At 48.0% G+C, this 134425-nt stretch overlaps 6 protein-coding genes and 1 long non-coding RNA gene across 8 annotated transcripts; 1 reads left to right on the top strand and 6 right to left on the bottom strand.

Annotated features, from left to right (window-relative positions):
• Positions 1–12607: 12607 nt before the first annotated feature.
• On the bottom strand, positions 12608–15417 carry HOXC9 (homeobox C9). The gene is made up of 2 exons (XM_066567738.1): positions 14874–15417; positions 12608–12852 (listed from the first exon to the last, which is right to left on the bottom strand). The coding sequence occupies exons 1-2, from the start codon at positions 15415–15417 to the stop codon at positions 12608–12610; spliced, it is 789 nt and encodes a 262-aa protein (XP_066423835.1).
• Positions 15418–29335: 13918 nt separating this feature from the next.
• HOXC10 (homeobox C10) lies at positions 29336–36441 on the bottom strand. Its single transcript, XM_066567751.1, has 2 exons — positions 35826–36441; positions 29336–29613 (listed from the first exon to the last, which is right to left on the bottom strand). The coding sequence occupies exons 1-2, from the start codon at positions 36439–36441 to the stop codon at positions 29336–29338; spliced, it is 894 nt and encodes a 297-aa protein (XP_066423848.1).
• A 17790-nt stretch (positions 36442–54231) lies between these two features.
• Positions 54232–60127, bottom strand: HOXC11 (homeobox C11). The gene is made up of 2 exons (XM_066567754.1): positions 59488–60127; positions 54232–54464 (listed from the first exon to the last, which is right to left on the bottom strand). The coding sequence occupies exons 1-2, from the start codon at positions 60125–60127 to the stop codon at positions 54232–54234; spliced, it is 873 nt and encodes a 290-aa protein (XP_066423851.1).
• A 22855-nt stretch (positions 60128–82982) lies between these two features.
• HOXC12 (homeobox C12) lies at positions 82983–89686 on the bottom strand. Its single transcript, XM_066567553.1, has 2 exons — positions 89128–89686; positions 82983–83221 (listed from the first exon to the last, which is right to left on the bottom strand). The coding sequence occupies exons 1-2, from the start codon at positions 89684–89686 to the stop codon at positions 82983–82985; spliced, it is 798 nt and encodes a 265-aa protein (XP_066423650.1).
• Positions 89687–103605: 13919 nt separating this feature from the next.
• On the bottom strand, positions 103606–110582 carry HOXC13 (homeobox C13). Its single transcript, XM_066567732.1, has 2 exons — positions 109961–110582; positions 103606–103862 (listed from the first exon to the last, which is right to left on the bottom strand). Exons 1-2 carry the CDS (start codon positions 110580–110582, stop codon positions 103606–103608), a joined length of 879 nt encoding a protein of 292 aa, XP_066423829.1.
• A 15496-nt stretch (positions 110583–126078) lies between these two features.
• LOC136567801 (octapeptide-repeat protein T2-like) lies at positions 126079–126714 on the top strand. Its single transcript, XM_066567552.1, has one exon. The coding sequence runs from the start codon at positions 126079–126081 to the stop codon at positions 126712–126714; it is 636 nt and encodes a 211-aa protein (XP_066423649.1).
• A 1660-nt stretch (positions 126715–128374) lies between these two features.
• Positions 128375–133332, bottom strand: LOC136567915 (uncharacterized). 2 transcript variants are annotated; one of them, XR_010785153.1, is made up of 5 exons: positions 132780–133332; positions 131007–131094; positions 130738–130765; positions 129811–129935; positions 128375–129114 (listed from the first exon to the last, which is right to left on the bottom strand). It is a non-coding gene; the product is annotated as an uncharacterized lncRNA (long non-coding RNA). The 2 variants fall into 2 exon arrangements; XR_010785154.1 differs by lacking the exon at positions 130738–130765.
• Positions 133333–134425: the final 1093 nt, after the last annotated feature.

The raw sequence follows: 134425 nt of genomic DNA, 5'->3' as shown, positions 1-134425 counted from the left end.
AAAAAAAAAAGCAAAAAAAAAAATTTAGGTTTACTTCTGGGAAAAAAAAATAATAAATAAGCTTTAAACCTGGAAAAAAAGCCAAAAAAAAATTTAGGTTTACTTCTGAAAAAAAAAAAAAAAAGAAGATTTAAGCCTGAAAAAAAAGCCAAAAAATTAGGTTTACTTCTGGGGAAAAATAATAAAAAAAAGCTTTAAACCTGAAGAAAAAATTAAAAAAAAAAATTAGGTTTACTTCTGGGGAAAAAAAATAATTTAGGTTTACTTCTGGGGAAAAATAATAATAAAAAAAAATGAGGTGTAATTCCGGGAAAAAAAAATCAGGTTTGGTTCTGGGAAAAAAAATGAGGTTTGAATCCCCCGGAAGAGCGGGTTCGGTTCTGGGGAAAAATGAGGTTTAAGTCTGGGGGAAAAATGAGGTTTAGTTCCGGAGAAAAATCAGGCTTGATTCCGGGTAAAAATGAGGTTTAGTTCCGGAAAAGAAAAGGAGGTTTGCTTCTGGGAAATAAATGAGGTTTGGTTGTGGAAAAAAAAAGATCGGGGTTAACTCCGGGAAAAAAAAAAAAATCAGGGTTAACTCTGAAATAAATCAGGTTTAACGCGGGAGGAAAAAAAAAAATCGGGGTTAACTCTGGAGAAAGAATCCGGTTAACTCTGCAAAAAAATGCCGGTAACTCTGCAAAGCAATGCGGGTTAACGCTGGAGGAATATCAGGTTTAACTCTGCAAAAAAATCCCGCTCAACTCCGCTAAAGAATCCGCCTTGGTTCTGTGGAGATCCCGCTTTGATTCTTAAAAAAAAAAAAAAAAAAGAAAGAAAAAAAAAAAAAAAGGGTTGGTTCTGTTAAAAAAAAATAAAAAAAAATAAAATCCGGGTTAATGCTGCGAAAACTCGGTTTGATTCTTTCAAAAACCTGCTTTAATCCTCAAAAAAAAATAATAATAAAAAAAAAGCTTTAGTCCTGAAAAGCAGCAAAAAAACCAGCACCGCTTTAGCCCTGAAAGAAACGCTCTGTAAGTCTAAAGAGAAAGGGTTCAACTCTCAAAAAAAATCCGCTTTAACTCTAAAAAATAATAACAAAAAAAAGCAGCAAAGCGAGGTTTGTCCCCCTGACTGCTGAAGTCCTGCGCTCTTTTTTTATTCCTTTTTTTTTTTTAAGAGTGGCTTTTTTTTTTTTTTTTCCTTTCTTTCCTTCTTTTTTTTTTTTTCAGAAGAAAAAAAAAAAATCTTTTTTTTTCCTTTTTATTTTTTTTTTGTTTTTTTGTTTTTTTGGAGGGCGGCCGCTCTCGGTGAATTTTTTTGTTGTTGTTGTTGTTGTTGTTGTTGGGTTGGTTTTTGGTTGGTTTTTTTTTTTTTTTTTGCTTTTTTTTCCTTTCTTTCTTTCTTTCTTTTTTTTTTTTTTTTTCCTTTTTTTTCCCTTTTTTTTTTTTTTTTTCTCTTTGTTTTTTTTTTTTGGCGGTGGTTTTGTTTTTGGTTATGTGGGACCCGCGCTCTCAGACGCGTTCCATGGCGGCGGCTCCGCGCGGCTCCGCTGCTCCCGCCCGGCTCCTCTGGCTGCGCGCTCTGGGCAGGCGGCGCTCGGCGCTCGGCGCTCTCCGCCCGCCCTCCCTCCCTCTGCTCTCTCTCTCTCGCTTTCTGCTGGAACTCCGCTCCTTCCCTTTAACACCACAGGCAAATTCCTCAAAATCCCGCCGGTGCCGCCGCTTTTTTTTTTTTTTTTTTTTTTTTTTTTTTTTTCCTGCTCCCTTTTTTTTTTTTTTCGTTTCTTCTTTCCTTTTTTTTTTTTCCCTTTCCTTTCCCCCCTTCCCTTTTTTCCCCCTTCCTTTTTTTTCCCTTTCCTTTTCCCCCCTTCCTTTTTTCCCCCTCTTCCTTTTTTTTCCTTTTTTTTCCTTTCCTTTTTTTCCCTTTCTTTTTTCTCCTTTCCTTTTTTCCCCTTTCCTTTCTTCCTTCCTATTTCCCCCCTTCCTTTTTCCCCCCTTCTTTTTTCCTTCCTTTTTCCCCCCTTCCTTTTCCCCTTCTTTTCCCCCCTTCTTTATTTCCCCTTCCTTTTTTTCCCCTTTATTCTCCCCTTCCTATTTTCCCCTCATTTTTCTCCCCTTTTTTCCCCTCTCTTTTCCCCCCCTCCTTTACTTCCCCTTCCTTTTATTTCCCCCCTCTTTTTTCCCCTTTATTTCCCTTCCTTTTTTTTCCTTTTCTCTCCCTTTCCTATTTTCCCCTCATTTTTCTCTCCCCTTTTTTCCCCTCTCCTTTTCCCCCCCTCCTTTATTTCCCCTTCCCCTCCTTTCCCCCCCCGCTCTTTTTCCTCCTTTTCCCCCTCATTTTCCCCTCTCCTTTTCTTTTATTCTCCTTTTTCCACCCCCTCCTTTTTCCCTTTTTCCCCCTCTTTTCCCCCAATTCCCTCTCCCCTCCCTCCTCATCCTCACAGCGCCCAAATGACCCCAAAATTCCGCTTTTTCATGGGGGGGGCGGCGAATTTCCGTCCAAAAAACCCCAAAATCCGCGATCACGGGGGGAGGGGGGGCACCTGCAGACCCCAAACCCCCAAAATAATCCAAAAAACCCCAAAAACAACCTCCAAAAACCCCCAAAAAGCCCCAAAAAAGCCCCGAACCCGGCAGGCAGCGGGGAGGTGACCCCGGCCTCACCTGCGCAGGTAAATCCCGGCCGGGGCCCCCCGCGCCCCAAAACCCCGAGCCCGCGGCATTCCGGGTCGCTTTTGGGGTTGCTTTTGGCGTTTTTGGCGTTTTTGTCGTTTTTGTCATTGCCGGGGGGTCCCACCTGGACAGGGGAGGGGGTCCTGGGGGGGGGTTCCCCCTTTTTTTCCTGATTTTCCCAGATTTCCCAAATTTCCCCCTGATTTTTTGGCCTTTCTTCCCCTTTATTCCTTCTTTTTCCCCCTTTTCCCCCCATTTTCCCCTTGGCTTTTTTTGCTCCCCCCCCCCCCGCTCCTTTTCCCACCTTTTTTTCCCCTTTTTCCTCTCCTTTTCCCCATTCTGTTTTCTTCTATTTTTCCTCCCCTTTTCCTGCTATTTTCCATTCATTTCTTTCTTCCCCTTCCCCCCTTTTACCCCTTTTTTCCCCTTTTCTTTCCTTTTCTCCTTTTCCCCCTTTCCTTCCTCATTTTCCCCCTTTCCTTCCTATTTTCCCCCTTTTCCCCCATTTTCGCCTTTTCTCCCTCAATTCTCCCCCTTTCCCCCCCGCTTTTTCCCGTTTTCCCCCTATTTTTCCCATTTCCCCCCTATTTTCCCCATTTCCCCCTATTTTCCCCATTTTCCCCCTATTTTTCCCGTTTTCCCCCGATTTTTCCCGTTTTCCCCCGATTTTTCCCGTTTTCCCCCTATTTTTCCCATTTCCCCCCTATTTTTCCCATTTTCCCCCTATTTTCCCCGTTTTCCCCCGATTTTTCCCGTTTTCCCCCGATTTTTCCCGTTTTCCCCCGTTTCCCCCCCATTTTTCTCGCCGTTTTCCCGCTGCTGCTGCTCGGAATCCGCCGCACAAAAGCCCCCCCGAAAAACCCCAAAATGAGCGAAAATCCCGGGAATTTTCCCCGGCTCTGGATCGGCCGCTCCTCGCTGTCCTGGGGCGCGAATAAATCCACAAAACCGCCGGGGTTTTTTTGGTTTTTTTTTCCCATTTTATTCCATTTATTTCCATTTATTTCCATTTTTGCCCCCCAGTTTCCCCCCACCTCCCTCACCCCCCGTTTACCCCAATTCCCAGGGGATAAATTCAAATTTTTTTCGCTGTAAAAAATCCTCTTTTGAGGCAAAGTCCGGCTGCCCTTTGTGCGCGCTGCAAAAACAAAAACTCCACCGAGCCCACCGCGACCCTTTTCCCCCTTTTCCAGCCCAAAATCCGCTTTTTTTTTTTGTTTTTGTTTTGTTTTGTTGTTCCCGTTTTCCCCCTTTCCCAGCCCATTTCTGAGCCCTCGGGCCTCGTGTTTTTGGTGCCACCTCCTGCAATGTTTCGTGCGGGTGAAACTCCTCAAAACCACCAAAATCACCCCAAAATCCGCGGGGTTTTGTTCATTCTGGCGGGTTTGTTTCGGGCTTGGGGGGGAGGAGAGCTTTTCCCAAAGGATTTTTTTGCTGTCGAGGCGCCAAAAATGCCCCAAATCCCCCCAAAATTCCACCGCCCCAACCCCTCCCCAACCCCAAATTATTTCCAGAATTATTTAAAGTCCGATTTCCACAAAATCTCGAGGTTTTCCTGCCCTGCAAAAATTCACATTTTCGGGTTTATTTCCAGCCTTGGGGGTGGCCCCAACCTCAGGACGGGTCCAAATTCTTGAATTATTTTTTTTAATTTAAATTTTATTTTTTTTTAATTTTTCCACACGCCTCCCCCTTGGAGAAGCACAAACCCCCCAGCCCACCTTGAGCCGATTTTCGCATTTTTTCCCCCATTTTTCCCCCTGAGGAGGCGGCGCAGGGCGCGGGGGGGGTTCGCACAAGCAGACAATGAACTCATTTTCACCCAGCCTCCGAAAATTCACATTTTTAACGGCAAATTCCCGTTTTTCCGCCACGAGACCGCCCCGAACGCTCCCGATCTGCGCGGAATTCCCCCCGCTCCGGCTCCTTTTCCCCAAATTCCGCCGATTTTCCCCCAAAACGAAGGCAGGGGAGAGCAGCCGAGGACAAGGGAGGCTCCGCAATTCCCAGGGACGGAATTTCCCCATCCTGATCAATATTCGCGATTTTTGCACCCCCAGCGCCGATCCAGGGCAGAAAATAAATCGGAATTTTCACCTCAGGGTGGGGGGAAAGAATTTTGGTTTTTTTTTTCCCCCGGATTTCCCCTCAAGAAAACCCCATTGGATTTAGGGACAAACGCTGGGATTTCGGTGAAAAGAACCCCCCCCATCCCCTCCAGAATTTCTGGGGGACAATAAAACCTCAATTCCCGCCGGGTTTTTAAGGGGAATATTCCGATTTTTTCTGGGGGGGAGCCGCTCGCTCTTTGTCTGGTGCTTTTTTGGGGGCATTCCTCGGGTTTTGAGGATTTTCTCCGGTCCCCCCCCTCTCTCCTCCTCCTCCTCCCTTTTGCCCTGACCTTCACTGGAAAATGTCATTTTCTGCTTCCCCACCCCGAGCGCGGCGGGAGACGTGAGGGGCGTCAATAACGAGCAGCGAAGGTGGGGAGGGGGAAAGGAGCGGAAAAATCAGCGCTGCAGCCTCGCTCTAAACAACAAAAAAAAATGAGGTTTTTTTTAATTTTTACAGGGTTTTTTTAGATTTATTTTGAGGTTTTTTTTCCGGGGGGAGGGGGGAGATTTTTACTGCCGGGCGCAACCCCAAGGAGAAAAGAGGGGCGGGGGGGGGGGAACCGTGATAAAAGCGGATTTTAAAATGAAATTATGTAAAAATGATAATAATAAATTAAAAAAAAAAAACAGTTAAATTAAAAAATAAAATTTAAAATAATTTTAAAATGTTAAAAAACCCACAAAGGGTAGGGTGCATCCCGGGCTTAGAGAGGGCGATTTTGGGGTTTCTGCGGAGGGGGCGCGGGGGTCGCTCCGCGGGTGCGGAATTGGGGGGTTCGGGTGCGGGGGTGGGGCCGTGCGCGAACCCTGGGCCGACAGCGCCACCTCGCGGCCGCGCCCGCGCAGCGCCGGGGGGGCCGGGCCGGCCCCGCCGCAGATTTGGGGTCGAAAATCCCATTTTCGGTACTTTCCCGGCCCCCCCGCTCGCTTCGCGCCTGCCTTTCGCTCATTTTTACCCTTTTCTCCCTTTTTTATCTCCCCTGTTTCCTTTTTCCCCGTTTCCCCTTTCTCCCCCTTTTCCCTTTTTCCCGTTTTCCCCCCTTCCATTCCTCCTTTTCCTTCATTTCCCTTTTCCCCCCTCATTTGCCCTTTTTCCCTTTTCTCCCTTTTTTCCCCCTCCATTCTCCTTTTCCCCTTATTTCCCCCCTTTCCCCCTATTTCTCCTTCTTCCCTCTTTTCCCCCAAATCCTCCTTTTCCCTCATTTTCCCCCTCAATCCCCCCTTTCCTCCCCTCTTCTTTTTCTCCCTTTTCCCCTCCAATTCTCCCCTTCCTCCCCTATTAATTTTTCCCCCTCTTTTTTCCTCCCAATCCCCCCTTTTCTCCTCTATTATTTCCCCCCAATCCTCCTTTTCTCCCCTATTATTTTCCCCCTTTTCTCTACTTTTTCCCCCAATCCCCCTTTTCTCCTCTATTCTTTTTCCCCTTTTCCCCCAATCCCCCTTTTCTCCCCTATTTTTCCCCACTCCTTTTTCTCCTTTTTTCCCCCCAATCCCCCTTTTCTCCTCTATTCCTTTTTTCTCCTTTCCCCCCCCCTTTTCCCCCTTTATTCCCCTCTTATTTGTTCCCCTCTTTTTCCCATTTTTTCCCCTCAAATCCCCCTTTTCCTCCTTTATTCCCCTATTATTTTCCCCCTTTTTCCCCTTTTTCCCCTCAAATCCCCATTTCCCCCAACCCTTTTCCCCCTTTATTCCCCTGTTCTTTTTCCCTTTCAAATCCCCATTTCCCCCAACCCTTTTCCCCCTTTTTTCCCCCCTTTTTCCCCCTCAAATCCCCATTTCCCCCCACCCTTTTTCCCCCCTTTTTTCTTCTCCCCCCCTCCCCAATCCTCCTCCCTTCCCGCCCCATTTTTCCCTTCCACTCCGGCTCGGATTTTTCCCTTTTCTTTTCCCCCCTTTTTTTGCCCCCCTCCCCTGCGGGCCCCCAGGGGGGTCTGTTGTTTGTAGCTTGTAGACAAAACATTCCAAAAATCGGGTTTCAAAGGGCAGAGCGCGCACCTTATTTACCCCATAAAGCAATTAAGGCCAGACGTCTAGCCACGGCCGGCCCGGTTTTGTTCGCCCCTATTCAGCCCCGCATAGCAGGGAGACAAACAGAGCTGTAAAAATCGCATTTTTTTGGGGGCTGCGGAAATGCACCTCTGGCCAGCTGCAGCCTCCCGGGCCCTTTTTTTGTGTCCTTCACAAAAGGGGGGGGAAAAAAAAAATAAAAATATATATACATACATATATACATATATATATATATATACATATATATATATAAAACACGCACGCCAAAAAAAAAAAAAAAACAAAACCAAAAATTACAACAACTCCGACGCACCCCAAAACCACCGCCAAAAATATTTGTATTCATGATATTTGGTGTTTAAAAAAAAAAAAAAAAATTAAATTACCGCACGGCCCAAACCACGCCAAAAAACCCGTTGTATTTTTAATTTTTTTTGTGTGTGTGTGTGTGTGGATTTTTACCCTTATTTTTATCCTTATTTTCACCCTTATTTTCACCCTTATTTTTACCCTTATTTTCACCTTTATTTTCACCCTTATTTTCACCCTAATTTTACCCTTATTTTTACCTTTATTTTCACCCTTATTTTTACCCTTATTTTACCCTTATGTTCACCTTTATTTTCACCCTTATTTTCACCCTTATTTTTACCCTTATTTTACCCTTATTTTCACCTTTATTTTCACCTTTATTTTCACCCTTATTTTACCCTTTTTTTTACCCTTATTTTTACCCTTATTTTCACCTTTATTTTTACCCTTATTTTCACCCTTATTTTCCCCTTATTTTCACCTTTATTTTCACCCTTATTTTCACCTTTTTTTTCCCCCTTATTTTTACCCTTTTCTCCCCGTTCTCTCTGCTCCAAAATTCAAAATCTCACCTTGGGTTGGGGGGAAGTTTTGGGGGTTTTGTGCCTGCCCCTGCCGGGTTTCGGGGGTGGGCAAAGCGCAATTCCCGGCGGTTTTGGGGGGAATTTGGCGGCGTTTGGGGTCCGGGGGAGGCTGCGGCGCTGACACAAAGGCGGGATCAGAATGCGGCTGCACACTCGCGCCATATGGCACGGAAAAAACCCCAAATCGCCGCTTTTTGACGCATTCGCGGCCGCCAGAACCCGGCCCCGCCGGGTGGCGATTTGGAACCATAATTATGATTTATTCCTTCCCACTCCGGCCGCGGTTTGGGTCGGTTTATGGGGTTTTTGGGGCTGTTTTCTGGGGTTTTTGGGGTTGGTTTGTGGGGTTTTTGGGGTCGGTTTATGAGGTTGTTTTGGGGTTGGTTTATGGGGTTGTTTTGGGGTTGGTTTATGGAGTTTTGGGGTCGGTTTATGGGGTTGTTTTGGGGTTGGTTTATGGGGTTTTGGGGTTGGTTTATGGGGTTGTTTTGGGGTTGGTTTATGGAGTTTTGGGGTCGGTTTATGGGATTGTTTTGGGGTTGGTATATGGGGTTGTTTTGGGGCTGGTTTCTGGGGTTGGTTTCTGGGGTTTTTGGGGTTGGTTTGTGGGGATTTTGGGGTTTGTTTGTGGGGTTTTTGAGGTTGGTTTATGGAGATTTTGGGGTTGGTTTCTGGGGATTTTGCGGTTGGTTTCTGGGGTTGGTTTCTAGGGTTTTTGGCGTTGGTTTACAGGGATTTTGGGGTTGGTTTCTGGGGTTTTTTGCGTTGGTTTACAGGGATTTTGGGGTTGGTTTATAGGGATTTTGGCGTTGGTTTACAGGGATTTTGGGGTTGGTTTACAGGGATTTTGGGGTTGGTTTCTGGGGTTTTTGGCGTTGGTTTCTGGGGTTTTTGGTAGCAGCAACGGAGGGGCCGCGGCCGGAGGGGCCGGGGGGGGTTTGAGGAGCGGCGGGGGCGCGCAGGGGGCGGCGGGGGCGCGCTCGGGGCCGGAGGGCACCGCGGGCCTTGCACATGACCGAACGCGCGGCCCCACAAAGGGAGCGAGAGCCCCACAAAGGGAGCGCGCAGCGAGCGCAGACAAAGGGAACGAAAAGAACCCGCGGGGAGGGGACGGGGACAGGGGGACAAGGACAGGAAAGGACACGGAGACAGGGGACAGGGGACAGGGGGACAGAGGGACAGGGGACATGGTGGGGACAGGGGGACAGGGGACAGGGGGACAGAGGGACAGGGGACATGGTGGGGACAGGGGGACAGGGGACAAGGGGACAGGGGGGCAGAGGGACAGGGGGGGACAGGGGGAATGGGGACAGGGGGAATGGGGACAGGGGGACAGGGGGACAGGGGGGGACAGGGGGACAGGGGGACAGGGGGAATGGGGACAGGAAAGGACACGGAGACAGGGGACAGGGGGACAGGGGGAATGGGGACAGGGGGAATGGGGGACAGGGGGACAGGGGGAATGGGGACAGGAAAGGACACGGAGACAGGGGACAGGGGGACAGGGGGAATGGGGACAGGGGGAATGGGGGACAGGGGAACAGGGGAAATGGGGACAGGGGAAATGGTGGGGACGGGGGAAATGGGGACAAGGATGGGGAAAATGGGGGAAATGGGGACAGGAGGGGACCGGGGAAACGGGGACAGGAGCAGGGAGGGGGACAAGGGGACAGAGGAGTTGGGGACAGGGGAAATGGGGACGGGGATGGGGAAAGTGGGGGCGGGAGGACACAGAGAAAATGGGGACAGGGATGGGGACAGAGATGGGGACAGGAGAAATGGGGAGAGGAAGGGACAAGGAGAGGGGAAATGGGGACAGAGGGACAGAGGAACTGGGGACAGCGAGGGGGGACAGAACTGGGCGTGGGGACAGAGGAAATGGGGACGGGGACGGGGACAGAAAATGGGGACAGGGATGGGCAGGGGGACAGGGAAAGGGATGGGGACAGAGCCGGGAAATGGGGACAGAGCCGGGATTGGGATCCGGGCTCGGAATTGGGATCCAGGATCGGGATCCAGGATTGGGATCCGGGATTGGGATCCGGGATTGGGATCCGGGCTCGGGATTGGGATTTGGGATTGGGATTTGGGATTGGGATCCAGGGTCGGGATTGGGATCCAGGATTGGGATCCAGGATTGGGATCCAGGATCGGGATCCAGGGTCGGGATTGGGATCCAGGATCGGGATCCGGGCTCGGGATTGGGATCCGGGATTGGGATCCAGGATTGGGATTGGGATCCAGGATTGGGATCCAGGATTGGGATCCGGGTCCCCAGGAAAGCGCCCGCAGCTCGCGGCCCTTCCAGCGGCCCCAAAGCCGCTCCTGCCCCGCGGCCTCGGGCTCCTCATTCATCAATTAATTCATTCATTAACGACGCTAAAACGGGCGGGGAGGGCGGCGGTTTTTATTCTTTATTCCGGGCGGAGAGCGGAAAAGAATCACCGTGACAATAATCCAATAATCGTAATCACTTCGTCAAAAATCGCCTTTCGGTAGAAACATTCCCCCATTCCCCCGCTCCCCCTTTTTTCTTTTTTTTTTTTTTTTTTTTTCCCCTCCTGTTTTATTTTATTTATTTTTTCGGCCATAAATCTCCCGCTCGGCTAAAAAAAAAAAAAAAAAAGGAAAAAAAAAAAAAAAAGGAAAAAAAAAATCTTTTCCACCCCGAGCGTTTCACGGCGCGCTCCTTAAGGTTTTTAAGGTTTTTGTGGGGTTTTTGTGGGGTTTTTTTAGGTTTTTTTCCCTCTCTTCTGGCACGAAACCGGGATCGTAAAAAGGATTTTTGTGCCTCTCTGCCCGCGCTCCCGTTCGGTGACAAAACCCTGGGAAAAGCGACACAAAACCGGGGGAGGAACGGAGGGGGAAAAACCCCAAACCCTCGGGAGCAGGGGAATGTTACAGAGCGGTATTTCAATATTCCAGAGCGGTGTTTCAATATTCCAGAGCGACATTTCAATATCACAGAGCGATATCTCAATATCACAGAGCGATATCTCAATATTCCAGAGCGATATTTAAATACCACAGAGCGATATTTCAATATCCCAGAGCGATATCTCAATATTCCAGAGCGATATTTCAATATTCCGGAGCGATATTTCAATATTCCAGAGCGATATTTAAATATCACAGAGCGATATCTCAATATTCCAGAGCGATATCTCAGCGGACCAGCAGCAATAATCGCTTCCACATTTTTAATTTTTTTTTAAATTTTTTTTTTTTTTTTTTTGGGAACAAGGCGGGGGAGATACGGGGGAAAACCGGGATGGGGGGCGACGAACGGTCTGGTCCTAACCAGGGCGACCGCAGCGCTGGTTTAATTCACGAAAGGCTCCTCGGAGCCGGGTTTTTCTCATTAAACGCCCTCGCTGCTCCTTTTTCCTTTTTTCCTTTTTTTCCTCCCTTTTCCCGCAGCCTGGAAGCGCCGCCGGGGGAGGAGGGGCCGGGCATGGACCCGGATTTTCCCCTCCCGGGGCTTTTTTCCCCTTTCTCAGCTTCCCCCCAGTTGTTTTTTTTTTTTAATATTTTTTAATAATTTTCCCCCCTCCCGCAGCAAAAAACATAAAAGGAAGGAAGGAAGGGGGAGGGGGGATCTCGGATCTGCTTTTTTTTTGTTGGCCTTTTCCGCCCCAAAAATCGGCGATTTCTCGATGTCTTTGCCCTCACCCCGGATATTTAATTTGATTTTTTAATGACTCCCCGTCCCCCTGCTCTCATTTCCAGCTCCGGATCAGCGCGGCCGCCTCTGCCAAGCTCCTCCATTCACCCCCGGATTTTTTTTTGCCTTTTTTTTCCCCTTTTTTTCCCTTTTTTTTTTTTTTTTCCTTTTTTTTTTTTTTTTTTTTTTTCCCGAGCACATCCTTCGATCGCCCGCGGCCATAAATTAGCGCAATTAATTATCGCAATCTCCAAATTGATGGCGCACGGATCCCTTACCTCAGCGCTTTTCGCCGCCGCCTTTGGGGGCACGGGAAATGCAGGGGGGGGTGTGGGGAAACAAAAAAAAAAAAAAAAGAAAAATTAAAATAAAAAACCCAAAACCCCCCAAAACCTCAGGGGGACGCTCGGGCCGAGCCCCGGGGCTGCTTTTAAAGAAAAAGACACCTCCAAGGCCGAGTTTTTTTTTGCCGTTTTGTTGTTTTCGGGTGGGTTTTTTGTTGTTTTTTTGGGGTTTTTTTTTTTAAGGTATATTTACAGAGCTGCTCTACAATAGGCAACAGAACAAATATTACGAGAATAAAATACACAAAAATCGGTACAGCAGAAACGTTCAACACCGTGACAGAACACCAGCATCGGGAGCCACCATTCCCTCCAGTCCTTTTTTTTCTTTTTTTTTTGTATTTTTTTTCCTCCTTTTTCCTCGGTTTTTTTTTTTTTTTGTTTTTTGTACAAAATATTCACGCGGGATTTAAAAAAAAAAATCGAAAAAAAAAAAAAGAATTCAAAACACCGGGTGAAGATTTAATTTAGGACATAAAATATAATAATAATAATAATAATAATAAAAACCAGCAAAATAAAAATTCAAGTACTTCTCGTGCCGCGCTTGCTGAGGGCAGAGCAAGGCGGGAGAAAGGAAGAGAAAACCAAACCCCCCCCGGGCACCTTTTATTATTATTTTTAATTTTTTTTTCTGATTTTAGTCGCATTTTAGAAAAGCCTCGAGTCCCCAAACCTCTATCGCTAAACGTCCATCCGCACATTCAAAGTCAGGAACATTTCACCCCTTTTTTTTTTATTATTATTATTATTATTATTATTATTTCCCCTTTTTTCCCCCTTATTTTTTTTTCCCTGCAATTTTTTTCCCCGCCGTTTCTTTTTCCCTCTCCATCCACCCTCGTTTCTCTCCGCCAAACTTTTTTTCTTTTTTTTTTTTTAATTTATTATTTTTATAATTTGTTAATTATTATTATTATTATTATTATTGCTGCTCCTTATCGCTTTTCTCTTTATTCATTTTCTTCATTTTCATTCGCCTGTTCTGAAACCAGATTTTGACCTGGCGTTCCGTGAGGTTCAGCACCCGCGCCACTTCGTACCTCCGGTCCCGCGTGAGGTACATATTGAATAAAAACTCTTTTTCCAGTTCCAGGGTCTGATATTTTGTGTAAGGGCATCGTTTCTTCCTCGTGGAGCGCGCGTGAATCCAATTTGCCACGGGGTTGTCTGAGAAAGAAGATTTTTTTTTTATATATATATATTTTTTTTTTAATTTCTTTTTTTGGTATATTTTGTATTTTTTTAATATATTTTAGGGGGAAAACCAATGCACAAAATTTATTTTCTTTTTCCTCTTATTAATTTCTCCCTCCCCCTTCCACGCCCTGCAGCCAGGACCTGTTTAATTAGCAGCTCTTACCTAAATATTTTTATTTTAAGTGACCTTCGCAAGGGTTTGATCTGTTTATTTTGGAGGGGGTCACTTCCTTTTTCTCTTTTCGCTGCCGTTATCACTTTTTGTTTTCTTTTTTTATTCAAAAAAAAAAATCAGCAAAAATAAAAATATATATAACAATAATAATAATAATAATAAAAAATATAAAAGCGGCGCGCCGGGTTTAAAAATAATAATAATAACAATAATAATAATAATAATAACGATGCACATGGCTGCTGCTGCTGCTGCTGCTGCTGCTGCTGGCGGTAATCGAGGAACAAGTCATAAAAAGTCAAAATTCCCACCATTTCATAGGCCCATAAACTCTTTTTACAGCCTCAGCTCGCCCAGACTTTCCCCAGAAGCTCTCCCGGGCCGCCAGAGCCGCCTCGGCTTTTTTAATATCTCCGGGATGACGCGCGGGGCGCCGCAAAAATCGCGGATTTTGGGGATATTTTGGGGGGCTTTGGGCGTGCTTTGAATTCGCATTTTGGAGGCGTTTTAGGGCCGCAGCTTTTCCCGGCGGGGCCGTTTTTGGGGAGATTTTGGGGCGATTTGGGGGTGATTTTGGGGGTGATTTTGGGGTGATTTTGGGGTGATTTTGGGGCGATTTGGGGGCGTTTTGGGCAGCCCCGGGTTCCCAGCGCGGTGGCACCGGCCCGGCGGGCACGGGAGAGGCGCGGGCCGTGCGCCGGGGGTGCCACCGCCAAATGCTCCCAAACCGCCCCAAATCACCCCAAAATCACCCCAAAATCACCCCCAAATCAGCCCCAAATCCCCCCACAGCCTCCCCGGCTCCCCTCGGCCGGGTTTTGGGGCGATTCCAGGCGATTTTCGCTCCCTCAGCAGCGGCCGTTACCTGCTCGCTGCCCTTGGGGAAATTCGGCTTTTTGCTGATTCCTGCTCTGAATTTTGGGGGTTTTTTGGGGGGGTTTGGGGTTTTTTCTTAAGTTCTCCCCTCCCTCCTCAGCAGCTCCTGCGCTCGCCGCCTCCCGCCCCCTCCGCTGGCCCTAAAATCCCGATTTTTCTCCTCATTCCTGCCTTGCCCCTGGCCAGGCTTCACCTTTCCCTTCATTCCCACGTGGAGGAATTTTCTTTTTTTTTGGGGGGGGGGATAATGCAGGAATAACCGCGCCGCCGGAGCTTTTATTGATTTTTCCGGGAGATAAAGGGGCGCCTCTGCCTTCACCCCGAGATGTTCCCTTCCCCTCCCTAAAATAAATAATTAAAAATAAATAAATTAAAAAAAAACTACCCCAAAACCCACCCCCGCATCCGCAACGCCCGCTCCCGGGCATCCCCAAACTCTTCCTGGTTCCTGGAAAGCGGGAAAGGGAATTTTTGATTTTTGGGGAGCCGAAGGCGCTGCTTCAGCCCCCTCTGCTTCACCCCCCTCTCGCACACGCATGCTCGTCCCCTCGAATTATTAATTATTATTATTATTATTATTATTATTATTGGTTTAATTTAAAGTGGGAGGCCGGGGGGGGGGAAATCAAAGCAGCCCCGTCAGCGGAATAATAATAATTTAAAAAAAAAAAAAAAAACAAACCCTGAATAAATATAGAGGAATGAAAGGGGGATTAAAAAAAATTTAAAAAAAAAATTTTAAAAAACCACCCCAGAGAGCCCGAAACAAAGTGGAGTCGGCGAAACCCCCAGACCCTTCCTGCGGCTCTGGAGTTTTAGGGTCGCGCTCTGTCCCTCTCCTCTCTCTCTCTCTCTCTCTAAGGTAATTTCATTTTATTGAGTGGGGTCCTGGAAGCCGTAATGCCTTCCGCGGTCGTAAACAAGAATGACTTGGACTTACTGGGGTCTAATTCGTGCTTTTCTTCTTTGTGTTTGCCGGCAGCGATGGCCTCGGACTCGGGGGAGGACGGGACGTTCTGCGCCGCTCGCTCCCGCAGCTCCCCGGGAGCCGCGTACACGAAATCCGCGTAGGCGGCGCGGCCGTCGGCGGGGCCGCACTCCGCCCTCCGCGGGGGCCCGAACGCGTCCGCCTTGAGCCCGTAGGGCCGGGCCCCGAAGGCCGGGAAGGAAACGGCCCCGGCCAGCGGCTCCAGCCAGGTCCGCACGTACCTGGGCTCGGCCGCCTGCGGCCCGTAGGGCCCCGCGGGGTGCGGGTGCGGGTGCGGGTATCCCACCGAGGGCTGCGAGGGCACGGGCGCCCACGAGGTGGTGAACACGGCGGGTTTGGGGGCGAAACTGCACGAGGGGAAGTCGGCGCAGTCCGGCACCAGCGCTGCGGGGCGAGCGGCGCCGGGGCCGCCGAAGCGCGGGGCCAGCAGCTCCTCGTTGTCGGGGCCGATCAGCGAGTCCACGTAGTAGTTGCTGATGGGGCCCGAAGCCGACATGGTTCGCTCGCCCCCTCTTTTACATTCATCGGATTATTGTATGAAGTGTATGTGTACTTTTTATCTGCTCATAGAACAATCAGGGCAGGTAATTATTTTTTCAGCCGTTCCCACCGCGCCATTGGCTGCCGGCCTCACGTGATTGTATTTACCCAAAAATATCGCCCGGATCAATCCGCAGGGCTTTTTTTTTTTTTTTTTTTTCTCATTTTTTTCCCCCTTTTTTTTTTTCTCTTTCCTCCTATCCTCTTCTCTTCTTTTTTTCTTTTTATTTTTTTCCTTTCCTCTTTTTTTTTTTTTTGTATTTTTTTTTTAATCGAATAACGCCACCCGGCTTTCCCTTAAAAAAAAAAAAAAAAAAGAAAAAAAAAAAGCGGCTGGAAACGGGGGCGGAGATGAGGAGGAGGAGGAGGAGGAGGAGGAGGAGGAGGAGGAGGAGGAGGAGGAGGAAGCCGGGCTCGGCGGCCGGGGATGCTCAGCCCCGCGGGCTGGGAGGGGGGAGATTCCGCCCGGGGCTGCGGCGAGAGGCAGCGAAGGTGGAAGGTAACTGCGGAAGGTGCCCCAGGAACTATTTCCCCACGCAATTCGTCTCTGTCCCCTCTCCCCGCGCGGCCCCGGGGGGATCCGGGCGAATTTCGGGGCGGCGGGACCGGGACCCCCGCCCGCGGCCGCGGAGGGGAGCGGAGAGGGGGGGACGGAGCCGAAAAGGGGCGAAAAAGCGGCCAAAAAAAGCGGCTTTTGTCATCTTTGGCAGCGCTGTCTCCTCGCCAGGGCTGCTCCAGGGATCCGCTCCGAGCCAGGAGCTTCTCCAGCAGCCAGAAAATCAAATTATGGATCGTTCCGGCCGCCTTTAAAAAAGAAAAAAAAAAAAAAGAGGAAGGGGTGTATAATAATAATAATAATAATTATAATAATAATAAATCCCTTCCTCCGTGCCTAAAATAAAATTAAAAATAAAAATAATCCAGAAAGGGAGAGCCGAGCTCTCGCAAGGCAGCGGCGCTGGGCGAGGAGGAGCCGGGGATGTTTTTTATGTCCTTCAATAAAATTTTTACGAGGATCATTTGATTGTTCATAAATGTGTCGTTCATTAAATAAAAGCGCAGGACGGAGTTTGCGGCTCGGGCAGCTCGGGGGGGAAGCGGAGGAAGCAGCAACGCGTGCTGGGCACATGAGCTTTCTAGTTTTATTTTTGCCTTTTTAAATTAAATTTTCTTCTTTTTTTTTTTTCTTTTTTTTTGGGGGTGACGCCTGGAAACTTTCGGGTTTTGGTGTTGGTTTTTTTTTTTAATTTTTTTTTTTTTTATTATTATTTTTTTTGTACCAGAGCGAGCGGAGGAGCTCGAAACTGCCCGGCTGCGTTTTGAGGGGATAACCTTGCTTTTGTAAGGACAGACAGACAGACAGACAGACAGGTAGGTGAGGAGCTCCCGCCCAGCGCAGTCACACCAAAAAAGGGACTCGGGCGATTTCTCTGGAAGCAAAAAAAATAAAATAAAAAATAAAATCCCTTTTTTTAAAAAAAAAAAATTCTATCTCAGCATTTTATTTAAAAAAAAAAAAAAAAAACAAACCAAACCAACAAAGCAACAGAACCCTTCTGATTAAAATAAAAGGATTTTCTGGATTCCCTCGGGTTTCCTGAAGCCGGGAGGGAAATGGGGAAATTTGGGGAGGAGAGGGGAAAATGAGGAGCGGGGGGGGGTCCCCAGTGCCACCGCGGCTCCGCCGGAGCCCCACGCACCCAAAACCCCGCGGTTTTCACCCATTTGCCCCCGTCCGGGCTGCGGGAGGGACGCGAGAGGGCTGAGGAAAATCGAGGGGAGAAAAAAGCCCCAAATGAGCCCAAAATGAGCCCAAAATGAGCCCAAAATGAGGAAATTCCCCCCCGAACTCTTCCAAAATCCTCCCCAGCGCAAACCCCGCACCTCGCCCCGCGGAAAACCCCCCAAAAAATAAATAAAATAAAATAAAATAAAATAAAGGAGCGGATGTCCCAGAGCTGCTGGGGAAAGGGGATTTTCGGCTAAAACCACGGATTTCTGCGGGGAAACTCCGGATTTCCCCCCAAAAAACGTCCTCGCCTCTCTGCCCTTCCTCCCTGGCTGCGTTTTGAGGCTCCCGCGAGCCCTAAGAAAAAGGGAAAATATTCCAGAGGGTCCGGGATCCTCCTTGGCCTTTCTGAGCCCCGTTAATCCCCGGCCTCCGCTCGCCGGGGTTTTCATCCGCGACGAGGGGTGAAAAAAAAATCAAAATAAATCAAAATATCCCCATTTTCCTTCCATTTCCCCCCCCTCCCCTCCGTTTTCCGAGCGTGGGGGATAAAACCCGCCCGGGATTTCCCGATTTGAGGGGAAATTTTTTTGGGGGGGGAATTTTTGGGAGGGAGGAATCCTCACAAAAGCGGCTGCGGGCAAGGGAGAGAGGGGAGAGGAAGGAGAAGGAGGAAGAGGGGGAAGGAGGGAAGCGGAGCCGGAGCGGGGTCGGGAGGGACTCAGGGCCGAGGGGGGAAAAACCGGGAAATCCGCGGGGAATTGTTGGGAAATCCGCGGGGAATTGTTGGGAATTCCGCCGGAGATTTTTTAATAATTCCGCCGGGAATTTTTGAATAATTCCGCCGGGAATTTTTGGGAATTCCGCTGCGAATTTCGGGCGATTCAGCCGGGAATTTTTGGGAATTCAGCCGGGAATTTTTGAGGGATTCCGCCTGGAATTTTCGGGGATTCCGCCGGGAAAGGCGGCCGGGAGCGATCCCAGCCGGGCTCGGGGCGGATTTCGGAGCCCGGCAAGGTCACGGGATGGAGCCGGTGTCGCACAAAGGGACTCCGAGCCAGGGGGGGGAAACCGGGAATTCCGCCGGGAATTTTTTTAGGAATTCCGCCGGGATTTTTTTGAGGGATCCCGCCGGGAATTTTCGGGAACTCCGCCGGGAATTTTCGGGAATTCCGCCGGGAAAGGCGGCCGGGAGCGATCCCAGCCGGGCTCGGAGCCCCGCAAGGTCACGGGACGGAGCCGGTGTCGCACAAAGGCGCCGATTCCCGGCGTTTCCACGTGGAAAATTCGGGGTTTGCCCGCCCTGGGGATGGGGATTTTCCACCCGAACCCCCGCGCACTCTCCGCGGGTCCCGGCGGAGCGCGGGGGATGCGGAGGAGGCAGCGGCGCAAAGCGGGGACGGGGACGCTTCGCCCCAAAGCCTCGGCTTGGGGGCTGGGGACGGCGGTTTTGGGGCTGAAAACGGCGATTTCGGGGTTAAACCCGGCGGTTTTGGGGTTAAAAACGCGGTTTGGGGCAGCGTTTTGCCCCCCGAATCCCTCAGCAGGATGGGGAACCCCATGAAATTCACCGCGGTGGGAAAACCCCCCAAGACAATTTCCGCCTCTCCCTATAAAATCCCCATAAAATCCCTATAAAGTGCCTATAAAGTCTATATAAAATCCCTGTAAAATCCCTATAAAATCGGTATCAAGTCCCTATAAAATCTGTATAAAATCCCTATAAAATTTATTTATTTTTTTCCAGAAATGAAGGGAAAGCATCGCCCTGGGAGGGGGCGAAGTCCTGGGGGAGGCCCCGGGAATTTTCCCCTTTCCCGGCCGGAATTCCGGCCCTGGGACCCCGCGGTTTTGGGGGAGATTCCTGGGAATTGAGGGGGGAAATTGGCGAATCCCGGATCCCCTTCCCTGCTCTGGAATCCGCGGGCGCAAAAAATAAAAAATAAAATTAAAAAAGGAGAAAACTCCGACAGCGCCGAGCGAGCTCAGCCCGGGGTTCGGAGATTTATTATTTCCTGGCGGAGATTTAAAAAAAAAAAAATCGAATATAAAATAATAACAATAAATAACGGTGATAATAATAATAATAATAATAATAAAATTAAATAGGTAGGAGAGCGGAGACGCGGTCGCGGGAATTTCGGGCTTTGTCTGAGCCCCGTCTTGGCCACTTCTGGCACCTTTTTGGAGCTCGGATCCTGCCCCCGGCGCCTCGAAACTTCTCCCGAGCCGGGATCTTCCCCCTCGCTCCCAAACCTTTCTCCTCCCCTCGCGGAAATTCTGCCCAGATCGGGACAAAAATTCGACCCCCAGGAAAAATTAAATTAAAATTAAAAACAGATAAAAATTAAAATTACAAAAGGAAGCAAAAAGGGCAGGAGGGGAAGGACGGGAAGATAAAAATAATAAACCCACTCGCGGCCAGGCTGGCGCTGCTTTTGGGGTTTTTTTTTTGCCTTTTTAGCTATTTTGGGGTTTTTTTAAAGTCTCCTTTTTTGCAGAGGGAGCCGCAGCCGCCCCGGATTTGGGGGAAGGTTCGGAAATTTCCCCTTTTCCCAGGGGGGTCCCCAAACCCCTCGGGATCCCCGGGCAGCTCCAGGGAGGGACAAAATCCCCAAATCCCCAAATCCCCAAATTCCCAAAATCCCCAAATCCCCGCAATCCCCAAATTCCCAAATCCCCAAATCCCCAATTTCCCCAATTTCCCAAATTCCCCAATCCCCGCGCGGAGCCGCGGCTCCATTCCCACAGTCAAGGTCGGATTTTCCCCGAATTCGGGATTTTTCCCCCAAATCGGCGCTCGGGGAGGGCGGATCCGCCCCGGGCAGCCCCAGGGCCGCTTTCCCAACCTTCACCCCGAATAAAATTCCCTTCTCCTGCCTCTCTTTGTCCCTTTTCCGTCCCTTCCTCTCCTCCTGCCCAAGTTCTCGCTCGCTCCCTTTTGTTCCTCCTCCTTTCCCCTCCTTTCCTTAAAAAAAAAAAACCAAAAAAAAGGGAAAAGATTCGCCCGCAATGCACCAGAGGCTGCGGAATATTTGATTATCCCGGGATTTTCTCTCGGAGTGAAGAAATGCGGGGCGGGGAGTGGGGGGAAAAGGAAAAAAAAAATAAAAATCAATTTCGGGGCCGTCCGCGGATCTCGCGCCGCGTTTCCCCTCCCGGAAAACGGAACGGCCGAAAAATAAAAGGGGAAAAAAAATAAAATTCAAAATAAAAAAATCACATTTATTCCACGGCAAACCTTCCCCGGGACAGCGACTCCCGCGCTGGAAGCGTCGCGGAGACGCCTCGGAGGTACCGAAATCGCCGAATTTTTTTAATTTTTTTTTTTTTTTCTGGGAAAATTCCGCTGCGGGTTTTTTTGGGGTTTTTTTGGGATTTTTTGGGGTTTTTTTGGGTTTTTTGGGGTTTTTTTTTTGTTGTTGGGTTTTTTTTTGGTTTTTTGGTTTTTTACCTGCTCGGGCGCCTCCTCTGCCCCCCTCGGGTCCCCCCCGTGTCCGGATTCCTCCAGCGCTGGAGCTACCGCGGGCGCGCAATAAATTCCGAGCCGCAATTAAAGAATTAAAGCAGCTCCCGACCATTTCTTTAAGCGCGTCCTGCTCTGGTTTTTAAACACACATCGCCCCCCAAAAAAAACCCCCAAATTTCCAAATTTCCGCGGATATTCCCCAACACCCAGAGGCGGAAAATCCGCGTTTTTCTCCTCAGCTTCGCTGGGGGATTTTTTAAAATTAAATTAATTTTTTTTTTCGGTTTTTTGGGGGGGGAATTTTAAAATTAAATTAATTTTTTCTTTTCTTTTTTTTTTTTTTTGGGCCAAGAGAAGGGAAAAGGGGGGGGGAAAGGAAAATAAAATAAAAATAAAAATAATAAAAAAATTTATAAAAATTAAAAAATAAAAATAAAATAAAAATAAAAATAAAAATAAAAATAAAAATATAAAAATAAAAATAAAATAAAAATAAAAATTAAAATTAAAATTAAATAAAAATAAAAATTAAATAAAAAAAATAAAAATAAAAATTAAAATTAAATAAAAATAAGAATAAAATAAAAATAAAATAAAAAATAAAAATAATAAAATGACAAACCCCACCAGCACGATAAAATAAAAATAAATCAATACAGGAGGAAGGAGACGAGCGGAGAACAAGCCTGAACCCGGAGCGGCGAGGCCGACAGCGCCTGGAGAAACATTTTTTGGGCTCTTTGCGCCGCCGCGTTTATTCATTTATTAGCTGCGCGCCAGACAGGCTGCAATTAGCATAGATAAGCGCGGCCGCGAGCTGGGGCTGCGCCCGCCCCGCTGTCTGCGGCCCCGAAGGTGTTGGGGCAGCGCCCGCCGCCCTCGCAGGACGCGAAACGGCCCCGGAGCGGCGGCGGGGGCGGCCGGGCCGGGGCGGGGGCGGCGGCGGCTCCGAACACCGGGAAAAAAAGGGGATTGCGAGGCTTTGCAAGGGGGTCTCAAGGGTTCTGTAAGGTTTAAAATGGGCGGTTTGGGGCGGTTTTAGGGGTTCTTAAGGGTGGTTTTTTGGGGGGGTGATTTAGGGGTTTAAAGGGGTTTTTTAAGGTTTAAAATGGGGCGGTTTTGGGGTGGTTTTAGGGGTTCTTAAGGTGGTTTTTTGGGGGGTTGATTTAGGGTTTTAAAGGGTTTTTTAAGGTTTAAAATGGGGGGTTTTGGGGTTGGTTTCAGGGGTTTTTAAGGGTGGTTTCTTGGGGGGTTGATTTAGGGTTTTAAAGGGTTTTTTAAGGTTTTTTTTTGAGGTTTAAAATGGTTTTGTTTGGGTTGTTTTAGGGGTTTTTAAGGGTGGTTTTTTGGGAGGTTGATTTAGGGGTTTAAAGGGTTTTTTAAGGGTTTTTTTAAGGTTTAAAATGTTGTTTTTTTTTTTTGTTTGGGTTGTTTTTAGGGGTTTTTAAGGGTGGTTTTTTGGGGGGTTGATTTAGGTTGTTAACGGGTTTTTTTAAGGTTTAAAATGGGGTTTTTTTGGGTGGTTTTAGGGGTTTTTAAGGTGGTTTTTTGGGGGTTGATTTAGGTTGTTAAAGGGTTTTTTTAAGGTTTAAAATGTGGTTTTTTTGGGTGGTTTTAGGGGTTTTTCAGGTGTTTTTTGGGGGGGTTGATTTAGGGGTTTAAATGGTTTTTAAAGGGTTTTAAAGAATTTTTTTAAGGTTTAAAATGGAGGGTTTTGGGGTTGTTTTTAGGGGTTTTTAAGGTGGTTTTTTGGGGGGTTGATTTAGGGTTTTAAAGGGTTTTTAAAGGTTTTTTTTAAAGGTTTAAAATGGGTTTTTTTTTGGGTTGTTTTAGGGGTTTTTAAGGTGGTTTTTTGGGGTGGTGATTTGGGGTTTAAATGTTTTTTAAAGGGTTTTTTTAAGGTTTAAAATGGTTTTGTTTGGGTTGTTTTAGGGGTTTTTAAGGTGGTTTTGGGGGGGGGTTGATTTAGGGGTTTAAATGGTTTTTAAAGGGTTTTTGAAGGGTTTTTTTAAGGTTTTTTTTTAGGGTTTAAAATGGGGGTTTTTTTGGTTGTTTTAGGGGTTTTTAAGGGTTTTTTTGGGGGGTTGATTTAGGGTTTTAAATGGTTTTTAAAGGGGTTTTATTTAAGGTTTTTTTCTTGGGTTGTTTTAGTTTGTTTTGGTTTTTTTTTTTTTTTGGTTTGGTTTGGTTTTTTGTTTAAAGAGATTTTTAAAGGGTTTTAAAATACATTTTTTAGGGCTTTTTCCCCCCCCCCACGAGATTTTCCCGATCCCCGCGGTTTTCCCCCGTCCCAGCCCGGCCCCTGCGCGGATCCTGCGCCGCTCCCTCCGCGCCGCTGCCTTTGCCCGATTCCTGCGTTTTCCCCACCATTTCCCGGCCCCTCTTTCCGCCTCTTTTCCCTTTTTCCGCCCCCTCTCCCTGCCAAGACCTTGAGGGGATTTTTCCCACCCTAAACCCGCCCCGGCGAGGAACCAGAACGGATTCAATCGCCCCAAAATAAAGCCAAGATCCGCAAAATTCACCGCGCGACCCCTCCGCCCCCCGGCGCTTCTTGGGGCGTTTTTAACTCGTTTTGGCGTCGGGTTTTGGGTGGGTTTTAATTTTTTATTATTTTTTAATCCCTCAGAAAGGAGAAAACGCAGCCGCGGGCGCTGCTCGCCCCCGCAGAAACCCGGGGGTTGCGATTCCACCTGCCGGGAGCGGGGAAAATCAGCCAAAAATCGGAGACGCCGCCGAAATCTGACCCCGAGAGAGCGGAACGGACGCGGGGAGCGGAGCCAAAAGTAACAGGAAAAAAAAAAATAAATAAATTAAAAATAAATCCAAAAAAATCCACGCGGAGCAGCGAGGGGCCCCTGCGAGAAGCTCGCGGTTTTCCATGAAAAATCGGCGCATCCCAGGAAAACCCCGGAGCCATAAATTCCCCCCCGCCCGCGCCCTCCGCCGCTCTAATTTCATAATTAAAAACCAGTGGGGGAGATTTTCACTTTTTATGGCTTTTCCGGGGTCGGGGTTGCTGAGCGTATTTTAAATTTCGCTGCTATTTTTTTTTTTAATTTATTTATTTTTTTTATTATTTCCCTCTCTCTCCAGGGGTAGCTCGGAAATAAAAATCAATCTCAATATGCGGAGAATAGAAATTGGTTTGTCTGGTTCACGCTGTTGGGAGGAAAAAGGGGGCAGAAATCTGCAGATTGTTAATCCCGAGAAGGCGAAACTCATCATAAACGTAATGAATCCTTTAAATCATTCAATTATCACAGCACTAATATCAAATAATTACGGTGAAACCTACCAGTGATCAACCTCGTTCCTGTTGAAATATTAATTTAAACCAGCGTGGGGTCGCTTTTTTTCTTCTTCTTTCCTTTTTATTTTCCAGCTTCTTTTTGCCCTTTTAGCCACCGTTAAATTCCGTTTTTTTGCCCCCACGGTGACGAAAATACCCCCAAAATCAGCGATTTCCCGCGCTTTAAACCGAGCACTTTAAACACCGAACAGAGCATAAAAATCAGATATTCAATAATTCACAATTCATAAAAACAATCCGTTCATTTTGTTCTCCTTTGGGCCACAACCGCCCCAGCCCCGTCTGAGGGGGGAAAAATCTCAATTTTCACCATCGCAATCAACTCCAGCCCCAGCAGCCTCGGGGGAGAAACCAAAATTGGCAGAAACACCGAAAAATCCCAACCCAGCAGCGGCCGAACCAAGCCCGAAAATTCACAATTCCGGCCCAACCTCGACCCGCCCGCAGCCAAAACCCCCAAAATTCCGAGTTGCGCCCCAGTCCCGACCCGCGCCCCGCAGCCTCGCCCCGGCTCCCGCACAATTCCCATTTTGGGGTGCCAGGACACAAAATCCACGGAGAGCGGCAGGAATCGGCTCCCGAAATTCCCAATTTCCCCCTCAGGGATTCGCCCTTGGCGCTTCCAGACCTCGCCGATTCCTCTTTCCACGCGGTTTTTTGCTGCCTTTCACTCCCAAATTTCCCTTTTTTCCCTTTTTTTCCGGCATTCAAACGCTGGCACAACTTCCCCAACTTTCCCGGCGCGTTTTAAGGGGGGAAAAAGGGGGGAAAAAATCGCTTTTTTTTACCCCCCCCCTCTCTTCTCCTGCAGCACAAACGCCCGAATTCCTCCAGCCCCAATTCCTGAGGGTTTTTTGGTTTTTTTTCCCCGTGTTTTTTATTCCAGAGGATTTAATTCCTGAATTCCCAATCCAGGCTCCGCGGAGCAGCTGCAAATCCGGATTAAAGCGTGCAAAAAAAGGGGGGAATTTTGAATTTAATCCCTGGCTGGAGACGCCGGCGGCAGCAGGAGTTGAAAGCCCCCGAATTCTGCGCTTTTTTTTCCCCCTTTTTCACCTGCGAGTTTTGGGGTTTTTTTAGGGGTTTATCAGCAAAAGGGGGCGCGAGGGGCGCTCCCAGCACGACCCCCCCAAAAATCAGCGCCCCCTCCTCAGCCGAACCCCCCAAAAAATCCCCAAATCGCCTTCCCAGCTCAAAAAATTTGAATTTTTTCCAAAAAAAATTTAGGGGTTCAGAATCCGCCACGGGGAGGGAGGAAAAGGGGAGGGGATTTAAATGTGGGGGTTTTAAAAAAATTATTATTTATAACAATTTTATTTTTTTTCTCTCGTTTTTTAAAGGCATCACCCCGCGCCGGGGCTCTGCCAATCATCGCTGATAATTTGGGGTGGAAAAGCGCTAAAAGCGCTGCTTTTGTCCTCATCATCCCAGCAACAAAAGGGGGGAAATCGGGGCCAAAGGAAAAAAAAAAAAAAAGGGCCAAAAAACCAAATAAAACGGGGCCAAAAAAATCAAATAAAAAGGGGCAAAAAATCAAATAAAAAATGGGCCAAAAAGAATCAAACAAAAAGGGGCAAAAATGAAGGAAAAAGGGCAAAAAAATGAAAGAAAAGGGGCAAAAAATGAAAGAAAAAGGGCAAAAAATGAAAGAAAAAGGGCAAAAATCCCCGCGAGGGGCGCGCTGGGGGGGTCGCGCAGGTTTGGGCGCCGTCCCCATCGGGACGGGGATTTTGGGGGGGGATTTTGGGGTTTTTGATTTGATTTTTTTTTTTAGGGCGCCCGGCGGAGCTGCGGGTGCTGCCCTTGATGAAGACGAACTGACGTAATTAAGGCAGTTTCTTGTTGCCGAGCCTAAAGCCCATCCCAACAACATGAAACTACCTAAACCACAGATCAGCTGCGCTGGCATCCACGGGTTTCTGTCAGAACGGGCGGAAAAGGGCAAAAAAAAAACCCAAAAAAAAATTTAAAAAAAATTCCCGGCCAGAGGAGGAGGAGGAGGAGGGAGGGGAAACGGGGCTGGGAGGAAGGTGGGAAAAGAGGGGAAAAAAGAGGGAAAAGGGAGAGGAAATCGGGGGAATTCGCCCCTTTGTTGCTGGGCTCCCTCGCGCCGCTCTCTGCCCCGAATTCGCAGCTCGGGAAATGCTCGGAAACGGCGAAATTGGGGCAAAATGGACCCGGAGCGGCGAATTGAGGGCGCCGGTGTTGGGTGCGGATGGATTGAACGGCGGCGTGCGGGGGGAATCGGCTGGGAATGGGCTGGGAAATGGGAAATAATGGGAAATAATGGGAAATGGGAAATAATGGGAAATAATGGGAAACGGGAAATGGGAAATAATGGGAAATGGGAAACGGGAAATGGGAAATGGGAAATGGGAAATAATGGGAAATGGGCTCGGAAATGGGAAATGCGCTCGGAAATGCGCTCGGAAATGCGCTCGGAAATGCGGGATCCTCGCAGCTGCCCCCGCTCAAATCGCGCGGATTCAGCCCAAAATCGCGGCCCGGGAGCTGCCGGCAGCGGGGCCCGAACCCGCGCAGGGCTCCGCGCCCGCGCTCCGAATCCCGCGGATCCCGCGGATCCTCCGAATCCCGCGGTTCGCCCCGGAATTGCCGAAATTGCCGCAGCCTCCGCCTTCCGCGCAGCCTCCGCGCTTTCCGGGGAAAAGGGGAGAAAAACCGGGGGGGGAAACCGGGGAATTTCCGCTGCCAGGCGCGCAAAACCCCGCGGAGGAAACGCGCGGGGGCTGCGGGGAAAAATCCCCACCAAAAAATCGCCATCGCCGCCGCCGCAATCACCAAAACGCAGAAAAAGCGGAGAAATCCGCGCTCCTACCTCGCGGCCGCCGTCCCCGAGCGCCGCAGCTCCGCGGCTGCGGATCGCCAAGCGCCGCGCGCAGGGAGCTGCGCGTCCCAAGGTCGCCGCGGCGGCTCTGCCGCCCTTCCCTCCCGCACCGCCACCTTTAAATGCATCTTTTACTGCCGCGGCGCATTTATATTTGCAGATCATAAAATCCACCTCCAGCGCTCGCCGAGGCCGGCCTGACATCGCTGTTTTATGACCTTGACTTATTGTGGTCACCTGGATAATATTTAAACCAGCGTTATGGGGCTCCCGCGCTTATATTGGAATAAAAAAATAAAAAAATCTTCATTCATTCCCCCCCCCCCCTCCCCGTCGTCAGGAGAGGCTCCTGGAAGCCTTAAAAGGATGAGTCTTGAGGAGGAAAAAAAAAAAAAAAAAAAAAAATAAATAAAAAAATAAAATCTTTATATATAGAGGTGGTGGTGATTGGGGAGGGGGGGAAGAAGCGATTTTTACTCACACATCCCCCCCCTCCCTTCCTCGAAAGAAAAAAAATTATAAATAAATAAATAAATAAATAAATAAATAAATAAATACATTCTTCTCTTTTTTTTTTTCCTTTTTTTCCTTTTTTGCACATTTTAAGGAACCCACTCGTCCACGGTTCTATGAAATTTATTTTGGCTCCGTAAAGGAAGATACATGCACAGGGTAACACATACAGGATATATTTAAATACCACAGCCACCAGAAATGGACTTTTTATCCTTTTTTTATCCTTTTTATTTTCTTCTTCCCCCCATCATCAGACCACCCAATATTCCGATTTTTTAATTTTTTTTTTTCTTTCCTTCCCCCCCGCACCTTTTTTTTTTCCTCTCTATTCCCCCCAAATATGTCATTTGATATTTTATTCATTTGATATTTTATTTCTTTGATATTTTGTTTATCGGATATTTTATTTATCGGATATTTTATTTGATATTTTATTTCTTTGATATTTTATATTTGATATTTTATCCCACGGACGGCCCCGCTTTCCCCGGGGAGGAGCTGCAGAGATTTCCCCCGCTGCCCCTCGCATTTCGCACAAACCCCACACTAAATCCACATTTTCTCTCCCTTTTTTGTCCCTTTTTTTTTTTTTGCCGTTTTTATTGTACGGCGGCCAAGCTACGCTAGGATTTGGGGAGGAAAAAAAAAATAAAAAAATAAAATAAAACCAGAGAACTTTGGGAGGCGTTTTGAACGTAAAAACCGCACCTGGGGGAAGAGCGCAAAGTCCTTGTGCCGCTCTCTCCGCTCTGCGGAAATAACTTAAATACTCGACAAGGGCGGGATTTGGTTGCGCTCTGCTCCTGCCACTGTCTCGTTTTCCACCTCTCATTTCCCCTCCGAGGAACCGCGATCCCCTCGTGGCGCTGGGAGCGCGGAAAAACCACTCGAGGTCCTTTTGTTTTATTGGGGTTTTTGTGTTTTTTCCGCCGTTTCGGCGCTGTCGGGGTTTTTGCGGGCGCGAGTGAAGCAAACAAAACAAAACAGAGCAAAAAAAAAAAAAAAAATCCCAAAATAAAATAAGAAAATAAAAGAAGGAAATAAAAGAAGGAAATAAAAGAAGGAAATGAAATTAAATGGAGTAATGAAATGAAAGGATGCAATGAAATAAGGAAATGAGAGGATGAAATGGGAGGATGCAATGGGAGGATGCAATGAAATAATAACAGAAAATAATAAAATTTAAAAGAAAAAGAAAATTAAATAATAAAATAGAATGGTAAAATAAAATAATAAAATAAGAAGAGGGAGGGAAGTAATAAAAAATAAAATAAAATAAAATAAAATAAAATAAAATAAAATAAAATAAAATAAAATAAAATAAAAATAAAATAAAAATAAAATAAACAAAGAAATGAAATAATAAAATAAAAGAATGAAATGATAAAATGAAATAATAAAAGGAAAGAGTGAAATAATAAAAGGAAAGAGTGAAATAATAAAAGGAAAGGGTGAAATAAAAAATAAAATGATGAAATAAAACCAGAAAATAACAACAGAAAAGAACAGAATAAAATAACAGAATAAAAATAAGAAAAGAAAAAAAAGAAAATAAAATAAGAAAATAACAGAATAAAATCAGAGAATAAAATAGGAAAATAACAGAATAAAATAGGAAAATCAGAGAATAAAATAGGAAAATCAGAGAATAAAATAAGAGAATAAAATAGGAAAATCAGAGAATAAAATAAGAGAATAAAATAGGAAAATAAGAGAATAAAATAGGAAAATAAGAGAATAATATAAGAAAATAACAGAATAATATAAGAAAATAACAGAATAAAATAAGAAAATAAACCAATAAAATAACAGAATAAAATAAGAAAATAAACCAATAAAATAACAGAATAAAATAAGGAAATAAACCAATAAAATAACAATAAAACACAGAATAAACAGCAAAAAAAACCCCCCAAAAATTAAAATAAAATGAATTGAAAGCAGGGCGGAGGAAGGCGCGGCGGAGGGGCCGGGCGGGCGCGTTGCGCGGGGGCGGCCGCGGCGCTCAGCTGAAGCTGAAGCCGGCGCTGAGCTGGCGCACGCGGCTCTCGCGGTTCATCTTCTTGAGCTTCATGCGGCGGTTCTGGAACCAGATCTTGACCTGGCGGTCGGTGAGCGCGATGCTGCGGCTGATCTCCAGGCGGCGCTCGCGGGTCAGGTACATGTTGAACAGGAACTCCTTCTCCAGCTCCAGCGTCTGGTGCTTGGTGTAGGGGCAGCGCTTCTTGCGCCCGCTGCGCGCCGTCAGCCACGTCCCGCCCGCGCCCGCCGCCGCCGCCTCCTCTGCCAAAGACAACAGCGGCGTCAGCCGCGCCCGCGCAGCGCCCGGGGGCGCGCAGAGAGCGGGGGATCCGGGAATATGGGGGGATCCGGGGAAAATGGGGGTTATCCGAGAATATGGGGGATCCGGGAATATGGGGGATCCGAGAATATGGGGGGATCCGAGAATATGGGGGGATCTGGGGAAAATGGGGGTTATCCCAGAACATGGGGGATCCGGGGAAAATGGGGGATCCGAGAATATGGGGGATCCGGGGAAAATGGGGGTTATCCGAGAATATGGGGGATCCGGGAATATGGGGGGATCCGGGGAAATGGGGGATCCGGGGAAAATGGGGGTTATCCGAGAATATGGGGGGATCCGGGGAAAATGGGGGTTATCCGAGAATATGGGGGGATCCGGGGAAAATGGGGGATCCGAGAATATGGGGGGATCCGGGAATATGGGGGGATCCGAGAATATGGGGGATCCGGGGAAAATGGGGGGATCTGGGGAAAATGGGGGGATCCGGAGAGATGGGGGTTATCCGAGAATATGGGGGGATCTGGGGAAAATGGGGGGATCCGAGAATATGGGGGGATCTGGGGAAATGGGGGCTCACGGAGAGAGCGGGGGGATCCGGGGAAATGGGGGGATCCGGAGGAAGTGGGGGGATCCGAGAATATGGGGGATTAAAGAGAAAATGGGGGATCCGGACAAAATGTGGGGATCCGGAGAAATGGGGGCTCATGGAGAGAGCGGGGGGATCCGGATAGAGTGGGGGGCTCACGGAGAGAGCGGGGGTTCTGAGAGAAAATGGGGGGATCCCGAGAAAACGGGGGGATCCGGGGAAATGGGGGGATCCGGAGAAAATGGGGGGCTCACGGAGAAAATGGGGATTCCCAAAGAAAATGAGGGTTTCCAGAGAAAATGGGGGTCCCGGAGAAAGTGGGGGACCCACAGAAAGAGTGGGGGGCTCACGGAGAAATGGGGGGCTCACGGAGAGAGTGGGGGTTATCCGAGAATATGGGGGTCCCGGAGAAAATTGGGGTTATCCGAGAGAAAATGGGAAGTGGGGGGTTTTCCCAGAGAAAATGGGGTTTTGGGGTTTTTTCCCCCGAGAGAAAATGGGGGTCCTGGAGAAAGTGGGGGGGTCACGGAGAAAGTGGGGGTTTCCAGAGAAAATTGGGGTTATCCGAGAGAAAAATGCGGTTTTGGGGTTTTTTTTTCCCCGAGAGAAAATGAGGGGTTTGCCGCGAGAAAATGGGGTTAAATGGGTTTTTTTCCGAGAGAAAATGGGGTTAAATGGATTTTTCCCGAGAGAAAATGGGGTTAAATGGGTATTTTTTCCCCCCGTTGGAAAATGGGGGTTTGCCCCCAGAAAATGGGGTGAAATGAGAGTTTTCCTTGAAAAAAAAAAAATTGGTTTATACAAAGGTTTTAACGCGTGGGAATAGGGGTTGAATTAGGCCCGAAAGTCGGGTTTAAATCAGGGGAGTTTTTAACGGGAGAAAATGGGGTTAAATGGGGTTTTTTCCACAAGAAATGGGCTCATATGGTTTTTTTTTTTCCGCGAGAAAATTTGGTTGAAGAGGGTTTTTTTTCCGTGAGAAATTGGGGTTATTTGGGAGGATTTCCGTGAGAAAATTGGGTTATTTCCGCCAGAAAATGGGGTTGTTTGGGGTTTTTCCGTGAGAAAATTGAGTTATTTGGTTTTTTGTTGTTTTGTTTTTTTTTTTCTATGAGAAAACGGGGTTTTTTGGGTTTTTCTCCGCGAGAAAATGGGGTTTATACGAGGGGTTTATCCGCCGGGAAATGGGGTTTATGCGAGGGTTTTATCGCACAGAAACAGAGGCTGAATTCGGCCCGAAAATCGGGTTTATAGAAGGGTTTTTTTCCGCGAGAAAATCGAGTATAAATCAAGGTTTATTCGGCATGAAAATCGGGTTTAAATAAAGCTTTTTCCGGCATAAAAGTCCGGCCCTGCGAGGGTCCGAAATCGGGTTTAAATAATGGCTTTTCCTGGACCGAAAATTCGCCTTAAAATCAGACTCTGCCCGCACGGAAATCGAGGTGAAATAAAGGTTTTTCCGGCCTGGAAAGCCGAGTTTAAATAAAGTTTTATCAGGCCCGAAATGGGGTTTTTATAAAGGTTTATTCAGCACGAAAGTGGGGTTTGAATAACGGGGGGTTCCGGCTCGAAAGGCGGGGGAAAAAATTTGTTTATTCGCCCCCAAAATCGGGTTTAAATTATGGGGTTTTTCCCGGCTCGAAAATCAGGTTTAAATAAAGGTTTTATTCGGTTGGAAATGGAGTTTAAATCAAGGTTTATTCGGGGTAAAATAAACATTTATTCGGCCCTAAACTCGGGTTTAAATGGAGGCGTTTGGGGGAGCCGGGGCTTAAAAAAGAGACCGGGATTGGGGAGATAAATCCGATTTTGGGGAGATAAATCCGATTTTTGGGGAGATAAATCCGATTTTGGGGAGATAAATCGGATTTTGGGGAGATAAATCGGATTTTGGGGAGCTAAATCGGATTTTTGGGGAGATAAATCAGATTTTGGGGAGATAAATCCGATTTTTGGGGAGATAAATCAGATTTTGGGGAGATAAATCGGATTTTTGGGGAGATGAGGCGGGTTTTGGGGGAAAAAGGGGGTTTTGAGGAGAAGAATCGGTTTTGGAGGAGACAAACCGGGTTTCGGGGAGATAAATCGAGTTTTGGGCAGATAAATCAGATTTTTGGGGGGGATAAATTTGGTTTGGAGGAGAAAAAAACCGGAATTTTGGGCGGGGAATGGTGTTTTGGGGGGAAATAATTGAGTTTGGGGAAGGAAATGGGGTTTTGGGGAAGAAGCATCGAGTGTGGAGGAGAAAAAATGGGGCTGGGGAGGGGAATGGGGATTTTGGGGGAAAGAACCGAGTTTAGGGCAGAAAAATCGGGGTTTGGGGAGAGAATCGGGGTTTTGGGGAGAGAATCGGGGTTTGGGGAGAGAATCGAGTTTGGAGGGGATAAATCGGAATTTGGGGAGGGAAATGGGATTTTTGGGGGGACAAGAATGGGGTTTGGAGGAGAGAAATGGGGATTTTGGGGCGCATTAGCCGGGGTTTGGGGGACACAAATCAGATTTCGGGGGTAAAAGAAAAGGGGATTTGTGGAATAAATCGGGGTCGGAGCGCGGGGTGAAAATCTCCCGCCTCCCCCGCTAATTAACGGCCGCTAATTAAAACCCCCCGCGGGCACCGATGAATTTGGGGCTTCCCCGGATCACCCCGAGAACCCCGAAAACCCCAAATCCTTTCCCGGCGCGGTTCGGGGGCGTTTTGGGGTGAAATCGTTGAATTTTCGCAGCTTTCCCCTCCGGGCTGCTCTGCCAGGGCACGAATTGGGGCAAATCGGGGGAATTTGGGGAAAATTTCGCGGCCCCCAAATGAACAGCGGAGGATCCTGGAGTTCGGTCACGAGGAAGGAAAACCCGAGCGAAGCCGAATTTGGGGGAAATCCGAGAAAATCGCAGCAAATCCTCGGGCCCCGCTCCTGGGGAAATTCCGTGGAAATTCGGGGTTCGCCCCTCAGGACCTCGGGTGCCCCCAGACGTTCAAATTCCACCAGAAATGGGGTTTTTATCAAAGAAATAAAGATCGAAATGACCTCGACGGGAACAAAACCGCAGCTTGGGGAGGGTTTCAGGAACAGAAATCGCCCGAATCCGCCCCAAAGCGAATTTTGGGGACAGCGACCCCCAAAAAAAATCCCAAATGTGCCCAGCCCGGCGCATCCCCAACACCCGAGCCGAGAAATCCCTTTCGATTTTTATTTCTATGTTTTTATATAATCCCTTTTTTTTTAATCATCTTTATTTTTATTTATTTTTTTGTCCCCGTTCTTTCCGCCCACTGCGCAAATCCAGCCCAAAATAACAAAAAAACCAAAAAAAAACCAAAAAAAAACCAAAAAACACTTTTTATTTTTGGGTTATCTGGCACCGAAACCTCTCCCGGCGCTTTTGTGCAGCTTCGCTTTGCGGCGTTTTGATAACCTTGACTTTGCTTTTTTTTTTCCCCTTTGTTTTGGTGCTTTTTTTTTTCCTTGGTTTTTTATTGTTTTTTTTTCCCCCATTTCTCGGGGTTTTTTTGGGTGTAATCGCAGCTCAGCCCTCAGATAAAATCATTTCCCCTCCCGGTGCCAAGCCAAAAATGGGAATTATTCAAAATAAAAGACGGGGAGGGGGGGAAAAAGGGAGAATTTGGGGGTTTTGGCCGGGGCCGGGATTTTGGGGTGTTTGAGTCCCCTCAGCGCAGGCCAAGCCGGGCTCAGATCCCAGCGGGATTTTCTTGACATTTTTGGGGGTTTTTTTCCCCAGTAAAATTTTGGTTTTTTCCCCCCAGAAAATCCAACCCCGTCGTTCCCCGCGGCTGAATCCGCCCGGTCTGGGATCCAAGGCGGGCACCGGACCCCGAATATCCCAAATTTTCGGCCCCGGCGGGCCTGGGGAAAGGCCCAGACGCGGAACATCCGCCGGGCGCGGCGGGAACGGGGCAGACGAACGGGAAAAGCTGCGCTGGAAAAAGATTTGGAATGGTCTCGCCTTTTCCGGAGCCTCTGCCCAGCCCCGGCGGGAGCCGCAGTTCCCGCCCGGAGCTGCCGATGCCGCTCCCAGCCTCTTGTCCTTCTTTTCTTCCTTTCCTTTCTTTCCTTTCTTTCCTTTCTTTCCTTTCTTTCCTTTCTTTCCTTTCTTTTCTTTCCTTTCTTTCTTTTTTAAATTATTATTATTATTATTATTATTATTATTATTATTATTTCAATTCTTTCTCGTTTTTCTCCCTTTGACCGCCGGACGAACCCAACCCTCGCCCCGCGCGCGGAAATGAAGGGAAAAAATGGGGGGAAAAAATGGGAAAAAAAAAGGGGCGAAAATCGGGGTGCGCCCCGCTGGAAAATCGCAAGGAGCCCAGAACCCCCCAAAATCCCCGCGGTGCCAAAGCCAAGACCACAAAAATCCGAATTTCCGTCCTTTTTCTCTGCACCCAACACCAAAATTCCATCCTTTTCTCTGCACCAAAAACAAAAATTCCATCCTTTTCTCTGCACCAAACTCCGAATTTCCATCCTTTTTCAGACACCGAACACGAAATTTCCGTCCTTTTTTCTGACACCAAACTCCCTTTTCCAGCCTTTTTGCTGAGACCAAAATCCGATTTTCCGTCCTCTTTCTGGCACCAAACACCCAACACCGAATTTCCATCCTTTCTTCCGCACCGAACTCCGAATTTCCATCGTTTTTTGGACCAAACACCGAATTTCCATCATTTTTTTGCACCAAACACCAAACAATTTCCATCCTTTTTTATGCACCGAACACCGAATTTCCATCCATTTTTCCTCATCAAACACCAAATTTCCATCCTTTTTCCGCACCGAACACCAAATTTCCATCCTTTTTTTGCACCGAACACCAAATTTCCATCATTTTTTTCTGCACCAAACTCCGATTTTCCATCCTCTTTCTGGCACCAAACACCAAACAATTTCCATCCTTTTTCCCGCACAAAACACCAAAATTCCATCTTTTTTTTTGCACCGAACACCAAATTTCCATCCTTTTCTTTTGCACCAAACACCGAATTTCCATCATTTTTTGGACCAAACACCAAACAATTTCCATCATTTTTTCCGCACCAAACACCAAATTTCCATCCTTTTTTTGCACCAAGCACCGAATTTCCATCCTTTTTTTTGCACCAAACACCGAATTTCCATCCTTTTTTGGACCAAACACCAAACAATTTCCATCATTTTTTCCGCACAAAACACCGAATTTCCATCCTTTTTTTGCACCAAGCAATTTCCATCCTTTTTCCCGCACCGAACACCGAATTTCCCCCCAAACCCCATTTTCCATCCTTTTCCCGCAGCCCGCGCTCTCTGCTCCCCTTTCTCCCCTCTCACCCCCAAACGCACAAATATTTTAATATTTAATATTTGAATATTTGAATATTTGAATATTTCTCTTTCCAAGCCCCGCCGCTTGAAGCCGAATATAAATTTATTTATTTTTGGTGGTTTTTTTCCCCCATCCGGATCATTTTCCCCCCAATTTCCGCGGGAGAGCCCGGCGGAGCAGCGAGCGCGGTCCGGCCCGGCTTTAACCCCTTCACCGCCGGCGCGGGGGCCAAACGCCGACTGATTCCATTTTATTAATTAATTAATTTATTCTCCCCTCCCGCCTTACCTTTCGCCTCGCTGTCCGAGTTCTCGCTGCTGCCGCCGTCCGCGCTCTTGCCCGGCTCCTTCTCCGCCTGCCCCGCGCCCGCTTTGGCCTTTTCCGCTTTGACTTCGCCCCGCGGCTGCTCCGCGCTCGCCCCGCGGGCCGAGCCCGGCGGGAGCGGGGCCGCTCCGCGCTCGGGGCCCGGCGCCGCCTGCAGGCGCTCCCCGCGGAGCCCGGGCTGCAGCTCGGCGGCCTCGGGGCCTTCCTGCGCCTCGGGGTAGGGGTAGAAGGCGGCCGCGCTGCCCTCGGGCCGGCCCGGGCAGGGCTGCGCGGCGAAGGCGGCGCTGCGGGGCCGCTCCTCGGCGAACAGGCAGCAGCCGCTCTCCTCCTTGACGCCGGGGAAGGCGCAGCTCGGCGGCGGCTCGGGCCGGAAGGCGCCCTTGGGCTCGGCCCAGGAGTCCAGCTGGGCCAGGTAGGACGGGAAGGAGCCCAGCGAGGCCTCGTCGCGCTTCTGGCAGCTCCGCAGGGCCGCGAACTCGCCGGGCTGCGGGAAGAGCCCCGCGGCGGGCGCGAAGGGCTCGGGCCGCGCCAGCGGCTCCATCAGGAAGGCGCCGGCGGCCGCGCTGCCCGGACAGGACATTTTCGGCGGGAGCCTCGGCGGCAGCAGCCAGGAATACTCCAGCCAGGGGCTGACATCTTTTTTTTAGCGAGGGGGGGAAGGAGGAGAGAGAGAGAGAGAGAGAGAGAGAGAGAGAGAGAGGGAGGAAAAAAAAAAAAAATAGAAGGGGAAGGGATGTGAGGAAAAAAAAATAAATAATTAAAAAAATAAAAAGCCGGAGCGCGGTAATTACCCACGCGTCGCGCTCGCCCCCTCCCCTCCCCGCCGCCACCCCCGCCTCTTTTTTATTTATTTTTTTATTTTTTTCCCCTCTAATTTTTTTTTTTTTTAATTTTTTTTTTATTTTTTTTTTATTTTTTTTTTTCCCCTCGGCCCCCCCCACGTGACGCGAGGCCAATGAGCGCCGCAGGATTGAAAGTGGCCTTGGCGATTCAGACGGCGCCGCGCGCGTCACGGGGGTCAAGGTGGCGCCGGCGGCGGCCGCGGCTCCTCCGTGGAGCAACAGCGACATCTGCCCGTGCCCGGCCGGGAGCTGCGCGGGCCGCGCAGCGCCGCAACCCGCGCAAAAAAACGGAAAAAAAAAAAAAAAAAAAACAAACAAACAAACAGAAAAACACGGGGAGAAAAGCGGCGAAAATCCCGCAAAAAAAAAAAAAACAAAAAAAACAAAAAAACGGGGGGAAAGCGGCAAAAAAAGCGGCGAAAATCCCGCAAAAAAACCGGGGGAAAAGCGGCAAAAAACCCGGGGAAAAAAGCGGCAAAAAAGCGGGGAAAAAAACAGCAAAAAAAACACGGGGAAAAAAGCGGCGAAAAACCGGGGAAAAAAGCGGCAAAAATCCCGCAAAAAACCCAGGGAAAAAAGCGGCAAAAAACCAGCAAAAAAAGCGGCAAAGATCCCGCAAAAAACCCGGGGAAAAAACCGGCAAAAATGCGGGGAAAAAAGCGGCAAAAAAACCCGGCAAAAAAGCGGGGAAAAAAGCGGCAAAAAAGTGGCAAAAACCCGGGAAAAAAGCGGCAAAAAATCCCGCAAAAAACCCGGGAAAAAACCGGCAAAAAAACCAGCAAAAAAAAAAAAAAAACGGCAAAAAAAGCGGGAAAAAAAACCGGGGAAAAAACCCGCAAAAAACCGGGGAAAAAACCTCAAAAGACCGGCAAAAAACCCGGCAAAAAAGCGGCAAAAAAATTCCTCATTTCCCCATCAATCCCCCGACCGAAATTCGCCCCCCGTGCGCGTTTTTATGGCGGTGATAAACGGGGGAAGTTTGGGTTAAAAAATAAAAATAATATATTGTTTTATATCTATTCATATTTTCATAATTTCTATTTTTGTTTGGGTTTTTGGTTCTTTCATTCCGTCTGCGCTGCAGCGGTGGAAAATCCGCTTTTTGCGGTCGAAAATAAACCCCCCCCCCGTTTAATTATGGTTTAATTACGGTTTAATTATCGCCCCCCCTCCTCCTCCTCTTCCTCCTTCGCCTTCCTCCCTCGGCCGCTCCTTCCTCCCCCTCGGAGCCGCAAATTTCGGCCGAAATTTGATTTTTATTCCGAATATTTCGGGCTCTGCAGGGCCTGGGGCGCTTTGGGGGCCGCGCTCGGGTTTGGCCCTTTAGGGAAAAAAAAAACCGGGGCCGGGGCCGGGAGAGAAAAATTTGGGAAAAACCCCCCAAAAATCCAATTTCTCCCTCAGCTCCTCGGTGCGGGTTGGGCTTTTCCCGAACGGTTTCCCCCGACGGAGGAAAAAAGGTGAAATCCGAATTTTCTTTCATTTTTCCTCTTTATTTTTCCTTTTCTTCCTTGTGTATTTCGAATTTTAATTTATTTATTTATTTTTCTTCTCCCTTTCCCCGCTGCGCAGCAGCTTCGCCTCCCCTCGCCCTGCCCGAGCAGCTTTTTTTAATTATCCGCCCTCATTCCCCAATGTCTGGAATTTCTGGGACAAACCCGCATCGGGGGGAAGGGGGAAAAAAGAAAAATCCCACTGGAGAAGGGGGGCAGAAAAAGCCGGAATTTGGGGCAAAAAAAAGCCGGAATTTGGGGGAGAAAAAGCCGGAATTTGGGGGAGAAAAAGCCGGAATTTGGGGCAGAAAAACCCGGAATTTGGGGCAGAAAAAGCTGGAATTTGGGGCAGAAAAAAACCGGAATTTGGGAAAAAGCCCCGGAATTTGGAGAGCGCCAAGCGCCGCTGCCTCTTTGGCTCCGGGAATTCTCCGATCCAGCCGAAAACGCTCGGAGAAAAAAACCCCAAAATTTAATTTATTTTTAAAGCGAAACTCTCCGGATTGGGGCGGATTTTAATCGCATTTAATTTCCATTCTGTCCCTGCCGTTTTTAAACGGGGTTTCACTGTTTTGCCCGCGGAGAATTATGGATTTAATTTCCCTTTTTTTCTCCCAGATTTTTGCTTTTCTCCTCTTTTTCCTCGGCGCGGTTCCCACCGAGGCTCCCCGGGTTGGATTTTTGGGGAATTTTCCATCTCCCAGCGAGAATCGGACGCCCCAAAAGGCGCCGGAATTGGGGTTTTTGGCGGCGGCCTCCGACTTGATTTCATTTCTCATTCCGGGTTTTGGATTTTCCAGCGTTTGGGGATGGGGAAAACGAGGAATAAATGGGGGGGAAAAAAAAAGGGGAAATAGGCCGGGAATTTCAAGATCACGACGGGGGAGAAAGAGGCGGGTTCAGAGTCACTTCCAAGGGAAACAGAAAGAAAACGCAGCGTTCATTTAAAAAAAAAACCACAAAAAAACCCCAAAAAACCCCAAAAAAACCCCAAAATACAGCAACAAAAAGCGCGGGAGAACAGGGGGAAAAAATAGGGGGAAAAATGAGAATAAAGAGGAAAGGACAAAGGGGAAAATAAAACGGAGGGAAAGGGGAAAAAAAGAGGAAAAAAAAAAAAGTGGAACTTGACCGTTTGGGGCGATTCGTGACGGTTCAGGGCAAAGCCCGGGGGACTCCGGGCCTTCCCTGGGAAAGTTTTCCCGGAGATTTCCCAGGGATTTCCCAGAGATTCCCCCAGGCCCGGCCCGGATCCCTTCCCGCGGCCCAGGAGCCAAAATCCCGAGGTTTCGGCCTAAAAGCGCCGCGCGTTGGGATTCCCGCGGCCCCGCCGCCATTTGGTGCCCTCGGCAAGAAAAAAAAAAACCCAAAAATTAAAAAAAAAAAAAGGAAAAAAGGGAAAAAAGCGAAAGGAGCGAAAGGAGCGAAAGGAGCGAAAGGAGCGAAAGGAGCGAATCGCGACTTTATGGCCCCAATGGGGGATCCGCGGGGGAATCGCGGATTTTATGGGGTCCGGGCAGATTCCGCCTCCTCTCTCCCGAAGTTTCATTTATGGGCGAGGAAATGAAAGCCCAGCAGCGCCGGGGCTTTATTTTATTTTATTTATTTTATTTATTTTATTTTATTTTATTTTATTTTATTTTATTTTATTTTATTTTATTTTATTTTATTTTATTTTTTATTTATTTTATTTCATTTTATTTATTTTACCTTATTTTTTTTATTTTACCTTATTTTATTTTTTTTAATTTTATTTTATTTTACCTTATTTAATTTATTTTATTTTATTTTATTTTATCCCGCTTTTTTCCCCCTCCAATCCCCTTTTAATTTTATTTTTTCCCTCTGGTTTATTTTTATTTTAATTTTTCCCCCCATTAACTTCATTTTTCCCCTCTGGTTTATTTTTATTTTCATTTTCCCCCCTTTTAATTTTATTTTTCCCCCTCTGGTTTATTTTTATTTTTCATTTTCTCCCCCCTTTTATTTTTTTCCCTCTGGTTTAATATTTATTTTATATTTTTCCCCATTCGATTTTATTTTCCCCCCTCGGGTTTGATTTACCTTTTGCTTTTTATTTTCATTTTTTCCGCCCCAGAATCTCCGCACATTTTTGGGACACCCAAATTTCGCCCCGCGTTGTCAGCCTGGACAATAAATTGATTTTTCCCCCCATTTTTTGCTCTCTATCCCCGACTTTTTCCCCATTTTTTCCACCCTCTCACCCCGGTTTGATGGACTGAAATAATTGGAATTTTCTCCTCCACGCAGGAACAACCGGAGCGAAGCTCCCTCCAGGGCGGGTGTGAAAATGGGGCAAAAAGGCGCTGAAAAGGTAATTTTCCAGGGAAATCTGCATTTCCAGCGGATTTTGGAGCGGATTTTACCATTTTTGGAAGGTTTTAAGGCCCTTCCATGTTCCCGATCAGCATCCGGGCCGCCAAGTGGCGAATAAATGACCAAAAAATGGAATTATCCCTAAACCCGAGCTGGAAATTCCGGGGATTTCATTTTTGGGGTGAAAAACCGGGAGGGAAAAAGGCCCGGGGAGGGAAAATTGCTGAAAATCCCCCAAAACCCCAAATCCGATTAAAACTCGGTTCTAATGGGGGGAGAGGAATCAAATTCACCGGCCTGAGCGGGGGCAGAAGAAATCCCAAAACCGCCGGGAAAGCCCCAAAAGGGAGCGCAGGAAAATTCGGGATTTTCCCCATTTTCCCCAATTTCCTGGGAATTGCTGCCCCTGCCGTGCCCGCGCTCACGGCGGCTCCAGCCCGGCCTTTGGGGCCATTTTGGGCTAAAAACCCCCAAAAATTGGAATTTTCCCCTTCCTCGTCCCCTTGGAGATGCGGGAGAATTTTTGGGGCCAAAAAAAAAGGGGGGGAAATGAGGATTTTTCCTTTTTTGGGCCAATTTAGGGCGGATTTTTGCCAACAAACTCGAAAAAATTGAGGATTTTTTTCCCTTCCTCGCCCAGCCGGGGTTAGGGACAATTTTTGGGGCCAATTCAGGAGATTTTGTCCAATATAGCAGAAAAAATTGGGGATTTTTCCCTTCCTCGCCCTCATTTTCCCCATTTTTTCCTTAAACCCTAAAAAACGAGGATTTTTCATTTCTTCAGCCCCGGGGTTTGGGGACATTTTTGGGGTCATTTCTGGGTTTCTTGGCCCAACAAACCCTAAAAAAACCCGAATTTGGCTTTTCCCCTCCCTTTGGAGACCGGAACCCAATTTTGGGTCACTTCAATTCGGTTTTGGGCCAATGAATCTCCAGAAATTTAAAAATTTGGCTTTTCCTGCTCCCCTTTCCCCCTTTTTTTATTCCCAGTTTATCCGGAATTATTTCCCTCCCAATTTCCACCTTTTATTCCCATTTTTTATGGCCAAGATTCCTCTTCCCCCCTCCCCTAGGATGTCTTTGGGTGCCTTTAATAATCCCATTAAATGCGTGTTTTCCCCCCCCAATTTCCCCCGTTTTATTCGGATTTTTCCCCGAATTCCCATCTTTTATTCGGATTTTTCCCTGCTTTATTCTCCTTTCCCCTGCCCCAAATTCCCCTGATTTATTCTGATTTTTTTTTCCCCCAGATTTCCCTGACGTATTCTGATTTTTCGTCCCTATTTTATTCTGAATTTTCTCCCCAATTTTCCCAGTTTTATTCTGATTTCCCCCCCAATATTCCCCCGATTTATTCTGATTTTTCTCCCCATTTTTCCCTGATCTATTCTGATTTTTGCCCCCTATTTTATTCTGATTTTCCCCCAATATTCCCCTGATTCATTCTGAATTTTCCCCCCAATATTCCCCTGATTCATTCTGAATTTCCCCCCAATATTTCCCTGATCTATTCTGATTTTGCCCCTATTTTATTTTGATTTCCCCCCCACAATATTCCCCTGATTTATTCTGAAATTTCCCCCCCCATTTTTCCCTGATTTATTCTGATTTTGCCCCTATTTTATTCTGATTTTCCCCCCACAATATTCCCCTATTTTATTCTGATTTTCCCCCAATATTCCCCCATTTTATTCTCATTTTCCCCCCATTTTTTCCCTGATTAATTCTGATTTTTGCCCCCTATTTTATCCTGATTTCCCCCCCAATATTCCCCTGATTTATTCTGAATTTCCCCCCCATTTTTCCCCGGTTTTTTTCTGAATTTCCCCCCAGTATCCCCCGGTTTTATTCCGATTTTTCTCCCCAGTTTTTTCCCCATTTCCCTTTATTTTATTCCCATTTTTCCACCCCTTTCCCTCCCCTTTCTAGGAACTCGTTCTCGCCTTTAACCATCACCTCCAATTTCTATTTTATTTTTTTTGCCCCCCAGCGCCGGAAATAATTCAATAATTCGGATTTATGGCCCGGGGGGGAGAACAAAAACCAGCGACGCCAAAAAAGAAAAACTTTAAATAAAAAACGGAATAAAAAAAGGGGGAAACCCTCGACGCCTTTTTTTATTTGCTGGCTCAGGACCTGTAAACGCTCAGCGCCAGGAATCCATCAAATTTTACAATCGCTCCTTCCCCGCGGCCCCAAATCCCGGAATTCTGGAGTCGTTGGCGGCGTTTGTTTGACCGCCCACCCTGCGCTGCGGCCCGGAAAAAAATTAAAAAGAAATTAAAAAAAAACCAGAAAAAAAACCCCAAAATTCACCCCCCAGAGCCCCCAAAATTAAAAAAAAAAAAATTAAAAAGAAATTAAAAAAAAACAGAAAAAAACCCAAAATTCACCCCCCAGAGCCCCCAAAATTAAAAAAAAAATTTAAAATAAATTAAAAAAAAAACACAAAAAAACCCCCAAGATTCACCCCCCAAAATTAAAAAAAAAAAATTAAAAATTAAAAAAAAAAAAAAAACACCAAAATTCACCCCCCAAAAAGCCCCAAAAATTAAAAAAAAAAAATTAAAAATAAATTTAAAAAAACCACAAAAGAACCCCAAAATTCACCCCAAAAAAGCCCCAAAAATTAAAAAAAATTAGAAATAAATTTTTAAAAACCCACAAAAAAACCCCAAAATTCACCCCAAAAAAGCCCCAAAAATTAAAAAAAATTTAAAAATAAATATTTAAAAAACCCACAAAAGAACCCCAAAATTCACCCCAAAAAAGCCCCAAAAATTAAAAAAAAAATTAGAAATAAATTTTTAAAAACCCACCAAAAAAACCCAAAATTCACCCCCCCAAAAAGCCCCCAAAAATTAAAAAATAAATTAAAAATAAATTTTAAAAAACCCACCAAAAAACCCTAAAATCCGCCCCCCAAATTCAAAAAAAAAATTAAAAATAATTCCAGGCAAAAAGGGCCAAAAAAAAAAATCCCCCAAAAAATCCAAGGAAAAAAGGCCAGAAACGAAAAGAATTTTCCCCAAAATAAAAAAATAAATCACCTAAAAATCCCCCAACTCCCCCCAAAACATCCAAAGTCTCCAAAAGACAAAAAATTCCCCATAAGAATAAAAAAATCCCCCCCAAAACACCAAACCCTCTCAAAAATCCCCAAAATATCCCCCAAAATAATAAAAAAATCCTAAAAAATAAAAAGAACCCCAAAATTAAAAAAAAAATAAATCCCCCTACAATCCCCCAAAAATAAATTTTAAAAATTCCCTAAAAATTCCCCAAAAATCCCCCCAAAACCACCAAAAAATTCTTCGAAAAGTCCCAATCGCCCCCCCAAAAAAAATCCCCAAAAAACCCTAAAAAAACCCCAAAAATTCCCCCAAAAAACCCCCCAAAAATTCCCAAAAAAACCCCAAAAAATTCCCAAAAATACCCCAAAAAATTCCCAAAAAAACCCCAAAAAATTCCCAAAAAAAACCCCCAAAAATTCCCACAAAAACACCAAAAATTCCCAAAAAAACCCCCAAAAATTCCCAAAAAAACCCCAAAAAATTCCCAAAAAAACCCCAAAACTTCCCCCCAAAAACCCCCAAAATTCCCGATATTTTTGCGCTGAATTCCGATTTTTGGCGTCGCTTTTGGGCGGAATTACCGAATAAAACCGGGATTTTCTTTGGCTGCCGAGGGCGGCTGGGAATTGGTGGCAAATTCCGAATTTTCGGGGTTTTCTGGGCCCGGGGGGCGCCGGCTGCTAAAGAAAAGTCGTAAAATCCTCAAAATTCACCCAAAATCCTCGAAATTCACCCAAAATCCTCAAAATTCACCCAAAATCACCAAAATTCACCCCAAATCAGCAACGCGAGGAGCCCGAGAACCACCGGGAAAACACCAAAAATTCCCATTTTTGACCCATCTGGGGGAGAAAAAACGAATTTTTTGTTTTTTTGTTTTTTTTTTCCCACCTCAAAATTGCGATTTTTGGGGCTAAAATCCCGATTTTCTGGGGAGATGGGAATGGGGAAAAATTAATAAAAAAATGAAATTTCACAGCTCGGAGCCCCAGACTTTATTAAGCCGCTGCAGTTCAATGGAATAAATTGAATTTCGGCCTTTGCGAGGGGCACGATCGGGTTTTAGTTCACGTTTCGAGGCGAAAATTGAATTTCTGAGGGGCGAAACGGGATTTTTTTCAAGGTTGGAAGGGAATAATGGACATTTAAAAAATATTTGAATGGGAAATTGAATTTTTGAAGGGGAAAAATTGAGTTTAGTTGGAAGGTTTGAAGGGGAAAATTGGATTTTTGAGGGGGGAAAATTGGATTTTTTTTCCCAGATTTGAAGGAAATAACTGGATTTTTAACCCTTTGAAGGGCCCAGTCGAATTTTTACGGAATATACGGAATTTTTACAGGATATATTGAATTTTTATGGAATATATTAATTTTTACGGGATATATGGAATTTTTCCGGGATATATTGAATTTTTACAGGATATATGGAATTTTTCCGGGATATTTGGAATTTTTCCGGGATATATTGAATTTTTACGGGATATATTGAATTTTTCCAGGATATATTGAATTTTTCCGGGATATTTGGAATTTTTCCGGGATATTTGGAATTTTTCTGGGGTATATTGAATTTTTCCGGGATATATGGAATTTTTCCGGGATATATTGAATTTTCCCGGGATATATTGAATTTTCCCGGAATATATGGAATTTTTCCGGGATATATTGAATTTTTCCGGGATATATTGAATTTTCCCGGGATATATTAATTTTTACGGGATATTTGGAATTTTTCCGGGATATATTGAATTTTCCCGGGATATATGGAATTTTTCCCGGATATATTGAATTTTTCCGGTGTATATTGAATTTTTCCCGGATATATGGAACTTTGCCGGGGTATTTGGAATTTTTACAGGATATATTGAATTTTTCCCGGTATATAGAATTTTTCCAGGATATATTGAATTTTCCCGGGATATATTGAATTTTTATGGAATATATGGAATTTTTCCCGAGTATATGGAACTTTTCCGGGATATTTGGAATTTTTCCGGGATATATTGAATTTTCCCGGGGTATATGGAATTTTTCCGGGATATATTGAATTTTTATGGAATATATTGAATTTTTCCAGGGTATATTGAACTTTGCCGGGGTATTTGGAATTTTTCCGTGATATATTGAATTTTTCCCGGGATATATTGATTTTTCCCGGGATATATTGAATTTTTATGGAATATATTGAATTTTTCCCGGATAAATGGAACTTTGCCGGGTATTTGGAATTTTTCCGGGGTATATTGAATTTTCCCGGGATATATTGAATTTTTCCCGGATAAATGGAACTTTGCCGGGGTATTTGGAATTTTCCCGGGGTATATTGAATTTTCCCGGGATATATTGAATTTTCCCGGGATATATTGAATTTTTCCCGGATATATTGAATTTTTCCCGGGATATTTGGAATTTTTCCCGGACATATTGAACTTTGCCGGGTATTTGGAATTTCCCCATTTCTTTCCCATCGTTCCGGTTTCCCCTCGCAGCCGCTTTTGATCAGGGCCCATCTTGCGCGCAGATTTTCCCATCCGGAGGCGCCGCGGGGCCGCTCGGGAGGGGCCAAAATTCCCAATTTTCCGCCGTTTTCGCCGCTTTTCCTCCTCCCCCAGCGCAGAAATCCCAATCCCGGCAATTCGGAATTTTTCCCACCCCAAATTCGCATTTTTGGGGTTTTTTTGAGGGAATTCCCGCCGCGTTCCCGAGGGGTTTTTGTGCCTTTCTGGCTCGGCCCCGCCGCCATTTCCGGCCCAAACGCCCCAAAATTCGGATTTTTTCTCCTTCTTGAACCCGGATTTCCTGCCCAAAATCGCCCCCATCGCCTCTCCCCAGTTCTGCAGATTTTAGGGCCAAAATTTCTCTTTTTTGGGGCGCTGTATTTTTATTTTATTTTGATTTTTAGGGCGCTATTTTGGGTTTTTTTTTTTTTTGTATTTTTAAGAGGCCAAATCCCTTTTAAGCCGCGTTTATTGGGGGGGATTTATTTCCGTATTTCTTTCTCCATTTATTTCTATATTTCTCTATTTATTTCTACGTTTATCCACGAATTTATTTATTTCTCGATTTATTTATTCAATTTTATAAATATATTTATCTATATATTTATTTCTCTATTTATTTATGTTGCTTTATATATTTATTCATCTATTTAATTTTATTCATACATTTAGGTATATGTGTATAATTTATTTATTGTATTTATATATTTATTTATCTATTTAATTACCTATTTATTTATTTCCATACTTATTTTAACATTTAATTTTATATTTAACTCAACACTCATTTTACCATTTATTTACTCAATTATCCCTTCCTTTATTAATTAATTAGCCACTCGTCCCTGCCGGAAGTTTTCCCCAATTTTGGGCCTCTCCGATCATTTTTTAAGGCTTTAAAAATGGAATTTTTAACCCAATTTGGCCTCAGGGATCCCCGCCCCAAGCCCGGCTGCCAAAAGTGATTTTTTAAAAGGGAATAAAAAGGCAGGAATAGAAAACACCAATATTAAAAAGCGGAATTAAAAATAACAGAAATAATTTGAAAATAAATAATTTAAAATGAATAAAATTAAAATGTAATAAAATATTAATTAAAATTAATTTAAAATACACTTAAAAATAACAAATTATAATATAATTTATAATTATAAATTAAAATGATTTATGTTAAAATAAATAATAATATTAAAATTAAAAATAAATAATTATATTAAAATTATAATTTTATAAAATATAGTAAGAGAGGAATTTAAAATAAGAAAAATAAAAATAAAATTTTTAAAAATTTAAGATCAAGTAAGAAATAATTAAACATAAAAGAATAAAAAACCCCTTAAATTAAATACTAAAAAATAGAAACAAAGGGAAAAATTTTAAAACTAGGAAGAGCCTCACCAGGAATGATAAAAAGAAATCAAGAACCAGGGAAAAAGGCGGAAAACCGAGAAACCGGAGCTGCTGCGAACTCCGGGCTGAAAATCGCGGATTTCCCCCGCGGAGCCGGGCCCGGGCGGGTTTTGGGGGGAAAAAAGCGAAATTCGGGCCCGCGGGGTTGAAGGCGGCGCTGCCGCCCTTGACTCCCTGAGGGTCAAAGGCACCCGAGTTCCCCTTTCCCGCCCCAAACCCCGAAATTTGGGGGAAATCCGAATATTTTCATTTTTGGGGTTTTTCCCCCACTCTCGCCTCAATTCGCGCCTCGGCCCCACCGCGGTTGGAGCTCAGGGACGCCGAAATTCGCATTTCCCACCCAAAATCGAGGGGGATTGGAGGGAAAATCCGAATATTTTGATTTTTTGGGGTTTTTTTCCCTACTCTCGCCTCAATTCGTGACTCGGCCCCATCGCGATTTTCCCTTTTTTCCCTTTTTTTCTCCTTTTTTTTCCCCTTTTTTTCTCCCTGGAATATTTAAGGAGCTTTCCCTGCACGCTCCATAAATTCCATTTTATGGCCTCCAGCGCCTTTTCCTGGGGGGAAAAACAACAAAAAAAACCCAAATAAAATCAAATAAAAACCAACTTTGAACTCGGCCTGGGGAGGGAGAGCGGCGAAAAAAAACAAAAATGGGGGAAAAAAGGGAAAAAATGAGAAAAAGGGGGGAAAACACCAAAAAGAGGGGGGAATATGAATAAATGGGGAAAATGGGAATAAAAGGGGGAAAATGGGAATAAAAGGGGAAAAATGGGGACAGAAGGGGGGAAATGGGGGAAAATGGGAATAAAAGGGGAAAAATTGGAATAAAAGGGGGAAAATGGGAATAAAAGGGGGGAGGAAATGGGAATAAAGGGGGGAAATGGGAATAAAAGGGGAAAAGTGGGAAAATGGGAATAAAAGGGGGGGAAATGGGAAAAATGGGGGAAAAGTGAATAAAAGGGAAAAGTGGGGAAATGGGAATAAAGGGGGGAAATGGGAACTGTGAATAAAAGGGGAAAAGTGAATAAAAGGGAATTGGGAAATGTGAATAAAAGGGGAAAAGTGAATAAAGGTAAAAGGGAAAAGTGAATAAAGGGAAATGGGAAATATGAATAAAAGGGAAATGGGAAATGTGAATAAAAGGGGAAAAGTGAATAAAGGTAAAAGTGAATAAAGGTAAAAGAAGTGAATAAAGGTAAAAGTGAATAAAGGTATAAGTGAATAAGGGTAAAATAAGTGAAAAAGGGTGAAAGTGAATAAGGGTAAAAGAAGTGAATAAGGGTGAGTGGGAAATGTGGATAAAAGGTAAAAAGGTAAAAGAAGTGAATAAGGGTAAAAGTGAATAAAGGTATAAGTGAATAAGGGTAAAATAAGTGAAAAAGGGAAAAGAAGTGAATAAGGGTGAGTGGGAAATGTGAATAAAAGGTAAAAGAAGTGAAAAAGGTAAAAGAAGTGCAAAAGGTAAAGAAGTGGATGAGGGTGAGCGGGAAATGTGAATAAAAGGTAAAAGTGAATAAAGGTAAAAGTGAATAAAGGTAAAAGAAGTGGATGAGGGTGAGTGGGAAATGTGAATGAAGGTAAAAGAAGAGAATAAAGGTAAAAGAAGAGAATAAAGGTAAAGAAGTGAGTGAGGGTGAGCGGGAAATGTGGATAAAGGTAAAAAGGTAAAGAAGTGGATGAGGGTGAGCGGGAAATGTGAATAAAGGTGAAAGAAGTGAATAAAGGTAAAAGAAGTGAAAAAGGGTAAAAGAAGTGAATAAAGGTAAAAAGGTAAAGAAGAGGATGAGGGTGAGCGGCGCGGCGAGCGGAGCCCGGCGGGGCGGGCCCGGGGGGCGGAAGCCGCCGGCCCGGCCGCAATTAAGGCCGGCGCTAATTGGGGCCGTCTAGACGGGGCCTTTGAGCGCTGCGGGGCCGCCGGGCCGGGACCAACTGGGGCCCGGGAGCCTCTGCGCGGTGGTTCCGTGGGGTTGGGTTCGGGTTCTGGGTTCGGCCTTTGGCATTCGAGTTCGGCCTTTTGGGCCTTTGGCATTCGAGTTCGGGCCTTTTGGGCCTTTTGGGCCTTTGGCATTCGAGTTCGGGCCTTTTGGGCCTTTTGGGCCTTTTGGGCCTTTTGGGCCTTTGGCATTCGAGTTCTGCTTTTGGGCCTTTGGCATTCGAGTTCTGCCTTTTGGGCCTTTTGGGCCTTTGGCATTCGAGTTCTGCTTTTGGGCCTTTGGCATTCGAGTTCTGCCTTTTGGGCCTTTTGGGCCTTTGGCATTCGAGTTCGGCCTTTTGGGCCTTTGGCATTCGAGTTCTGCTTTTGGGCCTTTGGCATTCGAGTTCTGCCTTTTGGGCCTTTTGGGCCTTTGGCATTCGAGTTCGGCCTTTTGGGCCTTTTGGGCCTTTTGGGCCTTTGCATTCGAGTTCTGCCTTTTGGGCCTTTTGGGCCTTTGCATTCGAGTTCTGCTTTTGGGCCTTTGGCATTCGAGTTCGGGCCTTTTGGGCCTTTTGGGCCTTTGGCATTCGAGTTCTGCTTTTGGGCCTTTTGGGCCTTTGCATTCGAGTTCTGCCTTTTGGGCCTTTTGTATTCGAGTTCGGGCCTTTTGGGCCTTTTGGGCCTTTGCATTCGAGTTCGGGCCTTTTGGGCCTTTTGGGCCTTTGGCATTCGAGTTCTGCCTTTTGGGCCTTTGGCATTCGAGTTCTGCCTTTTGGGCCTTTTTAACTTTATTTCTGGCCTTTTTGGGCCTTTTTCAATTTATTTCTGTCTTTTTTGGGCCTTTTCATTCTAGTTCTGGCCTTTTGGGCCTTTTCATTCTAGTTCTGCCTTTTGGGCCTTTTTAACTTTATTTCTGTCCTTTTTTTGGCCTTTTTCATTCTATTTCTGTCCTTTTTGGCCTTTTTCATTTTATTTCTTTCTTTGGCCTTTTTAATTTTATTTTTCCCCCTCTTTTTTGGTTTTTTTGGCTTGTTTTAATTTCTATTCTGTGGGGTTTTTTTCATCTTAAAAACGCCTCATTTTTTACCCTTTTCTCCCCTTTGTTTTCGCTTTATTTTGGCTTTTAAAACTTCGTTTTCCCTACCTTTATTTATTTAATTTTTATCCTCTCTTTTTAGCTTTTTTTCCCGTCTTTCAAACTGGTTTTTTGCCCTTTTTTTTTTTGGCTTTATTTTGCTTTTCTTTTGTATTTTTCCCCCAGGCCGCGAAGCCGCCTCTGCTCTTTGTGTTTATTTTCTTTTTCCAAAAGAAAATAAAAACCCGAATTTTTCTTTTTTTTCCAAGGTTTGGGCCCAGCAGAAGCAGCGAAAGCGAAGAGAAACAAAGCGAAACAAAGAGAGGAAAACAGAAACAAAATAGAATAAAAAGAGAGAAAGAAAACTAAACAGAAATAAAGAAAAACTAAAGAGAACTCAACCGAAATAAAGATAAAATTCTTTTCCCCCCACTTTAACCAGAACCAGCCCAGGCCGCTCCCTCGCAGCTCTCGCACGGATTTAATTTGGATTTAATTTGGATTTAATTAGGATTTAATTGCGATTTAATTGCCGCGGGCCCGCACCCGCCGCATTTTTGTGGTTTTCCCTCCATATTTTGCCCCCATAAAACGCGGCCCCATCAAAGCGGATTTTTCTGGGCTTTTTTTGGGGGCTTTTCGGGGGTTTTTTTGTTGTTTTTTTTTCCTCCTTTAACGGCGGCCTTGAAAGGAGCCGGGGACGTCCCGGGAGAGCGCGAATGAACGGAAGAAATGAGAATTTTTTGGGGCCTTTTCCTCGCTTTTCCTCCACCCCAAAGTCCAGAAAACCCCAACGGGGCCGGAATTGGCGACTCCGAGCCCGAACCGCGCCCGCCGCCCCCTCTGCCCCCACGGAAAACCCCAAAAAACGACAAAAAGTGGCCAAAAAATGGAGTTTGTGGCTGTGAACTTGCGGGGATTTGGGCAAAACTTGAACTTTGCCGTGGGGTCGCCAGCCTCGGCTGAGGAATCCGCGATTCCCTGTCTTCGGCTCGGGTTTGGGGGAGTTCGGATTTTTTGGGGCATTTTGGATTTTTTGGGGGTATTTTGGATTATTTTGGGGGGTATTTTGAATTTTTTGGGGGTATTTTGAATTTTTTGGGGGGGTATTTCGAATTTTTTGGGGTATTTTGGATTTTTTGGGGGTATTTCGGATTTTTTTTGGGGGGTATTTTGAATTTTTTGGGGGGTATTTTGAATTTTTTGGGGGTATTTTGGATTTTTTGGGCGTATTTTGAATTTTTTGGGGGTATTTTGAATTTTTGGGGGGTATTTTGAATTATTTTGGGGGGTATTTTGGATTTTTTGCGGGTATTTTGAATTTTTTGGGGGTATTTCGGATTTTTTTGGGGGGTATTGTGAATTTTTTTGGGGGGTATTTTGAATTTTTTGGGGGTATTTTGAATTTTTTGGGGGTATTTTGGATTTTTTGGGGTATTTTGGATTTTTTGGAGGTATTTTGAACTTTTTTTTCAAAGAGAGGGAGGTCTTGGAAAGGGTAAAAAATGAAATTAAATTGAAATAAATCTGGGGGGGGTTTGAATTGTGAGGGGCAAGAATTTAAAAATGGGGGAGGAACGGGAGGTTTGGGCAAATAATAATAATAATAATAATAATAATAATAATAATAATAATAATAATAATAATAATAATAATAATAATAATAATAATAATAATAATAATAATAATAATAATAATAATAATAATAAATAAGAATGAGAATAAAATAATTTAAAAAGGAATAGGAAGAATAAGAATAAGAATAGGAAAATAAGAATAAAATAATAGGAATAGGGATAGGAATAATAAAATATAAGAGTAAGAAAATAACAATAATAAGGATAATAGGAATAGGAAGAAGAAAATAATAATAATAATAATAGGAATAAGAAAATAATAATAATATGAATAGGAATAAGAATAAGAAAATAATAATAATAATAGGAATAGGAATACGAAAATAATAAGGTTAATAGGAATAGGAAGAAGAAAATAATAATAATAATAATAGGAACAGGAAAAAGGATATTTTTAAAAATATAGATAATTAAAATTGAAATAATATTTAAAAATAAAGAAATAAAAATAAATTTTAAATCAAAGTAAAAAATAAAAACTAAAAAAAATTAGAAAACAAATTTAAAATCAATAGAAAATTAATAGAAAATAAACGGAAAAATAATTTAAAAAATAAACTAAAATACATAAAAAATAGGAAAAGAAATGGAAAAAGAAGTGGGAAAAGAAATAAAGGGAGGCGAAACCAAAGCGCCGAGGTCACCCCGTAACCCCCGGCAGGATCCGGGAGGAAATTCCCGATTTTGGCCGGGGAAGCGCCGGCCCCAGGACCGCAAGGCGGCTTTAAAAGGGAAATTCCAATAAAACGTCAAATAAAACCCTGACGGAGAACAGGCCGTGAACGTCTTTATTCCGCGCCTCCCTCCTCACCCACACAGAAATTCCGCTTTTTCCAGCCTTTTTCACCTTTGCCGGGAGCTTTTCCTCCGCTTCTCCTTCTCCTCCCGTCTCCCGAGAAGAAAAAGGAAAATAAAACCGAAACACAAAAGGGAACCGCGCGGGGGTTTCTGTACACAGCGTGGGCCAAAAACTTGAATTTTCCAGCCCTAAGGATGCGGGGACTTGGGGGTTTTGGGGGGAAATGCCCCAAATCTGGGGCTTTGGGGAGGGTTTGGGGGTGGAAATTTCCAGGGTTGGGTTGAAATTCCCGTGTGCCTGAAGGAGAATAAAAATAAAAATCAAATAATATAATAATAATAATAATATAATATATATATATATAAAAAAAGGGATCACAGACTGTCCGGAGAGAAAAACAAACAAAGGGGGAAAATAAAATTAAATAAAGTCCGTGGAGTTCAAGTCCTTGAAATGAAGGGGGAAAATCAGCGAAAAATCAGAAAAATCGGGAAAAATAACAGGGAAAATAGGGGATATAAGGAAAATAAGGGAAAATAGGGAAAAATAAGGAGAATAAGGAAAAAATCCTGGAAAATCAAGGAAAATAAGGAAAAAATCGGAAAAAAAATCAGAAAAAAAAAATCAGGAAAAAAACACATTAAAAACCCAAGGGGAAAAATAGAATAAACCAGGAATAAATAGGAAAAAAAATCAGAAAAACAATCCGGAAAAGAAAAAAAAAAAAACAAACAGAAAAAAAACCAGATAAAAGTTGGAAAAAATCAAGAAAAAAAAAATCAGAAAAAATCAGAAAAAAATAGAAATAAATAGGGAAAATCAGGAAAATATTAGGAAAAAATAAACTGAAAAAAAAACCTGAAAAAAAATTAAAAGAACAGAAAAAAATCAGAAAAATTTGAAAGAAAATTGGGAAAATAAAAGGAAAAAAAAGGGAACAAATCAGAAAAAAAATCGGGAAAAAATCAGAAAAAATCGAAAAAAAAATTGGGAAAAAATGGGGGGAAAATGGGAAAAAATCGGGAAAAAATCGGGAAAAATTGGGGAAAAATTGGGAAAAAATCGGAAAAAAATAGGGAAAAAATCAGAAAAAAATCGGAAAAAATTGGAAAAAAATGGAAATAAACCGGAAAAAAAATCGAAAAAAAAGGAAAAAATCGAAATAAATGGGAAAAAAAATGGGAAAAAAATGGGAAAAAAATCAGAATCAAAAGGAAAACTCTTCAGCTGCGAGGTCGCCACTGTCCCCCCAAGGCCGCGGCCGTTTTGGGGCCGTTCCGGGCGGTTTCACAACAAGGGGTTCCCGGAGAAATACTGCAGGCGGTCCCGGCTGAGCTTCTTCTCCTTCATGCGGCGGTTCTGGAACCAGATCTTGACCTGGCGGTCGCTGAGGTTCAGCAGCCGCGAGAGCTGCAGCCGCTTCTCTTTGTTGATGTAAACGTTGAAGAAAAATTCCCGCTCCAGCTCCCGGATCTGGAACTTGGAGTACGGACAGCGCTTCTTCCTCGCGCGGGGAGCGCCTGGAACGGGCGGAAATTCGGGGGGTTAGGGGGGATTCGGGGGGAAATTGGGGGGAAATTGGGGGGGAAATAATGGGGAATGAGGGGGGAAATAATGGGAAATTGGGGGGGAATGAGGGGGGAATGAGGGGGGAAATAATGGGGATTCGGGGGGAAATGAGGGGAAATTGGGGGGAATGGAGGGGGGAATAATGGGGAATGAGGGGGGGAATGAGGGGAAATTGGGGGGGAATGGAGGGGGGAATGAGGGGGGAAATAATGGGGAATTGGGGGGGAAATAATGGGGAATGAGGGGGGAAATAGTGGGGAAATTGGGGGGAAATAATGGGGAAATTGGGGGGCAATGAGGGGGGATAATGGGGAATGAGGGGGGAATGAAGGGGGAATGAGGGGGGAAATAATGGGGAAATTGGGGGGGAAATAATGGGGAATGAGGGGGGAAATAATGGGGAAATTGGGGGGGAATGAGGGGAAATTTGGGGGGAATGAGGGGGAAATAATGGGGAAATTGGGGGGAAATAATGGGGAAATTGGGGGGGAAATAAGGGGAAATTTGGGCTGAAATGTGGGGGGGAATGAGGGGGAATAAAGGGGAAATTTGGGGGGAAATGATGGGGAAATGTGGGGGAAAATGAAGGGGAAATGTGGGGGGGAATGAGGCGGAATAGGGGGGAATAATGGGGAAATGTGGGGGGAAATAAAGGGGAAATTTGGGCTGAAATGTGGGGGGGAATAAGGGGAAATAAAGGGGAAATATGGAGGGAAATGATGGGGAAATGTGGGGGGAATAAAGGGAAATGTGGGGGGAAATAAAGGGGAAATTTGGCGTGAGATGAAAGGGAAATGTGGGGTGAAATAAAGGGGAAAAATGGGGGGAAATAAAGGGGAAATGTGGGGTGAAATAAAGGGGAAATTGGGGGGAAATAAAGGGGAAATGTGGGGGGAAATAAAGGGGAAATTGGGGGGAAATAAAGGGGAAATGTGGGGTGAAATAAAGGGGAAATGTGGGGGGAAATAAAGGGGAAATTGGGGGGAAATAAAGGGGAAAAATGGGGGTTGGGGATGGGGAGGGTTGCCGAAAATGGGGTGAAATGCACTGGGAATATGTGGAATTATTAAAGGGGTGAGTGGGCCGGGAATGGGGAAAATATCGTGGGGAAAAATGGAATTATAGAGGGGGTGGGTGGGCCAAAAAGGGGATCAGGAATCTGGGAAAATATGGAATTATCTAAGGGGTGAGTGGGCCAAAAATGGGATAAATATCATGGGGAAATATGGAATTATTAAAGGGGTGAGTGGGCCAAAAATGGGATAAAAACACGGGGAAATATGGAATTCTTAAAGGGGTGGGTCGGCCGAAAATGGGATAAATAACGTAGGGAAAATGATAATTAAAAAAGGCGTGGGTAGCTGGAAAAAGAGAGAAATTTATTGGAAAAAGAAGTGAAATTTCCAAATTTATTGGAAAAAGAAGATTTAGAAAGGGATGGGTGGCCAGAAAAGGGGATAAATGATAACCTGAAGAAAGACGTGATTTAAAAAAGAGATGGGCGGCCCAAGAAAGGGGTAAACACACTGAAAAAAAAATGAAATTAAATAGGGGGTGGGTGGCCTGGGAAAGGGATAAATATGGTGAAAAAAAAAAAAATTTAAAAGGGATGAGTGGCCCGAAAATGGGATAAAGATACGGAAAAAAGCAAGGAATGAGTGGCCCGAAAAAGGAATAAATAACCTGAAAAAGGATCAATAATCCCAAAAAGGGATGGGGAGCCCAAAAAGGGATGGAAAACCCCAAAAGGAATCAAGAGTAAATAACCCAAAAAGGAACAATTAACCCCAAAAGGAACAATTAACCCCAAAAGGAGTAAATACCCCCAAAAAATGAATAAATACCTCAAAAAAATGAATAAATACCCCCAAAAATGAGTAAATATCCTGAAAGAACAAATAACCTCAGAAGGAATAAATAAAAGGAATAAATGCCCCAAAAATGAACAAATCTCCCCAAAAATGAGCAAATCCCCCCAAGAATGAGCAAATCCCCCCCAAAAATGAACAAATACCCCCAAAAATGAACAAATATCCCCCCAAAATGAACAAATATCCTCCAAAATGAACAAATCTCCCCAAAAATGAACAAATATCCTCCGAAATGAGCAAATCCCCCCCAAAAATGAACAAATACCCCCAAAAATGACCAAATTCCCCCAAGAATGAGCAAATCCCCCCAAAAATGAACAAATATCCTCCAAAATGAAGAAATCTCCCCAAAAATGAACAAATCTCCCCAAAAATGAACAAATATCCTCCGAAATGAGCAAATCCCCCCCAAAAATGACCAAATCCCCCCAAAATGACCAAATATCCCCAAAAATGAGCAAATCCCCCCAAAATGACCAAATGCCCCCAAAAATGAGCAAATCCCCCCAAAAATGAGCAAATCCCCCCAAGAATGAACAAATCCCCCCAAGAATGAACAAATCCCCCCAAAATGAACAAATCCCCCCCAAAAATGAGCAAATCCCCCCAAAATGAACAAACCCCCCCCAAGAATGAGCAAATCCCCCCAAGAATGAGCAAATCCCCGAACCCGCGGCTGAAATTTGGGGTTCCTGGGAGGGCTCGGGGCGGATTTTGGGGCAGTTTTCCGCTTCCGCGCGGGGATTGGGGCGGATTTGGGGTTTTGGGAGCGCGGCCCCGCTTAGGCCGGGATCAGCGGGGCCGCGCTCGGGCCCCGCGCGAGGCTTTGATCAACCCCGGCCCGCGCCGCGCCCGCGGGGGAACGCGGAAATCCCAAAGGGGAAACGCGGGGAGGCGGCGGGAAAGGGGGAAAACAGCACCGGGAAAGGGGGAAAACAGCACCGGGAAAGGGGGAAAACAGCACCGGGAAAGGGGGAAAACAGCACCGGGAAAGGGGGAAAACAGCACCGGGAAAGGGGAAAAACAGCACCGGGAAAAGGGGGAAAACAGCACCGGGAAAATCCCAAAGGGAAAAAGGGAACGGGGAAAAATCCCAAAAGGGGAAAAGAGACCCCAGAAAAATCCCAAAAGGGAAAAGAGACCCGGGAAAATCCCAAAAGGGAAAAGAGAACAGGGAAATTCCCAATGGGAAAAACAGCCCCGGGAAAATCCCAAAAGGGAAAAAGAACCGGGAAATCCCAAAGGGAAAAGGGAACAGGGAAAATCCCAATGGGGAAAAGAGACCCGGGAAAATCCCAATATTGGAAAGAGCCCCGGGAAAATCCCAATATTGGAAAGAGCCCCCCAAAACCCATCCCAAAAGGCAGAACAGCCCCAAAAAATGGCACAAAAGGCAGAACATCCCCCCGGGAAAATCCCGAAAGGGAAAATTTCCCCCAAAATATCCCAAAAAGCGGAACAGCCAAGGAAAAGATCCCAAAAGGCAAAACAGCTCCGTGACCATCCCGAAAGGGAAAAGAGCCAAGAGAAAAAATCCCAAAAAGGCAAAAAAAGCCCCCAAAAAATTTCAATGGGCAGAACAGCCCCGAAATCCACCCCGAAAGGCGAAACAGCCCCGAAAATTCCCCGAAACCGCCCCAAAACCTTCCCGGATCCCCAGAGCGGCGCCGAGGGTGCGCGGGGAGAGGGAAATCTGATCAAAACAGATAAAATAAAATAAAATAAAATAAAATAAAATAAAATAAAATAAAATAAAATAAAATAAAATAAAATAAAATAAAATAAAATAAAATAAAATAAAATCCCTCAAACACGAATTCAAATTGGGTTTAAGATCGCGTTTTGAGCCGGCGCGAGGGGAAATCCTCTCCCGACCGAGCCCGGCGGGGAGGGGAGGATGCGCCCCGGAAAATGGGGGGAATTTCTCATTTTCGCCCCGAATTTCTCATTTCCGCCCCGAATTTCTCATTTTCGCCCCGAATTTCTCATTTCCGCCCCGAATTTCCCATTTGCGCCCCGAATTTCTCATTTCCGCCCCGAATTTCCCATTTTCGCCCCGAATTTCTCATTTGCGCCCCGAATTTCTCATTTCCGTCCCGAATTTCTCATTTTCGCCCCGAATTTCCCATTTGCGCCCCGAATTTCTCATTTTCGCCCCGAATTTCCCATTTTCGCCCCGAATTTCCCATTTGCGCCCCGAATTTCCCATTTGCGCCCCGAATTTCCCATTTTTGCCCCGCATTCCGCCGGTGGCCCCGAGCGCCGCGCGGCTTTGATGGGGCGGACGGGAAGCGCGGCGGGAGCGCCGCGCTCGTTCTGCCCAATTGCCTCGCGCCGCCGCAAGCCCGGCTTTAAAACGCCCGCCTAAGTTCACGATCAAAGTTAATTTTGGCACTGGCCGCGCTTTTAAAATTTCACAGACTCCGAGACACAGAGCAGGACCCGGCCGGGCTTAACATCCCCGGCTTCCTCTTTTATTTCCCTGCTTTGGTTTTGGTTTTGTTCTCTCGCCGCTTTTTTTTTTTTATTTGCTTTTTTTTTTTTTTTTTTTTTTTTGCCGCCATCGTAAAAAGAAGGAAAAAAAAAAGGAGAGAAAGAAGAAAGCGCTGCGGAGCTTCTCGTAAAACCCCGGCCGCGCTTATAAAACTGCACATAAAAACCTCGGCTCGGCAAAGCGCGGCCGGGCTGGGCTGCCCCCGTTAAACTCGGCTTTGCCTCCTCTGAGCTCCCCGCGTTAAACTCGGCTTTGCCTTCTGTGAGCTCGGCTCTATCCACTCTGGGCTGCCCCCGTTAAACTCGGCTTTGCCTCCTCTGGGCACGGCTTTGCCTTCTCTGAGCTCCCCGCGTTAAACCCGGTTCTGTCCACTCTGGGCTCGGTTTATCCTACTCTGAACTCGGCTCTGCCTCCTCCTCAAGAGTTGCCCCGCGTTAATCCCGGCTCTACCCTGGGCTCCCCGCGTTAATCCCGGCTCTACCCTGGGCTCCCCGCGTTAATCCCGGCTCTACCCTGGGCTCCCCGCGTTAATCCCGGCTCTGCCCTGGGCTCCCCGCCTTAAGCCCGGCTCTGCCCGGGGCTCCCCGCCTTAAGCCCGGCTCTACCTACTCTGAGCGCCGCTCTTGGAGCCCTCCTTGGCTGCGGCCGCCGGGGCCGCCGGGGCCGAGCCGGGGTTGGCGTTTTCCTCCTCCTCCTCCTCTTCCTCCTCCTCCTGCGCGTTCCCCTCCGCGCTCCTCCCGCCGTCCGCGCTCTCGGCCGCGCTCTCGGGCGCGCAGAGCGCGGCGTTCTCGAAGAATCGATCGAAGCCCTGCGGCAGCACCGAGCCCTTGCTCGCGGCCGGGTAAAACCCGGGCGCGGCCGCCGGGGCGGGCTGGGGGTGCTGGGGGTGGTGGTGGTGGTGATGATGATGGTGGAAACCCTCGCCCTTCATCAGCACCTCGGGCAGGCACTCGCGGTGCAGCAGCTCCTCCGCCGAGCTCCAGGCCGCGTAATTCCCGCGCGGGGGCGGCCACTTCCCCGCGGGCTCCAGCGCGTAGGGCACCTCGCGGGGCACGCCCGGGTACGGCGGGTACGGCAGCTGCCGGCCCGGCCCGAACGGCGGCACCGCCGGCAGCTCGGGCACGTAGTAGGCGCAGCCGGGCACGTACAGGCTCCCCCCGCGCTCGCCGAAGTCGCCGCCGCCTCCGCCCGCGCGCTCCTTGCGCGCCTGCGAGGGGCAGAAGTTGCCCAGGTTGACGGAGTTGAACATCGCTGGCCCCGCCGCTCGCACGGGGCTTTTTTTTGGGGGGTTTTGTTATTTTATATTCGGCCGCGCTGCTCGGGCTTCTGAGGCGCTTTTTTTTTTTTTTTTTTTTGCTTTTTTTTTTTTTTTTCTCCCTCGTCTTCTTTTTTTTTATTTTTTTCTTTTTTTTGGTGGTGGAAAAGGAGGGGGTGGGAGGGGGTGGTGGTGGGGGGGGGGCGAAAGCAGCGCGGAAGGGGCGGAAAATAAATTTAAAAAAAAAAAAAAAAAAAAAAAGGGAATTTTGGGGAGGCTGGGATCGGATGACGCGAGCTCCGCCTCAGCCGCCGGCAGCGCCACGTGACGGTGCCCGGGCAGGAACCGGGGAATTGGGGAACCGGGGAGCCGGGGATTGGGGAAATCGGGGATTGGGGAAATCGGGGAAATCGGGGATGGGGAGTCGGGAATTGGGGAACTGGGGAGTCGGGAATTGGGGAAATCGGGGATTGGGGAAATCGGGGATTGGGGAAATCGGGGATTGGGGAATTGGGGAACTGGGGAGCCGGGGATTGGGGAAATCGGGGATTGGGGAATTGGGGAACCGGGGAGCCGGGGATTGGGGAAATCGGGGATTGGGGAAATCGGGGAAATCGGGGATGGGGAGTCGGGAATTGGGGGATTGGGGAGTCGGGAACTGGGGAACTGGGGAGTCGGGAATTGGGGAACTGGGGAGTCGGGAATTGGGGAGTTGGGGATTGGGGAATTGGGGAAATCGGGGATTGGGGAATTGAGGAGTTGAGGAATTGAGGAGTTGAGGAATTGAGGAGCTGAGGAATTGGGGAATTGGAACCGGGCACGGCCGGGCCGGGAGCTCCGCGGGCGGGGACAGAGCCGGGCCCGAGCCCCGGGCGAGCGCAGCGACCCCGGCCCCGCTCCGGCCCCGCTCCGGCCCCGCTCCAGCCCCGGCCCCGCTCCAGCCCCGGCCCCGCTCCGGCCCCGCTCCGGCCCCGCTCCAGCCCCGCTCCAGCCCCGGCCCCGCTCCAGCCCCGCTCCGGCCCCGCTCCGGCCCCGCTCCGGCCCCGCTCCGGCCCCGCTCCAGCCCCGCTCCAGCCCCGGCCCCGCTCCGGCCCCGCTCCGGCCCCGCTCCGGCCCCGCTCCGGCCCCGCTCCAGCCCCGGCCCCGCTCCAGCCCCGCTCCGTGCCCGGCCCCGCTCCAGCCCCGCTCCAGCCCCGGCCCCGCTCCGGCCCCGCCCCGGCCCCGCTCCAGCCCCGCTCCAGCCCCGCTCCAGCCCCGCTCCGTGCCCGGCCCCGCTCCGGCCCCGCTCCGGCCCCGCTCCAGCCCCGGCCCCGCTCCAGCCCCGCTCCGTGCCCGGCCCCGCTCCAGCCCCGCTCCAGCCCCGGCCCCGCTCCGGCCCCGCCCCGGCCCCGCTCCAGCCCCGCTCCAGCCCCGCTCCAGCCCCGCTCCGTGCCCGGCCCCGCTCCGGCCCCGCTCCAGCCCCGCTCCAGCCCCGGCCCCGCTCCAGCCCCGCTCCAGCCCCGCTCCAGCCCCGCTCCAGCCCCGCTCCGTGCCCGGCCCCGTTCCGGCCCCGCTCCAGCTCCGCTCCAGCCCCGCTCCAGCCCCGCTCCGTGCCCGGCCCCGTTCCGGCCCCGCTCCAGCCCCGCTCCGGCCCCGCTCCGGCCCCGGCCCCGCTCCAGCCCCGGCCCCGCTCCAGCCCCGCTCCGTGCCCGGCCCCGCTCCGTGCCCGGCCCCGCTCCAGCCCCGTTCCGGCCCCGGCCCCGCTCCGGCCCCGCTCCGGCCCCGCTCCAGCCCCGCTCCAGCCCCGCTCCAGCCCCGCTCCAGCCCCGCTCCGTGCCCGGCCCCGTTCCGGCCCCGCTCCAGCTCCGCTCCAGCCCCGCTCCAGCCCCGCTCCGTGCCCGGCCCCGTTCCGGCCCCGCTCCAGCCCCGCTCCGGCCCCGCTCCGGCCCCGGCCCCGCTCCAGCCCCGGCCCCGCTCCAGCCCCGCTCCGTGCCCGGCCCCGCTCCGTGCCCGGCCCCGCTCCAGCCCCGTTCCGGCCCCGGCCCCGCTCCGGCCCCGCTCCGGCCCCGCTCCAGCCCCGCTCCAGCCCCGCTCCAGCCCCGTTCCGGCCCCGGCCCCGCTCCGCGGGCACCGCCGGGGGCTCCGTCCCCTCCTCTCCCGACGCTTTCATCGCTCTCCTCCCCTTTCGCTCTTTTCCTTTCTCTTTTTCTTCCCCTTTTCCCCCTTTCCCCCTTTCTTGCTCTTTTCCCTTTTTCCTTCCAATTCTTCCCCTTTCCCCTTTTCTTGCTCTTTTTCTTGCTCTTTGTCTTCCCCTTTTCCCCCTTTCCCCCTTTCCTGCTCTTTTCCCCTTTTCTTGCTCTTTCCCCCCCCTCCATCCCCTTCTTCTCTTTCCTTCCCCCTTTTTGCTCTTTTTTCCCCTCTCCGTCTCTCTTCTCACTCCTTTTCTATTTCTTCAATTATTTTTTTCCCGTGTTTTCCCCTCTTTCTCCCTCTTTCTTCTCTCGCTTTCCCTTCCAATATTTCAATTCGATTTTTCCTTTCCCCCTTTCTCTTCTCTCTCTCCTCCCCTCCCCTCGCTCTTTCCCTTCCAATTTTTTATTTCTATTTTTCCTCTTTTTCCCTTTCTTGCTCTTTTTTCCTCTCTTTCCCCTTTCTTCCCCTTTTCTTTCCCTCCCCCTTTTGCTCGTTTTTATCCTTCTGTCTCTCTTCTCACTTTTTCTCCTTTCCTTCCATTTTTTTTCCTTGGTTTTCTTCTCTTTCCTCCTTTTCTTCCCCTCTCTCCTCCCCTCTTCTCGCTCTTTCTCTTTTCCTTCCATTTTTATTTGTTTTTTTTTTCCTTTTTCCCATTTCTTGTTCTTTTCCCCCTCTTTCTTCCCCTTTTCTTTCCTCCTCCTATTTTTGCCGCTTTTTCCTCTCTTTTCCCCTTTTCGCTCTTTCTCCTTTTCTTCCCTTTTCCCCGTTTTTCTCTCCCCTTTTTTCCTCTTTCTCCCCTTTTTCCCTCCCACTTCCTCGCCCCTTTTTTACCTTTTCCCACCCTTTTCGCTCTTTTCTTTTCCTTTTTCCCCTTTTCATTTCTCCTTCCCTTTTCCCCTCTTTTTCCTTTTTCCCCCCTTTATTTCCTCCCTCCTCCCCCTTTTCCCCACCCCATTTTTCACCTTTTTCCCCCTTTTTTCCCCCATTTTCCCCTCCCGCCGCCTCCACCGCTCCCAGGGCCGGGAATTCCCATTTTTAGCGGTTTTAATCCTCTGATTATTCTAATTTATTATTATGATTCCCGCGCCCGCAGCAGCTTCAGGCGGCTCCATAAAACCCCGGCAGTTTCAGGGGGGATTTTTCCCCAATAAAGGGAAATTCAGCGAAATTACGAATCCCTGCGGCCGGGGGAATTAGCGCTAATTAACGAGCCCCTAACCAACGCTAATTACTCCTCTCCACGTGACTCTCATGGAAAAAATTCCAGCTCCGGAGCGCGCGGATTTCCCAGCTCCAAACACGGAGCAGGCCCGGTTTTCATCCAGTAAAAATGAATTTGAAATGAATTTAAAATGAACGTAAAATGAACGTAAAATGAACGTAAAATGAATGTAAAATGAACGTAAAATGAGTGTAAAATGAATTTAAAATGAATGTAGAATGAATGTAAAATGAATTTAAAATGAATGTAAAATGAATTTTAAAAATAATGTAAAATGAATGTAAAATGAGTATAAAATGAATTTAAAATGAATGCAAAATGAATTTTAAAAATAATGTAAAATGAATGTAAAATGAATTATAAAATGAATTTTAAATGAATGTAAAATGAATGTAAAATGAATTTTAAAATGAATGTAAAAGGAACTCTAAATGAATTTTAAAATGAATTATAAAATGAATTTAAAATGAATGTAAAATGAAGGTAAAATGAATGTAAAATGAATTTTGAAATGAATTTTGAAATGAATTTTAAATAATTTCTAGGTGGTTTTTAAATGGATTTTAAAATGATTTTTTTGAATAATATTTTTAATGATTTTTAAAGCTCTTTTGACGGAGTTTGGGCGCGGATCTCGCGGTTTCTGCAGGAGAACGAAGGGCAGGAATCCCCGCCCGCTCCGCTGGAATTTCCACCCCGGCCTCGAATTTTCCATGCGCGGCGTTTTCGCCAATTTAGTGCAAATCCGAGGCGGCGCCGCCCGAATTCAAATTAAACAGAGAGGAAATTAAAAAAGGGGATTTTGATTAAAGTCGTTTGTCTGCGCCCGGGACCCTCTGCGAGCCCCGTCCCGCTGGAATTCACCCCAAAAATTCGAAATAATCCAAGGGCGGCCGGATATGGGGGGGTTTGCAGCGGAATTGGGCGAATTTCACTGAAAAAAGGGGATTTTAATTTAAAAAAAACCGTTCGGGAAAGGGGAAAAATGGGAAATTCCGGTGGGGTCGGGGTTTTGTTCTGGAGGAGAGAAATTGGCCCAAAGAATTGGGGAGAAATAATTGGGGATAAATAAATAATTGGGGGTAAATAATTGGGAATTAAATAATTGGGAATTAAATAATTGGGGATTAATAATTGGGGAATAAATAAATAATTGGAGATAAAAACTGATTGGGGATTAATAATTGATTGGGGTAAATAATTGGGGATTAATAAATGGGGATAAATAATTGAGGATAAATCATTTGGGGGTAAATAATTTATTTGGAATAAATAATTTGGGATTAATAATCGGGGGGTAAATAACTGGGGATAAATAATTGATTGGGGATAAATTACTGGGGATTAATAACTGGGGATAAATAATTGATTGGGGATAAATCATTGGGACTAATAATTGAGGATAAATAACTGTGGATAAATAATTGATTGGGAATAAATAATTGGGGATAAATAATTTTGTGATAAATTATTTGGAATAAATAATTTGGAATAAATAATTTGGAATAAATAATTTGGGATTTCACCTGGGCTGGGAATTCGGAACCTTCCCCCATGGGAATAAAGACTCGCGAAATTCGGGTTTTTCTTTATTTTCTTTTTTTTCCCATTATTTTTATTTCCAGGCTGCGCCTCGGGAATCCCCGCCCTGAAAAAGCGGAAATTTGGGGTGGGACTGAATCAAAAATGTGGAATTTGGGGTGGGATTGGATCAAAAATGGGGAATTTGGGGTGGGATTGGATCAAAAATGGGGAATTTGGGGTGGGATTGGATCAAAAATGGGGAATTTGGGGTGGGATTTGTTTGAGGGGATGGAAATTCCCAATCAAAGCAGGGGAAGGTTTTAGGGGAAGGTTTTTGGTTTGTCCCAAATCCAGCAGGAAATTTAAGGGGAAAAAGGGAAATTTCGGGAGCGGGAAAAGCCTCGAGGGCGGCTTTGGGCTGGCTTCGCCCTCTGAGAGAAAAAAATCGAAATAAAACCAGAAATCCGCCCCAAACTATCGGAATTTCGCCCCAAAATAACAAACCCGCCCCAAAGAATCGGAATTGCGCCCCAAAATAACAAACCCGCCCCAAACAATGGGAATTTCGCCCCAAGATCCCCAATCCGCCCCCCAGGCGCTCCCCGGTTTAATTCCATTTATTTCGCTCCCACCCCCCCTCTGTTGGGGATTTTGGGCCGAATTCCAGGGAAAAAAGTGGGAAAATGGGAAAAACCCTCCCTGGAGAGGGGGGGCAGCGGCTGGAAACCCGAATATCCCCAAATCTGGGGGAAAATGGGGGGGAATTTTGATTTTTCTGGAGGGAAGAGCCCGGCGGGCGAAAATTCCGGAAGAGGAAAAAGAACCCCGGGAATTTGGGCAGCGCCCCCCGAGCCCCGCCGGGGATTTGGGGGAAATTTCGGGGATTTTTGGCGTTTTTGGGGGGGAATTCTCGGAGCCGAATAATTCCCGTGGATTTGGGGCTCTCCCCACCCTTTTCCTTCGGCTTTGTCCTCCCCATTCCCATAAAATCCCATAAAATCCCATAAAATCCCATAAAATCCCATAAAATCCCATAAAATCCCATAAAATCCCATAAAATCCCATAAAATCCCATAAAATCCGGGGGTTTTGGGGTTTTTTTTGGGTCCTTTTTATAAGGGCTGGGAACACAAATAAATTCCCCAGGAATTGCGGGCTGAGGTTTTTTGATCCCAATAAAAACGGAAATAAAAAGCGGAATAAAACCAAATAAAGCGGCTCCGCTCCCAGCCCCAATCCCGGGATTTTTCCCCGTTCCTGATCCCTTTTTTTTTTTTTTAATTTTTTTAAAAATTTTTATGGCGTTTTGGGGCAAAACCTTAATTAAAAGCGTGAGCGCGGCTTTGTAAAGCGGGGCTTTTATGGGGCGATGTTAACCCCGCGGTCCGGCCTAGCGATAGGCGGGGATTTTTGATGGGTTTCGTTTTTATTTTTGAGCCCCTCGATCCCCTCCGAAAGGGGGAGGAAAATGCTTCAAAATCCCAATTTTGGGGGTTTTTAGAGCCCACGGGGAGCCCTGAGCGCGGGTTTTGTAACCAGAGGGGGAATTTGAGCCGGTCCCAAAATCCCGGAACCCCAAAAGGCCCAAAATTAACCCCAAAAATCCCCGAATTTACCCCAAAATCGGAGCGGAGCCTTTGGGAGGGGGAGAATTCGTGGGGTTTGGGAGGGAAAATTGGGGTTTAAAGCCGAGTTTTGGGTTTAAAGCCGGGTTTTGGGGTTTAAAGCCGAGTTTTGGGATTTAGAGCCGAGTTTTGGGATTTAGAGCCGGGTTTTGGGATTTAGAGCCGAGTTTTGGGGTTTAAAGCCGAGTTTTGGGGTTTAAAGCCGGGTTTTGGGGTTTAAAGCCGGGTTTGGGAGGTTTTGAGATGGGTTTGGGGTTTTAAAGGCGGGTTTGGGGTGGAAAAAGGCGGGTTTGGGGTTGAAGGTCAAATTCGGGGTTTTAAAGGCGGTTTTGGGGGGTAAAACGGGGATTTTGGGGTTTAAAGCCAAATTCGGGATTTTAAAGGCGGTTTTGGGGGTTTTAATGCGGGTTTTGGGGTTTAAGGGAGGGTTTAGGGCAGGGATTTGGGATTTTAAAGGCGAGTTCGGGGAGGTTTAAATGCGGCTTTTGGGGTTTAAAAGGGTTTTTTGGGGGTTGCAGTCGGGTTTTGGGGTGTTAAATGCTTTTTTTTGGGGGGTTTAAAGGCATTTTTGGGTGTAAAATGGGGGTTTTGAGTTTCAAAGGCGCGTTTGGGGCTTTTAAAGGCGAATTTGGGGTTTTAAAGGAGGGTTCGGGATTTTAAAGGCAAATTTCGGATTTTCAAGGCAGGTCTGGGGGTTTTAAGGCCGGATTTGGGGTTTTAAAGGCGAATTTTGGGGTTTTCAGGGCAGGTTTGGGGTTTTAAGGCGAATTTGGGGTGTAAACCGTTGGGTTTTTGAGGTTCAAAGACAAGTTTGGGGTTTTCAAGGAGGATTCGGGATTTTAAAGGCGAATTTGGGGTTTTCAAGGCACGTTCGGGGTTTTAAGGCGAATTTGGGGTTTTAAAGGAGGGTTCGGGGTTTTCAAGGCGAATTTGGGGTTTTCAAGGCAGGTTCGGGGGTTTAAGGGCGGTTTTGGGGTGTAAAATGCTGGGGTTTGAGGTTCAAAGACAAGTTCGGGCTTTCCAAGGCAAATTCGGGGTTTTCAGGGTGGGTTTTGGGGTTTCCAGGGCGGGTTTTGGGGTTTTTCGCGGGTTTTGGGGTTTCCGGGGCGGGTTTTGGGGTTTCCGGGGCGGGTTTTGGGGTTTTTCGTTGTTTTTGGGGGTTTCCAGGGCGGGTTTTGGGGTTTTTCGTTGTTTTTGGGGGTTTCCGGGGCGGGTTTTGGGGGTTTTCGTGGGTTTGGGGTTTTCAGGGCGGGTTTTGGGGTTTTTCGTGGGTTTTGGGGTTTCCAGGGCGGGTTTTGGGGTTTCCAGGGTGGGTTTTGGGGTTTCCGGGGCGGGTTTTGGGGTTTTTCGTGGGTTTTGGGGTTTCCAGGGCGGGTTTTGGGGTTTTTCGTGGGGTTTTGGGGGTTTCCAGGGCGGGTTTTGGGGTTTTTCGTGGGTTTTGGGGTTTTTCGTGGGTTTTGGGGTTTCCAGGGCGGGTTTTGGGGTTTCCAGGGCGGGTTTTGGGGTTTTTCGTGGGTTTTGGGGTTTTTCGTTGGGTTTTTTGGGGTTTCCGGGGCGGGTTTTGGGGTTTCCAGGGCGGGTTTTGGGGTTTTTCCTGGGTTTTGGGGTTTTTCGTGGGTTTTGGGGTTTCCAGGGCGGGTTTTGGGGTTTCCAGGGCGGGTTTTGGGGTTTCCAGGGCGGGTTTTGGGGTTTTCAGGGCGGGTTTTGGGGTTTCCGGGGCGGGTTTTGGGGTTTTTCGTGGGTTTTTGGGGGTTTCGGCGCGTTTCAAAGCCGGGTTCGGGGCCGCGGGCGCGTTTTGGGGTTTAAAGCCGGGCTTAGGGCGGGGATTTGGCCGCTTCCTTCCCGCGGGGCCCCCAGGCCTTGAATTTGACCACCAGAAGTGACCGGGGCCATAAACGGGGCCGGGGCCGGCGGCTCCGATTCCTGCAAAAAAAAACCGAAAAAAACCCCAAAAAAAACAACAAAAAAAGAGGAAACTCAGGAAAAAACAAAAAAGCGCAATAAAATTTAACACCGGGAGTGGCGCGGGCCCGGCTTTGGCAGCCCCGGCCGAAAACGGGGCCGGGAGAAAAGCGGCGCTCGTGGGAAGGGGGGGTGAAAACAAACAGGGGATGGAAACAGGGAATGGAAACAGGGAATGGAAAAAAGGGAATTAAAAAAGGGAATGGAAAAAAGGGAATTAAAAAAGGGAATTTAAAAAGGGAATGGAAAAAAGGGAATTAAAAAAGGGAATTTAAAAAGGGAATTTAAAAAAGGGAATTTAAAAAGGGAATTGAAAAAGGGAATTGAAAAAAGGGAATTGAAAAAGGGAATTAAAAAAGGGAATTTTAAAAGGGAATTTAAAAAGGGAATTAAAAAAGGGAATTTAAAAAGGGAATTAAAAAAAAAAACGGAATAAAAACAGGGAATGGAAAAAGGGAATGGAAAAAGGGAATTAAAAAAAGGAATTGAAAAAGGGAATTAAAAAAGGGAATTTTAAAAAGGGAATTTAAAAAGGAATTAAAAAGGGAATTAAAAAGGGGAATTTAAAAAAGGGAATTTAAAAAAGGGAATTAAAAAAAAAAAACCGGAATAAAAACAGGGAATGAAAACAGGGAATGAAAAAAAGGGAATTAAAAAAGGAAATTTAAAAAAGGGAATTTAAAAAAGGGAATTAAAAAAGGGAATTTAAAAAGGGGAATTTAAAAAGGGAATTTAAAAAGCGAGCGGGGAATGGGGGAAAAGCGGCAAAAATCCCAAATTCTGAGGGGTTGGGGAGCGCCCGGTGGAGGAAATGAAATCCCCCCAAAAAGGGGAAATTTTGATTTTTATTTTCCTTTTCTTGGGGATTTTCGGGGCCGCAGGGATGGGGAAGGAGGCGCAGCCGCGAGGTCCCGGCGCTTTTGCGCCATTAAAGGTGGAAATTCCCTTTTTTGCCCCATTTTTTTCCCATTTTCACAACCGGAGGCTTCTCCCCGCCTCAAAATTCCCTTTTTTCCCCCCAAAATGAGCAGGAAATTCCCATTTTCCCCTTTTCCCTCCCCAAAATTAACGCGAAATTCCCATTTTCCCCCCCAAAATTAACGCGGAATTCCCATTTCCCCCTTTCCCCACCCCAAATCAAAGCCACATTCGCATTTTCCCTGTTTTGCGCCCCAAATGATTTCGAGTTTCCCATTTTCCACACCCGGGATCTTCTCCCGCCCCAACCCCCCCAGGAAACCCCAAAATCCCCAAAATCCCCCCCAAAATCCCCCCCAAAATCCCAAATTCCGGCCCCGTTTTCCCCACGAGCCGCGAGCGCTCCCCGCCCTTTCCAAGCCATTTTAGCCCCCCCAAAAAAGCCCCAAAATTCCGAATTTTCGGGGCCTTTTCCTTGCCCCAAAAGCTGGAAACGGGCCCAGAATAATCCGAGTTTTGTTCGGCTCCGGGCTCGGCCTGGCCTTGAACTTTTCCCGAGAAATCTCCTTTGTTTTCCCGCTTTTTCTCCTTTTTTCCCCATAATATTTGGGTTTTCCAGCCCAAATTTGGCCTCCGGGGCTTTCTGTGGGCGGCGCAGAAAGGATTCTTTGTTCGGGGGGGAAAAAAGGGAAAAATGGGATTTGAAAGGGAAAAACAACATCGGGAACGGGAAAAGTGAGATTATAAACGGGGGGTTTAAAGGGAAAATCAAATCAAATCAAAAATGGGATCGAGAGGTGTTTAAAAGGCAGAAAAAGAATATAAAAATGGAAATTTAAATAATGTAAAAATGGATATTTGAGGGCGTTTAATAGGGGAAATAGAGGGAATTGTGATCAAGGGAGTTTAGAGGGGAAAAAAATATAAAAAATTTGGGTTTAAGGGAGGTCAAAAATAAAACTTTGGGTTTAAGGGGGTTTAAAGGGGGAGGGTATTTAAAAATGGATTTAAAGGGGTTTAAAGGGGGAAAAGGAAAAAGAAAATTAAAATTTACATAAAGGAGTTTAAAGGGGAAAAAGAAAAAGAAAATTAAAATTTATTTAAAGGAGTTTAAAGGGGGAAAAAGGAAAAGAAAATTAAAATTTATTTAAAGGAGTTTAAAGGGGGAAAAGTACAAAAAGTGGGCGTGGAGGGACTTAAAAATCCGCCCCCAAAAAAATGGAAATAAATAAAAAATAAAAATAAATTTAAAGAGGCCGGAGCGCGATTTCACTGCGGATTTCGCCGCCGGTTTTGGGGGGAAAAAAAAGCGATTTTAGGGCAGGGAAATGAACGGTGAGAGTGGGGGAAAAAAAAGCGATTTTAGGGCAGGGAAATGAACGGTGAGAATGGGGAAAAAAAAGCGATTTTAGGGCAGGGAAATGAACGGTGAGAGTGGGGAAAAAAAAGCGATTTTAGGGCAGGGAAATGAACGGTGAGAATGGGAAAAAAGCGATTTTTAGCCGCGGGTTTGGGGAGTTTTGGGGGTTCTTGCCCGGATCTGCTCGTTGGGCGTTGAAATGATAAAAATGAAAGGGATTTCAGCGATCATAAACCATGAAATGAGTAACGAGGAAAGGAAATGGAGAATTTCGAAATGGAAACGAACAATCCAAGAATGAAAGAAATAATTTTAAAAATGAAATAAATGATGAGGGAAAGAGAGAATTTAAAAAAAAATGGACAGAAATCATTAAAAAAGGAAAGAAATCCCTAAAAATGGAAATAAAAAATGGTGGAAAGAAAGAAACGATGAAAGAGTGAAAAAAGGGATGGGAAAAGGAATAAAATAATAAAAGAATCAATGATCAAAGAATGGAATAAACATGAATGAAAATAGAATTGAAAAATAAAAATAAATCGTGGAAATGAAAGAAATAATTCTCATTTTCCACCCTTTATTCCCATTTTCCCCCCTTTATTCCCATTTTCCCCCCTTTATTCCCATTTTCCCTCCTTTATTCCCATTTTTTCCCCATTTATTCCCAGTTTTCCCATTTATTCCCATTTTCCCCCCTTTATTCCCATTTTCCCCCCTTTATTCCCATTTTTCCCCCTTTATTCCCATTTTTCCCCATTTTTCCCCATTTATTCCCATTTTCCCCCCTTTATTCCCATTTTTCACCATTTTTTCCTTTCCCCCCCATTTTCCACCCCCAGCCCAGCTCCGAGGGCCGAAATTTGGGGAAATTCGGGGGAAATTCCCAAAATTTGGGCCGGGAAGGGAACAAAGCCCAACCCCGGCCCCCCGACCCCACCCCGACCCCAATCCCGCCGCGTTTCACCCCAAAAAAAACCCCAAAAAAAACCCCAAATAAACCCCCCAAAAAAAACCCCAAAAAACCCAAAGAAAGCCCCAAAGAACCCCCTAAACAAAACCCAAAGAAAGCCCAAAAAAAACCCCCAAAAAACCCCTCCCAAAAAACCCTAAAAAACCAAAAGAAAAACCCCAAAGACAGACCCAAAAAAAAACCCCAAAAACCCAAAGAAACCCCTAAAAAAAAACCCCAAAAAACCAGAAAGAAATCCCAAAAAAATCCAAAAAAAAAACCCCCAAAGAAACCCCAAAGAAACCCCTGAAAAAAAACCCCAAAAAACCCCAAAGAAAGCCCAAAAGAAACCCCTAAAAAAACCCCCAGAAAACCCCAAAAAAGCCCCAAAAAAGCCCCAAAAACCACTCGGAACCTCGGCGTTTCCAGTTTCCGTTTATTCTCGGCAAAGCTTCCCCCGAAATTGGGGAAAAAGCGGCAAAATGGGGAACGAGGGGCAGGAGAACGGGGCAGGAGAATGGGGCAGATCGGGGATTTGGGGCAGATCGGGGCAGGAGAATGGGGCAGGAGAATGGGGCGGGAGAATGGGGCAGGAGAATGGGGCAGATCGGGGATTTGGGGCAGATCGGGGCGGATCGGGGCAGATCGGGGCAGATCGGGGCAGATCGGGGCAGATCGGGGCAGATCGGGGCAGATCGGGGCGGATCGGGGCAGATCGGGGCAGATCGGGGCAGATCGGGGCGGATCGGGGCAGATCGGGGATTTGGGGCAGATCGGGGCAGATCGGGGCAGGAGAATGGGGCGGGAGAATGGGGCAGGAGAATGGGGCGGATCGGGGATTTGGGGCAGGAGAATGGGGCGGATCGGGGCGGATCGGGGCAGATCGGGGCAGATCGGGGCAGGAGAATGGGGCAGATCGGGGATTTGGGGCAGATCGGGGCCGATCGGGGCAGATCGGGGCAGATCGGGGCAGATCGGGGATTTGGGGCAGATCGGGGCCGATCGGGGATTTGGGGCAGATCGGGGCAGATCGGGGCAGATCGGGGCAGATCGGGGCAGATCGGGGATTTGGGGCAGATCGGGGCCGATCGGGGATTCGGGGCGCAAATTTGGATTTTTTAACCCCGGCCCCCGTTCTGGGCGGGAAAGCCCCAAAATGAAGATTCGGGGATGAAATTCGGGCTTCGTTCCCGCGTTTCCATTTTTGTGTTTTTTTTTTTTGGGGTTTTTTCCCTTCCTTTTGGGGTTTTTTGGGGTTGTTTTTTTTTTTTCATGGATTTTCGGGGTTTTTTTTTGGGGAAAACCTGGCGAAATTCGGGATTCCCGCTCAGAAAACCCCTCACGTTGTTGTTTTTTACTTCTTTGGGGATAAATTTGGGGCGAAAAAAGCGGAAAATTCTCATTTTTCCATCCCTGCCCGGCATCCCCAGGAATTCCCGCCGCCTTTTCCCAATAAAATTCGCATTTTCCACCCCAAATCCCGGGGATTAGGGCCGGAAATCCCTCGAAAATCAGATTTTTGATTGATTTCTTTATTCCCCCACCAAATTAAACTTTTATTGGCTTTTCCCCCCCTTTCATCTCATTGAAAATGGGTTAAAATTCCCTTTTTCCCCTGGTTTTATTGCTCCTCTCTGGGTTTTTTCCTATTTTTCCTCCCACTTTTAAAAAAGCGAATTTCCACCCCGGCCGCCTCCGTGCAAACCCCGAACTCGGCGATTTCACCCCAAAAATTCGCATTTTATTCCATTTCCCCACTGAAATCCGGGCCGCGAATTTCCCTCCAATAATTCGAATTTTGGGCGAATTTCTGCAAAATTTCTTCGTTTCTCTGCCCTCCCGCCCCATCCGCGGGCTCGATTCGGATTTGTTTTGGTTTTTGCGGCACTCGGGGGGTGAAAATCGGGGGAAATTTGGGATTTTGGGGGGGAAAATCGGGATTTTTGGGGGGAAAATGGGGATTTTTTTCCCATTTTTTGGTGCCGGTTTTGCTGTCGCGGCTGGAGGGGCGCTGAGGAGGGAAACAAAGGGGGAAAAATCCAAATAAAGAGGAAAAAAATCCAAAAGAAAAAAAGAGGAAAAAAATCCAAATAAAGAGGAAAAAAATCCAAAAAGAAAGAGGAAAAAAATCCCCCTCAAAAAAAGCAAAACCAGGCCCAAAATATTGAATAAAAAACCCCAAAAATCCGAATTTTCCCATTGTGCGCCCTCGGGGTGCGGCCCCACCCAGGGAGCGAAGTTTGGGGGAAAATTTGGGGCAAATTCCCCCAAATTCGGGTCCCGGCCCAGCTTTGGCCCCGTCCTTTCCATTTGGGGGCATTTGGGGAATTTTGTTTCATTTTTTGGGGATTTTTCGCTCCCCCCCCCCGTTATTTTTAATTTGATTTTTCATTGATTTTAATTCCGTTTTTTTTTCGGATTTTTGGTGGAATCAGCTCCGGGGACAAGGGAGGGAATTAAGGAGGATTTGGGGAGAATTTATGGGGATTTTTTCCCCCTTTTTTCCCCTGGATTTTCTTTATTTAACCCAAACCCTTTTCTCGCTTTCCCCGGAGCCAAAAAGCCCCAAAAAAATCCGCTTAAAATCGGCTTAAAATCCCCTAAAAATCCCCTAAAAATCCCAATTTTTCCACCCCTTCCCCTTTCCTGCCACCCCCAAAGATCCAAACCCCCCCAAAAATCCCAATTTTTTTTTTTTAGGATTTTATTTTTCCCGGGGTTTTTTTTGAGGGAAAATTCCCATTATTTTTAAGGGAAAGTTCCCATTTTTTAAGGGAAAATTCCCTTTTTTTTGAGGGAAAATTCCCATTTTTTAACGGGAAAATTCCCATTTTTCAAAGGGAAAATTCCCATTTTTCCTCCCTCCCCCCCCCCCGTCGTTTTTCCCCTCTTACCGAGCGAATTTCGCCGTTTTCGGGTTTTTCACCTTTATTGGGATTTTCCTGCTGCTTTTTCATCCCCTGGGCGGCGAAAATGGGGAAAAAGGGGAGAAAAAAGGGGAAAAAGGGAAAAAAGGGGAAAAAAAGGGGAAAAATTGATTTTAAGCCGCGTGGAGGGGGGGAAAAAAAGGAGGAAAACAATCAAATTTTAGGGGGGAAAAATCGGAATTTTGGGGGAAAATCTTCTCTAAAATCGACCCCGAGGATTCGGGGGGGGCGGATTTGGGATTTTAGGTAAAATTAAAGGGGGAAAAAAGGGGAAAAAAAAGGGAAAAAAGGACAAAAGAAAGGAGCGGGCGCAGCTTAGGCCGAGCTTAACTTGACCTTCACTTTGCCCGCCCAGGCCGGCGGGAGCGGCGGCGCCTCCTCCGGGAAAGGCCCCAAAATCCGCCAAAATCCGCCAAAATCCGCCAAAATCCGCCAAAATCCCCCAAAATCCCCCCAAATTCCCCCCAAAATCCCCCCAAAATCCCCCAAAATCCCCCAAAATCCCCCCAACACCCCCCAAAATCCCTCCAAATCCCCCAAAATCCCCCCAAAATCCCCCAAAATCCCCCCAAATCCCCCAAAATCCCCCCAAAATCCCCCAAAATCCCCCCAAAATCCCCCCAAATTCCCCCAAATCCCCCCAAATCCCCCAAAATCCCCCAAATCCCCCAAATCGCCCAAAATCCCCCCAAATCTCCCAAAATCCCCCCAAATCCCCCAAAATCCCCCAAAATCCCCCAAAATCCCCCCAAATCCCCCAAAATCCCCCCAAATCCCCCAAAATCCCCCAAAATCGTTGGAGGAAAAGCCCCACAGTCCCAGCGCGGCCCCGGCGCGGCCTCAGGAGCGCCGCGGGTTTGGGATTTGGGGCCCTTTTGGGGCGGGTTTGGGGTGGAGCGGAGCGGGGAGGGACGGACGGGATCCTCGTGGGATCCTTGTGGGATCCTTGTGGGATCTTTATGGGATCCTTGCGGGATCCTTGCGGGATCCTTGTGGGATCCTTGTGGGATCCTTGCGGGATCCTTGTGGGATCCTTGTGGGATCTTTATGGGATCCTTGTGGGATCCTTGTGGGATCCTTGTGGGATCCTTGTGGGATCCTTATGGGATCCTTATGGGATCCTTATGGGATCTTTATGGGATCCTTATGGGATCCTCGTGGGATCCTTGTGGGATCCTCGTGGGATCCTTGTGGGATCCTTGTGGGATCTTTATGGGATCCTTGCGGGATCCTTGTGGGATCCTCGTGGGATCCTTACGGGATCCTCGTGGGATCCTTACGGGATCCTTGTGGGATCCTTACGGGATCCTTGTGGGATCCTTACGGGATCCTCGTGGGATCCTTATGGGATCCTCGTGGGATCCTTGTGGGATCCTTGTGGGATCTTTATGGGATCCTTGTGGGATCCTCGTGGGATCCTTGTGGGATCCTTGTGGGATCCTCGTGGGATCCTTGTGGGATCCTCGTGGGATCCTTACGGGATCCTTGTGGGATCCTTGTGGGATCTTTATGGGATCCTTGTGGGATCCTTGTGGGATCCTTACGGGATCCTTACGGGATCCTTGTGGGATCCTTGTGGGATCCTCGTGGGATCCTTGTGGGATCCTTATGGGATCCTTGTGGGATCCTCGTGGGATCCTTACGGGATCCTTATGGGATCCTTACGGGATCCTTGTGGGATCCTTGTGGGATCCTTGTGGGATCCTTGTGGGATCCTTATGGGATCCTTATGGGATCCTTGTGGGATCCTTGTGGGATCTTTATGGGATCCTTATGGGATCCTTGTGGGATCCTTGTGGGATCTTTATGGGATCCTTATGGGATCCTTGTGGGATCCTTGTGGGATCCTTATGGGATCCTTGAGGGATCCTTATGGGATCCTTGTGGGATCCTTCGCTGCTTTTGGGGTTTTTCCGCCGCGTTTTCCCCTCTCCCGCATTTTCCCCCAAAATTCCGCTCCGGCCCCACAAAAAGCTGAGAATTTTTTCCCCGATTCTCTTTTTTTTTCTTCCCCTAAAAAATTCCGATTTTCCCCTTTAAAAAAACCCCACAACAGCAGCGACAAAGCCCGGCTGGGACAATCGGGATTTTTGCTGCTTCGGGGAAAGGGAAAACCCCAAAACTCCGATTTTAGGGTTTGGTTCCGTTTCGGGGTTGGGGTCCGGGGATTTGGGGCGCAGAAATGGGGGGAAAAAGGGGAAATTTGGGGTTTGGAGGAGGAAATGGCGCGGCCAGGGAGGAGCGGCTGCTTTGTCTCAGCCGCGCCCCATAACGAGAAAATCGGAGCCATAAAAATCCCAAAAGGGGCAGAAATCCCAATAAAATCCCAATAAAACCGGGAGGGGATGGGCCGGGAAAAGCGGGAATTGGGGGCGTTCGGGGGTTTTGGGGTTTTGGGGTTTTTGGGGTTTTTGGGGTTTTTGGGGTTTGAGGATTGGATTTGGGGGTCGGGATTTGGGGTTTGGGGATTTGGGAATTTAGGGTTTGGAAATTAGGATTTTGGGGTTTGGGGGTTTGGGAATTGGGATTTTGGGATTTTGGGGTTTGGGGGTTTGGGGGTTCGGGGGTTTGGGGTTTGGGGATTTGGGGTTTGGGGATTTGGGGTTTGGGATTTTGGGATTTTAGGATTTGGGGATTTGGGGGTTTAAGGGTTTGAGATTTGGGGTTTGGGGTTTTGGGGTTTTTGAGGTTTGGGAATTTGGGGTTTGGAGTTTGGTGTTTTGGGGGTTTTGGGGGGTTTGGGATTTGGGATTTTGGGATTTTGGGGTTTTGGGGGGTTTGGGGTTTGGGATTTCCGGGTTTTGGGGTTTGGGATTTTGGGGTTTTTGGGGTTTTTGGGGTTCGGGGTTTGGGATTTGGGGGTCAAAGGAGGGAAGGGAGGATTTGAAGGGGAAATGGGAGCGGGTGGGACCCCAAAAAGGGACCTGGGGGCGCTTTGGACCCCAAGATGGATCTAAGGCCCCACGGGATCCAAAAAATTGATCCGAGGTAAAAAAAAAAAATCCCAAAAATTTGTGCAAGGTCCTAAAAGATCCCAAAAACGGATCCGAGGTCCTTAAAGGCCCCAAAAACCGATCCAAGGCCCATAAAACCCCTAAAAGGGGATCCAAGGTCCTAAAACACCTCAAAAATGGATCCAAGGTCAAAAAAAAATCCCAAAAATGGATTTAAGGTCCATAAAAATCCCAGAAATGGATCCAAGGTCCATAAAAACCCCAGAAATGGATCCAAGGTCCATAAAAACCCCAGAAATGGATCCAAGGTCCATAAAAACCCCAAAAATGGATCCAAGGTCCATAAAAATCCCAAAAATGGATCCAAGGTCCGAAAAGGCCCAAAAGGCCTCGATTCTTTGGGACGGAGAAATGGGGAAAAAATGGGACTAAAAAAGGGGAAATTCGGGGGAAAAGGGGAAAAAAAGGGGGGAAGGGGAATAAAAAAAGCCCCAAATTATTTCGAGTTTTCCTTTTTCTCATTATTTATTATTTCCGTTTCCATTCCGGTTTTTCCCTTCATTTCCCCTTTTCCTTTTCCATTCCGGGTTTTTCCCTTCATTTCCCCTTTTCCTTTTCCATTCCGGGTTTTTCCTTTCATTTCCCCTTTTCCTTTTCCGTTCCGGGTTTTTCCCATTCCCGCCCTCGTCCCCTTCATCCATCTCCCCTCAACGAGGCTCCTCCATCCATTCATTCATTTATTCCTCATTAATTAATCCCCGCTAATTACAAATTAAAACCCCCCGGGGCTCCTCCAGGCCCAGCAGCCAGAAAATAAAAAAAGCAAAATTTTCCCTGATTTTTCCCTGATTTTTTTCCCGAATTTTTCCCGATTTTTTCCCCGATTTTTCCCCTGACTTTTTCCCGATTTTTTCCCCGATTTTTTCCCGATTTTTTTCCCGATTTTTCCCTGATTTTTCCCTGATTTTTTTCCCTGATTTTCCCCCGATTTTCCCCTGACTTTTTCCCTGATTTTTTCCTGATTTTTTCCCGATTTTTCCCCGATTTTCCCCTGACTTTTTCCCTGATTTCCCCTGATTTTTTTCCCTGATTTTTCCCTGATTTTCCCTGATTTTTTTTCCCCTGATTTTTCCCCGATTTTTCCCTGTTTTTTTTCCCCGATTTCTCCTTGACTTTTTCCCTGATTTTTTCCCCGATTTTCCCCTGATTTTTTCCCAGTTTTTTCCCTGATTTCCCCCGATTTTTTCCCGATTTTTCCCGATTTTTTTTCCCCGATTTTTCCCCGTTTTTTCCTCCGCTTCTGCCCCCGGGTTTCCAGCTGGAGCTGCGGCTCCGAAAATTGGAATTATTCCGAATTTCTGGGGCGGTTTCGGCCGCCAAAAGGACCCCGAGTTCCCCAGGAGCCCCTCGAGCGCCTCGTTCCGGCCTCTCCCCCAAAATCCGAATTCCAACTTTTCCTCTCCCAGAATTTTTGTTTTCCGGGGATTTTCCCCCATTTTTCCCCTCCATATTTTGAATTTCTCGGCTCATTTCACCTCAGCACCTTTTCCAATTATTGTCACCCTCAGAAAGTCGGAAAAGGCGGCGAATATTCGGAGTTTCCTCTCGGTTTTGATGAATTTCAGGCGGGATTTTTGATAATAATAATAATAATAATAATAATAATAATAATAATAATAATAATAATAATAATAATAATAATAATAATAATAACAACAATAAACCACAAAGCTAAAAGATTCAATTAAAATAAATAAAATAAAAATAGAAATGAAAAAATAAAATTTGAAAAATTCAAAATAAAATAGCATAACATAAAATAAAGTAAATTAAAATAAAATAATAACATTAAATAAAATAATAAAATAAATAAAATAAAATAAAATAGAGAAAAATAGAAAAAATAGAAAAGAAAATAAAGTAAAATAAAATAAATAAAAATAAAATTTAAAATGAAATGAAATGAAATGAAATGAAATAAAATAAATAAAATAAAATAATAAAATAGAATAAAATAGAAAAATAAAATAAAATAAAATAATAGAATGAAATAGAAAAATAAAATACAATAAAATAAAATAAAATAAAATGCAATAAAATACAATACAATAAAATACAATAAATAATAAATAGCACTAGAGGATCCCGGCGCGCGTTTCTTTATTCCCCCAGCAATGAATCAGCGCATTCGTTCCTTCATTCATTCATTAATTAATCCCTCATTAATTACTCCCCATTAATTGCACCCCGAGCTCGCCCAGAGGAGCCTCGGCCGCGCATTCCCGCAATTCCCGCGCTCATTACGCGCTCATTAATTAACGCCGGGCATTCATTAACGCCGGGCATTCATTAACGCCGGCATGGGGCGGAAATTCCCAATTTTGGGGCATTTTCGGGGCATTTTCGGTGCCGATGCCGCGGGGAGGCTCGGGAACCGCGATCTCCTTTATTCACATTTTATTCATATTTTATTCACATTTTATTCACATTTTATTCACATTTTATTCACATTTTATTTTGATTTTTTACAATTTGTTCTCTTTTTTTATTTTTTCCATTTCGTTTTCCTTTCGCTTCCATATTTTCACTTTATTCACATCATATTTTCATTTATTCTCATATTTTCATTTATTCTCATATTTTCATTTATTCTCATATTTTCATTTCATTCTCTTTTTTCCATTCCATTCCCATTTTTTCCATTCCATTCCCATTTTTTCCATTCCATTCGCACTTTTCCATTTCCTTTCCCTTTTTTCCCATTTCATTTTCCTTTCCCTCCCTTTTTCCATTTCTTTCCCATTTTTTTTTCCATTTTTTCCCTTTCCCGTCTCTCCCTTCCCGTTGATTTTCCTTTTCTTCCCGCTTTCCCATTAAATTCTCAATTTATTTTCCTTTTATTTCATTTTATTTGGGTTTCCCCGAAGGCCGCGGCTCCATTTGGGATTTTTGGGGCAAATCCCCCCAAATTCCGAGGTCCCGCCCTCCTCCCCCATTCCCGGAGGGGTTTTAGGACCCAAAATTCACCAAAATTTGGATTTTTCCGATGATTTCCGCACCCCCAGGACTCGAAACGGCCCCGAAATCTCCTCGGGGAGCCCCAAGACCCCAAAATTCCACCCGAAAAATGGAATTTCTCCCATTGCACGTGAAACCGCCCCAAAAACGGGGATTTGGAGGCGTTTTGGGATTTATTGCACGGCCCCGAGGCGGCTCGGAGAGGGACGGGGGGAAAATGGGGGAAAAATGGGGAAAATGGGAGAAAAAATGGGGAAAATGGGAAAAAAATAGGGGAAAATGGGGGACAGGGGATCCTGACCCCAAAATTGGGGTTTGGGGTTTTTTTTCCTGGCCGAAAATTCTCGGAAAGGGCAGAAAAATGGGAATAATTGTGGTGGGAATGGGGAAAAATAGAAATAAAGGGGGAAGGGAGGAAAAAGGAGAAAAAATGGGGAGAAAAAGGGAAAAATGGGAAGAAAAAGGGAAAATGACGGGAAAAGGGGGAAAAGTGAGGAAAAAAGTGGGGGGAAATGGAAAAAATGGGCGAAAAAAGGGGAAAAGGAGAAGGAGAAGCTCGGGAGGGAGCGAGGAGGGAAAAGGGGCAGAAAAGCAGGGAAATCTCCTTTTGGGGGATTTTTGGGGGATTTTGGGGATTTTTGGGGATTTTTGGGGGATTTTGGGGGGATTTTCCCGGTTTTTTTTTTCGGGATTTGCCCCCAAAGGCGGCGCGTGGGAAAATCCCGATTTTCCAGGGAATGGCCCCAAATTCCGCCTCCCCCGCTGAAAAATCCCATTTCCCCCGAACCTTTCCCCGATTTCCTGCGGTTTTGTTCCCCCCCAAAATCGCAGGAAAATCCCAAAAGTGCCTCGAGCGCCAAATTCCGCGGAAATCGAGGAGAAAAAAGGGGGAAAATCCCATCCCTGGTCCCGCCAAGGTGGAAAAACCGGAATTTGTCGGGAGGAGAAAACGGAATTTTTACCCGAACCCGCGATTCCTGCGACAGAAAAAAAACCCAAAAAACCAAAACAAAAAAAGGGTTTGGGAAGGGGGAACGCGGAATTTTGGGGCCTTACAAAGAAACGCTGGAAAATCGGGAGAGAGGGAGGGAAAAGCTCCGAAAAGGGGAAAAAATTTCCTTTTTTTGTCCGCCCCGAGCGGAGCCAATTCCAGCGGGGAAAATCCAATTTCCAGCCGGGCTTTGTCTCCAGACACCCGAGCCCGGTTTTATCCCCAAATCCTTCGTTTCAGCCCCAAAAATTCCCATTTTCCAGACAAATTGCGGATTATTTAGGGCACAAGCTCCAGTTTCCCATTTTCCCCCCAAATTCCTTCATTTCGACCAAAAAAATTCCCATTTTCCACCCAAATTAAAGATTCCTTATGACACCACTTCGATTTTCCCATTTTCCCCGAAATTCCTTCATTCCAACAAAAAAAAATTCCCATTTTCCACCCAAATTAAAGACCCTTTAGGATTCCACCTCGATTTCCCCCCGAATTCCTTCATTCCGACCAAAATCTCCCATTTTCCACCCAAATTAAAGATTCCTTATGGCACCACGTCGATTTTTCCCCGAAATTCCTTCATTCGCACCAAAATCTCCCATTTTCCACCCAAATTAAAGATCCTTTAGGATTCCACCTCGATTTCTTCCCCCGATTCCTTCATTTGTCCCAAAATCTCCCATTTTCCACCCATTTCGCCGATCCTTTAGGGCCCCACCTCACTTTTTCCTCCATTCCCGCCGGAAAATTCCCGAATTTTCGCCGCCTTTTCCCCCTCCTCACCCCAAACTTCCCTTTTTCAACCCCAGGCCGCGTTTTTGGGCTGAAATCCGGGAATTCCGGGCGCTCCTACCTGGGCTCGGCCTCGCAAGGCTCCCACCCAAACCTCCCCTTCCTCCTCCTCCTCCTCCTCCTCGGCCTCAGCGCCGTTTCCTGCGCTCCCGATATTTACAATTAATTCGAATTCATTAATGAACATTCATTCGTTCCTTCTCATTCTCATCTCCGTCTCCATCCGCTCCGAGTCCGCCCGGGGTTGTGTTGTTTTGTTTTGTTTTGTGTTGTTGTTTTTTTTTGGGGGGGGGGGGAGGAGAGGGAGGAAAACCACAAAAATCTCATTTTTTTTTCCTCCTCATTTCCCCCGCCGCTCGCCGAACCCCGATCTCTCCCCAAACCTGGGATTTTTCCCCCGAGTTTTCCCGCCGGGTTTTTCCCGAGTTTTCCCCCCCTCTAGAAGAAGCTGAGCGCCTGCTCGCGGAGGAGCAGCCGCTTCTTCTTCATGCGGCGGTTCTGGAACCAGATCTTGACCTGCTGGTCGCTGAGGTTCAGGCGGTCCGAGAGCTCGCGGCGGCGCTGCCGGGTGATGAATTCGTTCACCAGGAATTCGCCCTCGAGCTCCGCCAGCTGCAGCTTCGAGTACGGCTTGCGCTTCTTGCGCGAGCGCGGCTGCAGCGGGAACCAGGGCGCGCCTGCGGAAACAGCGGCGGCACCGGCAGCGTCACAGGCGGGGAAAACAGAGAGACCGGAACCGTCCCCGAGGGAAAACAGAGAGACCGGAACCGTCCCCGAGGGGAAACAGAGAAATCGGAACCGTCCCCGAGGGAAAACAGAGAAATCGGAACCTTCCCCGAGGAAAAACAGAGAAACCGGAACTGTCCCAAACGAAAAACAGCGAAATCGGAACCGTCCCCGAGGGGAAAACAGAGAAACCGGGACCGTCCCCAACGAAAAACAGAGAAACCGGAACCGTCCCCGAGGGAAAACAGAGAAATCGGAACTGTCCCAAACGAAAAACAGCGAAATCGGAACCGTCCCCGAGGGGAAAACAGAGAAACCGGGACCGTCCCCGAGGGAAAACAGAGAAATCGGAACCGTCCCCGAGGGAAAACAGAGAAACCGGGACCGTCCCCGAGGGAAAACAGAGAAATCGGAACCGTCCCCGAGGGAAAACAGAGAAATCGGAACTGTCCCAAACGAAAAACAGCGAAATCGGAACTGTCCCAAACGAAAAACAGCGAAATCGGAACCTTCCCCAATGAAAAACAGAGAAATCGGAACCGTCCCCAACGAAAAACAGCGACACCGGCAGCGTCACAGGGGGGAAAAACAGAGAAATCGGAACCGTCCCCGAGAGAAAACAGAGAATTCGCAACCGTCCCCGAGGGAAAACAGCAAATTCGGAACCGTCCCCGAGGGAAAACAGCGGATTCGGAACCTTTCCCAACGAAAACCAGCGAATTTGGAACCTTTCCCAACGAAAAACAGTGAATTCGGAATCTTCCCAAAGGAAAAACAGTGAAATCGGAACCGTCCCCAAGGAAAAACAGCGAATTCGGAACCGTCCCCAACGAAAAACAGCGAATTCACCCCGAACCGGAACCGGCCCAAAGGAAAAACAGAGAATTCGGAACCTTCCCCAAGGAAAACCAGCGAATTCGGAACCGTCCCAGAGGGAAAAAAGCGACATCGGAACCGTCCCAGACGGGAAACAGCAAAATCGGAACCGTCCCAGAGGGAAAATGCGACACCGGCACCGTCCCCGAGGGGAAAACAGCGAAATCGGAACTGTCCCAAAGGAAAACCAGCGAATTCACCGCGAATCGGAACCGTCCCAGACGGAAAAACAGCAAAATCGGAGCCGTCCCAAAGGAACAAAAGCGAATTCACCCCGGGCGGGGCCGCAAAAGCAGCCCCGGAACGGCCGGGCCGGGGGTTCCGCGGGAAAAGCGACCCCGAAATGCCGAGTTTGCCTTTTTGGCTTTAAAAAACTGCACCGGAATGTTCATTTTACTTCTAAACACCCTCCCCGAAATGTTCATTTTCCTTCTAAAAAATCCTCACCAAAATGCTCCTTTTTCCGCTAAAAAAAAACTCCCCGAAATCTTCATTTTCCCTCTAAAAAATCCCCCCCGAAATGTTCCTTTTCCATTAAAAAACCCTCCCCAAAATGTTCATTTCCTTCTAAAATACCCTCCCCGAAATGTTCATTTTGCCTCTGAAAAGTCCTCCCCAAAATGCTCCTTTTCCCTCAAAAAAATCCCCCCCCCAATGCCCTTTTCTCGTTCTCCCCTAAAAACCCCTCCCGAAATGCCCTTTTTCCCCTTTCTCCCCCCAAAAATCCTCCCCAAGATGCCCCTTTCCACAAAATCCTCCCCGAAATGTTCAATTTTCCCTTTTTCCGCTAAAAACCCTTCCCAAAATTCCCCTTTTCCCCATCAAGCCCTTCCCAAACCCCTTTTTTCCCATTTTCCCCCAAAATTCCCCTTTCCCCCCTTTCCCCCGAACCCCCAAAGCTTTGGGACCGCGGGGAACTCAGAATTCTCCCCCCCAAAAAATGGGAGAAAACCCCAAAATCTGGGACTCCCCCCAATCCCGGCTGGGATTTTTGATTTTTGGGTTTTTTTTAAGGATTTTCCCTTTTTTTCCCCTTTTTCCCACCCGTGCCCCCAAACCCGGGGTTGTTTTTTCTTTTAAAATCTCATTTTTCCCCCCATTTTCCCCCTTTTTTCTCCCCCGCGACCCCAAAATCTCATCCCGACGTTGGTTTTTTTTTTTTTAATTGGTGTTTTTGGTTTTTTTAGGGATTTTCCCGTTTTTTCCCCTTTTTTCCGCCCCTCCGGCCGCATTTTTTATGGGATTTTTCCTTTTTTATGGCTTTTCCTTTAAAAGCGGCGGCACCCCATAAAACATTCGGGATTTCGCTGCTACCCCTAGCGGCCCGACCCCACAGCGCCCGAGTCCCGACCCGCGAACCCCAAACTTCACCCCAAAATCCCCCAAAAAAACCCCAAAACCCCCAAAAATCCCCATTCCAGTGCTGTCCCCCGCCGAACCCTAAATTCCCGTCCAAACCCCCCCTAAAAGACCCCAAAACCTCTCTAAATCGCCCCAAATCCCGTCCAGAACCCCCCAAAAACCCCAAAAAACCCCAAAATTTCCTTTTTTTGCACCTTCCCGCCGCTGCGATGTTCAGGGCTTCCACCAACCCCGCCGAACCCCAAATTTCCCCAAAAACCCCGGGGAAAAAAACCCCAAAAATTCGGATTTTAGGACCTGGCCAGCACTGCCGGGTTCAGGGGTGACAGCGGCCCCAAGGAACCCCAAATCCCTCCCAAAAAAACCCCAAAAATCCCCGCAAACCCCTCAATAAAAACCCCAAAATTCCCCGCAGAAACCCTCAATAAAAACCCCAAAAATCCCTCCCAAAACCCCTCAAAAACCCCCAAAAATCCCCGCAAAACCCTCAATAAAAACCCTCCAAAAATCCCCAAACCCTTCCGACATCGCCCCAAAAAATGCCTCTTAAAAAACCCGAAAATTTCTCTTTTTAGACCCTGACCACCCCTGCTGGGGTTCAGGGGTGCCCCCAACCCCTCCGCACCCCAAATTCCTTGGGAAAACCCCTGAAACCCCCCCAAAAAACCCCAAAAACCCCAAATCCCCCTGAAACCCCCCCCCAAAAAACCCCCAAAACCCCTGAAACCCCCCAAAAAACCCAAAAACCCCAAATCCCCCTGAAACCCCCCAAAAAAACCCAAAAAACCCCAAATCCCCCTGAAACCCCCCAAAAAAACCCAAAAAACCCCAAAACCCCTGAAACCCTCCCCCAAAAAACCCCAAAACCCCAAATCCCCCCTTTTTTAGGACCTGAGCCCCGCTCTGTGCATTCGGGGGCGACCCCGACCCCACAAAACCCCAAATTCCCGGGGAAAATCCTTCAAAACCACCCAAAAAATCCTTCAAACCCCTCACCCCCCTAAAAAACCCCAAATGCCCCAAAAACCAACACAAAAACCCCCAAAAAACCCCGAATACCCCAAAACCAACCCAAACCCCCCCCCAAAAAACCCGAAATACCCCAAAAGCCCCCAAAAAACCCCAAAAAACCCAAATTTTCAGAACCCGAGCGTCCCTGCCACGGTCCGGGGGTGACCCCAACCCCGCTTTGTGCCCTCCCAGTATCCCCCTAAGAAAACCCCAAACCCCAAACCCCTTCCAAAACCCCCCGAAAAACCCCAAAACCCCCCAAAAAACCCCAAAACCCCCCGAAAAACCCCAAAATCCCGAAAAACCCCAACCCTGCCTTTTTTCCTGCCAGCACCCGGGGCTGCCCCCGACCCCTCCGTGTCCCCCTTTATTCCCAGGGACTCACCCTAAAAAAAACCCTCCAAAAAACCCCAAAACCCTCCAAAACCCCCCCAAAAAATCCCCCAAAACCGCCCCAAAAAAACCCCAAAACCGCCCCAAAAAAACCCCAAAAGCTCCAATTTCCGGGCCGTGCTCGGGGGCGCCGCCAGCGCCGCCCCGGCCCCTTCATCCCCAGGGGAAATCCTCGCAACCCCCACCAAAAAAAAATCAAAAAAACCAAAAAAACCCCAAAAAACCCCAAAAACCCCCAAAAAATCCCAGAAAAGCCCAAATCCCATTTCCAGCTCCCTGCGCCGCTCCCTGCGCTCGGGGTCGCACCAAGCCCAGCAAAGCCCAAATTCCGGAGGAAATCCCCTCCAAACCCTTCCCGTGCCCATCAGGAACTCCGTAAACCCCAAAGAAAACCCCAAAACCCCCCAAAGAAAACCCCAAAACCCCCCAAAAATGCCATTCCCAGGCTCTCGCCGGGGCTCCCCACGTTGAGGGGTGACCCCAGACCGAGCGCGTCCCCTTTATTCCAAAACTGCTCCAAAATCCCTCGAATTCCCGCCTCCAAATCCCCGAAAAGACCCCAAACCTCCCCAAAACCCCTCAAAACCCCCCAAAAAACCCAAAAATACCCCAAAACCCCCAAAAAACCCCAAAATCCCCGTTCTGTCCCCGCCGTTCCCAGCGGTGACACCAACCCCGCCGTGTCCTCCTCATCCCTGGGGAAACCCCACCAAAAAAGGCTCTAAAACCCTAAAAAAATAATAAAAAAACCCCAAAGCCCCCCCCAAACCCAAACTCACCCTAAAACTCACCAAAAAAAAACCCCAAACCACCCGAAAACTCCCCCAAAAAAACCCCAAAGCCCCCCAAAAAAACCCCAAAAATACCCAAAAAACCCCAAAAACCCCAAAACCCCGCGGTCTCACCACCGCTCCCCACGTTCAGGGCGCCGCCAGCCCCGCCGGATCCTCCTCATTCCCGGGGAAAACCCTCCCCAAACCCACCCAGAAAATCCCCCGAAACCCCAAAACAGCCCTAAATGAACCCCCAAACTGCCCCAAAAAAACCCCAAAAAAACCCCCAAAAAAAAACCCAAAAAAACCCAAAAAAACCCCGATTCCCGTTCTCTTATCCCAGCCCCGCCGCATCCCCTCCATTCCCGGGGAAAGCATTCCCAAACCCACCCCAAAAAAAACCCAAAAGCGCCCGGAAAACCTCTCGGAAAGCCCAAAACCACCCCAAAAAACCCCAAACCCTCACGGAAACCCGAAAACCACCCCAAAAAACCCCAAATCCTCACGGAAACCCGAAAACCACCCCAAAAAACCCCAAATCCTCACGGAAACCCGAAAACCACCCCAAAAAAAAACCCCAAACCCTCACGGAAAGCCCAAAACCACCCCAAAAACCTCAGACCCTCACGGATACCCCAAAACCCTCCCCAAAAAACCCAAAAAACCCTAAAAACCCCCCAAAACCCCTAAAAAAGCCCAAATCCCCACGCAGCTCTGCCGGCGCCGGGCGGTGACAGCAGCGCGGGCGCGTCCCCCCTTCCCAAACCCCTCCGTACCGCCGGAAAAAAACCCAAAAACCCAAAACCACCCCAAAATCCTCCCCAAAAAATCCCCAAAACCACCCCAAACCAACCCAAAAAACCCCCCAAATCCCCCCAAAAAACCCCAAATCCCCCAATGCCGCTGTCCCAGCCGCTCCTGCGGCGCCGAGCGGTGACAGCAGCGCGGGCGCGTCCCCTTCGCCACCGGGGACAGCCCTTCCAATGCCACCAAAAAAACCCCAAAACTCACCCCAAAAACCCCAAAACTCACCCCAAAAACCCCTAAAAACCCTAAAAGCCACCCCAAAACCCCAAATCCCGCTCTCTCGCCGGCTCCCGAGGCGACAGCAGCGCGGGCGGGTCCCCTTCGCCACCGGGGACAGCCCTTCCCAAAGCCGCCCAACACCCACTGGAAACAACCCCCAAAAACCCCCAAAAACCCCAAAAAAACCCCAAAACAACACCCAAAAAACCCCGAAATCCCCAAAAATCCCCCCAAAACCCCAAATCCCGCTCTCTCGCCGGCTCCCGAGGCGACAGCAGCGCGGGCGGGTCCCCTTCACTACCGGGGACAGCCCTTCCAATGCCACCAAAAAAACCCCAAAACTCACCCCAAAAACCCCCAAAAAAACCCCAAACCCCCCCAGAACTGCCCCCCAAGCGCCAGCCCCGCTCTCTCACCCGCTCCCGAGGCGCCCAGCGGTGAGAGCAGCCCGGGCGGGTCGCCCTTGGCTCCGTCCCCGAGCAGCGCCGGGCCCGGGTCCGCCTCCAGCCCGGGGCAGTTCTGCGCCTCCTGCGCGCCGCCCTCGGCGCCGCCGAACTCGAATTTGCCGAAGCCCGAGCCGAGGCCGCCCAAGGCGCCCGGGCTGGTCCCCAGGTGGCCGCCGGGGTTCGGGGCGCCGCCCGCGGCCGGCAGCGGCTCCAGCGGCAGCAGCGCCGCGTCCCGGCCCTCGCGGGCCTTGTCGCCGCCGTCGCGGTAGCAGCACTTGCCCTCGTCGGGCCGGGCGAGCTCGCAGGCGCGGCCGAAGCCCAGGTAGGGCTGCGGGTACGGCCCGCAGGGCTCCGAGGGCGCCCAGGCGGGCAGGGAGGCGAAGTTGTCCCGGCGCGGGTACGGCAGCGACGGCAGCGCCGGGATCTGGGCGCCGGACGCGCGGAAGTTGGGGAAGTAGAAGGCGTCGCCCGTGTGGATGTTGAGGAGCGGCCCCACGAAGCCGGGGTTCAGCAGGTTGTGCTCGCCCATGGTCCGCGGGGCCGCCCCCGGAGCGGCGGGGACGGCGGGGGGATCAGGGGGACACCGGGGGGATCGGGGGGACACCGGGGGGATCGGGGGGACACCGGGGAAATCGGGGGGACCGGGGGGGACGGGAGGGAATGGGGGGAAATGGGGTAGGAGGGAGAAGAGAGGGGACCGGGAGGAACCGGGGGATCCGGGGGGAAATCGGGGGAATCGGGAGGAACCGGAGGGAAACCGGGGGGAGAGGAGGGACCGGGGAGAGTCCGGGAAAACCGAGGGAAATGGGGGAAACCGGGGGAAACCGGGGGAATGGGGGAAACCGGGGGAATAGGGGAAACCGGGGGAAACCGGGGGAATGGGGGAAACCGGGGGAAATGGGGGAAACCGGGGTCAGGACGGGGTTCAGCGGTGCCGGAGCGGGGCAGAACCGGAGGGGCAGCACCGGGGGAAGCGCGGGGAGCGGGGAACGGGGCGGGAATGGGGAAGCGCGGCCGCAGAGCGGAGCTCAGCGAGCCCGGAGCGCGCGGGGACCGGGGGCGGCAGCGGGGGGAAAACGGGGGGAAAACGGGGGGAAAACGGGGGGAAACCGGGGGGAAAACGGGGCTCGGCAGCTCCGGGGCGGGCAGGAACCGGGAGGAACCGGGCGGAACCAGGGCCGGGAGCGGGCCCCGAGCGGGCCCCGGCGCTGCTGCGGCCGCTGCGCGCGGCCCCGGCCATGGGCGCCGTTAAAAGGCCCCGGCCCGCGCCCATCGGCCCCGGCGCCGCCGTCACGTGGGGCCCGCGCGGCCCGGGCTCCCCCGGTGTCCCCTCCCCCCCCCGGTGTCCCCTCCCCCCCCCCGGTGTCCCCTCCCCCCCCCCGGTGTCCCCTCCCCTCCGCAGCTCAGACAAAACAGCGCCGAGTTCCTCCCGTTCTCCTCCCGTTCTCCTCCCTTTTTTCCTCATTTTTCCTCCCTTTTTTCCTCATTTTTTTCCTCATTTTTTCCTCATTTTTTCCTCCCTTTTCCCCTCATTTTTCCCTCCCCTCTTCCCCCCTTTTCCGTCCTTTCTTCGTCCCCTTTTCTCTCCTTTTCTTTCCGTCTTTTTCGCTCCTTCTCCCTCCTTTTTCTCCTCCCCTTTTCCCTCCTTTTCTCTTCCCTTTTCTCCCCCTTTTTTCTTCCTTTTATCCCTCCCTGTTTCTCCTTTATTCCTCCCTTTCCCCTCCTGTTATTCTCCATTTTCCTCCCTTTTCTCCTTCTTTTCCCTCCCTTCTTCCTCCTTTTTCCTCCCTTTCCCCCATTTCCCCTCCTTTCCCTTCCTATTTCTCTCCTTTCCCCTCCTTTCCCCTTTTTTCCCCCATTTTCCCCCTTTCCCCTTTTTTCCCTCATTTTCCCCCATTTCCCCCTTCCCCGCCCTCCCAGACCCCATTAAAAACCCCAAACCCAGCTCGATTTAATTCCATTTTTGCTCTTTCCCCTTTCCAGCCCCTCCGCCGCTGCCGGGACCCCCAAGCTCCCATTTCGCCCCGGCAAAATTCGGGTTTTTCACCCCAAAACCGCTCCGGGGGGGGGGGGGATGGGCGCTGCGCCGCTCATTGATTGATTGATTGATTGATTGATTGATTGATATTGATTGATTGATTCATTAATGGGCTCCCGGCTCGGGTAAAGGCGTCGCCCCCAGAAATCCCCATTGGATTTTGGTCCCCCCGGGCCGGGCGGAGCCGCTCCGAGCTCGCCGCCTCTTTTGGGGTCGTTTTCAGCGTTTTCGAATTCGAAATTCATTTCTTCCCTCTCGAAGCCACTTTCGGGCATTTTTCCATCCCGGTTTGATCATTTCCGAGCATTTTCCGGTCATTTCCCGTCCATTTTTTGGGCCATTTTTTAGCATCGCTTTATCAAGTTTTGTATTTCTTGTTCATTTTTATCCTTGTTTTATCATTTGTTAATAATTTTTATCATTCTTTTGGGTCTCCTTATCATTTTGGGCCATTTCCCATCACTTTCAGTCATTTTTCATCGTTATTTTTTATATTTTTTATAATTTCTGTTCATTTTTTACCGTTGTTTTCCCATTGTGTCACCTTTAATAATTTTCTCATTCCTTTATCCTTTCTTATCGCTATTGTGCCGTTTCACGCAATCCCTGCTCATCTTTCATCATTATTTTATTAAATTTTGGCCATTTTTGGACCCTTTTTTACCATTATTTCACCTTTTTTGCCATTTTTGATCTTTTTTTCCATTTTCTTTCTCATTTTCGCGGCCCCAGCGGCTCCGGGGCTGCCCCAGCCCCTTCCCGGCCTCTCTGAGATTTTCGGATTTTTCTCTTTTTTGGGGACAATTTCTCGCTTTTGCTGCTCCGTTTCCCTCCCTTTATCCCCCCCGGATCCCCAAACTCCGAAATTCTGATTTTCGCCGCGAATTTCCCGCAGAATCCGCCCAAAATTCCCCATTTTCCTGCCCCCTGCGAGCGGCGCAGAGGGGATTGAATTAATTCCATTTATTTCCATTTATTCCATTTCTCCCTCCCGCCCTTGAAAATCAGGAAAAAAAAAAAAATAAAATAAAATAAAATAAAATAAAAACCGATCGCGGCTCCTTCCAGCGTGAAATAAACTCCAAAAAAACCCAAAAATAAATCCTGGGACGGGAAAACAAACCCGGAGCGGGATTTGGGGCGGAATTTCCCCTTTTGGCGATTTTTAATCTTTTTTTTTTTTCCCCCTTTTCCCACCTTTATTTTGCTTTTTCTCCTTTCCCCGGTTCGAATTTCGCCTTTTCCACCCCAAAATCCTCCCCGGGGAGGTGAAGCCGCCCCAGGTCCCATTTCAGGCGTTTCCCCCCGAATTTAATTCAATTTTTTCCTCCTCCTGGAAGCTCCAAAACCGCTCAAAAAAACCCCAAAAAACCCAAAAAAACCCCAATAAAAACCTCAAATAAATCAGGTGCGGCTCCTCGGGCGCTTTCCCTTCGCGCGGAGGTGGAAAAACCCGAAATTCCGCTTTTTTCAGCTTTTTTCAGCTTTTTTCAGCTTTTTTCAGCTTTTTTCAGCTTTTTCCAGCTTTTCCCAGCCCGGGAATCTCCGCCCTGCACAGGAACCAAACCCGAGCCCCAGAGATTCCCCGGCAATGCCAAAATTTCCATTTCTGGGGCTTTTCCTGATCTTTTTGGGGCTTTTTCTGATCTTTTTGGAGCCTTTTCTTATTTTTGGGGCTTTTTCCCCCCTAATTTTGGGTGCTTTAAAATTCTTTTCCGTGATTGTTTTTCTTATTCTTTTATTTTCCCATAATTTTTAATTTTTTTCTCATATTTTGGGCGGCTTATTCTCTATTTCCCCCCCTTTTCTGGGCGATTTTGTTTCTATTTATTTATTAATTTTTCCCGCTGTTTTTGGTGCTCTTTTTCTCGATTTACTTTTTAATTTTTCCCCCTTTTTTCGGGCGTTATTTTTCTATTTATTTTTCAATTTTCCCGCTGTTTTGGGGCTTTTTTTCTCTATTTATTTTTTAATTTTTCCCCCTTTTTTCGGGCGTTATTTTTCTATTTATTTTTGCATTTTCCCCCCTTTTTTTCGGGCGTTATTTTTCTATTTATTTTTGCATTTTCCCCCCTTTTTTCGGGCGTTATTTTTCTATTTATTTTTGCATTTTTCCCCTTTTTTCGGGCGTTATTTTTCTATTTATTTTTGCTTTTTTCCCCCCTTTTTTCCGGCGTTATTTTTCTATTTATTTTTGCTTTTTTCCCCTTTTTTCCGGCGTTATTTTTCTATTTATTTTTGCATTTTCCCCCCTTTTTCCGGCGTTATTTTTCTATTTATTTCTGCATTTTTCCCCTTTTCGGGCGTTTTTTGAAGCCCTGCCAAGGAATTTTTCCGCCTCCGGCTGCGCGGCTGGGATCCAAAGCCGCTGGATCATTTTCAGGCATTTCCATGCCCCCCTCCCTTTGTTCGCTCCCTTTTTCTTTAATTTTCGGGGGAAAACTGAAATTCTTCCCCCGCGCCAGAAGTTCCCGCCCGGGGCTCTCGTTCCGCGCTGCAAAAGGGAATTTCTGCCCCAAAATCCCGCGCTTCAGGGGTTCTGGACTCCCGATTCTTGACCATTTTTGCGGCCAAAATTCCACTTAAAAATCGCATTTTTGGGGGGCAGAGCGGGGGAGGCTCGGGCTGAGAAAAGCGAATTTTTGGGGGGTTTTTTTGGTGGTTTTTTCTCATTTTTTCCCCTTTTTTTTTCCCCGGTTTTCCAAGCAGGGAAAGGCCCGGAACAGCCCAAGCGCGGCCCGAGGGCCCGGAGCCGAACCAGAAACAAAACCCGGAATAAAAACGGAAACAAAACCAGAAATGGAAATAAAACCAGAAACAAAACCCGGAATAAAAACGGAAACAAAAACAGAAATGGAAATAAAACCAGAAATAAAACCCGGAATAAAAACGGAAACAAAACCAGAAATGGAAATAAAACCAGAAATAAAACCCGGAATAAAAACGGAAACAAAAACAGAAATAAAACCAGAAATAAAAACAGAAATGGAAATAAAACCCGGAATAAAACCCGGAATAAAAACGGAAACAAAACCAGAAATGGAAATAAAACGCGGAATAAAAACAGAAATGGAAATAAAACCCGGAATAAAACCGGAAACCAAACCAGAAACCAAACCAGAAATAAAACCAGAAATAAAACCAGAAATAAAAACAGAAATGAAAATAAAACCCGGAATAAAACCCGGAATGGAAATAAACCCTAAATGGAAATAAAACCCGAAATAAAAGCAGAAATGGAAATAAAACCAGAAATTAAACCAGAAATGGAAATAAAACCCGAAATGAAACCCGGAATAAAACCAGAAACAAAACCCGAAATAAAACCCGAAATAAAACCAGAAATAAAAGCAGAAATGGGAATAAAACCTGAAACAAAACCCGAAATAAAACCCGAAATGGAAATAAAACCCGAAATAAAGCCCGAAATGGAAATAAAACCGAAATAAAACCCGAAATAAAAATAAACCCAACGCCTAAAATCCCCTCGGCAGCGCTCCCGCCTCTCCAGGGGGATTTTCCCATTAAAATCCCATTTTCCTGCTCGGAAAAGCCACTTGAAAAACCCCGGGGACGCCTTTTCTAAAAAAGGAGGAAAAAAATCCCAATTCCGGCTTAAATCGCTCGGAAAAAGCCCTCGGCTCTGGGATCGCTTTTAGCTCGAAAAACCAGGAAAAAATAAATTAAAGATGAATTGAATCAATGAAAGAGAAATCAAAAATAAAATGAAGCATAAGTTTCAAACGCATTTTAAATGAACGGTAAAAAGAAATTCGATATTAATTAAAACCAAATTAAAATTTCCCTTTTCCCCCACTGGGAAAATCCCGGCAGCACCTCCCTGCAAAGGGAATTTATTTTGAATTTCCCCCATTTTGGGGGGAAAGGCCGGAAATTCCCAGGCTGGGTGGGAAAAGGCGAAAATGGTGAAATTCCGGGCGGGGCCATAAAAGCGGCGCAGTTCAAGGTCACTGTCTCGGGCAGTAAAAGGGTCGGCATCGCCTGCGAACCGCCCGCCGCCAAAACACCCCAAAGTCCCGTTTTTGGGCCAGTTCCGCTTTTCCCGAGCTTTTCCCGCCTTTGGATTCCCGGGATTTTTCCTCTTTTTTGTTCCTTTTTCCCCTTTCCCCTCTCGGCGCTGAAAAATCCAAATTTTGGGGTTTTTTCCTCCCTCGTAAATTCAATTTATTCCCGGCGCTCGGCTCGGCCTGGAGAGGGAATTTTAGTGCCAGAAACCCGAATTGCAAATGGAAGAAATGAATGGAAATGTCCCGAATTTCGCCAATCAGAAATGGAAGAAATGAATGGAAATGTCCCGAATTTCGCCAATCAGAAATGGAATAAATAAATTAAAATGTCCCGAATTTCGCCAATTAGAAATGGAATAAATGAATGGAAATGTCCCGAATTTCGCCAATTACAAATGGAATAAATAAATTAAAATGTCCCGAATTTCGCCAATCAGAAATGGAACGAATGGATGGAAATGTCCCGAATTTTCCGGCTGGAAATGGGATTGAGCCCCCAAAAAGAAAATTAAATTCCATGGAAAAGCAGGAAAACGGGGATCGGACCCAGAAATTAAAATGAAATAAAATAAAATGAAATAAAATGAAATAAAATAAAATAAAATAAAATAAAATAAAATAAAATAAAATAAAATAACATTCCCTACAGAAAGGGGAATTTTCCGCGGGTGGTTTCAGTTCGGCTCCCAAAGGGGGAAATTCCTGGAAAATCGCCTTTTCTCCCGATTTTTCCTCATTTTTTGCCGGCGCAGAATCCCCGGGCGGGGAAATCCAACCCCAAACCCAGGAGGGGAATTCGGGTTTAACCCCAGCGCTGCTGTGGGGGCAGAAATTCGGGTTTTTTCCCTGGAATTCCTTAAAAAAACCCCAAAAAAAGCCCCGGAAAAGCCCCGTGGGATTCTCCCGTCCCAGCGGCGACCGGGGGAGCCCAAAAAAAGCGATTTTGGTCCATTTTAGTCCCAATTTCTGTGGAAAATGAGGAGGAAAAAGGGAAATCCTGGGATCCGAGCCCCGCCCGCAGCGCGGCCGCCAATTCCGGGCTCCGTTCCCGAAAAATCAAAGGAAAAATTGGAATTTTTGTCCCGACTCTGAGGCGGAGCCGCCAAAAAGGGAAAAAAACCCAAAAAAACAAAACCCAAAAAACCAAAAACCAAAAACCAAACCCCAAACCCCAAACCCGGGAAGCGGCGCTGGAAACGCCTCGGGGGAAATTCCTTGGCAAAGCTCGGGACGCTCCCAAAAAGAGCCCAAATTCCGCTTTATTTTCATTTTCCTTTCTATTTTTTCTCTTTTTTCCCCTCCCTTTATTCCCCTTTTAAATTATTTTTTTTCAGTTTTCCCATTTTTTATTTTTCCTGTTTTTTCTTCTCCTTTATTTTCCTTTTTTCTCCCCCTTTTCCCCAATTTTTTCCTCTTTTTTTGGTCTTTCAAGGCGAAGTTTTTGCGGGATGTCGGGAAAAGCGGGAGCTGCACTCACCTGGCGCTGAAAGGAGCGAAATTCCCGATCCGGGGGGGGATTTGAGCCTTAAAAAACGGAATTGGGGGAAAAAATGAACGGGGAAATGTCGGGTGTGGAGGGGGAATAAAGAAGGGAAAAAAGGAGAAAAAAAGAAAGAGAAAAATTGGAAAAATAAAAGGAAAAATAAGGGGGGAAAAAGGGAAAATAGGAAAAAAAAGGAAGGGAAAATAGGAAAAATAAAGGAAATTAAAAGAGAAAGAAAAATCGGGATAAAAGGAAGGGAAAGAACAGGAAAAGGAAGGAAATGGTAGGAAAAATAAAAATTAAGAGCCAAAGGAATAAAGGAGAAATGGGAGAAATGGAAATGAATGGGAAAATAAATAATAGGAGGAACGAAAAAAGGGGAAAGGAAGGAATAATAGGAAAAAGAGAGGAAATAAATAGGGAGAGAAGGAAAAATGGGAGGAAATAAAAGAAAAATAGAGGGGAAAGGAACAAATAGGGAAAAAAGGAAAATAGTAGGGGAAAATAGGGAGAAAAAAGGGAAAAATAGAGAAAGAAAAAAGGAAAAAAAGGGGAAAAAAGGGAAAATACGGGAAAAATTTAAAAGAGCAGAAAATTCCCTAAAAACGGAGGAAACGCAGGGAAAAACCAAAACTTGGGAGAGGAGGGAGGGAAATGGGGCCGGGCCGGGCGGGAAAATTCCCTGAGGCGATCGGGGCAGGCCCGGCCTAAACAAAACCCGGCCTAAACCGAGCCCGGCCTAAACAAAACCCGGCTTAAACAAAACCCGGGTTAAATCAAACCCGGCCTAAACCGAGCCCGGCTTAAACCAAACCCGGGTTAAAAAAAAACCCGGCCTAAACAAAACCCGGCTTAAACCGAGCCCGGCCTAAACCAAACCCGGCTTAAACCAAACCCGGGTTAAATCAAACCCGGCCTAAACCGAGCCCGGCTTAAACCAAACCCGGCCCAGCCGAGCCCGGCCCGGGCCCCGGGCCCCCCCCGTGATGTCAAGGTCAAGGGTAACACCCGTGAGTGACGTCACCGCCAGTGACGTCACCGCCCCCCGAGGCCGAGTTTGGGGGAAAATCCGAATTCACCCGAATTTATCCGAAATTACCCGAATTTATCCGAAATTACCCGAATTCACCCGAATTTATCCGAAATTACCCGAATTCACCCGAATTCATCCGAAATTACCCGAAATCACCCGAAATCACCCGAAATTACCCGAATTCACCCGAATTTATCCGAAATTACCCGAATTCACCCGAATTCACCCGAAACCACCCGAAATCACCCGAATTTATCCGAATTCACCCGAAATTATCTGAATTTATCCAAATTTCCCCGAAATTACACGAATTGACCCGAATTTTACCCGATTTTTACCGGAATTTTACCCGAATTTACCCGAATTTTGCCCCATTTGGAATCCAATCCCGAACAGGATCAGGGGCAAAATTCCCACCGAATTCCCGATTTCTTCCCGTTTTTAATTGACTTTCATTCGTCCCAATTGATTCCGATTCATTTTCATTCCATGGCAATGAATTTCAATTCCATTTTCATCCATTCCAATCCATTCCAATCCATTCTAAATATTTGAATTCATTTTAATTCATTTTTCTCTCTTCCCTCCAGCCGCTGTCACGACCCTGAAAATTCCAATTTTTGCCCTTTTTTCCCCCTCCTGAATTTCATTTTTTCCCCCCTCAGCTCGGCCCGGATCAGGAATTTTAATCCCCAAAATCCGCAGCTCCTCCAGAAATCGAAATTAGAAATTAAAAAGATCAATTAGGAAATTTAAAAATCCATTAAAATCTCCTGGCCGGGGTAATTCCCTCCTCGGGACAGGAGCGGAGGTGGAAATTTCCAAGTTTGGGGGCAGAAATTCAAATTTTTCGCTTTTTTTGGGGGGGGAAAAAATGAAGGAAAAATCTCCAAAAAATCCCAACTCAGCAGCGGGAGGAAGGATTGGTTAAAAAACACCCGAAGAAAAGGAAATTAAGGGAGGAATTCGGGGATTCTTTTGATTTTTCCAACCAAAATTTCATTTTTCCCACCGGGATTCAAGGGAGGAGGAGGAATCCCTGGATTTTCCCGATTTTTCCACCCAAAAAATCCCCCTGAGGGGGAATAAATCAAAGGAATTTCTCATTTTCGTCATTTTTGGAGTCCCAGGGATGAAAGTTGGGCCAAGAGAAGGAAAAGGAGGCGCAGGAGGAAAAATTGACCTGAAAATGACCAAAAAATGAACGAAAATGGCCTAAAATGGACCCAAAAGTGACAAAAAAACAAACCCGAAATGGCCGAAAATGGACCCAAAAGTGACCAAAAAATCAAACTGGAACTGATAAAAAATGAACCCGAAATGGCCAAAAATGGACCCAAAAGTGACCAAAAAAATCAAACTGGAACTGATAAAAAATGAACCCAAAAGTGACCAAAAAAATTCATCAGAAATGATGAGAAATGAACCCAAAAGTGACCGAAAGTGAAGCCAGAAGTGACAAAATTTCACCCAAAAGTGACCGAAAATTAAATCAGAATTGACCAGAAATGAACCCAAAAGTGACCAAAAGTTTAATCCAAAGGGAGCAAAAATTGACCCAAATTTGGTAAAAATTTAACCCCAAAGTGACCAAAAAACCGAATCCAGGAGTGACAAAACCTGAAATCGGAATTGACCAAAAATGAACCCGAAAAGGACAAAAATTGGCCCTGAAAACGCCCAAAGTGCCCCAAAATCTCCAATTTTCTGTCCCCGCCCCGGGGAGGAAATTCAGGAATTTCCCCAAATTCCCCCCAATCCCTTCCCGGGAATCTCCTTCCTCCCTTAATGAATATTCAAATTCCTCATTGATTCCATTCCATTTTCGGGTTTTCTGCCCCCAAACCGGGGAAATTCCCCCGGAATTCGGGATTTGGGCATTCCCGGAGCTGCCCTTGGAAATTCCCTTTTTGGGGGGATCTGAGCATTTTCCCAGCCCAAATCCCAAAGGTTCTGGGCCGGGGGGGATTTGGGAATTTCCCCCAACTTTGGGGTGAATTTGGGATTTTTTTTCCCCAGGAATTCCCACTCCCATCCCGAAAATTCCCATTTTTCCTGTTGGAGCAGCTCCGGAAATGAACCAAAACTGGAAAAATTCGGGATCCAAATCGCTGAAATTCCAAAAAAACCCGGGAAGACTTTTGGGATCGACAGCTGGGATTTTCTTCTTCCTAAAAGCTCCAAAATTTTCACTTTTGCCCCCAGACCTCGGGATTCTTGGGGTTTATTTTAAATTTGGGGGTTTATTTTGGGATTATTTCAGCCTAATTTGGATTTTTGGGTTTGTCTGGGGTTTTATTTGAGGATTTCGGGGTTGAATTCGGGATTTCGGGGTTGAATTCGGGATTATTTGGGGATTTTGGGATTATTTTGGGATTTATTTTGGGATTTATTTTGGGATTTATTTTGGGATTTATTTTGGGATTTATTTGGGGATTCCAGGCATCCTTAAATGAGATTTTCCTCCCTTTTCACGCGGCAATATTGAGGATTTCCACTCCCTGTGTTGACAAATCTCAGTGAATTTTACATTTTAATAAATTTTATAAATTTTACATTTTAATAAATTTTATAAATTTTATAATTGAAATTTTATTTTCATCTATTTCTATAAATTCACCAATTTCTCTCCTTCTCCTACGAATTTCTCCATTTATCCCCAATATTTCTGGAAGTTTCTACCGAACGCTGATGGGAATTCCTATTTAGGGCACAATTTAAGGGGAAAAAAACCCCGCAAAATAAAAACCCCAAATTCTGAATTATTGAAATCCCGGCCCTCCCACAGCCAAACCCGAACATTGGGAGCTGCAGAATCCAGAAAAAAAAAAAAAAAAATTAAAAATCCGCCCTGAAATCCTAAAAAAAAATTGGAATATTCAGGGTGGGATCCACGCGCCTGGAAGGACACAGAGATAAACATTGGAAAGATGAAATTCAATTAAACATTGGAAAGATGAAATTAAACATTAGAAAGGTGAAATTCAATTAAACATTGGAAAGGTGAAATTCAATTAAACATTGGAAAGGTGAAATTCAATTAAACATTAAAAAGATGAAAATAAATTAAACATTGGAAAGATGAAATTAAAAATTGGAAAGATGAAATTAAATTAAACATTGGAAAGATGAAATTCAATTAAACATTGGAAAGATGAAATTCAATTAAACATTGGAAAGGTGAAATTCAATTAAACATTGGAAAGATGAAATTAAAAATTGGAAAGATGAAATTAAATTAAACATTGGAAAGATGAAATTCAATTAAACATTGAAAAGATTAAAGTCATTAAATTAAACATTAAATCGGTGTAAAATCCACAAGAAGCCGATCTCGAATCGGAATTTGAATTTCCTGCAATTTTCCCCTTTCCCACCCCGATTCTCCCCTCGGTTTTTGCCGCGTTCCGGGCAAATTGAACCCGGGGAAATCGGGATTTCAAAGCCAATTCCGGCCCCTTTCCCTCCCCTCGGGAGGGTTTGAGGAGGGCAAAAATAAAGAGAGAAAATTCCGATAAAATTCAAAGTGAGTGAGGATGCAACGAAATAAACCCGCATGAAATGAAAACAGTGAATAGAAGCAGATTGAAGATCATGAAATCAAAATGTAGGAAATAAAAATGCGGCCGAGTGCAAATGTATTGAATTAAAACAGGTAAAATCAGTTACAGTAGAAGATCCCACCTAGAAAGAGATTCAATCAAGAAATGCAACAAAAATAGACCAAATTTAAAAAACGAAATAAAAAATAGACCGAATAAAAAGGATTAAATTAAAAAACAGACCAAAGAAAAAGGACTAAAACTAGACCGAATAAAAAGGACTAAAATAAACTGAATAAAAAGGACTAAATAAACTGAATAAAAAGAGCCCGAGCAGAAATCAATTAAATAAAATACTCTCGATAAAAAGGAAATAAATAAAAATTAAATGCAATAAAAATCCCATTTTTAAGCTCTCGCTTCAACCCCTCCCGTTTTTCTCCCCTTCCCATTCTTCCATTTTCCCTTTTTTCTCCCCAATTTTCCTGATTTTTTCCCTATTTTTCCCCATTTCCCCCCCATTTTTCCCTATTTTTCCCCATTTCCCCCCCATTTTTTTCCCTATTTTTCCCCATTTTTTCCCCATTTTCCCCCCATTTTTCCCCATTTCCCCCCCATTTTTCCCTATTTTTCCCCATTTTCCCCCATTTTTTCCCCATTTTCCCCCAGGAATTCCCGCCGGGGCCCGAAAAAGCCGCACAAAGAGAATTTTGCTGTTTTCCTTTGTCGTGCAGGCAGAACCACGAGGAAAGAAAAGCGATTTATTTCCAAGGCTGGGTACAAGGCGGACACCACGAGCCCACAGCGACAGCGACCCCAGGATCCAAATCCCCAAAAAAACCCAAAATCGGCCGGAAATTCCCCAATTTCCCCATCCGGATCCGCGGGGGAGAACCCCCAAAAATCCCCAAAAATCCCCAAAATTCCTCAAAATCCGATCCCGAACGCCGCCGGGAATTTTTTCCTCCATTCCCGATTTTTCCACCCTTAAAAATTCCGGTTTTTTCCATCCTTAAAAATTCCGGTTTTTTCCACCCTTAAAAATTCCGGGTTTTCCACCCTTAAAAATTCCGGTTTTTCCATCCTTAAAAATTCCGGTTTTTTCCATCCTTAAAAATTCCGGGTTTTTCCACCCTTAAAAATTCCGGGTTTTCCACCATTAAAAATTCCGGTTTTTCCACCCTTAAAAATTCCGGTTTTTTCCACCCTTAAAAAAGCGGAGCCGACGCCGCCCGGGGGAAATTTTGGGGATTTTTGGTTTTTTTTTTTCCCACATTTTTTTGCCACCGAAACAACGGGGAAATAAAAGGGAAAATCGGGAATTTCCACTCCCAGCCCAAAATTCCGATTTTTCCCCCCCAAATCCTGCGCTGGGATTTTGGAGTTTTGGGGTCGGAATTTTTTCTTTTTTTGGGGTTTTTCTCCTCAAACTCCCCGCGGGCACCAGGATAAATAAATACCGGGTTTTGCTCTTCGCCTTTTGGGCTTTTTTCGGGATTTTCGGCTTTTTCCGGGTTTTTCTCCGCCCCGAGGGCAAACATTGAATTTTTGCTTCTGTCCTTGATTTTTTGTTTTTTCCTTTTCCGGGGATTTTCTCAACCCAAAGTCCCATCAGCACAAGGGGAATTTTTTGCTTCTGTCTTTGATGTTGGTTTTCCTTTTTTTGGGAGAAAACCCCAAAGTCCCGCCGGCACGAGGATAAATACGGAATTTTTCTCTTCCATCTTTGAGTTTTAAAAAATTATTTTTGGCAATTCTGGCCTCCCCAAAGTCTGACGATAAATATTGAATTTTCCACCCTTTTTTCCCCCCCACATTTTGGCGATTCTGGCCGCCCCAAAGTCCTGCGGGCATGATGATAAATATCGAATTTTTTAACCCTTTTGTTTCCCACTTTTTGGCGATTCTGGCCGCCCCAAAGTCCTGCGGGCACGATGATAAATATTGAATTTTTTAACCCTTTTGTTTCCCACTTTTTGGCGATTCTGGCCACCTCAAAGTCCTGCGGGCACGATGATAAATATTGAATTTTTTAACCCTTTTGTTTCCCACATTTTGGCGATTCTGGCCACCTCAAAGTCCTGCGGGCACAATGATAAATATTGAATTTTTTAACCCTTTTGTTTCCCACATTTTGGCGATTCTGGCCACCTCAAAGTCCTGCGGGCACAATGATAAATATCAATTTTTTAACCCTTTTGTTTCCCACATTTTGGCGATTCTGGCCGCCCCGAAGTCCGACGACAAACATTGAATTTTCCACCCTATATTTTTCTTTTTTTCCCCCCTTTTTTTCCAGACCCTTCCCTCCCCTCCTGGCCCTCTCAGGTGTCCCGGAGGTGCCCGGGCCGGGCCTTGCCCTGCACCTTCTTCTCCTTGACGCGGCGGTTCTGGAACCAGATGGTGACCTGGCGCTCGCTCAGGCTGGTGGCGCCCGCGATGCGGCGCCGCTTCTCCTTGGTGATGAAGCGGCTGGCGGCGAACTCGCGCTCCAGCTCCTTCAGCTGCGGCTTCGTGTAGGGCACGCGCTTCTTGCGGCCGCGCCGGAAGGGGCTGGGCTCGGCCTGCAGCGGCACCACGTCTGGGACGGGGGAGAAATGGGGTTAGAAATGGGGAAATCGGGAAAAAATGGGGGAAAAATGGAGTTATTGGGTCAATAAAGGGGTTAAAGGGGTCTGGGATAGGGCACGCGCTTCTTGCGGCCGCGCCGGAACGGGCTGGGCTCGGCCTGGAGGGGCACCACGTCTGGGATGGGAGGAATAATGGGGAAAAATTGGTTAAAATGGGAGTTATGGGTGAAAAATGGGGAAAAAATGGAGTTATTGGGTCAATAAAGGGGGTAAAGGGTTAATAAAGGGGTTACTGTACAGCACGCGCTTCTTGCGGCCCCGCCGGAACGGGCCGGGCTCGGCCTGCAGCGGGCCTACATCTGGGATGGGGAAAAATGGGGGGAAAATGGGAAAAAACAGGAGTTATGAGGGAAATATGGGCATTAAAGGGGTAATAAAGGGGTTAATAAAGGGGTTAAAGGGTTAATAAAGGGGTTAGAGGGGTTACTGTACAGCACGAGCCTCTTGTGGCCCCGCCAGAATGGGCTGGGCCCGGCCTGCAGCGGGCCTACATCTGCGATGGGGAAAAATGGGGTTAGAAATGGGGAAACTAGGGAAAAATGGGAGTTACGGGAATCAAAGGGTTAATAAAAGGTTATTAAACGGGATTGAAGGGTTAATAAAACGTTAATAAAGGGGTAAAAGGGTTAAAGGGGTTTGGGGTAGGTCGGGATAGGGCACGCGCTTCTTGCACCTGTGCCGGAACGGGCTGGGCTCGGCCTGCAGGGGGACCACGTCTGAAATGGGGGAAAATGGGGAAAAAATGGGTAAAAATCAGGTTAGAAATGGTAAAACCGGGAATTAATGGGTTGATAAAAGGGTTAAAGGGTTCACCGTGGGGCACGAGCTTCCTGTGGCCCTGGTGGAACGGGCTGGGCTTGGCCTGCAGGGGGACCACAGAGGGAGAGCGAGAAAATGGGGTTAGAAATGGGGAAAAATGGGTAAAAATGAGTGAAAAATGGGAAATGTGGGTGCAAATGGGGTTAGGATGGGAGTTATGGGGTTAATAAAGGAGATAAAGGGGTTAAAGGGTTCGGGGTAAGGAACGGGGCTGGGCTCGGCCTGCACAGGGACCACGTCTGGGATGGGGAAAACGGGGTTAGAAACTGAGAAATTGGGAAAAAATGTGGGTGGGATGGGGGGGATTGTGTAAAAGTGGGGTCGGGATGGGGAGAAATGGGTAAAAAATAGGAATAATGGGGATAAAGTGTTTAAAAGTGAAGTGGGTGAGGTGGAAATGGGTGAAAATGGGGTTGGAATGGGGAACATCAGGGAAAATGGGGTTGGAACGGGGGAAATGGGTGAAAATTGGGTTAGAATTGGGGGAAATGGGTGAAAATAGGGTTGGAATTGGGGGAAATGCTTAAAAATGGTGATAAAGGTGTTAAAGGCAAAGCGAGTTTGAGTGGAAATGGGTAAAAATGAGGTTAGAAAGGGTGGAAATGGGTAAAAATGGGGTTAGAACAGGGAGAAATGGGTAAAACTGGGAATAATGGGGATAAAGGGGTTAAAAACAAAGGTAAAATGGAAATGGGCAAAAAATGGGAATAATGTGAATGAATTTGGTTTAGACAGAAGCGGGGTGAATGGAAATGGGTAAAAAATGGGATGTGGGGAAATGAAATGGGGGAAAAGGGAATTGCGGCCGGTGGGGCTGGGAGAGGATTTTGGGGTAAAATGGGGGTGGGAAAGGGGAAAAGGGGGAAAGAAGGGGGGAAAAAAGGGGAAAAAAGCCATGGAAATGAGGGGGGAAGAGGGGAAGAAGGAGGAGGGGAAATGGGGGGAAAAGAGGGAGAAAGGAAAAAAAGGGGTAAAAAGGGGGTAAAAAAAGGGGTAAAAAAGGGGGTAAAAAGGGGGTAAAAAGGGGGTAAAAAAGGGGTAAAAAAGGGGGTAAAAAAAGGGGTAAAAAAGGGGTAAAAAACTGGGAAAAGGGGGAGAAGAGGAAGAAAAGGGGGGAAAGGGGGAAGAAAGGTGGGAAAAGGAGGAAAAGGCCGGCGGAGGAGGCGCTGATGGTGTTGTGGATAATGGGAATGAAAACACCGGGGATGATTCCCGGTTCAATTCCCGGTTCAATTCCCGGTTTAATTCCCTTTTTCGTTCCCTTTTTTCGTTCCCTGTTTGCCTTGGCCGCGGATGAAGCAGCAGCGCCCGCCCTCCAGGCCGAGGGCGCCAGGGGCGCCTCAAACCCCGCAGGTTTTGGGGCAATATTCGGAGATTTCCCCTTTTCCCTCCTTCCTTTTTCTCCTCCCACCCCTTTTTCCTTTTCCCCCGCCCGGAGCCGACACGGAGACCCCGAACCCCAAAAATCCCCTCGGAGGGGACCAAAAAAATCCAAATTTTCCCATTTCCAGCGGCTTTTTGGGGGCGCTGGGGAAGGGGAAACGCTCCGGGACCGGGGGGATTTGGGGCAAAACTCCCCAAAAACGGAATTTTGGGGTTTGGGGGGAGCTGAACCCCAAACCCGGCGCCCCAGAAGGGGCAGGAAAATGGAGGCGAGCGCTAATTAATTACGGCCCGGGCGTTAATTGGGGGGTCTGGGGGGCAGCGGATCCTTTTTGGGGTCACGAAGAGGGGAGGGGTCCCCAAAAAACAAAACCCCGCGAGCAGCCGGAGCCGCGCGGCCGAATTCCCATTCCCGCGGCCCCAAAACTCCCGGAAAAGCGGAATTTGGGGGTTTTGTGCCGATCAAAAGGAAATAAAGGGAAAAGGGAAAGGCGATTTGGGGTTTTTATATCGATAAAAGGGAAATAAAGGGGAAAGGGAAAAGCGATTTGGGGTTTTTGGTGCTAATGAAAGAGAGATAAAGGGAAAAGGGAAAGGCGATTTGGGGTTTTGATGCTGATAAAAGGGAAATAAAGGGAAAGGGAAAGGCGATTTGGGTTTTGTGCCGATAAAAGGGAAATAAAGGGGAAAGGAAAGGTGATTTGGGGTTTTTGGTGCCAATATAAAGGGAAATAAAGGGGAAGGGGAAAGGCGATTTGGGGTTTTTGGTGCCTATATAAAGGGAAATAAAGGGGAAGGTGATTTGGGGTTTTGTTCCGATAAAAGGGAAATAAAGCGGAAAGGGAAAAGCCGAATTTGGGGTTTTTGTGCCGATAAAAGGGAAATGGACGGCGATGCCCAGCCCAGGGTACCGCGACCCCCACCCCAAACCCGGGGCTCCCCCATTGATTTGGGGCTTTCGCAGGCGCAGCCCCGCGGGTTTCGGGGTTCCCGAGCTGCTCCAGAGCGGGAATTTTGGGGCCTTTTCCCTTCCCTTTTCGCGCCTCCTGGCCCCCAAACAGCTCCGGCTGCCACTTGACACCTCTGGCGTTAATTGCGTTAATTGGGAGCTGATTGAGCGCGCGGCCCCCAGCCCCCCGAGCCGCTCCGGGATTCGTTTTCAGCGCGATTTTCTTTTTTTCTTTTTTTCTTTTTTTCCCCCTTTTTCGGAGCTCTGCGCCCACGGGGGAACGGCGGCAGGGGAGGGCAGCAGGAAAGGCGGAATTCGGGAATTAATAGGGAATTTTGGGGGTTGGTTTGGGCCGGGATTGGCTCGGGAGAAAAGGCAGAATTCGGGAATTTTGGAGGTTGGATTGGGCCGGGATTGGCTCCGAAGGGAGGGCAGGTTTAGGGAATTTCCGCGGAATTTTGGAGGTTGGATTGGGCCGGGATTGGCTCGGGAGAAAGGGTAGAATTCGGGAATTTTGGAGATTGGATTGGGCCGGGATTGCTGCAGGAGAAAGGGCAGAATTCGGGAATTTTGGAGGTTGGGTTACTCCAGGAAAAAGAGCAGAATCGGGGAATTGGCGCGGGAATTTTGGGGCCAGGGTTGGATCCCAAGGAAGGGCGGAATTATGGAATTAACTCCGGGTTTGGGGCCGGGATTGGCTCCCGAGGAAGGGCAGAATTATGGAATTAACTCCGGGTTTGGGGCCGGGATTGGCTCCCGAGGAAGGGCAGAATTATGGAATTAACTCCGTGTTTGGGGGCCGGGATTGGCTCCCGAGGAGAAAGGGCAGAATTATGGAATTAACTCCGGGTTTGGGGCCGGGATTGGCTCCCGAGGAAGGGCAGAATTATGGAATTAACTCCGGGTTTGGGGCCGGGATTGGCTCCCGAGGAAGGGCAGAATTATGGAATTAACTCCGGGTTTGGGGCCGGGATTGGCTCCCGAGGAAGGGCAGAATTATGGAATTAACTCCGGGTTTGGGGCCGGGATTGGCTCCCGAGGAAGGGCAGAATTATGGAATTAAGTCGGGTTTGGGGCCGCGCTGGCCTCGCCCCGCCGAGCGTGCCCGTGCACATTGCCCGCTCCGCTCCGAGCATTCCTGAGCCGCTTCCCTCTAATTACCCAGCCCGCAGCTCCGCGGGCACATGGAATACACGGAACGGGCGGAATTGAGGGGAAACGCGGAATACACCCGGATATACGGAATAAACACAGCCGGATATGGGGGAGAAATGTACCCTGATGTGCGGAATAAATACACCCCGGATATCGGGAATATATGGATTAAATAGACCCGGATATGGGGAATAAATAGACCCGGATATCGGGAATAAATAGACCTGGATATCGGGAATATATGGAATAAATATACCCGGGTATGGGGAATAAATAGACCCGGATATCGGGAATATATGGAATAAATGTACCCGGATATGGGGAATATATAGAATAAATATACCCAGGAATATATGGAATAAATATACCCGGATATGGGGAATAAATAGACCCGGATATCGGGAATATATGGAATAAATATACCCGGGTATGGGGAATATATGGAATAAATATACCCGGGAATATATGGAATAAATACACCCGGACATGGGGAATATATGGAATAAATAGACCCGGATATCGGGAATATATGGAATAAATATACCCGGATATATGGAATAAATATGCCCTGATATATAGGATCTATGGAATTAATATACCAGGATATAGGGAATTAATGATTAATATATCCGGATATATGGGGTATATGGGAGAGATGGAATCGTACGTGGAATATATCTGGATATATGGGATAAATATGTTGGGATATGTGGAATTAACACACCCGGCTGTATGGAACGGATGGGATAGACGGGTATGGGATAAATTGAATATGTGGGATAGATCCGGATATCGGGGGTACGTGGAATGAATATGTGCGGATATTTGGAATATATGGAATATAAGGGAAAGAATGGGATGGATTGATCGGGATAGACCTGGATATATGGGATAGAACCCGGATAGATGGGATGGGTGAGATAAACATGTCCGGATATAGGGGGATAGGTGGGATATCGGGGATAGGTGGGACAGATGGGATACACAGGAATATATGGGATAAATGGAATATACGGGATACACGGAATGTATGGGATAAATGGGATAGATGGAATATATAGGATAGGCGGGCTGCACGGAATATACGGGGATAGATCCGGATAGAGGGGATGGATGGGATAAATATATCGGGATAAATGGAATATATCCAGATAGGTGGGATACGCGGGATATATGGGACAGATGGGATAAATATCTCGGGATATGAGGAATATATGGGATGGATGGGATAAATATATTGGGATATATGGAGTATGTCTGGATATATGGGATGGATCTGGATATATGGGATATGTGGAATATATTGGATAGATGGGATAAATATATCGGGATATATGGAATAAATCCGGATATATGGGATATGTGGAATATATTGGATAGATGGGATAAATATATCTGGATATATGGGATGGATCTGGATATATGGGATATGTGGAATATATTGGATAGATGGAATAAATATATCTGGATATATGGGATGGATCTGGATATATGGGATATGTGGAATATATTGGATAGGTGGGATAGGTGGGATACACGGGATACACGGGATATATGAGATAGGTGTGATAGCCAGGATACCCAGGATAAAAGGGATTTCTGGGATTCCCGGGATATGAGGGATTTCTGGGATTCCCGGGATATATGGGATATATGGGATTCCTGGGACGCCCGGGATCGGTCCCCGCCGCCGAAGCCGCGCGGATCGCGGGCACCGCTCCCGCTCCCGCTCCCGGTCCCTACCTGGGAACGGCGCCTTCCAGAGGTGCGCGGGCTGCGGCTGCTCCTTGGAGCAGTAAACCTGCCCGTCCCAGCCGGCGTTGGCCAGCGCCCAGCCCTGGTAGCCTTCCATGGGAAGCAAAGCCTCGTGCCGCGGCTCGGCCAGCGCCGGCACCACCGACACGTCCAAGTAGCCCGGCACGGCCTGGTAGGAGCCGGGGAAGCCGGGGTAGAACGGGAACTCCTTGGCCCGCGCCGGCGGCAGCTCCTCGGCGCCCAGCGCGCCGCCGGCCTCGGCGAATTTGTCGGGCGGGTGGTACCCGCAGGGCTTCTGCTGCAGGTTCAGGCGGCAGCCGTAGTAGCCCGGCGCGAACGGGTACCCGCCGTAGCCCAGCGAGCCCGACGGGCACTGCCGCGCCGGCTCCGCGCCCGCCAGCTCCGCGTACGCGGCTCCGTCCGCGGCCGCTCCGCCGCCGCCGCCGCCCGGTGCGGCCAGCCCGGCGTGCGGCAGCATCTCCCGGCAGTGGCCCAGCCCGTCCCGGCAGTGGCCCAGGCTCTCCATGCGCGGCTTCTCCCGCGGGGCGTCCTCGCAGCGGCAGCCGAGCGCGTCGGGCCAGCGCGGGGGGAGCCCGAGCGGCGCCGTCATGTCATGCCGCGCTGCCGCCGCCTCCCGCCGCCCTTCCTCTGCCGCCGCCTCCTCCTGCTGCTGCTGCTGCTGCTGCTGCTGCTGCTGCCGGCCCCGCCGCCGCCGGGCTCGCCGCTCCTCCCGCTCCGGTGCTGGCGGCGGGGGCAGCTCCGCGCCGCGCCCCGGGACCCCCCCGCCATCGCCGCGCCGAGCGCGCATGCGCCGCGCGCCCGCCGCCGCCGCTCCATTAAGAAATCCGCTCAGGCCACGCCCCTTTCACCGCGCCGCCGGACACGCCCCCCGCGGGACGGCGCGCGCTGATTGGCTCCCCCCGCGCCGCCAGGACACGCCCACTCCCCCCCCCGCGTGCCCCCCCCTTTCCTTTGGTGTCGCCCCCCCCTCCCCATTCCGCCCCCTCCCCATTCCCGATTTTCCGCCTGATTCCAGTGGGATAAAAATCCCCCCCGCCTTTAATTTTAATTATTTACAATCATTTTCAATTATTCTCAACGTTTCTAATTTAAAAAATATTTTTTTCCTGATATTTTAGACCCGTCGAGGGATTTTTTGGGGGGTTTTTCCCCTTTTCCAGGCGGTCCCCCCTTCTCAAAAATCAATTAAAAAAAAAAAAAAAGGAAAATTTCATCCCGTGTTCCCCCCACCCCCGTTTTCCTGCCGGATTCCCGAGGCATTGGGTTTTCCCAGAAAATTTGGGTTTTCCCGAAAAAAAAAAATCCGCTTTTCCCCCATTCGGCCCCAAAATTTCAGTGGTTTCTGCTGCAGGGGTGAAGCGGCAGCGGAATGGGAAAAATCTGATTTTTTAGGATTTTTGTCCTCAGCCTGTCCCTATTTCAGACCCTGCCCACGCTTCGTGTGTCCCTAAAAACCCAAAAATTCCCCCAAATTCCCCAAAATTCCCCCAAATTCCCCCAAATTCCCCCGATCCCGCTGGTCTGGGGTCGCCCCCTCGTTCTGCTCCCGCCTCCAGATCATCCCAAAGGGAAAAAAAGCTGCAAAAGGGGAAAAAAACCCTAAAACAAACAAATTCCGGGAGGGATTCGGGGAGTGCCAAGTTCAAGGGGAAAGGCAAAATTCCCGGGTTTGGGAAAAAAAGGGGGTGGCAATCGGGAAAATGAGGGAAAAAAGGGCAGAAATGGGCAAAAAAGAGAATAAAATGGGATAAAATGAGAGGGGAAAAGGGAATAAAATGGGAAAAGAATGGGAATAAATGAGGGAAAGTAGCGACAGATGGGCTGAAACGGGGGAAATGGAATGAAATGGGAAAAAAGGGAATAAAATGGGGGAAAAAACTGAATTAAGTGAGGGAAAACAGGCTTGGAATGGAAGGCAGTGGAATAAAAGAAACGGATTAATAAAATAAAAACCGACGGGGAATAAAACCCGACGGTGAATGGAACAAAAGCAACCAAAAATTCTCCCAAAAAACCCCAGGAAAAGCCGGGAATTCTCCTCCTTTGTGCCCGCAGGAGAATTCCCGACCTGCGCCCGGCCGAAATTCCCAAATTAAATCCAAACGCGGCCTCCCCCCGGGCCGCGGCCTCGGTTCGTATTTTTATTTTTGCTCGCTTTTAATTTTTATGAAGTGCTGAACATTGGGCAGCACGTCCGGGACCGGCCCCTAAAATCCCCGAGATTTATGGGGAAAAGCTGGGACGGGGCGGGAGCGGCGGGAAGGGCCCGGGACGGCCGAAAATGCCCCCGAAAATTCCAATTAAAGCCGAATTCGGGCGGTTTGGGGAGCGCGGAATTCCCGGGAATTTTACTGGGAAATTCGGGGTTGGGAACTGGGGGGGGATCGGGGGTTGGGGAAGGGGGAAAAGGGGGAAAAAAATGGAAAAATGAGGGGAAAAAAGGAAAACATGAGAGGAAAAAGGGAAAAAAAGGGAGAAAATGAAGGGGAAAAAGGAAGAAAATGGGAGAAAACGGGAGGGAAATGGGGGGAAAGAGAGGAAAAGAAGGAAAAGGAGAAAAAAAAATTTCTCATTTTGCGGAGGTAAAGGAGCAGGAAAATCGCATTTGGGGCCCGAATTCCCGGGGCAGCCTCGGGAGGGGAACAAAGGAACCTTTGGGGAGGAAAACCGGGAATTTCCTAAAGAAAATAAAAATAAAAATCAATTTGAAAATCGGCATTTCCAGGAATTCTGGCGCCTTTCGGGGCTGGGAAGGAGAGCGGGAAAAGGGGAGCCCGGGAATGGGGAACGGGAGGAAGCCCCGGCCGCGAGTTCCGATTTTGGGGATTTGGGAGCCGAGGCTCGAATCCCGCGGCTTTCGGGAATTGAGGAATTCCGGGATTTTCCCTTTTTTGGGGTTTTTGCTCACCCGGGGCGCGGGTCCCTCCTGGCCAGGGATTTTTACCGAGCAGGAAAATCGGGATTTTCCTCCCCTTTGCCCTTTTCTCCTGAAGGCAGATCCCGGGGAAAATTAAAATTCACATTTTTTAAATTTCTTGTCCCGTTTTTTATCCCCGTCAGTGAAAAAAGGCAGAAAAATCCGATTTCTCTCCCGACCCCAGGGGAAAATTCCCATTTTCCCTCGAGGTTCCCGCTCTGTTCCCGCCTCTCCCAACATTTTCTCTTCACCCGCCGGGATTTCAGGAATTTTCCCTTTTTTTTCCCTGTTTTTCCTTTAAAAAAAAACAAACCAAAAATCAGGATTGAGCGCAATTTTCGCAGGTGGAGCGGATTTGAGGTTTTTCCACAAATTCCCGTTGGAAAAGGGGATTTGGCTGGGAAATATTCCTGGGACAGCGGCCAAAAAACCGGAATTCTTCCCCCCAAAAAAGGGGGAATTCTGCCCCAAAAAAAGGAGGAATTCTGCCCAAAAAAAAGGGGGAATTCTGCCCCAAAAAAGGGGGGGAATTCTGCCCCCAAAAATCCGGAATTCTGCCCCCCAAAAAAGGGGGAATTCTGCCCCAAAAAAAGGAGGAATTCTGCCCCCAAAAAAGGGGGAATTCTGCCCCAAAAAAAGGGGAATTCTGCCCAAAAAAAAGGGGGAATTCTGCCCCAAAAAAGGGGGAATTCTGCCCCCAAAAAAGGGGGAATTCTGCCCCCAAAAAAGGGGGAATTCTGCCCCCAAAAAAGGGGGGAATTCTGCCCCAAAAAAAGGGGAATCCCCGGAGCTGCGATTTTTTTTCCAGGCCGGAATTCCCATCCCAGGAAAAGGAATTTCCTCAAAAGCGGCGGTTTTGGGGAAAATTATTAAAAAACGGCGGCGAGAGAACAAAGAGAAAAAGGGAATTTTCAATTTCCATCAAATAATTCCAGGGTGGTTCCGTGTTTCCGTTTTCCCTTTGTTCCCCTCTTTGATTTTTACCCTAAAATGAAGGAAAAAACCCCAAAACACCTCGGTTTTCCTGAGGGAAAAATGGGAATTTCTGCCTCTTCCCGCCTCCCCATGCCAGGGAAAATCGCCGAAATTGGAATTTTTCGGGGAGGAAAATCGGCTCCGGCACCGGGAAATTGCCTCGAAATGGGGGAAAAATGAGGATTTTCCATGATTTTCATTTTTAGGGGGAACGAAAGAGGGAAACAAAGCCGCGCTTCGAGTTCTCATTTTGAGGGAAATCCGAACTCGGGGCGGATTTTCCCCTTAAATCCCAATTTCGGGGGGATTTTCTGCCCATTCCCGGCTGAGTTTTCCCAGTATTTGTCCCGAATATTCGGATCCACAGAATCCCCAAACTCACCTCTTCCCCCCCAACTTCCCCGCGGTGAATTTTGATTTTTTAAGGGATAAGAAAGCGACCCCGAGCTGAATCCATCCCTCCGGCCAAGCCCGGAATTGCCTCAGACGTCCCAGGAAAAACTCGGGGAAAGAAGAAGAAACCACATTTTGTCCGCCCCAATAAAAACCCCACTCAGATCCCCCCAAATTCCCATTTCCCCCCAATTTCTGCATTTTCCATCATTTCCCCTCCCGGCTTCCCGCAGCCCTTTTGCCCCAGATCCCCCCAATTCCATTTTTTCCCGGCTTTTCCCGATTTTTCGGGTTTGAATTCCCAGCCCGGTCCAGGGAGGGGTTGAGCCCTGAATTTGGGGCATTTTGGGGGAGTTTCCCCGCGTTTTTCTGCCCCCAAAGGTGGCAAACAAGGACACAAATATATGAATATATTTCATTATAAATAGGAAGAGTTGTTCCAAAAATGCCGGGATTTTACCCAGATAAACCCAGACTGACGGGAAATCAATATAAAAATAAAAATAAAAATAAAAATAAAAATAAAAATAAAAATAAAAATAAAAATAAAAATAAATACAAATATTCCTTTATAAAGGGGAATAACAAACGCCGCTTTCCCACTCCCCCCTCAGTTTAATCCCCTCCCAGACCCGAAATCAGGGGTCGGTTCCCCACCGGAGGAGCTTTCCCAGCAATTCCCAAATTCCCGCATCCGCCTCTTCCTCTTCTCCCACCGGCTCCGCTTTTTGAGGCCAAAAATGACTTTTTATTCCTTTTTTATTCCCTTTTTATTCCCCTTGTTATTCCTTTTTTATTCCCTTTTTATTCCCCTTGTTATTCCCTTTTTATTCTCTTTTTATTCCCTTTCATTCCCTTTTCTACCATTTTTATTAATATTATTATTTTTCCCCTTTTCCCCCTTTTCCCCCCATTTCTCTCCCCCTTTTTTCTCCTTTTTCTCCACTTTTAATTCCCTTTTTATTCCCTTTCTATTCCCCCTTTCCCCCCAATTTTATTCCCCTTTTTATTCCCTTTCCATTCCCTTTTTATTCTCCTCCTTTTTCCTTTTCCCCTCATTTTTATTCCCTTTTTTCCCCCCATTTAAATTCCCTTTATTTCTTTTTTAATCCCCTTTTTCCCTTTCTATTCCCTTTTGATTCCCCTCTTTATTCAATTTTTTCTTTTTCCCCCCTTTTTCCCCCTTTTTTCCCTATTTTTTTCCCTTTTTCCCCCTTTTCCCCCCTTTTTTTTCCCTTTTTTCTAATTTTTCCCCTTTTTTTTTCTATTTTTCCCCTTTCCCTCCCTTTCCCCCCCTTTTTTCCATTTTTCCCCCTTTTTTTTATTTTTCCCCTTTTCCCCCCCTTTTCCCCCCTTTTTTCCATTTTCCCCCCTTTTTTCCCCTTTTTCCCCCTTTTTTTTCTATTTTTCCCCTTTTTTCCCCTTTTTTTCCTTTTTTTTCCCTTTTTCCCCTTTTTCCCCCCCTTTTTTCCCCTTTTCCCCCCTTTTGCCCTTTTTCCCCCTTTTTCCCCCCTTCCCCCCGTTTTTTTTTCTATTTTCCCCCTTTTTCCCCCTTTCCCCCCTTTTTTCCCCTTTTTCCCCCTTTTGCCCTTTTTCCCCCCTTTCCCCCCGTTTTTTTCTATTTTCCCCCTTTTTCCCCCTTTCCCCCCGGTTTTTTTCTATTTTTCCCCTTTTTCCCCCTTTTTTTCCCCTTTTTCCCCCGTTTTTTTTCTATTTTTCCCCCTTTTTCCCCTTTTTTTCCCCCGTTTTTTTCTATTTTTCCCCTTTTTTTCCCCTTTTTTCCCCCTTTTTTCCCGCGTTTTTTTTCTATTTTCCCCTTTTTCCCCTTTTTTTCCCCCGTTTTTTTCTATTTTTCCCCTTTTTTTCCCCTTTTTTCCCCCTTTTTTCCCGCGTTTTTTTTCTATTTTTCCCCTTTTTCCCCTTTTTCCCCCGTTTTTTTTCCCCATTTTCCCCTTTTTTCCCCCATTTTCCCCCATCCCCTTGGTTCCCATCTCTCCCCGCTGTTTTTTTTTGGTTTCCCGGCGCTTTCGGGGCCGTTCCAGACCCAGCGAGTTCCGGCGCCGCCGCTCGAGTCCAAGTTCAAATCCAAGGTGGCCCCGGCGCCGCTTCCCCTTCGGAGCGAGCTCAGCTCTGCCTTGAAACGCCTGAAAACCAAACATTGCCAGGGAATTCCATTCTGGTTTAAATCGAATTTATCTCCTCTTCCAATCGCGTTTATTTCTGATCTTAATCGAACTTATTTTTAGTTTAAGTTTCATTTATTTTTAAATTTAAAGTGGATTTATTTCTGCTTTAAACTGGGGTTGTTTTTTTTTTTTTAAAGTTAATTCAAATTAATTCTTATTTAAACTGAATTTATTTCTTGTTTAAATTAAGTTTATTTCTCTTAAAAATTGAATTTTTTTTAATTTTAACTGAATTTATTTCTGATTTTGAATTGAATTTATTTCCTATTTAAACATAATTTATTTTTTATTTTAATTTAATTTCTTTTTTATTTAAACCGAATTTCTTTCTGATTTAAACCGAATTTATTTGTTCATTAAATGGGATTTATTCCCGCTGTTGCTGCTGGGTTTTTTGGGATCCACCCCGGGAACGTTTTCTCCTCCCAGGCCAGCGGCCAAAAATTCCCTTTTTGCCCCCAAAATCTTCATCCAGAGCCAATCACGAGAGTCCGGAATATTCCAGGCGGTTTCTCCCCAAAAATTCCAATTTTTCTCCCCTTGACACCCAAATATTTCAGTCCTGGGAGGGATTTTCCCAATTTATTCCCATTTTTAGAAAATAAAGCCGCCGAAAATTGGAATTTTCAGAGGCAGAGGATGGCCCGAAACGATCCCGAATTGCCAGATTTGGGTTTTTAAGGATATGAAATCAATTTAAATTATTGCTGGGTGGGACCGAGGGGAAAGGGGAGGAAAATCCGAATTTCCGGGGATTTTCCAGCCCCGCAATGTCCCTGGAAAAGCCGCAAATCCCGGCAAGGGGAAGGGGATTCGTTCCTGATTCCCGCTAATTAATGACCCTCGCTAATTGGAATTAACGAGCCCCGCTAATTGAGGCTCCCCGGGGAGCCGCGCGGGGTTTTGGGGGGAATTCCGCAATTTTCGGGTCATTCCCGCATTTCCGGGGGCTCGGGCAGAACAAGCCGGGAATTGCCCCGGGCCCGCAGAATTTGATATTTTGGGGGCAAAAATGAAATGTTGGGGTCAGAATTTGATTTTCTTGGGACAAAAATGAAATTTTGGGGTCAGAATTTGATTTTCTTGGGACAAAAATGAAATTTTGGGGTCAGAATTTGATTTTCTTGGGACAAAAATGAAATTTTGGGGTCTCCCGGAGCCGTTCCCGGCCGGGAAATTCCAGCATTTCCCCATCGGGTCCGGATCTTCCCCGTTTTTCCGTCCTTTCCCCCATTTCTGGCTCCGGCACCTGGAAACCTGCGGGGAAATTCGGGATTTGGGGGAAAATTCGGGATTTTTGGGGGGAAAATTTGGGATTTTGGGAGAAAATTCGGGATTTTTACCCGCTCAGAGCAGCAGAATTCGGGGATGTAAAAACGTTCCCGAGAAACCGAGATCCCGAGTGTCCGAATGGAGCCGAGCAGGAATTCCGGGGATAAAGGAGATTTTTCCATGGGAAAAAGGGGATTTTCCATGGGAAAACCTGGATTTTCCCCGGGTGTCGCTCGGCGCCTTTAATCCCTCCCTCAATTAAATTTTCCCGTAATTAATTCCGCTTTTCCGTCCCTTTCCTTGGGAAAAAGCGGCCAAAAATCCCGGGGAAAATTGAATTATTTCCGTGGACGTGATTAACTCGAATGATTTTACCGGGACATTATTAATTTTAATTACTTTAACACCTCCATTCCTATTAATTTTAATTAATTTTAATCCCTTTTTTATTATTTTTATTAATTGTTTAATGATTCTCTGCATTCCCGGCTCCAGGAGCAGCGGCCTGGGTCCCTTTTCCCCACTTTTTTTTCCCACTTCTTTTTCCCACTTTTTTTTCCCACTTTTTTTTTCCCACTTTTTTTTTTCCCCCCTTTTTTCCCTCATTAAAAAAATTCCATTTTAAAAAATTCCTCCCCAAATCCCCCCAAATTCCCGATGTTTTTCCCGCCCCGCCCGGGGAATTTCCAGGTTTTTCCAAAGGGATTTTTCCTCGTGGAAAAGCGCCTGGAATGGGAAAATTCGGCGGATTTTTTTTTTTCAAGGAAAAATCGACCAAAACCGAAGATTTTGGTCCCAAATTCCTCTGTGAGATCCCGAACTCCCCATTCCCACCGGGAATTCTTCCCGTGCTGGGAATTCCAGGGGGATTTTCCCTCTTTTTTCGCTTTTCTGGGTCCTGCCGGGCGATTCTGGGGATAAAAAAAGGAATTTTTTTCCCTGTGGATTTGGGGCTCAGTTGCCGCCTTTGGGTTTTTCCCGATTTTTCCCGGTTTTCCCTGGATTTGAGAGGTCCGGGGAGGGATTTAGGGCAGAGAGCAGGGAAGGGGGAAAAGGAAAATCCCATTTTTCCCTGAAAAAAATCCATGGAAAAGCATCGGGAGGAGGGGGAAAAAACCACCAAAAATGAGAAATTCCCCCCTAAAAACCCCTGGAAAAGCCAAAAATGGTGAATTTTCCATGAGGACGGGGCCGTTCCCAGCTCACTGAAATCCCAAAATTATTTCAGGAATTTCTTTCCTCCTCAGCTTGGAGCAGGGACCGTTCATTTCGGGATGATCCAATTTATTTGGGCATAATCCAATTTATTTGAGAATAACCCAATTTATTTGAGCATAATCCAGTTCACTTAGGGATTATCCAATTTATTTGGGGATAATTGAATTTTTCAGGGACGTTTTCTCCCGGGATAGTTTATTTTGGGCAATAATTTAATTTATTTAGGGATGGTTTATTTAGGGATAATTTGTTCAGGGATAATTTAATTAAGGAAGGGAATTTTCCCCTCCAGGCTTCATTCTGATTTTCCATTTCCATTCCCAGCGTTTCCCTCTCCTTTTCCCAGGCTTTTAAAATCTTTTTATTTTAAATTATTTTTTTGGGGAAAAGCCGATCCCGGATCCTCCCGGGATTTCCTCGGAGGGGAAAATCAGGACGAGAATCCAAAAATAAAGGAAAAATTCGGGATAAAGGGGCAGGAAAGGAAGGGGAATGGGAAGAGTTTTCCAGGCTAATCCCAGTGCCGGGACTCGGGGCTTTCCTGAGCCACGGAATTCCCCATTTTTCCTGGGAAATTCCCCATTTTTCCTGGGAAAATTCCCATTTTTTTTCCTGGGAAAATTCCCATTTTTTTTTCCTGGGAAAATTCCCATTTTTTTTCCTGGGAAAATTCCCATTTTTTCCTGGGAAAATTCCCCATTTTTCCTGGGAAAACGCCGGGTTTGGCTGCTGGGACACCCCGGGCTCGTCCTGGATCCTTCTCTCCCTCCCTCGCTCCCCAATTCCCGAATTTCCCTTCCCAGATTTTTTCCCTTCCCGATTTTTTCCCTCCCCGCCTTTGACAGGAAAATCTGTGAGGAACCGAAGCTTTTTTCCCCTAAAACCCGGGGAAAATCCCAAAGTCCCTTCTGAGATCCCCACTCGGGGTTTTTCTTTTTGTGGTTTCTTTTTTTTGCTGTTTCCCCGTCTTTGGAAATTTTCAATTCCCCAATTCCGCTCGAGCCGGGCGCGGCTTTGCCCCGGATTCCCAAAAATTCCAGCCGGGAATTGTCCCAGTCCCTCCTCCCATCCCCAGAGCATTTTTGGGGTTAAACATTCCCGGGGGAGGGTTTGGGGATAAATATTCCCCTTTCCCCCATTTTCCCCATTTTTTCCCCATTTTTTCCCTCCCCAGTCCCACCCAGGACCCTCCGAGGTCAGTTCCCTTTCCCTGTGGGAATCCCAGACTCCGGAATCCCGGGATTTGCCGCGGGACCAATCCCCCCCCATTCCCGAAATTCCCCCTCCGGGAAATCCCAAAGCTTCCTCCAGGAAAATTCCCGATCCTGCTGCTCCAGGGATGGGCTCGGGGTTTGGGACGGGGCTGGGATGAGTCTGGATGGATTTGGGATGGGGTTGGGTGGATTGGGATGGATTTGGGATAGATTTGGGAATTGGGATGAGATTTGGGATGAGGTTTGGGTGGATTTGGATGGATTTAGGATTTTGGGTGGATTGGGATGGGTTTGGGATTGGTTTGGGATGGGGTTGGGTGGATTTGGGATGGATTTGGGATGGATTTGGGGTTTGGGATGTGTTTGGGATGTGTTTGGGATGGATTTGGGTGGATTGGGATAGGTTTGGGATGGATCTTGGATGGGTTTGGGATTTGGGATGTGTTTGGGATGGATTTGGGGTTTGGGATGTGTCTGGGATGTGTTTGGGATTTGGGATGTGTTTGGGATGTGTTTGGGATGTGTTTGGGATTTGGGATGTGTTTGGGATGTGTCTGGGATGTGTTTGGGATTTGGGATGTGTTTGGGATGTGTTTGGGATATGTTTGGGATGTGTTTGGGATGTGTTTGGGATGGATTTGGGGTTTGGGATGTGTTTGGGATGTGTTTGGGATGTGTTTGGGATTTGGGATGTGTTTGGGATGCGTCTGGGGTTTGGGATGTGTTTGGGATCCGTCCCTCATTCCCAACATTCCCAAACCGGTCCGGCCGCTCCCGGGATTTGGGCCACGCTTGGCTTCGGGATTCCCGGCGCCGCCCCGGAGCGTCGGCAGCGCTGGAATTCCGGGCTGACAAATCCTGGGATTTCTGCTCCTCATCCTCTTCATCCACCCTCAGCTCCAGCCTGGGGCCTGGGGAGGGAGGGAAAACCCAAAATCTGGGACCTGGAAAAATCGGGATTGTTGGGTGGAAAAATGGGATTTCCCTGTGGAAAAATGGGATTTGTGGGTGGAAATTGGGATTTTTGGGGTGGAAAACTGGGATTTTTGGGGAAAAAATGGGATTTCTGAGTGGGAATTGAGGTTCCTGGTTGGAAACTGGGGTTTCTGGGTGGAACACTGGGGTTTCCGAGCAGGAGCTGCGGCTCCCGGGCGCTGCAGCAGCTCGGGCAGGACGAGCCCTTCGCCCTTCGGCCGATCCCGAATTTTCCGTGCGGGCGCGGCCCCGGCCCCGTGACTCAGCCCCGCTCAGCCGTGCCCTGATCCCCAATTTTCCCAAACCCGGGACGGCCCCCAAGGCTTCGCTTCCATCCCAAAACCTCCCCAAATTCCCAAAAACCCGGGAATTCTGCACCCCCCGGGGCGGGACAGGCCCAGTTTGGAAAAGCAAATCCAGGAAATCTGGGAATGAGGAGAGGATTCCTCGATCCCAGAGGCGCTGCCACCGGAGCTGGGCGGCTGCAGCCCCAAAGGGATCCTAAAAATGACCCCAGAGCGACCCCAGAGCGACCCCAGAGGGATCCTAAAAATTGTACCAAAGTGATCCCAAAGGGATCCTAAAAATTATCCCAGAGTGATCCCAAAGCAATCCCAGAGTGATCCTCAAAGGGATCCTAAAAATGATCCCAAAGGGATCCTAAAAATGACCCCAGAGCGACCCCAAAGCGATCCTGAAATTATCCCAGAGCGATCACAAAGTGATCCTAAAAATGACCCCAGAGCGATCCCAGAGTGACACCAAAGGGATCCTAAAAATTCTCCCAGAGTGATCCCAAAGCTATCACCAAAATCATCCCCAAAGTGACCCCAGAGCAATCCCAAAATTATCCTGAAGCAATCCCAGAGCGATCCCATAATTACGCCAAAGTCACCCCCAAAATTATCCCAAAGTGATCCCAAAGCGATCCCAAAATTACCCCCAAAATTCTCCCCAAAATTATCCCAAAGTGATCCCAAAGCGATCCCAAAATTCCCCCAAAGTGATCCCAAAATTATCCCAGAGCAATCCCAAAATTCCCCCCAAAATTATCCCCAAGTGACCCCAGAGTGTCCCCAGTGGGATTTCCCTCTCCCCAGCAGATCCCAGGAAGTTTCCCCCGGGGTGATTTTGGGATTTGGGATCCCTGGGAGCCCTTGGGGTCAGGACAGGGAAATCCCTGGGAATTCTGGGAATCCCTGGGAATCCATGTGGATTATGGGAATTCCTGGGAGAGCGGGAATCCCTGGGAATTCTGGGAAAGTGGGAATTGTGGGAATCCCTGGGAATTCTGGGAATCCCTGGGAATTCTGGGAATCCCTGGGAATTCTGGGATCCCGGCCTCCTGGAGCGCCAGGAAAATCCCTTTGGCCAATCCAGGCCCATCCGTGGGAATTCTGGGGGCAAATCCCGGGAAAACGGGGACAGGAGCAAAACCCCGGATTCGGGAGCAGCAGCTCCGCACCCGGAACGGCAGAAAATTCCCAAATTTCCCCCTTTTCCCAAAGCCCTGGAGAAGGAGGCCTGGATTTTCCCTAAAAAACCAGGATTTTTTTCCCTATGAAAGAGGATTTTTTTCTCCTAAAAATCAGGATTTTTTCCCTGTAAAACAGGATTTTTTTCCCTATAAAGCAGGGGATTTTTTCCCTAAAAAAACCAAGATTTTTCCCCTATAAAGCAGGGTTTTTTTCCCTATAAAGCAGGGGATTTTTTCCCTAAAAAACCCAAGATTTTTCCCCTATAAAGCAGGGTTTCTTTTCCCTATAAAGCAAGGGTTTTTTCCCTATAAAGCAGGGGGTTTTGTCCCTATAAAGCAGGGTTTTTTTCCCTATAAAGCAGGGTTTTTTTCCCTAAAAAACCCAAGATTTTTCCCCTATAAAGCAGGGTTTCTTTTCCCTAAAACACCAAGATTTTTCCCCTCTAGAGCAGGTTTTTTTTTCCCCTATACAGCAGCTTTTTTTCCCCAATAAAACAGGATTTTCCCCCCTATAAAACAGGTTTTTTTCCCCTATAAAGCAGTTTGGTTTTTTTTTTTTTTTTGTCCCTATAAAGCAGCTTTTCCCTGTCTCTGCAGGATTTCTGGAAGGTTCTGCAGGACTCTGCTGCGCTGATTATGGGGTGGGTAATTACAGCCACAGCTCCGCGCTCCGGGCAGGAAAAAAATCCCTTTTTTTTTGGGTTTTTTTTTTTTTTTTTTGTTTTTGTTTTTTTGGGTTTTTTTGTTGTTTCTCCCGAATGTTTGGAGCCTGTCTGGGAGCAAACCTTAAACCTTTCAACAGGAGAGGGGCGGGGGAGTCTGTGGGGAATAAATCAACCCCGGGCTCGTAAATCCGTCTGCTCCAGCCCCGCAGCGCCCCGGAAATCATCCCCAAATCCAAAGGAAAAACCAGAAAAATAATGAATAAATAATTAAAGAAATAAAGAAACGAATGAAGGAGTTTGGAGACTCTGAGGGGGCCCAGGGGGTGCTGGGGTGGGGAAGGATGGGGGGGATTTGGGATCGAGGGCTGGGATTTGGGGGATCCTGGTGGGAGCTCTGGCCCCCAAATCCCTGCAGCGCCAAAATTCGGGATTTTGGGAGCTCAGGGGATCCTGGCAGCCGGGAATTTTGGGATTTTGGGGATCCTGGTGGGAGCTTTGTCTCCCCTGCCCACCCCAAATCCAGGCCCTGCAGTGCCGAAATTCGGGATTTGGGGAGCTCAGGGGATCCTGGCAATCGGGAATTTTGGGATTTTGGGAGCTTTGTCTCCCCTGCCCACCCCAAATCCTGGCCCTGCAGCGCCAAAATTCGGGATTTTGGGAGCTCAGGGGATCCTGGAAGCCGGGAATTTTGGGATTTTGGGGATCCTGGTGGGAGCTTTGTCTCCCCTGCCCACCCCAAATCCTGGCCCTGCAGTGCCAAAATTTGGGATTTTGGGAGCTCAGGGTGGTTGGGAACGTTGGGATGGAGCAGGGGATGGATGGGGCTGGGATTCTGCAGGGACGCCCCAATTCCTGCCAGGATCTGGGATTCTCCCACCAGGGACCGGCAGCAGCTCCGGGAGGATTTTAGGGCAAAGCCGTGAATTTTCCAGGAGGATTTAAGGGGAAAACTGGGAATTCCCTGGGGGGGATTTTAATGGAAAACTGGGAATTCTCCAGGGGGCCCTTAGGGGAAAACGGGGACTTCTTCTGGGAGGATTTTAGGGGAGATTCCCACATAAATAAAATTCCGAGAGTCCCAAGGAAAAGGCTGGGATTCTCCCAGAGTAAATTCCGGCATTCCCAGAGTAAATTCCGGCATTCCCACAGCGAATTCTGGCATTCCCGAGGCCCCGTTAGGCTGCAGGTGGGTGGGCAGGATCCACCTGCCCGGCAATGATTCACCGATGCCGAGATAAGGCCGGGGATCCTCCCCCGCTCCCTCCCTGCCTCCCGAGCCGCTGGAATTGTCCCGGGATTGAACAATTCCTGGAATTGTCCCGGGATTGAACAATTCCTGGAATTGTCCAGATTGGACAGTTGGAATTGTCCCGGGATTGGACAATTCCTGGAATTGTCCCAGGATTGGACAGTTGGAATTGTCCCGGGATTGGACAATTCCTGGAATTGTCCCAGGATTGGACAGTTGGAATTGTCCCAGGATTGGACAGTTGGAATTGTCCGGATTGGACAGTTGGAATTGTCCCGGGATTGGACAATTCCTGGAATTGTCCCGGGATTGGACAGTTGGAATTGTCCTGGGATTGGACAGTTGGAATTGTCCCGGCATTGGACAATTCCTGGAATTGTCCCGGGATTGGACAGTTGGAATTGTCCCGGGATTCCCGGGATCAGGGGCACCCCCAGGGCCCTTTCCCCCCTGTGCCCCCGCAGGAATTCCCGTGGGAATCCTGGCACTGCCCGGGTCCGGCTCCCCCTTCACGCTCTGCATTTCATTCCTGGTTTCTCTTTGCCTCTCCCCTTTCTTGCCCTGGTTTTTCCCCCATTTTCTTTCCATTTCTATCCCTTATTTCCCTTTCTTCCCCTTCAATTTCCCATTCCTTTCCCTTCTCCCATTTCTTCCCCTTTTATTCCTTTCTTTCCCTTTTATTCCCCCTTCCTTTCCCTTTTGTTTCCCCTTTCTTTCCCTTTTGTTTCCCCTTTTATTCCCCCTTCCTTTCCCTTTTTTCCCCCATTTCCCAATTTTCAGTTTTATTTTTATTTTTTTTAATATTTTTCTCGGCCCCAGGCCGTTCCCAGCTCCCCGCAGGAGCAGCCCCGATCCCGTGTGGGGTTCCAGGATGGGATCCCGGGCTTTGGGGTGACTCAGGCGGGCCCTGCCCGGACAGGCCGGGCGGGGCTGGGCTGAGAATTCCCGGGCCGGGAATGGCTCAGGAAGCGCCTGGAATGGGGAGATGCTCCCAGGGCGGGGTCACACCCCGGCTGTCACCTTGGAGAGCCCAAATATCCCGGAAAATCCCAGGTTTGGGATTCTTCTGAGAGCCCCAAATATCCCGGAAAATCCCAGGTTTGGGATTCCTCTGAGAGCCCCAAATAACCCGGAAAATCCCAGATTTGGGATCTTCTGAGGCCCCAAATATCCCGGAAAATCCCAGATTTGGGATTCTTCTGAGAGCCCCAAATATCCCAGAAATATCCCCAGAAATTCCCGGCTCTGGGATTCAGCAGAGGATGGGTTTGGGAAGTCCCAGGAAACCTCTCCTGGTCCTTTTGGGTCCTCCAGATTGGGGGGAAACACCCCCAGAACGCCCAAGCCGGGGCCAGCCTTTCCCTCAAACCCTTTTTTGGGAGGGTCGGGATTGTGGATTGTGAACCTTGCAAGGTGTGGAGGGGGGGAATCTCCTGGCAAAGGGGCGCAAACCCAGAGCCATTCCCGGCCCATTCCCGGCTGGAATTCTCCTGGCACGGGACACAAACCCGGGCCCTGCCCTGGCCGGGGGCGCCGCGCGGGCGATGCCGGGCAGGGAGAGGGGCAGGACCGGGGCCAGGAGCAGCCGGGAGCGGGGCCAGGAGCGGGAGCGGGGCCAGGAGCGGGAGCGGGGCCAGGAGCGGCCGGGACCGGGGCCAGGAGCTCCCGGAGCGGCGGCGGCGCCTCCAAAGCCGCGCTCGGGCGGTGCCGGGCGTGGGGCGGCACCGAGGGCGTGCCCGGAGCCGCGCGGGCAGCGCTCGCACGCCAGGGCTGCCCAGAGAGCGCCCAGAGAGCACCCAGAGAGCGCCCAGAGAGAGCCCAAACAGCGCCCAGAGAGAGCCCAGAGAGAGCCCAAAGAGAGCCCAGAGAGCGCCCAGAGAGCGCCCAGAGAGAGCCCAAAGAGCGCCCAGAGAGAGCCCAGAGAGAGCCCAGAGAGAGCCCAGGGAGCGCCCAGAGAGAGCCCAGAGAGCGCCCAGAGAGAGCCCAGAGAGAGCCCAGAGAGCGCCCAGAGAGCGCCCAGAGAGCGCCCAGAGAGAGCCCAGAGAGGGCCCAGAGAGAGCCCAGAGAGAGCCCAGAGAGCGCCCAGAGAGAGCCCAAAGAGAGCCCAGAGAGAGCCCAGAGAGCGCCCAGAGAGAGCCCAGAGAGCGCTGAAAGGCTCCCCAAGGGCTGCCAAAAAATAATCCCAAAAAGTTCCCAAGGTGCTCCTGAAGAGATCCCAAAGAGTGCCTGAAAACCCTTAAAAACCCTCCAAGAGTTTCCAGAAAGGTCCCAAAAAGATCCCAAAAAGCTTCTGAAGAGCTCTCAAAGCCCTGCCAAAAGAATTCCCAAAAAACTCCTCAAAAACTCCCCAAAAACTCCCAAAATCTCCCCAGAGGCTCCCCAGAGGCCCCAGCCCAGCCCAAGCCGTGGATTTGGGGCCGCGCTGGGGTCGGGGTGTTCCCCCCCGGGGCCGTGGGGGGCGGCGGAGGAGGAGGAGGAGGAGGAGGAGGAGGGGGAGGATGAAGCTGCCGCAAACGCAGGGTGCGGAGCGTCCCGGCGCGGGGGGCGGGGCGGCAGCGGCCGCGGTGTTAATTACCGTAATTACCGTAATTAACGTCCCGGCCCGGGGGGCGGGGGCAGACAAAGGGAGCCTTGTCTGCCTCGGGATGAAGGCTCCGATCGAGCCCCGGCCTGCCCGGGGCGGGGGGGGGCGCCCAGAATTGGGGCAGAAACGGCGCTGGGACCCCAAATGCGCGGGGAGGTCTGGGAATGACCCCAAAGCCGAGGGGGATTTCTGGGAATGATTTGGGATCTCGGGATTTGGGGCTCCCCAGGGCTGGGGTTGGGGTCAGCGCGGGGAGGACACGGCGGCCTCGCCCCTGTCCCCTTGCGGGGTCACTCACGGGGGTCGCTGATGAGGGTCACGCCCCTCACATTTCATCCCATTCCCGTCCCCATCCCATTTCATCCCATTCCCATCCCATTTCCATCCCATTCCCATCCCATTTCATCCCATTCCCATTCCCATCCCATTCCCGTCCCCATCCCATTTCATCCCATTCCCATTCCCATCCCATCCCCATCCCATTCCCATTTCCATCCCATTCCCGTTCCTATTCCCGTTCCCATCCCATTCCCATTCCCGTTCCCATTCCCATCCCATTCCCGTCCCCATCCCATTTCCATCCCATTCCCATCCCATTCCCATCCCATTCCCGTTCCCATCCCATCCCCATTTCTATTCCATCCCCATCCCCATTTCCATCCCATCCAATTCCCATTCCCATCCCATTCCCGTTCCCATCCCCATCCCCATCCCATTCCCATTCCCATTCCCATCCCCATTCCCATCCCATTCCCGTTCCCATTCCCGTTCCCAGCCCCGCCGCCCCTCAGCCAATCCCGCTCTGCCACCTCCTCTCCCGACCAATCCTGCGCCGCCACCTCACGGCTCTGCCCACCAATCCCACCAATCCCATAAATCCCTGAATGCCATAAATCCCTGAATCCCACAAATCCCCCCCCTGCATCCCAACGCATCCCACCGATCCCACAAATCTGCCCAATCCTGCAACTTCCCCCCCTCATCCCGCAAATCCCACAAATCCCGCTGATCCCACAAATGGGGATTTTCGGGGTCAGAAATGGGGATTTGGGGTGTTTTTTTAGGGTTAGAAATGGGGATTTTGGGGGTTAGAAATGTTTTTTTTTTAATGGTCAAAACCGGGGATTTTGCTCAGTGCCCTCCCCGCTCCCCGCCGCCCCCCCCCCCCAATTAAAATCCGCAATTAAGCCGCAGCTCATTTGCATACGAGCTCTTCCCCAGCCGTTCCCATCCCGTGGTTTTTTTTTTTCCCCGTTTATTTTTCCCCATTTCGGGTTTTTATGGGATCGGCTCGGGAGGCGCCTCCCGCCGCTGCCGCCGCGCATCCCGCGGGATCGCCGCATTCCCGTCGCCATGGCAACGCGACATTCCCGTCGCCATGGCAACGCGACATTCCCGTCGCCATGGCAACGCGCCGGGATGCCCTCAGGTGCGCGCGGGAACAAAGAGGGGACGGCGGAAAATCCCCGAATTCCCGAATTTTCCGCTCCGGGTCCGACACGGGCGGGACGCGCCGGGTTTGGGGCGCCGCTGCTGCGCTGGCGGACCCCAAAAAAAACCCCAAAAAAACCCCAAAACCGCCCCGAATTCCCGCGCGGATTTGGGGTCGGGATGGGGGAAAAGCCCAAAACTCTGGGGCCGAAATTCCCGCTGGATTCCCCCTCTGGAAGCGGCTCGAGACCCCGGCGCTAATTAGGGGATTAATGAGGAGCCTCCGGGGTGGGCGGCGAGGAAAACCCGGAGCTGGGCAGGGAATCCACAAACAAACCTTCCTCCCCTCCCTCCTCTTCCTCCCCAGGCTGGGCTTCGGCGGGAAAGAGAAATAAAAAATAAAATTTAAAAAATAAACCCCAAAAAAACGCAAAACAAAACAAAAAACCCACCCGGGACCGCGCACAGAGAAAGGAATTCAGAACAACTCCAAACTGGGCCTCGGCTCCGATGGTTCTTCGGTTTCGGGGTGGTTTTGCCGGGTTTTGGCACATCCCGAGCCGGGCTGGAAATGTTGGCGCTGCTTTGGGTCATTTCCAGCCGTTTTTGGGGAAAAAATTGGGATGGAGGGGCCCGGGGGAGGCGATGGAACCCCCTGGATTTTGGGGATGGAGAAATTTGGGGATGGGGGAATTTGGGGATGCCGAGGCAGGGGGGAGCTGGGGCTGACCCCAAACCCCTCCAGCCCCAGGATTCCCCAGGATTTTGGGCCATTTTCCCATTTTTAAACATCAAAATCCCGCCTGGAGCAGTTGGCAGAAACTCAGCAAACTCCCAGCGCGGCAGTGCCAAAGCCCCAGGGGGATTTTGGGGATATTTCCCGCGATTTCCTGATTTCACTGCAGTTTATCCCAAAGCCCCAGGGGGATTTTGGGGATATTTCCCGCGATTTCCTGATTTCCACCATGGTTTATCCCCAACCCCCAGGGGGATTTTGGGGATATTTCCCTTGATTTCCTGATTTCACTGCAGTTCATCCCCAACCCCCAGGGGGATTTTGGGGATATTTCCCTTGATTTCCTGATTTCACTGCAGTTTATCCCAAAGCCCCAGGGGGATTTTGGGGATATTTCCCTTGATTTCCTGATTTCACTGCAGTTTATCCCAAAGCCCCAGGGGGATTTTGGGGATATTTCCCCCGATTTCCCCACTCCCACCGCGTTTTACCCCCGGCGTTTCCCCACCAAGGATCCTTCGGCACCTTGTTTTCCATGGAGCAGCCCGGGGTCAGTTCATTCCCAAATCCCGTGTTTTTACGGCTCTATTGAACTGTTTGCCACATTATTTATCCGTTAATGCGCCGGGTCCCCGCGGAGACGGCTCTGCCTAATAAATAACGGCACAAATCATTAAGCAGGGCGATAAAATCAGAGCCATTTAAAAATACATCAACCTGTGTGGCTCCCGTGCAGAGAGGAGCTCCAGGGCCCAGCGGGAGCGCAGGGAAACTCACGGGGGAAGAAAAAACCAAACAGGGAAAAACGCCCGGGTTTGGAGAATCCCCTGGAAAACGAGGGATGGGGCGTCTGGGGAGGGGTGGAGGCGGAAAGGGTGAAATTCAGGAGGGGCTGAAGGCAGGGAAAGGGGATTGGGGACAAATCCCACCAGATCCCAGCCCGGGAGGGAAACGGATGAGGCCTCCCCAGGCCCCTGGGTTTGGGTGGGATTTGGGACTGGATTCTGGGTTTGGGTGGGATTTGGGACTGGATCCTGGGTTTGGGTGGGATTTGGGACTGGATTCTGGGTTTGGGTGGGATTTGGGATGGGATCCTGGGTTTGGGTGGGATTTGGGATGGGATTCCGGGTTTGGGATGGGATTTGGGATGGGATTCCAGGTTTGGGATGAGATTTGGGATGGGATTCCAGGTTTGGGTGGGATTTGGGATGGGATTCCGGGTTTGGGATGGGATTTGGGACTGGATTCCAGATTTGGGATGGGATCCTGTGTTTGGGATGGGATTTGGGGGAGGATCCATCCTCGCCCAGCTCCACCAAACCCCAAAAACCCCAAAATTGGGATCGTGGGCCCCTCCCGCCCCTTCCCGGTGACGTCACCGCGCGTTGTTTGCGTGACAGCGGCGCTGATTCCTGATTACAGGCAGCAGCGTAATTAGCAGCAGCCAATTACCGTAATTACACCGTGCTGGTCCGGGGGACTGCGGGAAAAACAGGTTTATTTGGGTTTATTTGGGTTTATTCGGGTCTATTTGGGTTTATTCGGGTTTATTTGGGTTTATTTGGGATTTTGGAGAGACAAGTGAAAAACGGCGCTGCCAGACCCTGGGGAACGCGGAGCCCCCAAAAAAAACCCTCACCCCAAAAATCCTCACCCCAAAAGAACCTCATCCAAAATACCCTAATCCCCAAAGAAACTCATTCTAAGAAGCGCAGGATGACCTGGAGGAGCCGTTCCCGTTCCAGCCGCGCTCCCCGGGAAAAACAAATCCGGAAAACACCTCCAAAAAAGCAACTCCAGAAAACATTCCTGAAAAACAATCCCAAAAACATCCCTGAGAAACGATTCCCTAAAACATTCCCAAAAAGCAATTCCAGAACCATTCCCGAGCAGCGATTCCAGAAGGTTCCACAGGCTGGGCCTCTGCAGGAGCTGCAGCCGCCGGGGTTTTGGGGCTTTGGGGTTTGGGGGTTTGGGGTTTGGGAGTTTGGGGTTTGGGATTTTGGGGGTTTGGGGTTTTGGGGCTTTGGGCTTTGGGGGTTTGGGATTTTGGGGGTTTGGGGGTTTTGGGGATTTGGGAGTTTGGGATTTTGGGGGTTTGGGGTTTGGGGGCTTTGGGGTTTGGGGGTTTTGGGGCTTTGGGGTTTGGGAGTTTGGGGTTTTGGGATTTTGGGGGTTTGGGGTTTTGGGGCTTTGGGGTTTGGGGGTTTGGGGGCTTTGGGGTTTGGGATTTTGGGGTTCCCTGTGGATAACGGCCGCGCTCCGGCCTCGCCTCTGTCCCGCTCTCATCCCCGCCCCGGCTCCGCCCCCGGGCCTTTAGGCCGGGTTTAAAGCCGGGATTAGGCTGGGGAGGCTTTGGGGCTGTCCCCGAGGGCCCCTTTGGGGTGAAAGCACCGCAGGCCCCGCATCCCTGCGCCCCCAGGAACGGCCCTGCCCCATTGGCCACCCCAAAAACCCTCCCTGCTCTGCCCCAGGCCCGGCCCCGCCCCCAAATCCCCAAAAACCCCAAAAATCCCAGCCCAGGGGTCTGCAGGACACCCCTCACATCCCCTGAACCCCAAAACCCCCAAATCCCCAATCCCAGCCCCAGCCCGGAGCCTTTTCCCCTCCCAGCCCTCACTGCACCCCCAGGCCGGGATTTTGGAAAGAATCCTTGGAAAGACCCAAAGCGGGCGAGTTTCCCCCCAGATTTATCATTTCCAGCTGGAGCTCCTGGGTGGGACCCCAGCCCCGATCCCGACCCCGGCCTGGAACGGCCCCGGGAGCTCCCCAGGGGAATTCTTGGGGAATTCTTGGGGGATTCTTGGGGATTCTTGGGGATTCTTGGGGAATTCTTGGGGATTCTTGGGGAATTCTTGGGGGGTTCTTGGGGGATTCTTGGGGATTCTTGGGGGATTCTTGGGGGATTCTTGGGGGATTCTTGGGGGGTTCTTGGGGGATTCTTGGGGAATTCTTGGGGGATTCTTGGGGATTCTTGGGGAATTCTTGGGGGATTCTTGGGGGATTCTTGGGGAATTCTTGGGGATTCTTGGGGAATTCTTGGGGGATTCTTGGGGAATTCTTGGGGGATTCTTGGGGATTCTTGGGGATTCTTGGGGGATTCTTGGGGGATTCTTGGGGGATTCTTGGGGGATTCTTCCCTTCCCAGGCCCGGCCCAGCCCCGGGTCTGCGGCTGGGGAGGGGAAAATGACAAAAAACGGGAGCAGGGAAGGGGAAAATGATCCCTGAGATCCCTGAGATCCCTGAGATCCCTCCAATTTCCTTAATGGGATTTTTCTCCTTTTTTCCCCCTCCCAGGGACACCCCCAGGGAAAACCCAGCCCCAAATCCACCTTTAATCCTCGGGAGGGGGGAGAAAGCCCCGGCCCCAGCCCCAAGAGCCCCCAGGGCCCCTCCCAGTCCCGTCCCAGTCCCGTCCCAGTCCCCCCAGTTCGGGTGGGCTGCCTGGGGCAGGGGAGGCAGCACCAAAATTCGGATTTTTAAGGGGAAAAACCTGAATTTCTGCCACTCTGGGGCTGCTCTCGTGACGCGCAGAGAAGGAATTCGGAGGGGAAAGGGGGGCCTGGAATTGGGGCCGGGGGCGTTTGGGGACCCCTGGGGGCCCCGGGAGCGTTTCCAGTTCTGCTCCCAGAACAAACACCGGGATCCAGCCCCGCTGGGCAGGGCGAGGTGGAAAATCCCCGTTTTCCGTCCGGCCGGCCGTAATTCCTGCGTGTCAGAAACGCCGGGAGCCGCATTCCAGCGCCGCACGCCGGCCCCAGGCCCCTCCAAAATCATCCACGTCCCAAAACCCCTCTAAAAATCATCCATGTCCCAATCCCCCTCCAAAATCATCCATATCCCAAATGCCCTCCAAAAATCATCCATATCCCAAACCACTCGCTCCAAAAATCATCCATATCCCAAAACCCCTCTAAAAATCATCCATATCCCAAAATCATCCCCCTCCAAAATCATCCATATCCCAAATGCCCTCCAAAAATCATCCATATCCCAAATCCCCCTCCCAAAATCATCCATATCCCAAATCCCCCTCCCAAAATCATCCATATCCCAATCCCCCTCCAAAAATCATTCATATCCCAAAATCATCCCCCTCCCAAAATCATCCATATCCCAAAATAATCCCCCTCTAAAAATCATCCATATCCCAAATCCCCCTCCAAAAATAATCCATATCCCAAAATCATCCATATCCCAAAATCATCCCCTCCCCAGCAGTTTGGGCTCCAGGCCTTCCCCCAGTTCGCCCCCCGAGCAGCAGGGACCCAAATCCGCCAGGTTTTGCCCCATTTTCCTGCCAAGAGCAGCGAGCGCGGCCCCGTTCCAGCTGCAGCGTTGGAAACCAGGCCCCATTTTCCTTTTTTTTTTTTTTTTTTTTTTTTTTTTTTTTTTTTTTGAGGGATTCTGGAAGAGCAGCAGGAGGGGAAGAAGGGTTTGGATTTTTTTTTTTTTTTTTGTATTTTTAATTTTTTTCTTTTTAAGGGGAGGCTCTGATGCCGTTTATTTTAGAAGGAGGAAAAGGGGGAAACAAAGGGGTGGGAAATGGGTGTTTTGCACCGGTTTTGGGTCGGTTTTTTTTTTTGTGGTTTCACCCAAAAACGTCCAAGCCGGAGGCCTGGGCCAAGGAGCGATGCCCAAACCTCCAACATTTCGCGGATTCAGGGAGGAGAAGGAGAGGAGAAGGCGCGGAGGAGCCCGGGCGGCTCCCGGAGGCGTTTCCTGGCCCGATCCCCGCGGATTAACCCCAAAGCGCGGCTGCGTCAGCGGCCGGGAGGCAGCGCCGCCAATTAACGCTCACGCGCTGCCAATTAACGCTTGCGCAAGGGAGGCGATCGCAGCCCCAGTGTCGAATTTCCGACGTGCCCGGTGGGGCCGGGCCGGGCGTTAACCCCGCGCTCCTGCGATTTGGGGCTCCCCTTTTTTTTCGGGGTTTTTTTGAGCCCCGCTCCGGTTCCGGTCACGGATGGGAACCGTGAGAAATTAATTGTGGGTTACGGAAAAGAGCCCCGGGCTCTGGAGCTGAGATTTAATTAATCACGTGGGGCTTTATGATCTCGGGCCAGCCCTTATCAGCGAGCCTTATCGGGATCCTTATCAGTGATTCTTGTTACTGATCCTTATCAGCGATCCTTGTCA

The sequence above is a fragment of the Molothrus aeneus genome, chromosome 30 (genome assembly GCF_037042795.1).
Source record: "Molothrus aeneus isolate 106 chromosome 30, BPBGC_Maene_1.0, whole genome shotgun sequence".
Taxonomy (NCBI): Eukaryota; Metazoa; Chordata; class Aves; order Passeriformes; family Icteridae; genus Molothrus; species Molothrus aeneus.
This window is presented reverse-complemented; position numbering and strand designations above follow the sequence as displayed.

Excerpts from the sequence above, each read along its gene's own strand:
- HOXC9 (XM_066567738.1), bottom strand. The coding sequence starts at position 15,417 with ATGTCGGCTTCGGGCCCCATCAGCAACTACTACGTGGACTCGCTGATC. Across the intron at positions 12,853-14,873 it reads AAAGCACGAATTAGACCCCA|ACAACCCCGTGGCAAATTGG; the intron begins GTAAGTCCAAGT and ends CTTCTTTCTCAG.
- HOXC10 (XM_066567751.1), bottom strand. The coding sequence starts at position 36,441 with ATGTCCTGTCCGGGCAGCGCGGCCGCCGGCGCCTTCCTGATGGAGCCG. Across the intron at positions 29,614-35,825 it reads CTCGGACAGCGAGGCGAAAG|AGGAGGCGGCGGCGGCGGGC; the intron begins GTAAGGCGGGAG and ends TGTCTTTGGCAG.
- HOXC11 (XM_066567754.1), bottom strand. The coding sequence starts at position 60,127 with ATGTTCAACTCCGTCAACCTGGGCAACTTCTGCCCCTCGCAGGCGCGC. Across the intron at positions 54,465-59,487 it reads CTCCAAGAGCGGCGCTCAGA|GCGCTCCCCGCGCGAGGAAG; the intron begins GTAGGTAGAGCC and ends CGCCCGTTCCAG.
- HOXC12 (XM_066567553.1), bottom strand. The coding sequence starts at position 89,686 with ATGGGCGAGCACAACCTGCTGAACCCCGGCTTCGTGGGGCCGCTCCTC. Across the intron at positions 83,222-89,127 it reads GCTGGGCGCCTCGGGAGCGG|GCGCGCCCTGGTTCCCGCTG; the intron begins GTGAGAGAGCGG and ends CTGTTTCCGCAG.
- HOXC13 (XM_066567732.1), bottom strand. The coding sequence starts at position 110,582 with ATGACGGCGCCGCTCGGGCTCCCCCCGCGCTGGCCCGACGCGCTCGGC. Across the intron at positions 103,863-109,960 it reads CTGGAAGGCGCCGTTCCCAG|ACGTGGTGCCGCTGCAGGCC; the intron begins GTAGGGACCGGG and ends CCCCCGTCCCAG.
- LOC136567801 (XM_066567552.1), top strand. The coding sequence starts at position 126,079 with ATGCCGGGCAGGGAGAGGGGCAGGACCGGGGCCAGGAGCAGCCGGGAG.